Source organism: Palaemon carinicauda, chromosome 8 (genome assembly GCF_036898095.1).
Source record: "Palaemon carinicauda isolate YSFRI2023 chromosome 8, ASM3689809v2, whole genome shotgun sequence".
Taxonomy (NCBI): domain Eukaryota; kingdom Metazoa; phylum Arthropoda; class Malacostraca; order Decapoda; family Palaemonidae; genus Palaemon; species Palaemon carinicauda.
In genome coordinates, this window is record NC_090732.1 from 7,207,807 (window position 1) to 7,322,537 (window position 114,731).

The 114,731-nt window shown below is 45.3% G+C and overlaps 2 protein-coding genes and 1 pseudogene across 5 annotated transcripts in view; 1 reads left to right on the forward strand and 2 right to left on the reverse strand.

Annotated features, from left to right (window-relative positions):
• The window catches only part of lic (dual specificity mitogen-activated protein kinase kinase lic), a 39,607-nt gene extending 37,980 nt beyond the window's left edge, over window positions 1-1,627 (reverse strand). The window contains exon 1 of one of the 3 annotated variants that reach the window (XM_068378428.1): window positions 1,523-1,627. The gene's annotated coding sequence lies outside the window, so the exon portion shown is untranslated. The other 2 variants (XM_068378429.1, XM_068378427.1) reach the window with 2 other exon arrangements.
• A 5,353-nt stretch (window positions 1,628-6,980) lies between these two features.
• On the reverse strand, window positions 6,981-105,372 carry LOC137645620 (NADPH-dependent diflavin oxidoreductase 1). Of its 2 annotated transcripts, XM_068378431.1 has the most exons (7): window positions 104,943-105,340; window positions 49,075-49,124; window positions 48,802-48,880; window positions 31,004-31,148; window positions 29,941-30,131; window positions 19,667-19,808; window positions 6,981-7,111 (listed from the first exon to the last, which is right to left on the reverse strand). In XM_068378431.1, the coding sequence occupies exons 1-7, from the start codon at window positions 105,054-105,056 to the stop codon at window positions 7,065-7,067; spliced, it is 768 nt and encodes a 255-aa protein (XP_068234532.1). In that variant the 5' UTR covers window positions 105,057-105,340; the 3' UTR covers window positions 6,981-7,064. The 2 variants fall into 2 exon arrangements, with proteins under 2 accessions (XP_068234532.1, XP_068234531.1); XM_068378430.1 differs by lacking the exons at window positions 6,981-7,111; window positions 19,667-19,808; window positions 29,941-30,131; ... (1 more) ...; window positions 48,802-48,880; window positions 49,075-49,124 and adding an exon at window positions 59,604-61,679 and having other exon boundaries at window positions 104,943-105,372.
• On the forward strand, window positions 26,715-26,833 carry LOC137646186 (5S ribosomal RNA; annotated as a pseudogene).
• Window positions 105,373-114,731: the final 9,359 nt, after the last annotated feature.

The following is a 114,731-nucleotide window of genomic DNA, read 5'->3' on the forward strand; positions in this document are numbered from 1 at the left end:
AAATAAAAATTTAATTATCTAATAAATAATAATCTATAGGGTTAGCAAGTACCCCTTGCCAGTATATAGGAGCTTGATGTTTTACTCTCCCCTCGAACGAAGCAAGCGTACGCCGGAGCAAAAACCATTAGATTTCTAAAAAATATCCCCGTTTTTACTCAGTCTAACGGGTTTTCAGTTTATTTGTTGGTGAAACGAAGTTCAAATTCAGTGAAAGCATTTTATTTACTACAGGAAAAACTATTTTTTCTGTTCAAAATGTTGTTCCATTCATTTTTATAATTCTACCTAATTTTGATGTGAATTAGCCAGGAATCCATATTTTTAAAGTTACGAAGGAAGGTGCTCTTGAAAATCTATATTTCACAATTGAATCTAAAACAGCTACTTCGTTCAAGATAAAGACTTGAAAAACTAGCCAGTCGGTAAACGCGAGCCGTCTTAGTTTACGGTAGGCAGGAAATTAATAAAACCGGGGGAGCCTATGTGTATCAGCGGCCAGTTCTTCACGCATTCCAAAATTGAATATCAACTAACCTAAACTTTAACCCTAACCTAACCTACAAGCCGTGTCCTTACCTACTTTCCTGACTGGAAGGGGAGCTAAGGCCCCCTGCGAACCCCTTTACACTGCCGTATTCTAATTTATACATAATAAAACATACAGGTGGCTGCTATCGTACATACAACCCAAACTGGGAAATCTTGGGTTAGATCGTACTTCTGCCTTTGTTTCCCTTGTGTATGGGGTTTCAGCCATAACTGTTTTAAACATTATTATGAATTGAAAATTAAGGCTTTCAAAGTTGGTAAAGTTTTACTGTATTACAGATTCTGATTTCGAACAGTCAAAGTTAATTTTATCAAAACAGTTTAAAAGAACTGGAATTAGTTTGGAAACAACCTATTTTCTCAAAGATGAGGTATTGTTGAATTATGCAATTTCAACGCCTTTCTGTAATTTTAGTCTTCTGGGAGAATTTCAAACGTTATTGATGCATTCTGAGCAATGATCTTTATGTAATTTTAGTCTTCTGGAAGCATTTATAACGTTATAAATGTATTCTGAGCAATGATCTTTTAGTAATTTTAGTCTTCTGGAAGCGTTTTAAACTATATGGATGCATTCCGAGCAATGCTTTTTTCTGTAAATTTAGTCTTCAGGAAGCGTTTTAAACTTTATAGATGAATTCTAAATAATGATCATTCTGTAATTAACTATCCTTATCACACAAGCTAAAACCTCTAAACCTCAGGACAAGCATGACCGTAACCTGCTTGAAAATGTAACAAGTTGTGTCAATGTCAGAGTAAATATCCAGGAAAGCAGCCTACCTGTCACTTCACATCTAAACGTATTCAGTGTCAATTTGTGCAATTGTTCCTTTTAAGGAGTTCTGGGTTATGATCAGAAATCCATTTAACCTTCGGGTTTCCACACACAAAAATATACCGGAAGCCTCCACTAAATCCCGTGTACTGTAGGAGATGTTATCACTCCGAGCACCTGAGGTCGACTCACCTATACCTTTCTGATGATTAATCTGATGAATCACAGGTGACTCACTATTTCTGAAATGAGTAAACCCTTACCTTCTCTCAGGCTAATGCTAAAGATGCAATGACAAGGTTTCTACCTGGTACGTTCTCTACAGATACCCTTTTTTTTTTTTTTGATAGATTGCTATTTTTCCTTCATTGATCAGAGGTTTAACATTATTTTCAGGTATCACTTCAAAATATAAAAGTGTTAAATTTAATATAAAATGTTAAATTCAGCTTTCCCCATATTCCCCACATCCCTATCCTTATCCGTATCCAATATAACTTGCAACATTCTAACTAATTATGATGTGGCACACTAGATCTTATACAAGAATTTATAACTCGATAAGTCCAATTACTGAATATTTCATTGGTGCAGAATACATTTCTCATCTATGTAACTTTATATAATATAAATCTAATATTGTTTTGATATCACAAGGATTATCGGTTTTGCCAAGTCAATGTGCACAATGTTAAAGTTTATTTTTTAACACAATCCCATATTAGAAATTAAAAAAGTAGCATTAACACATATATACTTTCTCGCTCCCACCATATATTATCTATTTTTAAGGAATGGATATGTATCCAAGCGAGAAATTCGTATTTTGTAATCATTACACAAATAATTTTGTAGAAAACGTCAACAGACTTTCAAGTTTTTTGCACATATATCTCTTCGGCAGACAACAACACATCGAGGTCGCTTATGAATTAATCCGTAGTGACGTATTACTAAGAATGCAAACGTTGCTTTTGTTCGTGACAGAAAAAAAAGTGTGGGAAAATACATTGAGTAAACACGAATAAATCGGTACTTTTCATCTATGTTATATGAAACAATTACATCTGACTTAAAGAAATTTTGGCATTGTTACTGGGAAGTTATTTACCCTTATATTACATAATTCATCATAAAATACACCATAGTCGTAAATTGTATCTTAACCCTATTCAATCAATGGACACCCACTTGCCAAACATAACACACTAGATGCATTGCTTAATGTACCGGGTATACCTTACCAACTATTTAGCATTGCTTATTAAATCGGAATGTAATTATCCTCAAATGTGCGCATGAGAGCGCATATAGGAACCATAATATATGCATTTCACTGTATATCTCCAAGTTAAAAAAGAATGTCTACGAGAAACGAAAAGTATGCCTTTATATGTTGCTCAAGTCCGCTCAGAATATGCTTTCTGTTCATGTTCTGGTGTTTTACAATAATTTTGAGTACCAATTAAACTAGAATTAGCTACTCTATCACAACAATCAATGAAAGATTATCTGAACATGCCTCAACACTGTAAAGTGTGTAGCTTATCATTACTATAATTAATAGCATTATATATTGAGATGCTCGTTGAGATACTACCGCTACAGTTAATGGGTCCTTTGACTGGCTAGACAGTACTAAATTAGATCCCCCTCTGGTTACGGTTCATTTTTCTTATACCAAATGGTTTGGCCAATTCTTTCCATATGCTCCTGTCCTCGTACACCTGACAACACTGAGATTACCAAACAATTCTTTTCTCAAGAGGTTAATTACTGTACTGTGATTGTTCAGTGGCTACTTTCCTTTTGGCAAGGGTAAGCAAGACTTTAATTATGGACAAAAACCTCTTCTAGGGGAGAGACGCTCCAAAATTAGACCATTGTTCACTTGTCTTGGGTAGTGCCATAGCCTCTGTACTATGGTGTTCCACTGTCTTGGGGTAGAGTTCTCTTGCTTGAGGGTACACTATTCTATCTTATTTCTCTTCCTCTTGTTTTTTTTTTTAAGTTTTTAAAGTTTACATCTGAAAGATTTATTTTAATGTTACTCTTCCTAAAATGTTTTATTTCCTTTGTTCATTACTTCTCTCGTGAAGTATCTATTTTCTTTCCTCACTCCCTAGGCTATTTTTCCCTGTTGGAGCCCTTGGGCTTATAGCATCCTGCTTTTCCAACTAGGGATGTAGCTTAGCTAATTAGAATAATAATAATAATAATAATAATAATAATAAGCTCCTAAGAAATAAGAAGTAAAAGGGAAACGTAGGCAGATATAAAGGGTTCAAGCAGGCATAACCCTCGTTCTAAAATATCATGGTTGATGCATTTATTCTCTGTGATATAGAAAATCTTCCTCAAAGAAGGGATATTAGGAGGATTAAACTCCAGTTCATAACTTTTGTATTATGAAGCAAGAGTTAAAAGAGACTAGACAATACTAAATAGAAAAATGAATAGATAATGGAGGTAAAGTACAACCCCAAAAAGAGCTTATGGCTAGGTCCCCAAGAAAGGTTGCAAAGACCCTTTATTAATTATTACAATCAAGCACCGGGGGGGGGGGGGCTAGACTGAAAACACTACTGTAATCATTTAGCGGGATTGAAAAAATATGCTTAAAAATGCATAAAAAATGAATAATATGAAAAGTATATAAGGGGCAGGACCAGATTTTTTTTTGCCAAAGGCAAAAATTGTCATGGTCCACAGACAGATGGGACCCTCAACGAAGTATTCCTTTATCAGAAACTGCAATGATTATGGAATTAGTATTACTATCTAGAATGATTAACAAAGTATTTGTGGGACATCAGAATACAAAATATTTGGGTTCTCTTATCTCAGGGTTGTGCATCCATGGCTCTTTTTGAAAACCTTGTGATAAAAATGAATAAAGTATTATTAAAAAATTATAATGATAAATGTATCTACAATACCATGATGATAGGGAAAAATGAAGCTAAGGTAACAGACATCTAATTAAAACTTGTACAATTGTTGTAATATAGGTCTAAGATTATTATATATGAGGCATGATTATTGTTACAAGATATTGTAATTTGAAGTCAAACCTATACTCGGTATGTTTGCATTTTGCCTCAGTGATCTGGGGCAAATTGCTAGCTGGTAGACAGAGAAGACCTGTGGCACAATATGTTACAAATTACATTGTGTCAGAATTTAAAAGTGTCAGGTAGTTCTCCTTTTCAGTCAATTCAACACCAGACTTGACTTATGTTGACCAGCTAAGTTATTGTGCAATATAAAGTTTAGTCTATAACAGTAATTTGAGCATAAACCAATTGGAACAGAAATCATTTCTGTAGTAAAAAATCACTTGATATATAGTAACCATATAAAACATCTAACACAATATAAATGGTGCAACATTAAACAAAATTGGGTCACAAGTAAGCTGATTATGGTAAAAATATATAAATATGCTGCACATAGAAGGTCAAGTTTATATGTTAGATAATCAAAATATTCATAATCCAATTAATGTAAATGAAATACACCAAATAAATTACTTTTAGGTAACATAAATTTCAGGAATAATGTTTAACATGTTAATCACATTCCGGACAATTACAATCATCCACATTTTATAAGTTAATTTGAACAGCATTTATACAACAAACATTACTGCAAATAGAACACACATTAGTACTGTTGTCATTATTTTCTGAATGTACACTTTTTTGTCGAGCCATCTGACATGCACGACTGTATGATAATCTTTATGAGGGGTAGTGGTGAGGTTTAAAAATCTGTCATGATCGGTATGGATTCAGGTAATTCTTTTCTATCAGTTCTTGAATCTTATAATATGCTGTACTCATGAAGTTTGTTTACAACATTAATCTTCCTTATATTATTTTTAACCATCATCTATTATAAAGACTGTCACATTTTTTTTTCACTATAACCGACAAGCAGTGCATTATTTGCAAACATTAAGCAGTTTACAATTCATTCACAGTCCTTTTGGTCATCCTACAAAATTGTATTTACATCCATCCTTTTATAGCCTACTTTCATTGATTCATCCATAAAAAGGCTGATCACTAATGCTATAGTATTCTGTCTTAAGGCAAGTCCTTTCATGGATTATTCGTTCTCCACAATTCTGTATTCATGATCACCTCTTTTAGCTCTTGGTACCTTTTCCCTTCCATCAGATCATCTAGCATTGACTTCCTTTTCCTTCCTCTAGGTCTTTGTCCTTCAAATTTATCTTCTATATGTACTTTAGTAACCCCTCTCCTCTCAAAATGTGTCCTATTCAGTTTTTCTGCCTTCTTTTTATTGTGATTAGGGTTTTCTCTTCTCCAGCTATTCTTGGTACTTCATTTGTCTTGTGGTACCTTCAACTGATTTACAGCATCCTCCTCTATATCCATATTTCAAGTGCTTCCAGATGTTTATCTGATACTTTTAAAAATCAATGTTTTAGAAAGGTTGAATGGCAGAATAAAAACGTGCCTTTGTATCAGTCACTCTTACTGCAAAATAGTTATTCTCCTGCTTAAATATTATAAAAAAAAGCTTTGGCTTTATCAGTACCTTCAATATATTACTGTGCATCATAAACATTCATCACAATTTTTATTGCTTATAATTCTGTGAGGTTTTACAGCACAAAAAAAAACTTTGCTATTGATTATCATAAAACTGACTCCCTTTTTATTTTGCAAACACTAGATCTAAAAGCCTTCTTTCCTTGTCAGATTGTATGCTGGTCTTCTCCTGTCATTTTCCAACTTTTCTTAATCAAAACTGTACCAAAGACCTGACAAAGTGCAAAATACTATAAGCATGCAACCGCTATTATCACCTTCCCCTACGTTTTTGGGGAAATTTTTTTTCTGACGTATTCCTTTGAAACCTTTCCCTCACATCGACATACCTTACACACCCTGGTTAGCCATTAAATTGCAATATTCATAACATTCCTACAACTTACCTATGAACTCCTTATGGGAATTCTTTCATCACTTCTTTAATCCTCCTCCTTACATCCATGTAACTTTCACATGAATTCTTATACAGTATTCATATTAAACTTTCAGATTATGAAACTTTGTTTCTCATGTTTCATTTTAAAAATTTTTTGTTTTATGGTTCAATCTAGGAGCTATGCATTTATATTTATGATGTATACCAAAGAATAACATCTGTAAATGTATGAAAAGAATGTTAATATTATGAAAATTATATGTTTTATTTTTCTAGGAAAAGTTGCCAAGGTACAAAAGTTGTACTTGTTTTCCAGTTTTTTATTTGTGTAAAAGCAATTATACATACGACACATTCAAATTCTCAAAGAAGTCTATTTCACAGTTCTTAATCTTATGCATATGACATTATGATGAAAATCTTGTTAAAGTCTAGTACAGTATTCAAAGTATCATTAAAAAAATGCTTAAAGCCTGCCTCAATTCATTAAATATTTTTTAATAAGGTTCCTTCCATGTTTATACCTTTAAAAGAAATGAATAAAACTTTTTGCCCAAATTATTAGTTTTGGCTCACCGACTAATAAACCTTAACAGTAATACTGTACAGTACTGTACTTTTCTAATTTGGAAAAATTTTCAATGAAAACTAGCAATATTCATGAAGGGGTTATATAATAAAACCAACGAAACATTAAAAAATCTATTATAATCATAAAGGTTACAACTTTATACCCTAGGTTTCATGCAGTTCCCTCAACTGCATTGTTGCGCTAATAAGTCTGCCTCTTCGGAAATATACGGATGAACATTACCATACCTGTAATACAGCATATTGACTAATATCTTTACAAGGATATTTATTATTGATAAATGTTATTTTCATTAGTAAAATAAATTTTTGAATATACTTACCCGATGATCATGTAGCTGTCAACTCCGTTGCCCGACAGAAATCTACGGTCGGGATACGCCAGCGATCGCTATACAGGTGGGGGTGTACACAGCAGCGCCATCTGTGGTCAGGTACTCAAGTACTTCTTGTCAACAAGACCTCAATTTTCTCCTCGGTCCACTGGTTCTCTATGGGGAGGAAGGGCGGGTCCTTTAAATCATGATCATCGGGTAAGTATATTCAAAAATTTATTTTACTAATGAAAATAACATTTTTCAATATTAATCTTACCCGATGATCATGTAGCTGATTCACACCCAGGGTGGTGGGTGGAGACCAGCATACATGTTAACAAAGAAGCTAAGTATCCCGTATTACATTTTATTAGTTATTCAAAATAACAATATAAAATAAATAAGTACCTGGTAAGGAAGTCGACTTGAACCATTACTCTGCCTTTATTAAGTACGTCTTCCTTACTGAGCGTAGCGGTCCTCTTAGGATGCTGAACAACTCTTAGGTGCTGAAGTATAAAGGGCTGCAACCTATACTAAAGGACCTCATCACAACCTCTAACCTAGGCGCTTCTCAAGAAAGAATTGACCACCCGCCAAATCAACCACGATGCGGAAGGCTTCTTAGCCGACCGTACAACCCAAAAACAACAATAAAAAGTATTCAAGAGAAAGGTTAAAAAAGGTTATGGGATTATGGGAATGTAGTGGCTGAGCCCTCACCTACTACTGCACTAGCTGCTACGAATGGTCCCAGGGTGTAGCAGTTCTCGTAAAGAGACTGGACATCTTTGAGATAGAATGATGCAAACACTGACTTGCTTCTCCAATAGGTTGCATCCATAACACTCTGCAGAGAACGGTTCTGTTTGAAGGCCACTGAAGTAGCCACAGCTCTCACTTCATGTGTCCTTACCTTCAGCAAAGCAAGGTCTTCTTCCTGCATATGAGAATGAGCTTCTCTAATCAGAAGCCTGATGTAGTAAGAAACTGCGTTCTTAGACATTGGTAGTGAAGGCTTCTTAACAGCACACCATAAGGCTTCCGATTGTCCTCGTAAGGGTTTAGACCTTTTTAGATAGTACCTAAGAGCTCTGACTGGGCAAAGTACTCTCTCCAGTTCGTTACCCACCAAGTTGGACAGGCTAGGGATCTCGAACGATTTAGGCCAAGGACGTGAAGGAAGCTCGTTTTTAGCCAAAAAACCGAGCTGCAAGGAACATGTAGCCGTTTCAGATGTGAAACCTATGTTCCTGCTGAAGGCGTGGATCTCACTTACTCTTTTAGCTGTTGCTAGGCATACGAGGAAAAGAGTTTTTAATGTGAGGTCCTTAAAAGAGGCTGATTGGAGCGGTTCAAATCTAGATGACATAAGGAACCTTAGGACTACGTCTAGATTCCAGCCTGGAGTGGACAACCGACGTTCCTTTGAGGTCTCAAAAGACCTAAGGAGGTCCTGTAGATCTTTGTTGGTGGAAAGATCCAAGCCTCTGTGGCAGAAAACCGCTGCCAACATACTTCTGTAACCCTTGATCGTAGGAGCTGATAGGGATCTAACGTTCCTTAGATGTAACAGGAAGTCAGCAATCTGGGTTACAGTGGTACTGGTTGAGGAAACTGCATTGGCCTTGCACCAGCTTCGGAAGACTTCCCATTTAGATTGATAGACTCTGAGAGTGGATGTCCTCCTTGCTCTGGCAATCGCTCTGGCTGCCTCCTTCGAAAAGCCTCTAGCTCTTGAGAGTCTTTCGATAGTCTGAAGGCAGTCAGACGAAGAGCGTGGAGGTTTGGGTGTACCTTCTTTACGTGAGGTTGACGCAGAAGGTCCACTCTTAGAGGGAGAGTCCTGGGAACGTCGACCAGCCATTGCAGTACCTCTGTGAACCATTCTCTCGCGGGCCAGAGGGGAGCAACCAACGTCAGCCGTGTCCCTTTGTGAGAGGCGAACTTCTGAAGTACCCTGTTGACAATCTTGAACGGTGGGAATGCATACAGGTCGAGATGGGACCAATCCAGCAGAAAGGCATCCACGTGAACTGCTGCTGGGTCTGGAATCAGAGAACAATACAATGGGAGCCTCTTGGTCATCGAGGTAGCGAACAGATCTATGGTTGGCTGACCCCACAGGGTCCAAAGTCTGCTGCAAACATTCTTGTGAAGGGTCCACTCTGTGGGGATGACCTGACCCTTCCGGCTGAGGCGATCTGCCATGACATTCATATCGCCCTGAATGAACCTCGTTACCAGCGTGAGCCTTCGATCTTTTGACCAAATGAGGAGGTCCCTTGCGATCTCGAACAACTTCCTCGAATGAGTCCCCCCCTGCTTGGAGATGTAAGCCAAGGCTGTGGTGTTGTCGGAGTTCACCTCCACCACCTTGTTTAGCTGGAGGGACTTGAAGTTTATTAAGGCCAGATGAACCGCCAACAACTCCTTGCAATTGATGTGAAGTGTCCTTTGCTCCTGATTCCATGTTCCCGAGCATTCCTGTCCGTCCAATGTCGCACCCCAGCCCGAGTCTGATGCGTCCGAGAAGAGACGGTGGTCGGGGGTCTGAACAGCTAACGAAAGACCTTCCTTGAGAAGAATGCTGTTCTTCCACCACGTTAGAGTAGACCTCATCTCTTCGGAAACAGGAACTGAGACCGTCTCTAGCGTCATGTCCTTTATCCAGTGAGCAGCAAGATGATACTGAAGGGGGCGGAGGTGGAGTCTCCCTAACTCGATGAACATGGCCAGCGATGAAAGTGTCCCTGTTAGACTCATCCACTGCCTGACTGAGCATCGGTTCCTTCTCAGCATGCTCAGGATGCACTCTAGGGCTTGGTTGATCCTTGGGGCCGACGGAAAAGCCCGAAAAGCTCGACTCTGAATCTCCATACCCAGGTAAACAATGGTCTGGGATGGGACGAGCTGGGACTTCTCTAAATTGACCAGGAGGCCCAGTTCCTTGGTCAGATCCATAGTCCATCTGAGATTCTCCAGACAGCGACGACTTGTGGGAGCTCTTAAAAGCCAGTCGTCTAAATAGAGGGAGGCTCTGATGTCTGCCAAGTGAAGGAATTTCGCAATATTCCTCATCAGTCTCGTAAACACAAGAGGTGCCGTGCTTAGGCCAAAGCACAGGGCTTGGAACTGGTACACAACCTTTCCAAAGACGAATCTTAGGAAAGGTTGGGAGTCTGGATGGATGGGGACGTGAAAGTATGCGTCTTTCAGGTCTAACGAGACCATCCAGTCCTCCTGCCTGACCGCTGCTAGGACCGACTTCGTCGTCTCCATCGTGAACGTCTGCTTGGTGACATAAGCATTGAGAGCACTGACGTCCAGCACCGGTCTCCAACCTCCTGTCTTCTTGGCTACAAGGAAGAGACGGTTGTAAAAGCCCGGGGATTGATGATCCCGGACTATGACCACTGCTTCCTTTTGTAGCAAGAGCGACACCTCTTGTTGCAACGCTAGCCTCTTGTCCTTCTCCTTGTAGTTGGGAGAGAGGTTGATGGGAGAGGTAGTTAGAGGGGGATTGAGGCAGAACGGAATTCTGTATCCCTCCCTTAGCCACTTCACAGACTGAGCGTCTGCACCTCTGCTCTCCCAAGCTTGCCAGAAGGTCTTGAGTCTGGCTCCTACTGCTGTCTGGAGAGGAAGGCAGTCAAAACTTGCCTTTTGCGGACTTGGAACCCTTCTTGGACTTGCCACGGTGACTGTCTGCACGGGTACCTCCTCTGCTGGAGGTTCTGCCACGAAAGGGCGGGATGAACCTAGAAGCAGGTGTATCAGCTGCTAAAGGGCGGAAGGGTCTAGGCACGGAAGGTAAGGTTTTAGCCTTACGTGCAGAAGAAGCCATGAGGTCATGCGTATCCTTCTGGATAAGTGAGGCAGCCATCCCCTTAATCAACTCCTCCGGAAACAAAAACTTGGAGAGAGGAGCAAACAGCAGCTCTGACTTCTGGCAAGGAGTTATACCAGCAGATAAGAAGGAGCACAGATGTTCTCTCTTCTTGAGGACCCCTGATACATATGAAGCCGCAAGTTCACCAGACCCATCCCGTATTGCCTTGTCCATGCTGGACATGATCAGCATGGCCGAGTCCTTGTCAGAAGGGGAAGTCTTCCTGCTTAAGGCTCCCAAACACCAATCGAGGAAGTTGAATATCTCGAAGGCACGAAAGACTCCCTTCAACATATGATCAAGATCGGAAAGTGACCAGCAGATCTTCGAACGTCTCATAGCCAACCTGCGGGGAGAGTCAACCAGACTTGAGAAGTCGGCCTGGGCAGAGGCAGGAACCCCCAAGCCAGGTTCCTCTCCCGTGGCATACCAGACGCTCGACTTAGAAGCCAGCTTGGGAGGAGGAAACACAAAAGAGGTCCTTCCCAGTTGCTTCTTGGAATGCAACCAGTCCCCCATAACCCTCAAAGCTCTCCTTGAAGATCTGGCGAGAACAAGCTTGGTGAAGGCAGGCGCAGCAGACTGCATGCCCATAGCAAACTCGGAGGGCGGAGAACGAGGGGTTGCAGACACAAAGTGTTCAGGATACAATTCTCTGAACAAAGCAAGGACTTTGCGAAAGTCTAAGGAGGGTGGCGAAGACTTGGGTCCTTCAACATCAGAGTGAGGATCATCCAGATGAGCAGCTTCATCCTCCGATACATCCTCATCCGAAAGTTGAGTTGTGAGTGGCAAAGGCAGAGCAGCAAGCTGAGTGGCTGAATCCTGCAGAACGGGTGCATGCGTACCTGCGGATCCATCATCATGCCTCTGCTGGACAGACTGTGAGCTGGCAACAACAAAAGCAGAGGGCCGGTGTGTGGGAGGGTCTGCGGTGGGCTGAGGAGCATGCGGTATGGTATGCAGAGCATGAGGTAAGGCATGCGGCTCATGCTGCATGGTATGCGGCTCATGCTGCATGGTATGCGGCTCATGCTGCATGGTATGCGGCTCATGCTGCATGGTATGCGGAGCATGCTGTAAGGTCTGCAGAGCATGCTGCATGGGCTGAGGAGAATGCCGCATAGTGCTGGAACCCGGCAACTCCTGATGCGGCAGCTCACGCATGTTAGCAGATGGTACAGCAAGAACATGCGTCTGGCAGTGAGGACTGCGCATCGGTGGAGGAGCTCTCACAGGTGGGGTGTGGGAGCAGGCAGCCGCAGTATCTGCTGAGCGCACAACCTCTGCGGGTTGTAGGTTAACAGGCGAGGTGTTAACCTTCTCGGCATGATACTCCTGCATAAAAGCCGCAAGCTGAGACTGCATAGTCTGCAGCATGGACCACTTAGGGTCTACTGTGGCTGGAGCAACAACAGACGGAGCAGAGGCCTGTTGAGGGACCACTCTACCTCTCTTGGGAGGTGTGCAGTCATCAGATGACTGTGGCGAGTCCGAACTGACCCAGTGGCTACACCTGGGCCGTTGGACTAGCTCGGAAGGGACCTTGCGTTTGAGCGGTCGTGAGACCTTGGTCCACCGTTTCCTCCTGGAAACCTCTTCCACAGACGAGGAATGTAAGGGCTCATTCGTCTGGGAGTGGAAGGGACGATCCTTAGCAGATGCGTCCGCAACCACTGAGGATACATCCGTGCGCCGATCAAGGCCTGCCGAACCCTTTGGTCCTTCGACATTGCTTCTCCCCTGGGCTTGGGAGCTTGCAAGAGGTCCCGGACTGGGAGGACGACTGGCACGCACAGATGTACCCTCATGCGCAACACTGACACTGACACTATGCACAGCACTAGCACTAACACTTCCCACTGCACTCTTCGCTTTCAGCTCTCTGACATCTGCCAAGAGCTGATTGCGGTCACTAACCAACGACTCCACCTTATCACCGAGAGCCTGAATGGCACGCAACATATCAGCCATTGCAGGCTGAGCACTCGTAGCAGGTTCGGGAGTCACCACCACCACAGGGGAAGGAAAAGGTTGAGGGGCATGGGGAGAGGAAAAATCCACAGAGCGAGAAGAACTCCTCCTATCTCTCTCCTTCTCTAACCTACGTGTATATCTGAGGAATTCATTAAAATCGAATTCCGAAAGCCCATCACATTCCCCACATCGATCTTCCAATTGACAGGATTTTCCCCTACAATTGGAACATACGGTGTGAGGATCTATAGAGGCCTTCGGAAGACGCCTATTACAAGTCCTAACACTACACTGCCTGTATTTAGGAACTTGGGAATGGTCAGACATCTTGAATTTTAGAGGTAGTCAAGGGGGAATTCCAAAATAAAGCAAAGATCGTTAACCAATGAATCAAATTAATTCCAAAAGCTTGCTAAGCTAAGGATAAAGCTTCCTGTACAGCGAAGGCTAAATTTCAGAGCAAATACATCACCAAAACGTGAACAAAAGACTCCAAAATCAACAGCGTATCCATGTAGGTCTTGCCGGCGGCACGACAGAGGAAAAATTGAGGTCTTGTTGACAAGAAGTACTTGAGTACCTGACCACAGATGGCGCTGTTGTGTACACCCCCACCTGTATAGCGATCGCTGGCGTATCCCGACCGTAGATTTCTGTCGGGCAACGGAGTTGACAGCTACATGATCATCGGGTAAGATTAATATTGAAAAAACAGATTTAAGGACTTGGTTAAATCTGGAGTTTAGGGCCTTAATACATAAGTGGAGGAATCATGTATTTTTCTCTCAGCCACCTTCCTAAGAGACCTGTGCATGAGTGTTGTAATTCTAGGGGTATTAGTTTGTTGAGCGTGGTTGGAAAAGGGTATGGTAAAGCGTTAATACGATTAAGAATGAAACGAAGGATGCAATTTTGAAAATGCATGGTGGCTTTAGAAGAGGTGGGAGATGTATAGATCAGAATTTTATAGTTAGGCAGATATGAGAAAAATATTTAGCAAATGATAAGGAGGTATACTGTATTTTGCATTATGGTTCTGGAGAAAGCTTATGATAGAGTTGATAGGGATGCTATGTGGAATGTGATGAGGCTATATGGAATTGGTGGAAAGTTGTTGCAAGCAGTGAAGAATTTATACATAGACAGTAAAGTGTGTGTTAGGATAGGGAATGAAGTGAGTGAGTGGTTTCCAGTGACAGTGGGGCTGAGTCACGGATATGTAATGTCGCCATGGTTGTTCAATTTGTTTGTTGATGGAGCTGTAAGAGAGGTGAATGCTCACATGCTTGGTCGAAGATTGTTAGAGACAGATAAGAGTGCTTATGAGTGGGAAGTAAATCTGTTGCTGTTTGCAGATAATACTGTATTGGTTGCAGACTCAGAGGAGAAGCTGTGTCGATTAGTGACAGAGTTTGGAAGGGTGTGTAAGAGAAGGGAGTTGCAAGTAAATATTGGTTATGAGGTGCACTAGAAAGGAGGGTGGTGCTAGATTGAATGTCATGTTGAATGGAGAGTTACTTCAAGTAGATCAGTTTAAGTACTTGGGTTCTGTTGTTGCTGGAAATGGTGGAGTGGAAGCAGATGTAGATCAGCGAGTGAATGAAGGATATAAAGTGTTGGGAGCAGTGAAGGGAGTGGTAAAGAAGATTGTTCAGGATGAATGTAAAGTTTTCTGTGTGAAAAATTGATTTTACCAGCTGTGATGTATGGGTCGGAGTTATGGGGAATGGAAGTAACAGAGAGACAAATTGAATGTGTTCGAGATCAAGTGTCTGAGGAGTATGATCGGTGTATCTCAGTTGGATATGGTTAGGAACGAAGTAGTAAAAGTGAGAACGGGTATGAGGAATGAATTAGCACCTAGAATGGATATGAATATGTTGTGGTGGTTTGGCCATGTAGAGAGGATGGAAAATGGTCATCTATTGAAGTTGGTGATGAATGCAAGAATTGATGGAGATGTGCAAGAGGAAAGCCAAAGTTTGGGTGGATAGATGGAGTGAAGAAAGCCCTAAGTGACAAGAGGATAGATGTAAGAGAGACAAAAGAGCGTGCTAGGAATAAAAATGAGTGGCGAGCGATTGTGATGGAGTTCTGATAAGCCTGCTACCCTGGGTGACCGTTAAGGTAGTGGAAGTAACGGGAGTCAACATATGAAGCTTCATTTGTGGTGAAAGACAGGGGAGGGTGAGCTGTGGCACACTGGCAATACCAACCAAACTAAGTTGAGTCTGTCATCAAGCACGGATGAACAAGAAAAAAAATCCTCTTTGGTTTCCTTTTGAGTGTCAGCTACTTCCCAAAATTGGGGGAAGTGCTACAGTAGATAGATAGATAGACCTTTGTGATTTACACATTTTGGACTACTGTATTAATCTTTAATAATCAAAAGATTTCATCCCTTGACCTACAAAGACAAAAAGGGTATTGTAAATCCTTAACAATAGCTAAGGTTTCTCAAAGTTCATTGGCTAAGATCCTCAACCCTCATCCTGAAGAAGTTTTGGTTAACTTTCAAGGTGAAAGAGAAAGGTTTTGGTGCCTTCTATTAGAAGCAATTATGCCTTTGAGGAGCCAAGTTAAACTCGGATGGGGATGGCAACATTATCTCAAGTATTTATTCAAATACTAAGATTTACTTTTAGAACCAACCCCATAAAGTTATCACTACAGTACTTATAAAATAATTTGATGCATAATTAATATATGTAAATGATACTCTGAAAATAAAAATTGAAAATTAGATTTAAAAGCACAGACTTACCAAGTACTGAACCAAGGGTAGCAATGTTCTCCAACATGGAAAATAAGGAAAAGAAAGTGATGAAGAGATTTTGAATGAAAAAAACTAATGCAACGGTGCCCTGTTATTTACAGGGATAACATTTGGAGCCCCTGGATAATGAAATTTGAGGATAATAGCAAACAATTTCGAGTCCAATACTGAACACATGAAAAATAAATTATTTACCTAAGTAATAATAGACAATAAGGTCAGTGCATTATTATAATCATAATAATAATAACACTATTGGCATTAATAGTGTTTTCTCTCTCTCTCTGACACCCTATTCTGCATATTTACGGTAAAATTACTGTTTAGAAGTATACAGTAATTAATAGGTTATACGGTTCTCTGTATCACAAATAACTGAACCCGCAAAGATAGAACCAGAGAATATCAAGAGCTAACTACCCCTGAAATAAATATACATTGGTATTAATGAAAACTGTAATAAGTCTGTACTTACCATCTACTGTACTACATTCTTCTGCTTGCTTAGATGAACTATGACGATTATGAATATGATGATACAATACCCACGATGACAAGGTGAAAAAAGATGATAGTGTAAACATTGTGAAGTTGATTTTGTTACTGATCTTCTGAGGATATGCCAGAATGACCATCTAGATTATGTGCAGATGATAGAATAAGAAGTAATTCAGATAGTGTTGGATGGAATGACATCAAGAGTAGATGATGTAAGGGATTGTGGACTGTCTATAATAGACAATTTTTCTATACCATTGGGAGAAACTTTCTGATAAGCAATTGGAAAGGTCGAATTGCCTCTATTATCAAATACAGCATGTAACTTTAACTTTGCACTCCCTGTGGGGATTGCTATTCATATTTTTTCTTTTGCATCTTTAACAATGAGGAAAACTTCACTAAATTTTCCTGCTGTCAAATCTGTGGATTTATTTTAATTTCTTTTTTCCTACTGGTCTGTCAATGACTTGATTAAGTCTTCCTGCTCTTCAGTCATCGACTCTTCTTCTTCCAGTAGATAAATTATCTTATTTCACTGCCACCAAGTTGTCTTGCTGTGTGGATGATCCTTCTCAGGCAATCACTAAAATTTCACAAACTCGCTCCCTAAATTTTTCACAGCCACTGAAGCTTCCGGGCTTTAATTCACGCATTGCCTCCTTGATAAACTTAAAATCATTGGTAATCGTAAATGTATTCTAGTAATCAATTCTGCTTAAGTCTAGGTCTTCATCAATAGCTATCCTTATCATATCAAATAGCTTGAGAGGAGGTGGCTTTAAAGCACCTTAAATGGTTTGGCTCCAAGGTTGCAACAGTGAGGTTTTATTATGTGAAAGAAATTCAGCTCATACATGTTCATTCTCAGTGAAGATGTCTTAAGGATTGCCCAAAGCATTATCAATCAGCAAGGAATTCTTTGAAGGGCATACATTCCTTCTCTAAATAACCCTTTACAGTGGGAGTGAACCATTTGCTGAACTACTGTTATCTCTATGGGTAATAGGTTGGCCAAGCCAAGGCACCAACCACCAATTGAGATATTCACACTTATACTAGAGAGTTATTGGGTCCTCTGAGTGGCCAGATTGTACTAGAATAGATCCCTCTCTGGTAATGGCTCATTTTTCCTTTTCATACACATACACCGAATAATATGGCCTAATCTTTACACATTCTCATCTTTCCTCATACATGTGACAACACTATGTAACCAAAAAATTCTTCTTCACTCAACTGCAATGTAATTGCTCAGTGGCTACCTTCCACTTGATAAGGGTAGAGGAGACTATTTAGCTAAGATAAATAGCTCTTCTAAGAGAAAGACACTCCCAAATCAAACCATTGTTCTCTAGTCTTGGGTAATACCATAGCCTCTGTATCATGGTATTCCACTGTCTTGGGTTGGAGTTCTCTTGGTTGATGGGTACACTCAGGCACACTATTCTGTTTCCTTATTTCCTTTCCTCACTGGGCTATTTTCCCTGTTGGAAGCCTTGTACTTATAACAGCCTACTTTTCCTACTAAGGTTGTAGCTTAATGATAGTATAATAACGATAATATCAGGTCTGACATCAAAGTGGAAAGATATCGGCAACTAAAACCATCTTGAGCAATATTATCCTCTTTTTGAGATATCCTAAAAACGAAAAAGGTTCTGTTGTTCTGTCAATTAAAGATTATATGTCCATGTTTACTTAAATTTTGAAACATATTGTACTAAATTTAGTTGCTAAAAGTTTTATAAAGGATAATGCTAAGTCCTTCATCACCAAAATATCTTCATCATACAATTATGATATATTCTGTTTATACTAACTTCAAGTGTTATAGTAGAGTAACATTATCAACTTAGTTGTTACCCCCAGCACTCTCTCAGATCCCTTTTCCTATAATTTCCGCATTATAAATGCTTCTGTTGTTGATGTCTCTGGCATGAAGACATACTCAATTAAATATCTGTACAGTGTTTCCTCTTGAACCTTTTCTAACATTTTAATAATTTTTTTTTGTCCTCTTAATTTTGTTATCAGTTCCCATATGCTCAACTAAGCTTGTGGATGACATCTACTCTTGCTGCTTTTACCGAGCCTATTATTAATACAGATAGCCCATTTTTTTCATCTTTCTGAGAATTCTTTTAACTTCTTTGTTCCTATATTATGCCAACATTTACCAGTTCTTGCATGTTCTCGGGGTCCTTATTTAATGATTTAGCATTATTATTTATCATGATCTTTTATTCTTTACTTCTTAATTTTTTTCTACACTAGGCTGTTTCTTGTTAGGGCCATTGGGCTTGTAACATTCAGTTTTTCCAATAAGGCTTGCAGCTTATTTTGTAATTAAACTAATAATACATAAAATTAATAATAACAGTAATAAAAATTCATAACATTCAAAATATTGTATTGTCACAATCATTCCAAAATTGTTTGTATTTTCAGCTTTGGTAGTTTCTCCATTTTCCTCTTTTATACACTGTATAATACTTTCCTCAATTAAAATTCCTTCCATTATTCTAAGGCATTTTGTTATCCTAAATATTTTCTATTTACTCTTTTCTGTGATGAGATTTTTATGACATTCCTATAAACATTTCTTGTTTACCTTTGCTACTTGACTTTAGCCTTTCTGCTGTTTTTTCTTTATATCGTTGTATCTCTCTCCTTTTCAAAGTTTGTCTTCTGCCACTGCTTGAACTAACTTCCTCATGTAAGATTAAGCTTAAAAGAAAGGAAGGACCAAGCATTAAAGGTTTAAAGGCTGCTCATGAATGGCGGAGGCAAGAGACAGTGACATTGCCCTATCAACCAGGACAATGCCCTTGAGACTGACCATAAGTACATATGATCAGCACCCAAGCTAGGACCAAGGAGGCCTAGGTAATGGCTGTTGATGACTCAGCAGATAGACCCATAGGCTCCCCAAAACGCCCATATCCTTAGCTCACAAGGATGGTGAGGTTGCAGCGACCAAAGGAACTAATGAGTTTGAGCGGAACTCAAACCCCAGTCTGGCAATCACCAGTCAGGGACGTTACCACTTACACCACCACGACCCTTGCATAAGATCACTGCTTGTACAAATACCTTTTAGTAAGACATGCGACAGACATCATATGCTTAATGCGAGTAGAAATGGGTGGCAACATCAATGACATCAGAGACAATAAAAAAATATTAAAATCTGGATTATAGCTTTCATATGAGTGAATATTATACAGTATCTTATTGTATATTGTACCAAATAGTAGATCTAATGTGGTTGTTGATAATGTACTACCCTATAACAGTACAGAAAACATAAATGTACTAACCTATAAATGTAAAACATACAAAGATAATCATAATCCAAATCCAGAAATTGCAAGCTCTCTTATTGTAGTCAGCCAAACGATTTGATTCAATTTTAAGGTGTGTCTGATTGGAATCAGCAAGTTTCGAAGACTTATCAAGATTCTGAAAAAGGGAAATAAATATATATCATGAACACTAGAACATACATAATTGCAATTAATCTTACCTGTGACTTACATGATTTCCTCTGCATAGCAAAGTTCTTTGCTTTCAACATTCTTCATTAAAAAATTAAAATTTCCATTCTCCCTCACTCTAAATCTCTTCCTTCATACGATGTTCTAGTTGAAAATTTCATTTGTGGTGTTCCATGGTAAATAATCAAGGTGTGGGTATGCTTCATATATTTAGTCACTATTTATGTTTAAATGATTGTGTCATATTCCTACAAATGGTTACCAATTTCAATTTTTATTGTTTTTTCTTTATTAGAGTGCTTAAACATGTGCAGGTATGTCTTCTGCTGGTTTTAAGCTTTGTTTGTGCTGAATAGTTTGAAGACCCAGGCCTACATGACTGACTACTATGAAGCATGAAGTAGGAGATGATAAATGGAGAAGCATTGATTTAAAAACTCAGGATAGAGACGACTGGCAAAATCTAACCAAGGCCCTTTGCGTCAATAGGCGTAGGAGGAGATAATGATGATGATTCTGTAAATAGGTTACTGTTGGAGGAAAAAATCTTTATTCCGTTTTTGTCATACAAAGTCATTAATGTGTTTTTGAAATATCGATGATCAAAATGTATGGAGTTCCCAAACAACCTTATGGAAGAAAACGTCAAGCTAGTGTCTAAATAGGTTCGTGATAGGGACTATAAATCGTAAAAGGAAAGATGATAGACGATTGGGGGAAAGTTCAGAGTAGGCCAGGGTAAATTCTATAACAAATCCGGTTCTCTATACCTTACTGGGAAAAATGAGAAGAGCAGTTGTAGTGCAATTCTATTTCACTGCTTGTTAAGTGGATACTATTGTAGACTTATCATTACAAGTACTATATACTGAATGCACTGTAATATAAGTACTATTTAATGCTTATAACTTTATCTCTTTATTATTGACTGTAAATCTGTTTAACTCAAATCCATCACATAAAAAAAAATACATGAAGCCTACTATTCACTAGTCCACAACATCTTGTGATATTCTCTCTCACTAAACCAGATTAGAACTCTGTGTGTGCTTTCTTGAAGGCAAGTGGCTATTGCTCCTGAAGAGGTATTAACAAGCTTCTCCAATAATTGTAAGTGACTACCCTAAACAACACGAGGTTGAAAGTGTGATGACAACAAGTGTTATATGAAGCCCAAGGGATAGATCCAATAAAAGAATAACTAATGAAGACAATGGATTTGGCATCACGACGACAACAGCAAATAATGTACGTATTGGTGACTATATGATGATAAACTTGGATGCTCTTGAGGAGAGGAAAGGTTGTAATGCTCAAACCTATTCAAATACATGGATCATCACTGATGAAGCTTAAGAATGTTAGTTTGTATACCACACTAACACGAAGACACAATCCTTCTTATTGAGCCAATTTCTAACACACTTAAGTTGTTCAGTAAACTCAATGGGTATTCAATTATTTCACACACAATTGTAAAAGATTACAAGAACCCTGAAGAATTCACAGCTGCAACTTATTTGAATGCTATAGGCCTATCAAAAAGTACAGGTTAAACACATAAACCATCACCTCTATTATTTCTCATATCCCTAATATTTAGAACAATAGTTAAATAAATCAAACAACATTATGAAAAAAAATAAAGCTACACAACCCATAGAATTTATGGATGAGGAAGAAAAAGTGAGAGCTCATCTAAGCAAGTAGCTTAGCTTTGTCTCCTCCATCACCTTTTACACCATAGCAACTTAATAAAACCATTTAAAAGACCAATCCAACAGTAACCAAACATACTCCTTTTGTAAAACAAATTTGTTCCGTAACCAAAATACAAACCACGCTATTTACATTGGGTTTACCTTTTAGCGTAGCTGAAATGGCGAGCCATTAGAATTTAACGAGGGTGTATTACCACCGCGCTAGTTAGCAGGGGGGTAGGGGAGTGGTAGCTAGCTACCCCTTTCCCCCTCACACACCAGTGAACTACTTCACTTCACTTTTGGCTCGGGCGATAGACAGACGTGTCTGTCTTCGTCCTCGCTTGCCAGCCATTATTTGTTTTGTCTTTACTTAATCACTTACTTTTCTTTTACTCAATATATATGTAAACATTTTTTCATGTTTATGTATATATTTGAGTATAGAAATCAGTAAGTTTCCTTTTCAGAGTTTGTGCTTGTGTGTGTAGTGTACGATATCTCCGTGGAGCCCTCGGCAGTTAGGCCACCATGGTGTAATTTCATGGGTCGCGATCGAGTTTGACTTCGGTCTTTCTCTCTCTCTCTCTTGAGGTCGTTCACCCTTTTACTACGTTACTTTTACTACGCCTTTGTAGCTTCCTTCCCGTGTGGGGGGGTTGCTACGCCGTACGTTTGTCTCAATTAGTTTATGAATCTAATTGTATTTGTTGATTTTTCAGTTTTGTAGAACGATTCCTTTCGGGGTTTTCGTTCTTTCTTTAGTGTTCATTCATTTTTAAATTACATAATTACATAGTTACATAATTATAATTGTTATAATTCTGTGTTGGTTACAGCTCTCCTTCCGTGAGTGTAAGTGGTTGTGGGGGCACGTGCCTGTTGTGTAATTCTTGTGTTCCTTTCCCTCGGGATTCCTCTTCGGAGCCTTCCGGGGGAATGAATGTTAACTAATGATTTTTGTTTTATTTTTCACAGTTACCGATCTAGTTCGTTTCTGTAATGTGACAACAGAGTGAGCTGTCTTGTTGAGGCCTGGGGATTCGGCTGTTGCTGCCTCCCCTATAGATCTTCGTCAGGGCCGTGTCTCCTTCTCCTGGAAGTACTCCCGTGATGATTGACAGTTCTCCAGTTCATTTTAGAACACTCAGGAGGCTCCCCTCCTTGGGTGGGTAACTTTCCTTCCGAGGGAAGTTTTCCTATCCAGGCTTTAGTTTTTTCCCTTTGGGGGGATCTCCTCTTGCCTTTTTTTCATGCGACTATGCTCTTGGTGCTGAGCGGTCGCACCTGCAGTTACGCTCAAGGGGCTGGGCAACTGCAGGAGCCCCTCTTCGGAGGATTGCTCCTTTTAGGTCACTGGATGACCCGTCTCTTCTACGAAGTGTTTCTCTTTCGTTCGCGAGAGAGTACACTCATAGAGACTCCTCTTCGGAGGACTCTTCTGTTGTTGTTGCTGTTGGCCTCCTTCGCCGTAAGGCTCACAGTCCGCTACGTCGTAAGGGCCTCCCATCTCCCTATAAGGGTGCTAAGAGGCGCCTTTTTGAATCTCCGTATGCAGCCTACAACTCCTTCTTCTTGATCTTCCGCCCCTGGTGCAGATGGACAGCAGTCTGATCTCGTCTTCCGACGGACAACGGTCTTCCGACGGACATCAGTCTCCCGACGGACAGACAACGGTCTTCCGACGGACATCAATCTCCCGACAGACAACGATCCCTTCGGAGCAAAGGGTTGCCTCCCACGGGGGTGCTTCCCTTGCGTGTCAGGGTTCCCCTGCGCGCCCTTCTGCAGTGTTCTCTCCTGCTCAGTGTTAGCGCACAGGCTCTCTCCTGCTCAGTGTTAGCGCACAGGCGCTCTCCTGCTCATCAGCGCTTTCCTGATCGCTAGCGCTCTCCTGTTCGCCAGCGCTCTCCTGTTCGTCAGCGCTCTCCTGATGATCGTCTCTGCTGTTCCTGTTGGTTCCTGTTACGCGCCCTGTGCGCCCACATTCGCGCTCGCGATCTAGAACTTCGGTTCAGGTCTTGGACAAGGACTCTTCTTCTACGCACAGGATTCCACGCGTTGCCTTCTGCTCGTCAGCGATCACCAGCTCGCCAGCGACCACAGACGCGTCAACGTTCGCCTGCTCGTCAGCGATCTCCTACGCGTCAACGATCGCCATCGATCTGCCACGCGTGGCAGTTCCCCTGGACACCATCAGTAGCGATCTAGCACTCGCCTGCTGTGTACCACGATCTCCGGTAGCTGAGTCTTGCCGTAGATCTTCCTCCTGCTCGCCAGCGCTCACCTTTACTTCTGTCCTTCTATGCGCCAGCTTTCTTCAATCGCCAGCGCACATCTGCGCGCCCTTTTCTGCCACGCACCAATGGGCGCCAACGGTTTTTTCTGACCGTCTAGGATCGCCTGATTAACAGCTTGCTTCAGAGCTCACCTTCCTGATGCACCTGCGCGCCTTCTGTTAGCGCGATGCGCGCTAACCATCACTAGTCTATTACGCGTTAGCGATCGCCTATGCGCCCGCGCGATTCTTCGCCTGCGCGCTAGCGTTTTGTTAACGCACCACTGCTCGCCAACGCGCCGTCGCTTGCCAACACGCCATCGCTTGCCGACGCGCCATCGCTTGCCAACGCGCCTTCACTCGCCTACGGGCCATCGCTCGCCAGAACGCGCCATCGCTCGTCAACGCGCCATCGCTCGTCAACGCGCCATCGCCCGCCTACGCGCCATCGGTCTCCCGACCACCTGCGCGTCCACACGCCCACGTGCCCGCGCGCCTACGCTCATGCGCGCCCGCGCACGAACCGACGGCATTCCCTCGCGCGGACCGACGGCGTTCCCTCGCGCGGACCGACGGCGTTCCGTCGCGCGGACCCACGGCGTTCCGTCGCGCGGACCCACGGCGTTCCGTCGCGCGGACCGACGGCGTTCCGTCGCGCGGACCCACGGCGTTCCGTCGCGCGGACCGACGGCGTTCCGTCGCGCGGACCCACGGCGTTCCGTCGCGCGGACCCACGGCGTTCCGTCGCGCGGACCCACGGCGTTCCGTCGCGCGGACCCACGGCGTTCCGTCGCGCGGACCCACGGCGTTCCGTCGCGCGGACCCACGGCGTTCCGTCGCGCGGACCCACGGCGTTCCGTCGCGCGGACCCACGGCGTTCCGTCGCGCGGACCCACGGCGTTCCGTCGCGCGGACCCACGGCGTTCCGTCGCGCGGACCCACGGCGTTCCGTCGCGCGGACCCACGGCGTTCCGTCGCGCGGACCCACGGCGTTAGGTCGCGCGGACCCACGGCGTTAGGTCGCGCGGACCCACGGCGTTAGGTCGCGCGGACCCACGGTGTTCCGTCGCGCGGACCCACGGTGTTCCGTCGCGCGGACCCACGGTGTTCCGTCGCGCGAACGTCGGCTTGATTCCTGCAGTATCCATTGCTCGCCTACGGGTCATCGCTCGCCGACCACCAGCTCTCGCCCTTCCTACCACGCTCGCCCTCCTTCTGCGCTCCTTCGCACACTTTCGTTTGCGCTCCTGCGGGCCCGCGCATGGGCGCTTACACGTTCGGCCACGCGCAAACCATTGATTTACCATCGCGCGAGCGCCAGGGCGATTGCGACCGCGATTCCCGTCAGGGTTTCGCAACATGGCCAGCCTGGCGAGACTTCTGCAGCGTATTTCCAGAACAAGGTCCTCACCCCGTAAACGCAGAGCATGGCACATGCAAGAGCAGGAAGAATCTTCAGGGAGGTCTGAGCAACATTCTTCATTCCAGAACCTGGGTTAGCCCTTCCTCGTCATTCCCTGGTAGGGTTTTGCCAGGGAGCTTTCCGTTCGAGATTTCTCCGTCGGCCAAGGGGTGACTGGTTTACCCCTTCCTCTTCTCCATCTCGTGAAAGGGGCTTACCAGGTCCTTTCCCTCCTTGGTTGCGACCCGAGGTTTTGTACAAGGAAGCTCCAGGAAGGTCATGGGTACTTTCCTCCTCTCGGGCTCAAGCACCTTGGCGTTTCGTCGCCAAGTTTCGAACTTGCGGGCAAACTCGATGTTGGACCATCTAGACGCAGTGACCGAGGGCTTCCTCTCGGGTATCTCATCCGTGGATGTCGACAAACTCAGACACTCTTCCATCCTTGGGAAGAGCTTGTTTGTGCCCAAGGACAGAGACATGGACAGCGGTTGTGCGGAGGAAGTCGACTTCCGTTTTCACTCCTCCAAGGCCCTTTCTTCCAGACCCTGCAGGCCTCCAGAGCCTCTTTCTTTCAGCCTCGTCGGCCTACGTTATCGGACCGGCTACGGCAGCTAAGACAAGGTGTCCAATAGCAGTCCCCTCCAGTCAGGAACAGGTAGCACGGGAGGCTCTCCCGGGGGGGGGGCATAATCCTAGAGGGAGCAGCAGAGTTCACGAACTCTAGGATTGGCCACCCCCCTTTGCAGGTCTCACGCTGGGAGGATACCTAAGATTACTCATCCGGATAACAGCTTCCCGATGCCGATTCCTGCCCGATCTCCGTGATCAGCCAAGGATATCGTGCCTGCCGTCTCTGTCAGCGAATTCAGTGTCACTGAACCTCTATGCCATGGGGTCGGCAAGAGTTTTGCCTGTTTGGGCAGAATGATCCATGCCTTAGGAGTAGGTTCTCCATAGGATCGTCGACGGCTTCACCCCCCGGCTTCTTCAGTCGATCCTTTCTCGTAGGAAAGCATCTGAGACGGGAATTCCGTACTCGACCTCTCAGCTCTGATCAAGTTTGTCGAACAAACTTCGTCCAGAGTGGAACAGCAGAATCGATCAGACTGGTAACGAGGCGGCAGGACTCCTTAGGCCCTAGATCGGAAGGACGGGTACTTTTAGTTTCCATTCCATCCATCTTCCAGGAAGCTCTTGGAATTCAGCCTAGACTACAGGTGTTCCTGCTTAAGATGCGGTGTGGCGATCCTGCCGCGGCATCGCAGGTTTTCCCCAGAGAACTCTCCCTGGTTTTCTCATGGCCACTCAGGAGCAGGCTTCTGCCTCCTTCGCCTTTTGGATGTCTGGTCAACTCCGGTAGGCTCGGGTTCGACCTTCTTCAACGCCGGGACAAACTTCCGGATCCTTACCATGGGTGAGGGATCATGGTAATTTGCTAGGACCCTTCTCTACTTCTGCCTCAACATCTGGAGTATCTAGCCATGATATTGAGTCAAAGGCCTTACCACGTTGGAAACCCCGCTTCTCGTCCGTCCAGCGAGGTTAAGCAACGTCGGGTCTGGTCGGTACTTGGATGGGTGACCGCCTGGGGACGCCAGATGCTGTTGCCTCCTCCTTCCAGCCTTCCCTTCAGTTGACTGTGGAAAGGCTGAGGAGAGTCGCAGTACCTGTTCTCAGTAAAGCAGAGCTTTCAGCCCTACCTTGGAACGTTTCCTAGGTCTCTTTTCCTCATTGACCCGTCTAAAGTCCCGAACGGTCGTCTCAGGATAAGTTCCCTGTGGGGCGGCCCAAGTTCTGGTGGTTTCAAAGCAACGATTAACCGGACTTTCTGGCCCCTATGGGACCAGCGGAACGTTTAGAACTGCAATGGGTGTTGACCTATGGAACCTCTTGATGGGAGTGGTTATTCTCGTCCTTTCCCCACATTTTTGGTGCTGTTCTCGGACTCGTCAAAGAAAAGGGGGGGGGGCATGTTGCGGTTCAGGCCTATGGTCAGGACCTGAAGGATACCTCTCCATCATTCAGGAAGGCTTAGGGGCCGTAGTCTGGCCCCTCTACAGATCCTACAGCTCCTGCCGAGTCGCTCCGTGCGCGACAACTTCATGTTACTGGCGTATTCCAACCAGCAAGAGACGCATTTTCATACCTTCGCATCTTGCAGTAGAGATACTGAGATGATTTGAGATCCTCTCAATACCACTATCGGCTCGCTCATTCCGGGCAGAGGAATGTTCTCTCCGACTATCTGAGCAGAGCCTCGCAGATAGAGTGTACCTGGGGGTCTTTGGCCTTTAGTAACCAGCAAGTCCTGGCCTAGGGGACCTGATCGCGACAGCTTGGAACTTCAAGCTTCCGCTGTTCTTCCCCCCAGTCTCAGACCCCAGGACTCTTTGGCAAGATGCATTCTGGTGATGGTGAGACAACATCGACGCCTGCGTCTTCCCTCCTTTGTTGTCTGTTGAGAATGGGTCTCAACAAGACCAGGTTGTCTGTCAACCTTTCAATGGCCCTGAGAGCTCCACTGGGACTATACGCGGAACGGTTTCCGGACCCTGTGCTTCCCCTGACAGAACTCCCGGGAGAGCTTCTCCCACGGCACAGGCTACTCAAACAACCACACTGCAACATCTTTCCCGAGCCGGGGCATCGCTTCGGCTTCACGCCTGGAGTCACTACGCCTCCTCCTCAAGAAGAGACAACCCGCTACAGTCGCGGGGTGGAGGTCGCGTCATCTGCGATAGTCATCCGCAGGGGTCTACCAGGCGAAGTGGAGAGTCTTCTGTGGTTGGTGTCGTGGGAGAGATACCTCTTCTCTTGAGACCTCTTCTCCAGCAATAACGGTCTTATTGCTTTTCGGCGGGAGGAAACTCCTTTCCGCTCTCGGCAGTGAAGCCTGTCGCTCAGCCTTTCCCTGGCCTTCAGGCTGAAAGGAATAAATTTTTTTCTTCCCGCTGGACCTTTCCTCGCTCATGCGAAGCTGCGAACGTCGCTGCCCCCAGTCAGAGTGAGACCTCCAACATGGAGTATGGTTCGGACTTTTTAGTCCCTTAAGAGATCTTCTCAAGACCCATTACGTCAGGCCTCTGATCGTATTCCGTCTTGGGGCTACTGCTCACTCTGGACTCGGCCAGTGTGTAAGCAATCTTCTTGGTCTCGTACGACTCCGCCCTTTCTAAGGAATGGGGGAAGGCAAAATTCAGGTTCGCTCCTGAGTTGTTGGCTGGACTCGGAATCTTGAGGTCCCGGCCCTTCGGTCCAATTCCTTCAAGATTTCGAGTCACCATTCTGTATCAGATGACCCAAAACCTTCTCCTTCTTGCCAGTAAAGGAATCGAGGGGTTATCTTTGGGAACAGCTGCAGTTTGTCCTCACGTGCAGCCGGGTTGGGAGCACAAGAAGGACACGGGGGAGAGTCACCAGTACTTCAGCTCGGACTCAAGGACATTCATCTCGACCTGAATCCAGACCCTTCCCCGTCACGTTGCCCTACAGCACGATGTCGGATACATCGCAACGTCCCTCGCCTTCGAGTAATACTACTCTGTGACGCAGGTGCTACAAGCTGGAGTCTGGATGCGTCTAATGACCTTCGCAGCCTGCTTCCTGCAGGACGTGACCCACAGGAGTATCGATACATTTCTATCGCTCTGTGGTGGCTACACAACAGCTGGTCTAACCTCAGGCTCCTTTTTGGACAGGTAGCAGAAGGTTGAGAGCATTGTTATCAGGTTTTAGTCTGCATGAAAGAAAGAAGTATGTCTGGCCCTTACTTCTTTCTTCATCATCCCGTCTACTGGGAAGCAGCATCCTGGTCTCTGCATAGCTGACCTCAAACCTCTGCAGGTAAACCATGCTTCCTTGTGTTCCGAGTATTGAGTCAATACTGTCGCGTCCCCCATACCCTGACGAGGTGGTATTGGGAACGTCCTAACCCAGAGTTCCTTCTGGAACTCCAGGTCAACTGCCTAGGACGGGTCACACTTCTTCCTTCACACACAAGCTTATGTAGGCCACACGGTTTCTTGCAGAGCAAGGAACTAGTGAGGTGCAGGGACTCCTTTTCTCGAGTGCGACTCACTCGGATTCTGAGTTCCCGGGTAAAGCCAAAGCCAGTATGGCTGGGGACTTTCCACCCTTCCTAAGGGGTAAGTCACCCTTTGTAAATAGCGTGGTTTGTACAGTATTTCGGTTACGGAACAAATGACAAATTCGGAGATAATTTGTATTTTTCCTAACCATACAAACCTTAGCTATTTACATATATTTGCCCGCCAGCCCTGTCCCCCAAGACAAGTCCTACCTCTAAGTGAAGTGAAGCAGTTCACCGGTGTGTGGGGGGGGAGGGGTAGCTAGCTACCACTCCACTACCCCCATGCTAACTAGCGCGGAGGTAATACACCCTCGTTAAATTCTAATGGCTCGCCATTTCAGCTACGCTAAAAGGTAAACCCAATGTAAATAGCTAAGGTTTGTATGGTTAGGAAAAATACAAATTATCTCCGAATTTGTCATGTTTGCAAACTCCTTTGGAACAACAAGTATTCAGAAATTCCTTAAGGAAAACAGGAAAATATTTCTTTCTTTAAAGTACTGTACAGAGCTTGTTACTGGAAACACATGTTGCTGGCACACAAAAAGACAAAAGGGAATACTTTAGCTTACATGTTATTTATACTACAAATTTGAAAACAAAGATATATACTTCTTCACAACTTACATCAACATCTTTCTGTATGATTTTCTTGGCAATTTTCGATTGTTCTTTCCACTCTTTTGTCATTGTGATCATATCTTCTACCATTTTATCTCTCTTTTGTTCATCCGTTAATAACTGATTTTGAAAATCTTCAGCACTAATATCGGATAAACCTGCGTTACGACTTCTAAGTTCACTTCCATCACTTGGATCTGTTAGAATAAAGAAAAATCAAGTAAAATGAAATTAAGAAGTGTGGTTGATCTAGGGGAATCAATGACATATTATTATTATTATTACTAGCTAAGCTACAACCCTAGTTGGAAAAGTGGGATGTTATAAGCCCAAGGGCTCCAACAGGAAAAAATAGCACAGTACAGAAAGTTAATACATAAATAAATAAACTATGTGAGAAGTAATCCATATGCCAAGGCACTTCCCCCAATTTTGGGAGGTAGCTGACATCAAACAAATGAAAAAAAGGGGACCTTTCCTCTCTTCACTCCTCCCAGCCTAACGAGGGACTCAACCGAGTTCGGCTGGTACTGCTTGGGTGCCACAGCTCACCCTCCCCCGTTATCCACCGCAGATGAAGCTTCATAACGCTGAATCCCCTACTGCTGCTACCTCCGCAGTCATCCAAGGCGACAAGAGGAAGCAGCCTAGCCTACTGGAACTGCGTCACAATCGCTCGCCACTCATTCCTATTTCTAGCACGCTCTCTTGCCTCTCTCACATCTATCCTCCTATCACCCAGAGCTTTCTTCACTCCATCCATCCACCCAAACCTTGGCCTTCCTCTTGTACTTCTCTCATCAACTCTTGCATTCATCACCTTCTTTAGCAGACAGCCATTTTCCATTCTCCCAACATAGCCAAACCACCTCAACACATTCATATCCACTCTAGCTGCTAACTCATTTCTTACACCTGTTTTTACCCTCACTACTTCATTCCTAACCCTATCTACTTGAGATACACCAGCCATACTCCTCACACAACTCACAGGGATACATGTACTTTATAGCATTAATACTCTACAGATTGATCTCTCAGTTCTAATTTTCAAAGATTAATATCTTACCTAAGCCCAACAATTCTTGCCGTAACCTATTTGTAGTTTTTACTTGAGCACGATGATGAATCTGCTGAGTCACAGTGTGGTCACTAGTTGTTGCTGGACCATGGGGAATCATTTGTGAGGCTGTGCCAGAATCAATCACCTTAGCCTATTGAGAGAGACATGACCACATATAATTGTAAATTCCAACAGCAAAGGTTTTAGTTTAAAATTATTTTGCTAAATACACCGCACCATATGGATATCTGAAACCAAATTGCTGACCACAAAATAGTTATGTAGTTCTACATTAATCTAAATAAAACAGAATTATTTTTAATACACATTCAATTACGCAAGATCTTCGGTAGCTAAATAGATTATAATATAAAAAAAAACTAGTGCTTTAAGATTTGCATAGCAAAATTAAGTTCTATGACCTAAAATTTCACACTCATCTCTTCATACGCTAATGATTTTACCAACATGCAATTAGTATTTATATTTTCAATAACATCAGACAAATGCAGAACAATCAGGAAACAGAATGAAGAATAAAATGTTCTGCATAAATTATTTAATTCGATACTCTTTGAGTAATATAAATAATTGACTAGTAAAGACAGCAGACACAGGAAAACATTGTGAAATCCATATTGTTCTTGCTATTTCTTATTCAAAAATAAAAAAACAAGAATAGGATGTATTACTTAAACAATACCTTTAAAAAAAATAAATGATTAAAGTATTTACTGCAATGTAATCTATTTCCCGTTTGACTATTAATACCCGCACTTCTGATTCACCCTTCAGGAAAAATTAATGCTAGTTTAAAACATTACTTACATTTCCACCTACAACTTGAAATGTTATTTTGATAATAAAATAAATTTTTGAATATACTTACCCGGTGATTATAATAGCTGCAGCTCTGCTGCTCGACAGAAAACTCTACGTAAAGAATCCGCCAGCGATCGCTATGCAGGTAGGGGGTGTACTTCAACAGCGCCATCTGTCGTCCAAGTACCCAGTACTCATTGTAAACAAAGAACTCAATTTTCTCCTCGGTCCACTGCGTCTCTATTGGGGAGGAAGGGAGGGTCCTTTAATTTATAATCACCGGGTAAGTATATTCAAAAATTTATTTTATTATCAAAATAACATTTTTCAATATTTAACTTAGCCGGTGATTATAATAGCTGATTCACACCCAGGGGGGTGGGTAGAGACCAGCAATAAATATTTACATTATTATGAGCTAAGGATTTTTTATTTCATTTTAGAAGTTATCAAAATAACAAAAATAAAATAAATAGGTACCTGGTAAGGAAGTCGACTTGAACAATTACTCTTCCTTTTTAAGTATGTCTTCCTTACGGAGCCTCGCGATCCTCTTAGGATGCTGAGCGACCCCTAGGATCTGAAGTATGAAGGGTTGCAACCCATACCACAGGACCTCATCAAAACCTCTAATCTAGGCGCTTCTCAAGAAAAGAATTTGACCACCCGCCAAATCAACCAGGATGCGAAAGGCTTCTTAGCCTTCCGGACAACCCAAAAACAACAATAAAAAACATTTCAAGAGAAAGATTAAAAAGGTTATGGAATTAGGGGAATGTAGTGGTTGAGCCCTCACCCACTACTGCACTCGCTGCTACGAATGGTCCCAGAGTGTAGCAGTTCTCGTAAAGAGACTGGACATCCTTAAGATAAAAAGATGCGAACACTGACTTGCTTCTCCAATAGGTTGCGTCCATTATACTTCGCAAAGATCTATTTTGTTTAAAGGCCACTGAAGTTGCGACAGCTCTAACTTCATGTGTCCTTACCTTCAGCAAAGCTTGGTCTTCTTCACTCAGATGTGAATGAGCTTCTCGTATTAACAGTCTGATAAAATAGGATAAAGCATTCTTTGACATAGGCAAAGATGGTTTCTTAACTGAACACCATAAAGCTTCTGACTGTCCTCGTAAAGGTTTAGTTCGTCTTAAATAGAACTTAAGAGCTCTCACAGGGCATAAGACTCTTTCTAGTTCATTTCCAACCATATTTGATAGGCTTGGAATATCGAACGATTTCGGCCAAGGACGAGAAGGTAGCTCGTTTTTGGCTAGAAAACCAAGTTGTAAAGAACATGTAGCCGTTTCAGATGAAAATCCGATGTTCCTGCTGAAGGCGTGAATCTCACTGACTCTTTTAGCTGTGGCTAAGCAAACCAGGAAAAGAGTCTTTAAAGTGAGATCTTTAAAGGAGGCTGATTGTAGCGGCTCGAACCTTTCTGACATGAGGAATCTTAGTACCACGTCTAAATTCCAACCAGGTGTAGCCAAACGACGCTCCTTCGTGGTCTCAAAAGACTTAAGGAGGTCCTGTAGATCTTTGTTGTTGGAAAGATCTAAGCCTCTGTGACGGAAGACTGATGCCAACATGCTTCTGTAACCCTTGATAGTGGGAGATGAAAGAGATCTTTCTTTCCTCAGGTATAAAAGGAAGTCAGCTATTTGAGTTACAGAGGTACTGGTCGAGGATACCGATACTGACTTGCACCAGTTTCGGAAGACTTCCCACTTCGATTGGTAGACTCTAAGGGTGGATGTCCTCCTTGCTCTAGCAATCGCCCTGGCTGCCTCCTTCGAAAAGCCTCTAGCTCTCGAGAGTCTTTCGATAGTCTGAAGGCAGTCAGACGAAGAGCGTGGAGGCCTTGGTGTACCTTCTTGACGTGTGGCTGACGTAGAAGGTCCACCCTTAGAGGAAGCGTTCTGGGAACGTCCACTAGCCATCGAAGTACCTCGGTGAACCATTCTCTCGCGGGCCAGAGGGGAGCAACTAACGTCAACCTTGTCCCTTCGTGAGAGGCGAACTTCTGCAGTACCTTGTTGACAATCTTGAACGGGGGGAATGCATATAGGTCTAGATGCGACCAATCTAGGAGAAAGGCATCTATATGAACTGCTGCTGGGTCCGGGATTGGTGAGCAATATATTGGGAGCCTCTTGGTCATCGAGGTTGCGAAGAGATCTATGGTTGGCTGGCCCCATGTGGCCCAAAGTCTCTTGCACACATCCTTGTGAAGGGTCCATTCTGTTGGAATGATTTGTCCCTTTCGACTGAGGCAATCTGCCATGACATTCAAGCTGCCTTGGATGAACCTCGTTACTAGCGAAATGTTTAGACCTTTTGACCAGGTGAGGAGGTCCCTTGCGATCTCGTACAACGTCATAGAGTGGGTCCCTCCTTGCTTGGAGATGTACGCCAAAGCCGTGGTGTTGTCCGAGTTCACCTCCACCACTTTGCCTTGAAGGAGAGACTTGAAGCTTTTCAAGGCCAGATGAACTGCCAGTAGCTCCTTGCAGTTGATATGCATCGTCCTTTGACTCGAGTTCCAAGTTCCCGAGCATTCCCGACCGTCTAATGTCGCGCCCCAGCCTGTGTCCGATGCGTCCGAGAAGAGAACGTGGTTGGGAGTCTGAACAGCCAGGGGCAGACCCTCTCTGAGGCTGATACTGTCCTTCCACCAAGTCAGGCAAGACTTCATCTTCTCGGAAATGGGGATCGAGACCTCTTCTAGCGTCTTGTCCTTTTTCCAGTAAACAGCTAGGTGATATTGAAGAGGACGGAGGTGTAGTCTTCCTAACGATACGAACTGTTCCAGGGATGATAGTGTCCCTATCAGACTCATCCACTGCCTGACTGAACACCGTTCCTTCTTCAGCATGTTCTGGATGCATAACTGGGCTTGGCTCGTTCTGGGGGCCGACGGAAAAGCCCGAAAAGCTAGACTGTGAATCTCCATCCCTAAATACACAATAGTTTGGGATGGGACCACTTGAGACTTTTCCATATTGACAAGGAGACCCAATTCCTTGGTCAGATCTAGAGTCCACTTTAGATCCTTCAGACAGCGACGACTGGAAGAAGCTCTTAGAAGCCAGTCGTCCAAATAGAGGGAGGCTCGGATGTCCGCTAAAAGAAGGAATTTGGCTACATTCCTCATCAGCCTCGTAAACACAAGAGGAGCTGTGCTTAGGCCAAAGCACAGGGCTTGAAACTGGTAGACAACCTTTTCGTAAACAAATCTCAGAAAAGGTTGTTAGTCTGGGTGGATGGGGACGTGGAAGTATGCGTCCCTTAGGTCTAAAGAGACCATCCAGTCTTCCCTTCTGACCGCTGCTAGAACGGACTTTGTGGTCTCCATGGAGAACGTCTGCTTTGTGACAAAGACATTCAGCGCACTGACGTCTAGCACCGGCCTCCACCCTCCTGTCTTCTTTGCCACTAAGAAGAGACGGTTGTAGAAGCCCGGGGTTTGATGGTCCAGGACTTTGACTACCGCTCCCTTTTCTAGTAAGAGAGACACCTCCTGTTTCAATGCTCGTCTCTTGTCTTCCTCTCTGTACCTGGGAGAGAGATCGATGGGAGACGTTGCTAGAGGGGGTTTTCGTACAAACGGGATCTTGTACCCCTCTCTGAGCAACTTCACAGATTGTGCATCTGCGCCTCTCTTCTCCCAGGTCTGCCAGAAGTTCTTGAGTCTGGCTCCCACTGCTGTCTGAAGAAGCTGGCAGTCAGACTCTGCCTTTAAAGGACTTGGTTCCTTTCTTCTTTCCACGTCTCCCTTCGGCACGAGCACCTCCTCTGCTGGAGGCTCTGCCACGAAAGGGCGGAATAAATCGGGACGCTGGAGTGTCCATCCTTGGTCTAGCTGACAAGGTAGGCAAAGGGGTGGCTTTGCGAGCAGAGGACGCAACCAGGTCATGAGTGTCCTTCTGTATCAAAGAAGCAGCAATCTCCTTAATCAAGTCCTCTGGAAAGAGGCACTTAGAAAGAGGAGCAAACAGAAGTTCGGATCTTTGACAAGGTGTCACTCCAGCTGACAGGAAAGAGCAAAGGTTCTCACGCTTCTTGAGGACTCCGGATACGAACGATGCAGCAAGCTCACTAGACCCGTCACGAATGGCCTTGTCCATGCAGGACATGAGGAGCAAGGAAGTTTCCTTCTCTGACGGAGAGATCTTCCTGCTTAAAGCTCCCAGACACCAGTCTAAAAAGTTGAAGACCTCAAAGGCTCTAAATAACCCTTTCAAAAGGTGGTCTAGGTCCGAAGATGACCAACATATTTTTGAGCGTCTCATGGCTAGCCTGCAGGGAGAGTCTACCAGACTTGAGAAGTCGCCCTGGGCAGAGGCAGGAACTCCCAAGCCGAGAACTTCTCCCGTGGCATACCAGACGCTCGATTTAGAAGAGAGTTTAGCAGGGGGAAACATAAAGGCTGTCTTCCCTAGACTCTTTTTGGACTGCATCCAATCTCCTATCACTCGTAAAGCTCTCTTGGACGAGCGTGCGAGGACGAGTCTAGTAAAGGCAGGCGAGGATGACGGCATACCTAATACAAACTCTGACGGAGGAGAGCGCGGAGCCACAGACACAAACTGGTCCGGAAACCTCTCTTTGAACAGAGCTAGAACTTTTCTAAAGTCCAAAGAGGGTTGCGTGGACTTAGGCTCGTCAAGGTCCGAATGTGGTTCATCAACGTGAGCGGCACCATCATCATCCGAAAGTCCATCATCCGAGTATTGAGGAGGAAGCGGCAATGGAGTAGGTAACGGCTGGTTAGCCGAGTCCGGTCGCACGGGTGCACGCGTGACTGAACCGGACGCAACGTCATGGAACTGTTGCCCAGTCTGTGAGCTGGCAACAACCATAGCAGCGCGGGGACGCACAGCGTCTACTCCAGACTGTCTAGCCTGATGCGGGTGAGCAGTGGCAACCACACTGGGTTGCGGAGGTTGACGCACCGCGTCAAAACAAAACAACTCTGACTGTTGTTGTGTCTCGCGAACGTCAACGGAAGGCTCCGTGCGTCGCCGAACGTCAACATGCGGCTGGCAGGGTACACTGGAACGCATGGGTGGCGGAACTCTCTCAACTGGAGTGCGCAAGAAGGTTGCCTCAGCATCCACAGGACGCACAACCGAGTGTGTGGTTGGTTGTAGGCAAGAGGCTGGTGCAGCAGCAACCTTCTCCGCACGAAAGTCCTGCATCAGAGACGTTAATTGTGACTGCATGGTCTGCAGCAAAGACCACTTGGGGTCTGCAGGAGCAGGTGCGGCAACAGACGGTGTAACTGACTGCGGCGGTACCGCTTTGCCTCTCTTAGGAGGTGAGCAGTCATCGGAAGACTGCAGCGAGTCCGAACTGACCCAGTGGCTACAACTGGGCCGTTGGACTTGCGCGGAAGGGACCGACTTGCGCTTAAGCGGTCGTGAGACCTTGGTCCATGGTTTCTTGCGAGAAACCTCTTCCGCAGACGAGGAATAAATGGGCTCTCTCGTCTTTGTGTGGGTGGGGCGATCTTGGTTAGATACGCCCGAAACCACGGAGGGAACGTCTGTTCGCTGATTAAAGCCTCTCGAACCCATTGGTCGTACGACATTGCTTCTCCCCTGGACTTGGGAGCTTGCAAGAGGTCCTGGACTAGGAGGACGACAGGCACGAACAGAAGAACCCTCAAGCGCAACACTATCCACAACACTATCACTCACTTTATCACTTCCCACTGCACTCTTACACTTCAGCTCCTTGACGTCCGCCATGAGCTGGTTACGGTCACTAGCCAGGGACTCAACTCTCTCACCCAGAGCTTGGATGGCACGCATCATATCAGCCATCGAAGGTTCCTGAGTGCCAGAAGGGGGATTAGGAGCAACCACTACAGGGGAAGGAATAGGTTGTGGGGCATGAGGAGAGGAAAAATCAACAGAACGAGATGAACTTCTCCTGACTCTATCTCTCTCTAGCCTACGTGTATATTTTTGGAATTCGATAAAATCGAATTCCGAAAGCCCAACGCATTCCTCACATCGATCTTCCAATTGACAGGTTTTATCCCGACAATTGGAACAAACGGTGTGAGGATCGATAGAGGCCTTCGGAAGACGCCTTGAACAGTCCCTAGCATTACACTTCCTGAATTTTGGGACTTGAGAAGGGTCAGCCATTTTGAATTGGTCAAAGGGGAATTCAAAAACTATCCAAAGTCATCAACAAATAATCCGATATCAACAAAAGAATGCAAGGATTTATTGAAGAGAAAGCCTGCACAGCGAAAGCTCAAAACTAGAAAAGTGTACTTCACCAAATAGTTGTGAAAACAAATCCAGTTAGCAACAGCGAATTAGTAGGTCTTGCCGGTAGCACGACAGAGAGAAAATTGAGTTCTTTGTTTACAATGAGTACTGGGTACTTGGACGACAGATGGCGCTGTTGAAGTACACCCCCTACCTGCATAGCGATCGCTGGCGGATTTTTTACGTAGAGTTTTCTGTCGAGCAGCAGAGCTGCAGCTATTATAATCACCGGCTAAGTTAAATATTTAAAATTAAAGTTTCTCTCTATAGAAAACCAATAATGATTTGTTTTACAATATCCACAGAATACCTTGCCTATACCACTGGCGTTAGGTCATCTCTGGGATTTCATGGGAACTTTTAGCACTGCTTTATGCCTTATTCAATTTTATGTCAATTTACTTACTGGAATTTAATCGTGTCATTATCAATAGGTGGGTCTACTATCTTTTTCTAAGTGTTATTTTTGTTTATATTCTACTGTCATGAAATTGGATGTCATCACCTCATCCCTATTGACCTCGACACAAATAGGTTTCTATCTTTGGATTGATTCAGTTGGACTGACAGAATTTAAGCTTTATGACCCTGCATGGTGTGTCAATAACCTTGGTTGCCACCAAATAAAATCTTCTTTCTGTCAAGCTTTGCTCATTAGCTTCCACACATACAAATTTATCACAACTAAGTCATTAAGAGACTTGCAAAGGTTGGATTTTATCAGAAGTTTCCCCCAACCTGGAAAACTCCTGGCGAAATTAACTAGAAGGACATTGATATGAGAGAAATATTTCTGAAGCAGCCAAAAAGAGTTAATTAACGTCACATAAAGGTTCTTGAAACTTTAGACCTTATCTAGGATATGCATAATTAGTCATAATACAGGAAAAACACAAACCTCCACATTGTCCTAAGGGAGCATAAAAGTGTCTAATTTCTAAGTTTCCAGATTCAAGGGGTCAGAACAGTAGGTTTGTTCCTTGTTATTTAGATTGGTTGAGAAGTTCTACTAAAGTTGTCAAAATGTTTTTGCACTCCTCTGGATAAAAGGGTCATGTGGGGGTAAATATCCTTGTTCTACTTGGTCTGTCTGCAACCAAGTTGAGTATCCATGGAATCAATTTTGTTACCAGTTGCACTTTGCTGGTATCTTCCCAGACAAACACACCATTAATTCATAGTGTTTCAGCTCTTTTACCCATTGTTGTCTGTCATCATGTCTTTCCTTCCACCTAATATAAGAGATAATTAGTAAATCAGAGGAAAGTTAGAATGACAAATTCGAAGATAATTTGTATTTTTCCTAACCATACAAACCTTAGCTATTTACAAAGGGTATTACTTTTAGCGTAGCTGAAATGGCGAGCCATTAGAATTTAACGAGGGTGTATTACCCCCGCGCTAGTTAGCGGGGGGGTAGGGGAGTGGTAGCTAGCTACCCCTCCTCCCCCTCACACACAGGTGAATACTCACTTTCACTTAGAGGTAGGACTTGTCTTGGGGGACAGGGCTGGCGGGCAAATATGTGTAAATAGCTAAGGTTTGTATGGTTAGGAAAAATACAAATTATCTTCGAATTTGTCATTTGTTCCGTAACCGAAATACAAACCACGCTATTTACAAAGGGTGACTTATCCCTTAGGAAGGGTGGAAAGTCCCCAGCCATACTGGCTTTGGCTTTACCCGGGGACTCAGAATCCGAGTGAGTCGCACTCGAGAAAAGGAGTCCCTGCACCTCACAAGTTCCTTGCACCGCAAGGAACCATGTGGCCTACGTAAGCTTGTGTGTGAAGGAAGAAGTGTGACCCGTCTTAGGCAGTTGACCTGGAGTTCCAGAAGGAACTCTGGGTTAAGACGTTCCCAATACCACCTCGTCAGGGTATGGGGGACGCGACAGTATTGACTCAATACTCGGAACACAAGAAAGCATGGTTTACCTGCAGAGGTTCGAGGTCAGCTATGCAGAGACCAGGATGCTGCTTCCCCGTAGAGGGGATGATGAAGAAAGAAGTAAGGGCCAGACATACTTCTTTCGTTCATGCAGACTAAAACCTGATAACAATGCCCTCAACCTTCTGCTACCTGTCCAAAAAGGAGCCTGAGGTTAGACCAGCTGTTGTGTAGCCACCACAGAGCGATAGAAAACGTATCGAGACTCCTGTGGGTCACGCCCTGCAGGAAGCGGGCTGCGAAGGTCATCAGACGCTTCCAGACTCCAGCTTGTAGCACCTGCGTCACAGAGTAGTATTACTCGAAGGCGAGGGACGTTGCGATGTATCCAACATCGTGCTGTAGGGCGACGTGACGGGGGAGGGTCTGAAGACAGGTCGAGATGAATGTCCTTGAGTCCGGGCTGAAGAGGTATACTGGTGACTCTCCCCCCATGTCCTCCTTGTGTTCCCAAATCGGCTGCAACTGAGGCCAAACTGCAGCTGTTCCCAGCGCTAACCTCTCGATTCCTGTACTGGCAAGAAAGAGAAGGTCTTGGGACATCAGACACAGAATGGAGACTCAAAATCTTGAATGAATCGGACCGAAGGGTCGGGACCCTCAGATTCTGAGTCTAGCCAACAACTCAGGAGCGAGCCTGAATGTTGCCTTCCCCTCTTCCTTAGAAAGGGGGGGAGTAGTAAGAGACCAAGAAGATTGCTCACACACTGGCCGTGGCCAGAGTGAGCAGAAGACCCAGGGCGGAATACAATCCGAGGCCTGTCGTAAAAGGGTCTTGAGAAGATCTCTTAAAGGACTAAAAGTCCGAGCCATGCTCCAAGTTGGAGGTCTTCCTCCGACTAGGGCAGGGACGATCGTAGCTTCGCATGAGCGAGGATAGATCCAGCGGGCAGGAAAAAGTTATTCCTTTAAGCCTGAAGGTCAGGGAAAGGCTGAGCGACAGGCTTCATTGCCAAGAGCGGAAAGGAGTTTCCTCCCGCCGAAAGGCAATAAGACCGTTATTGCTGGAGAAGAGGCCTCACGGGAAGAAGTATATCTCCCACGGCACCAACCACCTTAGACTCTTCACTTTGCCTGGGAGACCCCTGTGGATGACTATCGCAGATGACGCGACCTCCGTACCGCGACTGTAGCGGGTTGTCTCTTCTAGAGGAGGAAGCGTAGTGTCTCCAGGCATGAAGCCGAAGCGACGCCCCGGTTCGGGAGAGATGTCGCAGTGTGGTTGCTTGAGTAGTCTGCGCCGTGGGAGAAGCTCTCCCGGGAGTTCCGTCAGGGGAAGCAGAGGGTCCAGAAACCGTTCTGCACATAGTCCCAGTGGAGCTCTCCCATTGAAAGGTTGACAGACAACCTGGTTTTGTTGAGACCCATTGTCCGCAGACAAAAAGGAGGGAAGACGCAGGCGTCGAAGTTGTCCCACCATCACCGGAATGCATCTTGCCAGAGTCTCGGGGTCTGAGACTGGGGGGAAAACTAGCGGAAGCTTGAGGTTCCAAGCTGTCGCGATCAGGTCCCCCAGACCAGCACTTGCTGGTTACCCAAGGTCAAAGACCCCTAGGTACACTCTCTCTATGAGGCTCTGCTCGGATAGTCTGAGAGAAACATTCCCCTGCCTGGAATGAGAGAGCCGATGGTGGAATTGAGAGAATCTCAATCATCCCGATATCTCTACTGCAAGATGTGAAGGTGTGAAAATGCGTCCCCTGCTGGTTAGCATGAAGTCGACACGCAACGGGGCGACTTGGCAGGAGCGGTAGGATCTGAAGAGGGGCCAGACTAAGGCCCTTAAGCCTGCCTGAATGATGGAGAGGTATCCTTCAGGTCTTGACCATAGGCCTGGACCGGAACATGCCCCCCCCCCTTTCCTTTGACGAGTCCGAGAACCGCATCAAGAATGTGGGGAAAGGACGAGAATATCCACTACCATCAAGAGGCTCCATAGGTCAACACCCATTGCAGGTTTAATAGTTCCGCTGGTCCCATAGGGCCAGGGAGTCCGGTTAAACATTGCCTGAAGCCACCGGAACTTGGATCGCCCCACATGGAACTTATCCTGAGGCGACCGTTCGGACTATAAACGGGTCAATGAGGAAAGAAGAACTAGGAAACGTTCCAAGGTAGGGCTGAAAACTCTGCTTGACTGAGAACAGGTACTGCGACTCTCCTCAGTCTTGCCACGGTGAACCGAAAGGAAGGCTCGGAGGATGTGGTAACAGAATCTGGCGTCCCCAGGTGGTCACCCATCCAAGTACCGACGTTGCTTAACCTCGCTGGACGGACGAGAAGCGGGGTTTCCAACGTGGTAAGGCGGTTGACTCAATATCATGGCCAGATACTCCAGATGTTGAGGCAGAGGAAGAGAAGGCTCCAAGCAAAATACCATGAGCCCACACTCATGGTCAGCATTCGGAAGCTTTTCCCGGCGCTGAATCAGGTCGAAACCCGAGCCTACCGGAGTTGACCAGCCCTCCAAACAGCAGAGGAGGCGGAAGTCTGCACCTGAGCGGCCAAGAGGAAGGCAGGGAGAGTTCTCTGGGGAAACAAACCTGCTATGCCACGGCGGGATAGCCACACTGCATCATAAGCAGGAATACTTGCAGTTTAGGCTGAATTCGACGAGCACCCTGGAAGATGGATGGAATGGAAACTGAAAGTACCCGTCCTTCCGATCCGGGGTTAAAGGAGTCCTGTCGCCTCGTTACCAGTCTGATCGATTCTGCTGGTCTACGCTGGCCGAAGTTTGTTCGACAAACTTGATCAGGGCTGAGAGGTCGACTATGGACGTCCCCTCTCAGATCCTTCCTTACAAGAAAGGATCGACTGAGGGGGCCGGGGGTGAAGCCGTCGATGATCCTAAGGAAGACCTTCGCCTAAGGTATGGATCATTCTGCCCAACCGGGCAACTCTGCTGATGCTATGGCATAGAGGTTCAGAGACACTGAATTCGCTGACAGAGACGGCAGGCGCGATATCCTTGGCTACTCACAGAGATTGTGCGGGAATGGGCATCGGGAAGCTGTCATTCGGATGAGTAACCTTAAGCATCCTCCCAGCGAAAAAACCTGCAATCCTAGAGTTCGTGAACTCCTTTTAGGACTATGCCCCCCCGGGGGAGTCTCCCGTGCCATCTGTTCCTGACAGGAGGAAACTGCAATTGGACACCTTGTCCCAGTTGTCGTAGCCGATAGCTTAGGCCGACGTGGTTGAAAGAAAAGGGAGCTGGAGCCCTGCAGAGTCTGGAAGAAAGCGCCTTGGAGGAGTGAAACCGGAAGTCGATTTACTCCGCACAGCAGATGTTTAAGTCTCTGTCCTTGGGCAAAGACAAAACTCTTCTCAAGGATGGAAGGGTGTCTGAGGTCGTTGACCTCCACAGATGAGACACCCGAAGGAAGCCTTCAGTCAGTGCGTCCAGATGGTACAACATCGAGCTTGTCCGCAAGTAGATACTTAACGACGAAAGGCCAAGGTGCCTGAGCTCGAGAGGAGGAAAGTACCCTTGATCTTCCTGTAGCTTCCTTGAACCAAACCTCGGGCCGTAACCGAGGAGGGAAAGAACCTGGTAAGCTCCCAGAGGAAGAGGTAAGCAGTCACCCCTTGTCCGATGGAGAAATCTTCAACGGAAAGCCCCCCCGCCAAAAATCCTTCCAGGGCGGGAGAAGGAGAGAGTACTCGTGCAGGAGAGGGGACCCTCGAGACCGACCTCTTGGGAACCAACTTCGCCCTGGGGGAAGTCACCACGAAGTCCACTCCTCTCTTTCTCTTCAGCGTAGGAGAGACAGCCGCTGGTTTGTTACCCTGGCCGGTGAGTGCTGGTTTCATAAACCTCATTAACGCCCGTGCCAGCGGATCAAACCATGTCTGCTGCTCCAAGGACACAGAGTCCGAAATCCTCGCTAAGGTGAAAGGGATCGGGCGATCCTTTGGAGAGGACACGACGGTTCCTGCCTGAAAAGAAGGTGGGAAGAATGCTGTACTGACCTGTCTTCGTCCTGCACTACCAACCTGTGCTTGGATGGAGGTGATCCCGAGTGCCGCCTAGGAGCACGCGTCCCTGCTGCTACCACCGGCTGTGGAATTCGCCGCGAACTATGGTCGCGCGAGGGCGAACGGTCGCGCAAAGGCGAATGGTCGCGCGGGCGCACAGGCGAGTGGTCGCGCGGGCGCGCAGGCGAGCGGTCGTGAGGGCGCGCAGGCGAGCGGTCGCGAGGGCGCGCAGACGAGCGATCGCGCGGGCGCGCAGGCGAGCGATCGCGCGGGCGAGCGATCGCGCGGGCGCGCAGGCGAGCGATCGCGCGGGCGCGCAGGCGAATGGGCGTGACGGCGAGGGATCGTGCTGCCGCGTAGGTGAAGAAGATCGCTGGCGGTAAGCGATGGCGAGCAGCATGTGTAGGTGAATGATCGCGTGATAGGGTGCGATGGTGATCAGCATCCGCAAGAGGGCGATCGTTCAGGGTTGTGCGATGAGGAGCAGCATGCGAAGCGGGCAATCGTTCAGGGTTGTGCGATGGCGAGCAGCATGCGCAGGTGAATGATCGCGTGAAAGGGTGCGATGGTGATCAGCATCCGCAAGAGGGCGATCGTTCAGGTTTGTGCGATGAGGAGCAGCATGCGAAGCGGGCAATCGTTCAGGGTTGTGCGATGGCGAGCAGCATGCGCAGGTGAATGATCGCGTGAAAGGGTGCGATGGTGATCAGCATCCGCAAGAGGGCGATCGTTCAGGGTTGTGCGATGAGGAGCAGCATGCGAAGCGGGCAATCGTTCAGGGTTGTGCGATGGCGAGCAGCATGCGCAGGTGAATGATCGCGTGAAAGGGTGCGATGGTGATCAGCATCCGCAAGAGGGCGATCGTTCAGGGTTGTGCGATGAGGAGCAGCATGCGAAGCGGGCAATCGTTCAGGGTTGTGCGATGGCGATCAGCATCCGCAGTTGAGGGTCGCGCGATGGCGATCAGCATCCGCAGTTGAGGGTCGCGCGATGGCGATCAGCATCCGCAGTTGAGGGTCGCGCGATGGCGATCAGCATCCGCAGTTGAGGGTCGCGCGATGGCGATCAGCATCCGCAGTTGAGGGTCGCGCGATGGCGATCAGCATCTGCAGTTGAGGGTCGCGCGATGGCGATCAGCATCCGCAGTTGAGCTAGTAGCTGGCGAACCATGTTCCTTCAGAAGTGTTGGAGAACGTTGGCGTGCCAGCTGTAACACACGTGGGCGATCCGGAGATCGCTGGCGAGCTGATGATCGCTGACGAGCTGACGATCGCTGACGAGCTGATGATCGCTGACGAGCTGATGATCGCTGACGAGCTGATGATCGCTGACGAGCTGATGATCGCTGACGAGCAGAAGGCTACGCGTGGAAGCCCGCGCAAAGAAGAAGAGTCCTTGACCCCGACCTGAACCTAAGTTCTAGATCGCGAGGGCGAACGTGGGCGCACAGGGCACGTAACAGGAACTGCAGGGAAGATCATCTTGAAAGCGCTGACGAACAGGAGAGCGCTGACGAACAGAAGGGCGCGCAGGGAAACCCTGACACGCAAGGGAAGAACCCCCGTGGGGGCAACCCTTTGCCCCGAAGGGATCGTTGTCCGCCGGGAGACTGATGTCCGTCGGAAGACCGCTGTCCGTCGGGAAGACCGTTGTCCGTCGGGAAGACCGTTGCCCGTCGGAAGACGAGATTAGACTGCTGTCCATCTGCACCAAGACGGAAGATCGAGAAAAAGAAGTTGTAGGCTGCAAACGGAGATTCAAAAAGGCGCCTCAAACACCCTTATAGGGAGATGAGAGGCCCTTACGACGAGGCGGACGGAGGGCCTTACGGCGAGGGAGGCCAACAGCAACAGCAACAGAAGAAACCTCCGAAGAGGAGTCTCTATGAGTGTACTCTCTCGCGAACGAAAGAGAAACACTTCGTGGAAGAGACTGGTCAGCCAGTGACCTAAAAGGGGCAATCCTCCGAAGAGGAGATCCTGCAGTTGCCCAGCCCCTTGAGCGAAACTGCAGGTGCGACCGCTCAGCACCAAGAGCATAGTCGCACGAAAAAAAGGCAAGAGAAGAACCCCCCAAAAGAGGAAAAGCTCAAGCCTGGACAGGAAAAAACTTCCCTCGGAAGGAAAGTTATCCGCCCAAGGAGGCAAGCCTCCTGACTGTTCTAAAATGAACTGGAGAGCTGTCCGTCGACACGGGAGTACTACCAGTAGAAGGAGACACGCCCCTGACGACAATACAAGGGGGAGGCAGCAACAGCCGAATCCCCAGGACTCAACCAGACAGCTCACACCGTTGCTATATTACAGAAACGAACTAGATCGGTAACTGTAAAAAATAAAACAAATAATATTAGTACACATTCATTCCCCCGGGAAGGCTCCGAAGAGGAATCCCGAGGAAAAGGAACAAGAATTACACAATAGGCACGTGCCCTCACAACCACTTACACTCGCGGAAGGAGAGCTGTAACCAAAACAGAATTATAACAATTATAATTATGTAACTATGTAATTATGTAATTTAAAAATGAATGAACACTAAAGAAAAAAACGAAAACCCCGAAAGGAATCGTTCTACAAGCTGAAAAATTAACAACTACAATTAGATTCATAAACTAATTGAGACAAAATGTACGGCGTAGCAACCCCACCCACACGGGAAGGAAGCTACAAGGGCGTAGTAAAACATAGTAAAAGGGTGAACGACCTCAAGAGAGAGAGAGAGAGAAAGACCGAAGTCAAACTCGATCGCAACCCATAAAATTAGGCCGTGGTGGCCTAACTGCCGAGGCCTCCACGTAGATATCGTACACTACACACACATCTGAAAAGGAAACTTACTTATTTCTATACTCAAATATATATACAAACATGAAAACATGTTTACATATATATTGAGTAAAAGAAAAGTAAGCGATTAAGTAAAGACAAAACAGACAATGGCTGCCAAGCGAGGACCAAGACAGAGACGTCTGTCACAGTCCGAGCCAAAAGTGAAAGTGAGTATTCACCTGTGTGTGAGGGGGAGGAGGGGTAGCTAGCTACCACTCCCCTACCCCCCCGCTAACTAGCGCGGGGGTAATACACCCTCGTTAAATTCTAATGGCTCGCCATTTCAGCTACGCTAAAAGTAATACCCTTTGTAAATAGCGTGGTTTGTATTTCGGTTACGGAACAATTAGTATTTAATCAGTGAATGAGCCTGTTCTACCATAAACCTTAGGCTAGCATTTGTGAAAAATGCCTAATGTTTATATTTTTCTTCGGTTGGTCTTATAGGTAGCACTTCTAAGTGCATTCAAATATTGACACGAGCTTCAATATCTCTTATTTGGTTCAGTCTCTTTAGTTGCGGAACCTGTGCCTTACAGCAATCTAGACTCCTTCCTTGTGAATCGGATTCAGAGATAGAAAAATGGTATAGTAGCTCTCAGATCCATTATCACTCCTCCCGGTTCCTGACCAAGTGCAAATGATCATCCATAATATACAATATTCCCAGCCATTTATAAAATCGACAAACTTTTCAAATTCTCAAATTGGTCCATTACCTTGTACAGTATTTGAAACTGCCTCAAAATAGAATTTTGATTCATTTCATAAGCAACCGGATTCTTAAACAAAATAACAGTATAAATACTCTCAGATTCTTTATCACTCCTTCCACATCTTGACCAAATGCAGATGCTCAACCTTTGTGTGCAATAATTGATTATGTGGCATATCATAAATTTTCCTGTTCCCAGTAAGATACAAAAACTCCTTCAGAACCGATAAACAAAAGATTGCACTACAATATGCCTCGGCTGACCAAGTGGCTACCAACATAGCCTCTACCACTATCAGTTGTTAGAGAACAAGGGATTGCATCATAACACAATGTGAAATAAAGTTAAGCTCTGCCTTTAGCTGAAGTTTCAATGAGGCATAACATGTAATGTGTCTTTTGCTAAATGCACAAGTAGTTCACGTTACAAAAGCATAGTTGGAATCGGCGAACAATGATTTTTGTCCAGATGGGCCTGGTTTGACTCATGTGGCTATTAATATAGGGGCTTTCACTAGCTGTTGTAAAAGTTTGAAAAGTAATTAAAGGTGCCTACTTGCTGGGAGGCTCTTTTGAGAGGAATAATAAAGAGGCACTTCCTCTTCCTGGAATTTACAGCAGTTTCCATATAAATGATTTGACTGATCATAAAGAAATAATGCAAAATTTAGCAAAAGAAATCATAAAGCCAGTTGAAAATGCATCTTAAAGTAAACTTTAGCTATAAAATTCACTGTATTACTGTACTTACATTAGCACTAACTTAAAAAGGAATAAAATACATAATCTTAAATGGAAATTAAATGAGCAACAAACACTGGAATGTAATCCTACGGAAAACACCAGTAAAATAATGAAAGATACGTTGAAAGTACAACAGAACTAGAAAAGTAAACATACTGACCAATACAGCATCTAAAGAACAGTTCACAGAACAATGTGATGTTTAAAGAGCTGTGATAAAATAGATAATTTAATGAGCAGAAAAACTTTGTCTTTCTCCTAAAATTAATATCTACTGTATACTATCATGACATGAACATTATTCATGATATTTAAGAAAGGTCAGCATACCAAAAGTACATAACATAGTAGCACCCTTTAATAATCATACACTATCAGTAAATTTGAACATTCTATTTGCAAGAAAAGTAATGAAATTTCAAATTTTATCTAATAATTGGGGATCAAACATTTAATCTATATTACTGTACTTACACAATTTTCAGCATCAATAACTCCTTTCAAGAAGTCAACTTGTCTCTTGTAATGCTTTAATGTTTCTTCATTAGGAGCACTGAAAATTAGTAAATATTACAATGAAAGTAATCATGCATTGAATAAGTAACTATGCATTATTTATATTACAAAAGTTGCAAAATATAGCAATATTATGATAAAACTTAATTCTTATCAAGTCGATTATTTCAATGTTTAACTAAAATTTATGTGCTATTTTAACAAATGCGGTAACATAAGTTTTTTGCTTACTTTGGACTTTTTTCCATTTCTGGTATTTTCTCTTGAAGCCAACCAATGTACTGGAAAAAAAGGGTAAACCATTCAATAGCATGTCTACTATTTCTATATCTAAATATACAAAAAAAAAATGGACAATAATATAAATCATACAACTGAGAGATGAATGCCTGTCTCATCAAAGTACTGTAGTACAGTTCATTAAAACTTGGTTAAAGAATAAAAAAATGCTTAATTCAACGTGTGTCGCTACCTAGAATTATCAAACAGATAATTACAATACTTAACTTGGGAGTAGGTATCTCCAAAACATCTGACATCTTGAAAACACAGAAACACAAAAGCTATGAAAACAAACGCGTTTGGCTATCACTGGTGCTAGAAAAGGAATGAGGGGAGAAGCGTGGGTAGTGGTAGGGGTGGGGGGGGGGGTTAGTCGTAGTAGCGGCCAGTAGTTGGATGTAGAACAGCACCTCATAGTATCGGGGAATATTGATGAAGGAGAGGACTAATTGGTAAGGGATCTCTGGTAGTGGTTCTAACATGCCCCAGTTACTATACCGACACTCTATTAGAGTGAGCGAGCTGGGTTTATTCCTGGCATTCCATGCAACTTTTTTCTCTGGTATATTTTGCAGTATTTATACCTTAGAAATGGTGCTGTAAGGAGCATTTCACGGAGGGACACAGGTCAAGCCCAGAAATAGATTTTTCCTTCGTCAAAATCCCTTATTTATAAAGATGAGGAAACAAAAATGTTATTTTTATAATAAAATAAATTTTTGAATATACTTACCCGGTGATTATATATGCTGCAACTCTGTTGCTCAACAGAAAACACTACGTTAAAAATCCGCCAGCGATCGCTATGCAGGTAGGGGGTGTACTTCAACAGCGCCATCTGTCGTGCAGGTACTCAGTACTCAATGTAAACAAAGAACTCAATTTTCTCCTCGGTCCACTGCGTCTCTATTGGGGAGGAAGGGAGGGTCCTTTAATATATAATCACCGGGTAAGTATATTCAAAAATTTATTTTATTATAAAAATAACATTTTTCAATATTTAACTTAGCCGGTGATTATATAAGCTGATTCACACCCAGGGGGGTGGGTAGAGACCAGCAATAAATGTTTACATTATTATGAGCTAAGGATTTTTTATTTCATTTTAGCAGTTATCAAAATAACAAACTTAAAATAAATAAGTACCTGGTAAGGAAGTCGACTTGAACAATTACTCTGCCTTTTTAAGTACGTCTTCCTTACGGAGCCTCGCGATCCTCTTAGGATGCTGAGCGACCCCTAGGAGCTGAAGTATCAAGGGTTGCAACCCATACAACAGGACCTCATCAAAACCTCTAATCTAGGCGCTTCTCAAGAAATGACTTTGACCACCCGCCAAATCAACCAGGATGCGAAAGGCTTCTTAGCCTTCCGGACAACCCAAAAACAATAATAAAACATTTCAAGAGAAAGATTAAAAAGGTTATGGAATTAGGGAATTGTAGTGGTTGAGCCCTCACCCACTACTGCACTCGTTGCTACGAATGGTCCCAGAGTGTAGCAGTTCTCGTAAAGAGACTGGACATTCTTAAGATAAAAAGACGCGAACACTGACTTGCTTTTCCAATAGGTTGCGTCGATTATACTTTGCAGAGATCTATTTTGTTTAAAGGCCACGGAAGTTGCGACAGCTCTAACTTTGTGTGTCCTTACCTTCAGCAAAACTTGGTCTTCCTCATTCAGATGGGAATGAGCTTCTCGTATTAACAGTCTGATAAAATAGGATAAAGCATTCTTTGACATAGGCAAAGATAGTTTCTTAACTGAACACCATAAAGCTTCAGACGGGCCTCGTAAAGGTTTAGTTCGTTTTAAATAGAACTTAAGAGCTCTTACAGGGCATAAGACTCTTTCTAGTTCATTTCCAACCATACGATAAGTTTGGAATATCGAACGATATTGGCCAAGGCCGAGAAGGCAGCTCGTTTTTGGCTAGAAAACCAAGTTGTAGAACATGTAGCCGTTTCGGATGAGAATCCGATGTTCTTGCTGAAGGCATGAATCTCACTGACTCTTTTAGCTGTGGCTAAGCATACCAGGAAAAGAGTCTTTAAGGTGAGATCTTTCTGGGAGGCTGATTGTAGCGGTTCGAACCTGTCTGACATAAGGAATCTTAGTACCACGTCTAAATTCCAACCAGGTGTAACCAAACGACGCTCCTTCGTGGTCTCAAAAGACTTAAGGAGGTCCTGTAGATCTTTATTGTAGGAAAGATCTAAGCCTCTGTGACGGAAGACTGATGCCAACATGCTTCTGTAACACTTGATAGTGGGAGCTGAAAGAGATCGTTCTTTCCTCAGATATAAGAGGAAGTCAGCTATTTGAGTTACAGAGGTACTGGTCGAGGATACGGATACTGACTTGCACCAGTTTCGGAAGATTTCCCACTTCGATTGGTAGACTCTAAGGGTGGATGTTCTCCTTGCTCTAGCAATCGCTCTGGCTGCCTCCTTCGAAAAGCCTCTAGCTCTCGAGAGTCTTTCGATAGTCTGAAGGCAGTCAGAGGAAGAGCGTGGAGGCCTTGGTGTACCTTCTTTACGTGTGGCTGACGTAGAAGGTCCACCCTTAGGGGAAGTGTTCTGGGAACGTCTACTAGCCATCGAAGTACCTCGGTGAACCATTCTCTCGCGGGCCAGAGGGAAGCAACTAGCGTCAACCTTGTCCCTTCGTGAGAGGCGAACTTCTGCAGTACCTTGTTGACAATCTTGAACGGAGGGAATGCATAAAGATCTAGATGTGACCAATCTAGGAGAAAGGCATCTATATGAACTGCTGCTGGGTCCGGGATTGGTGAGCAAAATATTGGGAGCCTCTTGGTCATCGAGGTTGCGAAGAGATCTATGGTTGGCTGGCCCCAAGTGGCCCAAAGTCTCTTGCATACATCCTTGTGGAGGGTCCATTCTGTTGGAATTATTTGTCCCTTCCGACTGATTCAATCTGCCATGACATTCAAGTTGCCTTGGATGAACCTCGTTACTAGTGATATGTCTAGACCTTTTGACCAGGTGAGGAGGTCCCTTGCGATCTCGTACAACGTCAGAGAGTAGGTCCCTCCTTGCTTGGAGATGTACGCCAAAGCCGTGGTGTTGTCCGAGTTCACCTCCACCACTTTGCCTTGAAGGAGAGACCTGAAGCTTTTCCAGGCCAGACGTACTGCCAGTAGCTCCTTGCAGTTGAAATGCATTGTCCTTTTACTCGAGTTCCATAATCCCGAGCATTCCCGTCCGTCTAATGTCGCACCCCAGCCTACGTCCGATGCGTCCGAGAAGAGAACGTGGTTGGGAGTCTGAACAGTCAGGGGAAGACCCTCTCTTAGGTTGATATAGTCCTTTCACCAAGTCAGACAAGACTTTATCTTTTCGGAAACCGGGATCGAGACCGCTTCTAGCGTCTTGTCCTTTTTCCAGTGAAAAGCTAGATGGTATAGAAGAGGACGGAGGTGTAGTCTTCCTAGTGACACAAATTGATCCACGGATGACAGCGTCCCTACCAGACTCATCCACAGCCTGACTGAGCAGCGTTCCTTCTTCAGCATCTACTGGATGGATAGCAAGGCTGGGGGCTGATCGTCTTGTTCAGCAACGTCCTCATCAGAGGGTTCCTCATCCGAAACTGATGAGGAAACGGCAACGGAGTGGGCAACGTCTGACTCGCTGAATCCGGTCGCACTGGTGGATGCGTGACGGAGCCGGACGCAATATCATGGAACTGCTGCACAGTCTGTGAACTGTCAACAACCATGGGTGCGCGAGGAAGCACAGCGTCAACCCGAAACTGTCTAGACCGTCTGGGTTGTGCAGTCAACACCCTACCGGGTTGCTGAGGTTGACGCACTGCGTCACAACAAGTCACCTCTGCTGGTTGTTGAACGTCCTGAACGTCAACAACCACCTCCGAGCGTCGCTTAACGTCAACGTGCGGCTGGCAACCCACACTGGGTCGCATCGGTGGAGGAACCACCTCAACTGGCAGACGCGAGTAGGTTACCTCAGCGTCAACAGGGCGCACAACCGACCGGTTGGAAGGTTGTTGGCCAGAAGGTTCTTCTCCGCATTTAAGTCCTCTATCAAGGACGCCAGCTTGGACTGCATGTCTTGCAGCAAAGCCCATTTAGGGTCTACGGGAGCAGGTGTGGCAACAGACGGGGTTAGCGACTGAGGCGGAACCGTTTACCATCCCTGAAAGCCTTGTTATGCGTGACATAATAGTACAGCAAAACTTCAAAGGCTCGACAACAGCTGAGAAGTTGACCTGTAAACAACTTGGAGCGTCTCCTGGCTAGGCGTCAGGGAGAGTCTACCAGAATTGAGAAGTCTATCTGGGCAGAGGCATGAACTCCCAAGCCGAGAACTTCTCTCGTGTCATATCAGACTCTCGCTCTATAAACCAGTTTAAAAGAAGGGAAAGCAAAGGCTGTATCCCCCAAACTCCTCCTGGTGAAAAACCAGTCGCCTAGCCAACGTAACGCTCTCTAGGAGAGCGAGAGCGCACTAGCTTAAAAACAACGGCTTCGAAGTAGCTAGGCCTAGTGTAAGTTCTGACGTTTAGGCGAACGAGGAGCAGCAGTTACAAGATCCGGACGAAGATCCTTAAAAAAATCATCATGATTTAATTAAAGTCCATAGGAGGCTAAGCAGCTTAAGGCTCCTCTCCATCTGACAGAGTCCTCAAGGGAATATCAGTAGGAGGGAGAACAGCAACTTCCTCATCTACAGGAACCTTGTCCGATAAAAGCTGAGTCTCTCACTGGTGCATTAGTAGCGGACCAGAACGCAACGTCATGTAACTGCTTGACAGTCTGTGAACTGTCAACAACTGAACTGTCAACCACAACAGGTGCGTGAGGACGTACAGCGTCCACTCGAGACTGCTTTGACTGCCTAGACTGAGCAGTCAAAACAACTCTAGAATGCGGAGGTTGACGCACAGCGTCAAAACAAGTCAACTCCGATTGTTAGTGAACGTCTAGAACGTCAACAGGAGCATCAGCCAGTGGCCTAACGTCCAAATGCGGCTGAAAAACCACACGAGACCGCATCGAGTGTGGTTCTAAACAACCTGACTGACGTGACTAAGCTACGCCAACGTCAACAGTAAGCACAAAGGAACGTTAGGTTGGCTGAAAGCCAGGATATCGATGAGATAAACGGCTAGACTCAACGGACTAATCGACAGAATAGTCTTCCATAAGGGAGGCAAGCATATACTGCATGTTTTGCCATACAACCCCTTAAGGATCAACGGAAATGGTTGTGGTAATAGACGAGGGTAACGTCTGTGACCGCAACACTTTGCCTACAAAAAAAGACTTTCGGAGTCTGTGTTACGCTTTTGTTAGGCGGCGAGCAGTTATCCGATGACTGCATAGGGTCAGAGCTGTCCTAATGGCTGTAACCAGGACGCTGGACCTGTCCTGAAAGGACTGACTTTCGCTTAAGGGCTTCGAAACCTTGTGACAGGTTTCTTATGCGAAAAGCCTACGGATGGCGAGGAGAAACAACGTCTCTCTCGTCTTATGGTAGGGGAGATCTTGGTAAGAAACACCCGATACCATAGAGGGAAAACGTCTGTTCGTTGGTCAAGGCCTCTCGAACCCATAAGTCGTACGACATTACTTCTCCCCTGGGCTTGGGAGCTTGCAAGAGGTCCCGGACTAGGTGAACGACAGGCACGAACAGACGAACCCTCGGACGCAACACTGTAACACTTTGCGCCTCGGACGCAACACTGTAACACTTTGCGCATATCACTTTATCACTTCGATTTTCTGTTTTGCACTTATTTCTACCTGAAACACGCAATTCTACCCTTCATTAAAAGGTAGTAATTGCGAAATTAGTCGTATAATGCAAGCTCATAATACCAGCAAAAAACAGAAAACATATTTTAAGATAAAAAGAAAAATCAGTGGCTGGGAAAGAGACTAAACACTAGTTCATATAACTACGTTTTCAATCTCTCACCGCACATAGCCTGGGAACGAGAATAAAAACCTAAAAACGTTTTATCCTTCCTCCCCGTACAGAGACTAGGGACGAGAGTAACACGAGAACGTTACCCGCTTGAACGGAACGTTTTCTCTCCTCTCTCTCCCTCCGTCTCTATCTCTCTCTCTCTTTCTCTCTTAATTTCGCACCTAAGAGAAGAGCCCAATTATATATCGTCAAAAAACATGTTATTTGACTAAAGGAAAAAACTGAAAGGTTTTTCAAATAAAAAGTTCCTTTAAATTAGAATTTAAAACATTTAAGCTAAGAAAGAATGAACAAAACGTCAGAATCGATTTACTCTTACTGCAAAGTGAAACCGTGATACACTCTCTCTCTATCGTAACGATAGAGCGCATGTTGAACGTCCTGAACGTCAACAACTGCGTAGCATAAAAAACTAAACGTTAGTTCATCTTTGAAAACAGTACGAAGACTATCAAAGAAAATCTTTCATAAAATATTACATTTAAAAAGTTTTAAATCCTTTAAAAGCTAAAGACGATATAAAGGGCTCAATGTTGATTAACTTCGGTTTCCAAGTTAGGACCGCCTACTCTAAGGAAAGGTCTATATAAACAAAGCATTAAAATTTATTTTATATGTTTATAAAAAATGGAAAGTTAATCGAAGAGGCCTAATAAAGGCGGAGAGATATAAAATATATAGAGGAAAATCTATAACGTGATAAGATAATTACTAAAAGCCTAAACACACTTCCGTCTAAGGGAAGGGTCGGCCATTTAAAAGTGAAAGAAAGTCCATACTCTCTTTGTCACCATAATTAAATCTATCCAAAACGAGTTCAAGTTTTGAGATGAAGATAAAACACCTGCATAGCGAAAGCTCAAAACTAGAATAGTGTACTTCACCAATAGTTGTGAAAACAAATCCAGTTAGCAACAGCGAATTAGTAGGTCTTGCCGGTAGCCCGACAGAGAGAAAATTGAGTTCTTTGTTTACATTGAGTACCTGCACGACAGATGGCGCTGTTGAAGCACACCCCCTACCTGCATAGCGATCGCTGGCGGATTTTTAACGTAGAGTTTTCTGTCGAGCAACAGAGTTGCAGCATATATAATCACCGGCTAAGTTAAATATTGAAAACAGAAATTTTATAATACAATTTCTTATATCTATACTCACCTGATGCTCATATCATTCTAAAAGTCAACACAAAACAACAACGATGAGAGCTCCTCTGCCAGATATCAGGTTTTTTACTGTTGTCTTCGGATTTTCTAGTATTTGCTGCAATGTTCTGCATAATTGTATTTGGGGTGATCATGGTCCAGTTATTCTTTGTATCTCATGCCTAGGGACAGTTTTTTCATTTATTGATTAGAGTGAGAAATACATAACCTTACTGTTCCTCTCTAGGTATGTTTCATGATCAAATCAAAGCTTAAAGCATAAAAGACGCTTACTCTTAATTCAGGGGTAATCTGGATACTTTCTTAAAGAAAGAATGCTACAATAATGCCACTCCAGCCTTTTGCCATCTTAATGCATTAATTCTACTAGTCATCAATTACTAACAGTTTAATGTTTTTAGCTTCTTTAGTACATGCTCAGAAAGACAGAAACCATTAAGTTTCAGATTAAGGGTAATATTTAAAACTTAACCTGCTCTGTTAAAAACTCTAGCCTAACTCATAAGTGTTGCCAAACAGTTCTGATGAAATATTTACTAAGGGTTCTGGTGGTACACAGCACCTCCCAGATTCAGGATCTTCTGTAAAGCCTAGAATTATTTAGTTACTTTAGAACCTTATGCTGCCTAACTATCGCATCCAGAGTTTCTAGTCCTCTGTTAGGCCCTCTGTTAGACACCAAGAATATACATTTAATTTTAATCTGGTTAAACCTATTGAATCTTGAGAAAAAATTAACAATTCAGTCAATAGTAAGATGTCCTGAAAATTTTGCATTAATAAAAGAAAATATTCCTACTATAGACACAAAAAGATAAAATTTGCACTAAGTTTACCATGATAACCTCTTTTTGTTTGGCTAAGTCATTTAGCTTGCATTCAATAAGGGCCTCCTATTAACAATCACTATTAGTTATGTAGTTCATTAGTCTGTTCTGCTAAATTGGCTTGGGTGTACAACTGTCCTGTCTTATAAAAATACAATGCTCTAGGTCATAATTGAGAACATAATAAAGTAGCAAATGGGACAGTGTCGAAGCAGATTTTCCCAAAAATTTGAACATCAGATCATTGATTTTAATCTTAAAGTTCTTAACAAACTAAGGTTTATATACAATTCAAGGTGACTACTTTGTGAATATACAAGGAAATCACCGTACTCAAACATTTACATAACAAAGAAACATTATACTGTATACGATTGCTGGTGCTCGAGCTTATATTTGCAGTCACATGGGCTGACCCAGGTGCATCAAAACAAGACCTTTTGTTGCCAAATCTGAAAACAATTTTGAAAATGAACTCAGCCGAGTGTCCAAAACTAGTCGTAATATGATAATCTATACTGTATAACAAATTACTATGGTACATCACCCATCAAAAATAATGGCTAAGTATTTAATAGATACGCACACACGCACCTATCACCAGGGTATGACTAGAACTGAGTGGTACTCAGCAGCCAACATATCCATAACTAAAAAAATCCTCAATATCTCTGGATGCATAGACCTCCTGATTTTTCCTCTTGATTTGCAAATCAAGATAGATTACCTCGATCCAGCATCCAAAGGCTTAATGACTTCAAGAAAACAAATCTACCTGTTACCCTGCTCTAATCCTCTCTTTTTTTTTTTCTTTTAGTGAGGCTTGAGGTATGTCTGCCTTATGCTCCCTGAGGTTACATAACCTGGCAATATCTACTGAACTGAAATGCTTAGACCTGATTTTTACTAAAGAATAAGATATACCTGAAAACATCCAATATATTTTGCCTTTGGAGAGGGCACTATCAACTCTTGCTACTGATGAAAGTTCTAATTCTAAAAATGAAGGGGTAGGAAATCGTCTAGAGAACTAATAAGGGACATCTGAAATGGGAAGGGAAAAAATGGAGGCTAGTAATGAACATGTCATCATTAATCATCAACGCTAAAAGACCTAACAGTAAAATGACAGAAATTCTTTAGTTGTTACCTAGATTACAATCTAACAAACACAACATAACATAATTACCTCCCTTCACATTTCTCTTTGTGATCAGCCTCATCACACATTTAGTGACCCTAATACTGTACTATTTAATCTAGGAGACCCTACAATCAGTGACGAAGCACAATATATACGATTTATTCTCTACCCCATCTGATCCTACTTTTGGTAAATATATTAATTTTTTATCTTGGAGATTACTTTACTTATCAAATTTATATGATACTCATAAACTCTTTAAAAAATAATAATCATATGCATATTAAACTTTAACCTACACATACGAGACTTATTACAGACTAAACAAAATTTTATTTCAGAAGATATACCTTGAATATAAAAGAAAAACTTACTATTGTGTAATCATACCACCATCATGTCCTGATATGGGGCATGAAAAAACTTCCGTCAAAAATAACACCATCCAAATAAGAAGACACCATAGTTGACAAAATGAGAATGACTGCCTCTAGTGGCCATTTAGAGCTTGAGCAGTTCTCAAGGTATAATATAGGAGGGCTAGTCATACAAACTACAACCAACCACTAATTCCCTAATTTTAAGCATTTCAACCAAGCAGTATTTGCAAAAGTAAAAAAAAAAAAACAATGAATGTTGGATAATAATTATTGAAATATAGTAATGAAAAGGAAGGATAAATTCTATCCCGTGGAAAACCCGACACAGGGCATGTTTGCTAATTAAAACACCATCAACATGTCAATGCTCCAAATTACCTAGAAAACAGTTAAACTTAAGTACATACCACAAGCAAAGTATATTTTGATCCTTGTGGTTAACTAGGTTATAGGCAAAAATCAATTGCACTAATAGCCAAGTTGGAAGGTGCAGAATCCATTGCAACCTTAAGCCATTGTCATGGGTGACTTAAATGTAATTACACGTTTTCAAGGTTTTTAATTTGTATAAGTAACCTGGACCTTTTACATATCATTAACCCTTTTACCCCTAAAGGACGTACTGGTACGTTTCACAAAAGCCATCCATTTACCACCATGGACGTACCGGTACGTCCTTGCAAAAAAATGCTATAAAAATTTTTTTTTTTTCATATTTTTGATAATTTTTTTTAGAAAATTCTGGAATTTTCCAAGAGAATGAGACCAACCTGACCTCTCTCTGAAAAAAATTAAGGCTTTTAGAGCAATTTAAAAAAAATATACTGCAAAATGTGCTTGGAAAAAAATAACCCCTGGGGGTTAAGGGTTGGAAATTTCCAAATTGCCTGGGGGTAAAAGGGTTAACATTATTATATTCTCCTACTGAGGAAATAAGTGAAATGAACTGGAAAATCTGTAAATTTCTCCAAAAATATAAAAGGGCCTTCATTTCAACTTACTGTAAAAGAAAATAAGAGTCAAAAACAATATAAATTACCATAGAATGTATAAGGTAATTGCTAAATAATACAACATTTTATTTCCATTTTCATTCAGCAACTGAGTTGGTGTGACAAAACATCTATTTACAAGTCTTTACAGAAAACACATATAACTACTATTTTAGGTGTTATCTTCCACTGACCTTAATATATGTAGATAATTTTCACTTATATTAATTCTTGACTATTAAAATCAACAGTAATATATAAAAAAATATATTATGCCCAAGTTTCAGTTTGATATCGTTTTTCCAAGTCTTTCTTCATGTATTCTTCAACATCCTGCGAGCTGCAACCAAGACCTTTTTCGCATATATATTTCAAAGCATCATAAACATCAATTGGAACTCTCTTAGCATTACCAGCAAAGAAAACCAATGCTCTCTTGTTCCCAATAAGGTCCCAAAAACCTTCAGCATGTTGTCGCATTACATGTTGCACATATACCTTGTCCTCTTGGTCACGTGAAAAAGCACAGTAAAGATTCAATTTCTTTTCAGCTACTAAAGTTTCCCACTCTTCTTTGAAAAAGTAGTCTTTATCACAATTTCTACACCCAAATACCATAACAACATTTTCATGATAACCAGAAGCAACTCTTTCCTGTATATATGCTCGAAATGGAGCACAACCAGTTCCTGGTCCAATCATTATAACAGGAGGCAACTCTGGGGATGACATTGATGGAAAAGTTAAGGCACCAGATTTAAACCATACTGGCACACATGAATTCTCTTTTTGCCTTGATAACCAATTGGTGCACAATCCCAATCTGGGTCGCTTGAGAATTGTTCGATACTCAACAACAGCTACAAGAAGCTGGACTCGACCAGGAATAGCTAATACAGAAGAAGCAATTGAATAAGGCCTTGGTCGAATCGGTGGAATTAGATTAAATAAATACTCAAATGGAATATTTTTCGTGGTGTGTGGGAAGTCTGCCAGCACTTCCATTATACTTCTTTTGGGTCTGTTGCAATAGTCATAAAGATCTTGCTGTCCTTCAGGTGATGAGAATTCTAAAAACTTTTCTTTTTCATTTTCATCTGTTGTGAAAAAAGACAAAAGTTCAAAGAAGTATCGCTTTGGTACACTTTGAATATCAAAATAATTTTTCACACAATCTCTGATTGTACAAGGTCTGGGCAATAACCATGAAGGAGGCACAGCAATGTTTGTGTCAGAACTCTCCAAAGAAAACTTTTTTTCAGGGTCTAAGTTCAGCACACTTATAAATTCATTAACAAATTCTTCCAAATTCTGAGGTTGGACCATAAGAACATCACCTGGTTTATGACTATGTTTAACCTTACTTACATCAAACTCTACAAGCCTGACTTCTTGAAAGTGATCTTCAGCAGTGACTCTTTTATTAATTGTTACACATGCAGAAAATGGATTGAGAGCTGATGTTTCAGCTGCTTCATCTGCTATAGTAGGTTTATCAATACCTAACTTGTCATCTTCATCAGTGACATAACATACTTTGTATTTTGGAGGGGGAAGGATATGTGAACTAATAGGCTTTATGCCATCAGGGAGTGGGTAGAGTTCCAGTAATTTTGTCCACCATAATTTCAGCCATGAGTCTACAACAAAATCAGGCCCCAAGTCATGTTGATCATCACCGAGACCTATCTTCACGAGAGATTGACCGCCTAGAAGCATTAAAAGATTATTCAGTCTCTTTGCAGCAAAATTAAATTTCTGATATGATGAATCTCCCAGACCTATCACACCAAACTTCAGGTTTACTAAGAGTTGTCTATTCTTTCGGTTTGCCCACAGCGTCTTAAAGAAATTAGTCATGTTGTCTGGGTTGTCACCCTGACCTGTAGTTGCAGCAACAAAAACAACCAAGGTTGCCTTAGAAAATTCTTCTATATTAAAATCATCCATTGATGAAACCAAGGGGATGAAGAAGTGACAATAGGCTTCCCTTCCGATTCTCTCTGCAACTTCTTGGGCAGTTCCAGTTTGACTTCCATACAGGATTATCAAGTTCCGATCCTCCATCCACTGGAAGAAATGGCACTTGCGCTAATGTCTGACTTTTAAGTAATCACTTAAAGCTAAAACTACTTGCTAATATGCATTACAGTATATATAAGCTGTTGAGAACTTGAAGGTTTAAGAGTTTCAGTCCACCTAACAAATATTGCTGATAACCTTATGAGCATAAAAATCTAAAACAAATCAATTTTTAAATAAAAATTAATTATTTCAGTACTTGCCAAGTAGTCATATGCTCTTCATTCATTTTATAATCTTTGAAGTAATTTTTAGTTTTCATAACTATACAAACCAGTCCTTCAATAGGACTATGTTTTCAGCATAGCTGAATGAATATGTAAAGTAGCAGATGACATGTAGGAAAAAGGATTAAGAGAACAGAATGCCCAGGATAGAAGAGAATGGAGAAGGATTATACGAAACAGCGACCCCATATACAGGCGGATAAAGGCTGTATTATTATCATTACTAAGCTACAACCCTAATTGGAAAAGCAGGATTCTATAAGCCCAAGGGCTCAAACAGCAATAACGTTAAAATAGATCTTTCATGTAACTATAAAAAATTCACAAAACAAGAGGAAGATAAATAAGATAGAATAGTGTGCCTGAGTGTATCCTCAAGCAAGAGAACTCTACCTCAAGACAGTGGAAGACCATGGTGCAGAGGTTATGGCACTAACCAAGACCAGAGAACAATGGTTTGATTTTGGAGTGTCCTCCTAAAAGAGCTGCTTACCATAGCTAAAGAGTCTCTCTTACCCTTACCAAGAGGAAACTAGCCACTGAACAATTATAGTACAGTAGTTCACCCCTTGAACAAAGATAACTTGTTTAGTGATCTTAGTGTTGTCAGGTGTATGAGGACAGAGGAGAATGTGGAAAGAATAGGCCAGACCATTCGGTGTATGTGTAGGCAAAGGATAAATGAGCTGTAACTGGAGAGAAGAATCCAATGTAGTACTGCCTGGCCAGTCAAAGGACCCAATAACTCTCTAGCAGTAGTATCTCAACGAAGAAGTTTTCAGTATAGCTGGAACTCAGCTCTTGAAATTATATCTACGTGTCGGCAGTTACAAGGGATGGAAGGAAATTCCCACCCCTCACCAATACACTGAGTAGCTACTTTGACCTTCACCTAGGACTTATTATTATTATTAGTAGCCAAGCTACAACCCTAGTTGGAAAAATGATATTTTAATTATAAAATAAATTTTTGAATATACTTACCCGGTGAATATATAATAGCTGCAACTCTGTTGCTCGACAGACACATACATAAAAAAAAACTCGCGAGCGATCGCTATGCAGGTTGCGGGTGTGCCCACCAGCGCCAACTGTCGGCCAGATACCACTCTTGGTGTAAACAAAGACTCAATTTCTTCTCATCCCACTACGTCTCTATTTGGGAGGAAGGGAGGGTCATTTAATTTATATATTCACCGGGTAAGTATATTCAAAAATTTATTTTATAATTAAAATATCATTTTTAAATATTTAACTTAGCCGGTGAATATATAATAGCTGATTCACACCCAAGGAGGTGGGTAGAGACCAGAGTTAATTATGTTTACAGCGTATAAGCTAAGAGTTTTTTCATTTTGGCAGTTATCAATATAACAAAACCAAAATAAATAGGTACCTGGTGAGGAAGTTGACTTAGACGATTACTCTGCCTTGTAATTCTGTCTTCCTCACGGAGCCCAGCGATCCTCTTAGGATGCTGACAGACTCCCAGGAGCTGAAGTATCAAGGGCTGCAACCCATACAACAGGACCTCATCAAACCCCTAATCTGGGCGCTCTCAAGAAATGACTTTGACCACCCGCCAAATCAATCAGGATGCGAAAGGCTTCTTAGCCTTCCGAACAACCCATAAAACAATATTAAAAACATTTCAAGAGACAGATTAAAAGGATATTGGAATTAGGGAAGTGTAGTGGTAGAACCCTCACCCACTACTGCACTCGCTGCAACGAATGGACCCAGTGTGTAGCAGTCCTCGTAAAGAGTCTGGACATCTTTTAAGTAAAATGACGCGAACACTGACTTGTTTCTCCAAGAAGTCGCGTCCATAATACTTTGCAGAGATTTATTTTGCTTGAAGGCCACGGAGGTTGCTATATCTCTAACTTCGTGCGTCTTAACCTTAAGCAAACATCGGTCTTTCTCATTCAAGTGAGAATGAGCTTCTCGTATTAAAAAAATCTGATAAAATATGACAAAGAATTCTTTGACATAGGCAATGAAGGTTTCTAAACTGAGCACCATAATGCCTCAGATTTCCCTCGTAATGACTTAGTACGAGCTAAATCAAACTTAAGAGCTCTAACAGGACATAATACTCTTTCCAGTTCGTTGCCTACGATCTCTGATAAGCAAGGAATATCAAAAGATTTAGGCCAAGGACGAGAAGGCAGTTCATTTTTGGCCAGGAAACCAAGTTGAAGTGAACAAGTGGCTTTTTTCTGTAGAAAAGCCGATGTTCTTACTGAAGGCATGAAGTTCACTGACCCTTTTAGCCGAAGCCAAGCACACTAGGAAAAGTGTCTTGAGGGTGAGATCCTTCAGGGAGGCTGAATGTAATGGCTCAAACCTGTCTGACATGAGGAACCTTAGGACCACGTCTAAGTTCCATCCAGGAGTTGCCAAACGACGTTCCTTAGAGGTCTCGAAAGACTTAAGGAGATCTTGGAGATCTTTATTGTTGGAAAGATCTAAGCCTCTATGTCGAAAGACCGAAGCCAACATGCTCCTGTAGCCCTTAATCGTGGGAGTTGAAAGGGAGCAAACCTTTCTCAGATGTAAAAGAAAATCTGCGATTTGGGCTACAGAGGTACTGGACGAGGACACAGATGCTGACTTGCACCAGTCTCGAAAGACTTCCCACTTCAACTGGTATACTCTAATGGTAGAAGCTCTCCTAGCTCTTGCAATCGCACTGACTGCCTCCTTCGAAAAACCTCTAGCTCTTGAGAGTCTTTCGATAGTGTGAAGGAAGTCAGACGAAGAGCGGGGAGGCTTTGATGGACATTCTTTACGTGGGGCTGATGTAACAGATCTACCCTTAGAGGAAGACTTCTTGGAAAGTCTACCAGCCATTGAAGTACCTCGGTGAACCACTCTCTCGCGGGCCAGAGGGTAGCAACCAACGTCAACCTTGTCCCTCCGTGAGAGGCGAACTTCTGCAGTACCTTGTTGACTATCTTGAATGGTGGGAATGCATATAAGTCCATAAAAGACCAATCCAGTAGAAACGCGTCTATGTAGATTGCTTCTGTATCTAGGACTGGAGAGCAAAAGATTGGTAACCTTTTGGTCAACGAGGAGGCAAAGAGGTCTATGGTTGGTTGACCCCAAGAAGCCCAAAGACTCTTGCCCACGTCCTTGTGGAGGGTCCATTCCGTGGGTATCACCTGACCCCTCCGACTGAGACAGTCTGCCAAGACGTTCAAGTCCCCCTGGATGAATCTCGTCAACAGGGAGATGCCTCGAATTCTAGACCATAAGAGAAGGTCCCTTGCGATCTCGAGCAGCGTGAAGGAGTGTGTGCCTCCTTGCTTGGAGATGTACGCCAAAGTTGTGGTGTTGTCTGAGTTGACCTCTACCACTTAGTTTCGAAGACGCTTCCTAATATCATCAAGGCCAAGTGGACTGCTAATAGCTCCTTGCCGTTGATGTGCATGCTCTTCTGACTTGAGGTCCACTGACCAGCACATTCCCGACCGTCCAGGGTCGCACCCAACCCAAACCCGACGCGTCTGAGGACAACACGTGGTTTGGGTTCTTGACTGCTAGGGATAGTCCCTCTCTCAGACTGATATTGCTGTCCCACCATTTCAGGCATGCCTTTATTGGTTCGGAGACTGGGAATGATACCGTCTCTAATGTCTTATCCTAGTTCCAGTGAGAGGCTAGATGGAACCGGAGAGGCAGAAGGGGTAGTCTCCCTAGTGAGACAAACTGCTCCAGGGATGAGAGAGTCCCTACGAGACTGTTCCAACTCCTGACTGAATAAACGTTTTCTTTTCAGCATTAGTTGGACTTCGAGCAGGGCTTGACTGCGAATCTCCATCCCCAAAAATAGAATAATCTGGGATGGGATCAGTTGGGACTTTTAGGTTGACCACAAGTCCCAACTCCCTGGCCAGACTCAACGTCCAATGTAGATCCTGCAGACAGTGAAGGCTGGACGATGCTCTGAGAAGCCAGTCGTCCAAGTACAGGGAGGCTCGGATCCCCGATAGCTCGAAACTGGTACCCCACATTCCTGTAAACAAACCTCAGAAACGGTTGGGAATCCGGGTGTATAGGAATGTGGAAGTATGCCTCCTGAAGGTCGAGAGAGACCATCCAGTCGCCTTCCATAAATGCTGTCAAGACAGCCTGGAAGACTTCATCGTGAAGTTTGTCTTGACAATGAACACATTGAGCGCACTTGCCTCTTACGTACTCCTGCAGAGAACATGGCTGCCAAATCATGGAGCCATCCCTGAGGGACTTGTTCCTGCAGAGAACGTGGCTGTCAGATCATTGGAGCCATCCCTGAAAGCCTTGTTTATGCATGACATAATTGTACAGCAAAACTTCAAAGGCTCGAAAACAGCTGTGAAGTTGACCTGTAAAGTCTTGGAGCGTCTCATGGCCAGGCGTCAGGGAGAGTCTATGAGGATTTGAGAAGTCTATCTGGGCAGAGGCAGGAACTCCCAAGCCGAGAACTTCTCTCGTGTCATATCAGACTCTCGCTCTATAAGCCAGTTTAAAAGAAGGGAAAGCAAAGGCTGTATCCCCCAAACTCCTCCTGGTGATAAACCAGTCGCCTAGCAAACGTAAAGCTCTCTAGGAGAGCGAGAGAGCACTAGCTTATAAAACAACGGCTTCGAAGTAGCTAGGCCTAGTGTAAACTCTGACGTTTAGGCGAACGAGGAGCAGCAGTTACAAAAAGATCCGGACAAAGATCCTTAAAAATCAGCATGATTTATTTAAAGTCCATAGAGGGCTAAGCAGCTTTAGGCTCCTCTCCGTCTGACAGAGTCCTCAAGGGAATATCAGTAGGAGGGGGAACAGCAACTTCCTCATCTGAAGGAACCTTGTCCGATAATAGCTGAGTCTCAAGCAAGGGAGAGACCTACCGTGGTGGCAATGCTTTACAAGCAGAGTCCACACGCACTGGTGCATTAGTAGCGGACCAGGACGCAACGTCATGTAACTGCTTGACAGTCTGTGAACTGTCAACAACAACAGGTGCGAGAGACCACGACGCAACATCATGTAACTGCTTGACAGTCTGTGAACTGTCAACAACAACAGGTGCGTGAGGACGCACAGCGTCCACTCGAGACTGCTTTGACCGCCTAGACTGAGCAGTCAAAACAACTCTAGAGTGCGGAGGTTGACGCTCAGCGTCAAAACAAGTCAACTCCGATTGTTAGCGAACGTCCTGAACGTCAACAGGAGCATCAGCAAGTGGCCTAACGTCCAAATGTGGCTGAAAATCCACACGAGACCGCATCGAGTGTGGTTCTAAACAACCTGACTGACGTGACTTAGCTACGCCAACGTCAACAGGACGCACAAAGGAACGTTAGGGTGGCTGAAAGCCAGGATCTCGATGAGATAAACGGCTAGGCTCAACGGACTTATCGGCAGAATAGTCTTCCATAAGGGAGGCAAGCTTATTCTGCATGTCTTGCCGTACAACCCATTTAGGATCAACGGAAATTGTTGCGGTAAGAGACGAGGGTAACGTCTGTGACCGCAAAACCTTGCCAACAAAAAAACTCTCGGAGTCTGTGTTACGCTTTGTTAGGCGGCGAGCAGTCTTCCGATGACTGCATAGGGTCAGAGCTGTCCTAATGGTAACAACCAGGACGCTGGACCTGTCCTGAAAGGACTGACTTTCGCTTAAGGGCCTCGAAACCTTGTTTCAGGTTTCTTATGCGAAAAGCCTTCGGATGACGAGGAGAAAATCGTCTCTCTCGCCTTATGGTAGGGGTGATCTTGGTAAGATACACCCGATACCATAGAGGGAACGTCTGTTCGCTGATCAAGGCCTCTCGAACCCATAAGTCGTACGACATTACTTCTCCCCTGGGCTTGGGAGCTTGCAAGAGGTCCCGGACTAGGCGAACGACAGGCACGAACAGACGAACCCTCGGTCGCAACACTGATAACACTTTGCGCAATATCACTTTATCACTACGATTTTCTGTTTTGCACTTATTTCACTGAAATCGAAACTTTTACTGATTTCTACCTGAAGCACGCAATTCTACCCTCATCAAAAGGTAGTAATTGCGAAATCAGTCGTATAATGCAAGCACATTAATACCAGCAAAAAACAGAAAACATATTTTAAGATAAAAAATTCAGTGGCTGGGAAAGAGACTAAACACTAGTTCATTCAAAACTACGTTTTCAATCTCTCACCGTACATTGCCTGGGGACGAGAATAAAAAACTAAAAACGTTTTATCCTTTCTCCCCGTACAGAGACTAGGGACGAGAGTAACTCGAGAACAACGTTACCCGCTTGAACGGAACGTTTTCTCTCCTCTCTCTCCCTCCGTCTCTATCTAGCTCTCTCTCTCTCTCTTGATTTCGGACCTAAGAGAAGAGTCCACTTACGTTTCGTCAAAAAAAAAACATGTTATTTGACCAAAGGAAAAAACTGAAAGGTTTTTCAATTAAAAAGTTCCTTTAAAATAGAATTTAAAACATTTAAGCTTTGAAAGAAGAATGAACAAAACGTCAGTATCGATTTACTCTTTCTGCAAAGTGAAACCGTGATACTCTCTCTCTCTATCGTAACGATAGAGCGCAAACTGCGTAGCTTAAATAAACTAAACGTTAGTTCATCTTTGAAACAGTACGAAGACTATTCAAAGAAAATCTTTCATAAAATATCTATTAAAAAATATTCATTTAAAAAGTTTTAAATCATTAGCTCTTTAAAAGCTATTTACGATTGAAAGGGCTCAACGTTGTTTAACTTCGGTTTCCAAGTTAGGACCGCCTACTCTCAGGAAAGGTCGCATATAAACAAATCATTAAAATTTATTTTTATGTTTATAATAAATGGAAAGTTAATCGAAGAGGCCTAATAAGGGCGGTGAGATATAAAATATATAGAGGAAAATCTATAAATAATTTATAACGTGATAAGATAATTGCTAAAAGCCTAAACACACTTCCGTCTAAGGGAAGGGTCGGCCATTTAAAAGTCAAAGAAAGTCCATACTCTCTTTGTCATCAAAAATTAAATCTATCCAAAAACGAGTTCAAGGATTTATTTGAAGAAAAACACCTGTACTGCGAAAGCTCAAACCAAATTAAAGTACTTCACCAAATATGATGGGAAAACTCCAGGTTCAACAGCGAGTAAAAGTACGTCTTGTCGACACGTCGACAGAGAAGAAATTGAGTCTTTGTTTACACCAAGAGTGGTATCTGGCCGACAGTTGGCGCTGGTGGGCACACCCGCAACCTGCATAGCGATCGCTCGCGAGTTTTTTTTTATGTATGTGTCTGTCGAGCAACAGAGTTGCAGCTATTATATATTCACCGGCTAAGTTAAATATTTAAAATGAAGATACTATAGGGCTAAGGGCTCCAACAGGGAAAAATAGCAGGGAATGGTTGAAGCAGGAAATAAAATTTAAAAGGCTTATTTTTGTATAATTAAGAAAAAATTAAGTATAAATTACTTTAAAAAGTTTGTCACTTGTTCCTGAGCATATACAAATACCTCCTGATAGAACCACAGATCACTCATGTGACACAAAAGCATCTCTTCATTACCACCCAATGCTTCACATAGAAAGTGGATGGAGAAAGTCTTGAACCTGGGATCGTGATTCAATGGGTTACGAGTTTTGGCCACGAAATCTGCCACAAAACTAGAGACCTCCTTCCAACCCTCAGTGTGCAACTCGCCTACTCTCTTCGCCAATCCTAATTCTTGAGTCAGATCTGTCTAACGACCCTTTCAAAGGCTCATGAGGGTTACATATAAGAGCCTTGAGAATAAGGATTATATCCTATTCTGGGGGCCTGAAGTCCTGAGGTGGGAATGACTACATGAAGCTTATCATAAGTAGAAATAAACCCCCTTGAGAAAAAAATTAAAATCAGAACACTTATCAGTGAATTCATAAACTTGATTAAGGATGATGATGATGACCTGCTCTGCAGTACAGTACTGAAGTATGCAGATAATGACAATGATGAGGTAAATGTACTGCACAGCAAAGAAGAGCATTACTGCTCTTCCAAAACCACCACTTCACCAAGTGGTGCAATATCTTCGTTGTTGTCGTCCAGATAAGTAAAGTAACTTCTATTTATGCTGACGGTGTAAGACCTGTATACATTTTGTGGGTGAGAAACAGAGTTATTGAAAATTACTGAAATTCCCTTTTCTTATGCAAAAGAATCTTCTATTAAACTTTCATGGCTCCATCGATTGTATTTCAGAACAGCAATGCACAAATCATCTGTGGGTCCCAATCTTCAGCCAATGCCTGAAGATATTTTGTTGTTTTTACTAGAGTTGAAAGTCATTCTATTGTTAGGCAGACTTCCGCTTCTTCCCTTGGATCTTCATCCTCTTTTTCTTCCTCACTTGCAGTCTTCATTATCTCCATCAGATCTTTATCCACTAACAGATCTGGATGGGCTTCGATCACGTCATATACGTTGTCAGTATAAAATATCTATGAAGCCATCTCCTCCCAGCAATTTTACCAGCTTCACTTCTGTATCTACTGTCAAGTGGTGGATTTCATCAGGAAAGAATCTTTAGTAGTCGTTGACCACTTCTGGCTACAATTTCTCCTAGCAACCATTGAGTGTTTCTTTTTTTTACCTCCTTTATGGCCTTATGGATAATTTGGAGAGACAATGCAAAGGTGTATACTAGTCAGTACTCCTTCAGCAAGAAGTTATCATCTGCATCCATAGACTCGGGCAGATGTTGCAGGGAGTTTTACGTATAAAAACCTTGAATGCACGAATAATGCCTTGATCCATGGGCTGAATCAGTGATATCACATTTGGCTGTAAGAAATGTATTATGCACATGTATGTCCTCGTAATACAGGCTGATTGCATGGCCACCAGTAGCTTATTATCCATTAGCAGCAGAACTTTGGCTTTATCATAAAGACTGAGGAACTTCCACATAAAAGTGTGAGGTGATCTTTGTAGACCTCGAATCCAGGGGCTTTGGCCTGTTTGTTCATTATAAAAATCCACAATGACATATATTTCCAATAAAAAGCCAGTCTCATCCATATTGAAAATTCTCTCACGTGAATAATTCCCTTCCTCAATGATGGTCTGGAACGTGGCCTTCACGTACTCATCAGGGACCAGTTTGTCAGAAGAGACAGCTTCTCTATGCAAGCCACCCTCTTAATTTTCAACCGCCTTTGAAATTTATCAAACAAGCTCTTGCTGGCATTAAATTTGGTTAATCTGTTGGGAGAAGCCATAGATGATCCTGATTCTGAGCCCTCGTCACACCCATCTGTAAACTTCCCGTAGAGCTGCCCGGCCTTCTCGCGTATGGTGTTGGGATACAGCTCTTCTTTCTACACTCACTTTTTCAAAGGGCTAATGCCAACTCCATCCTTACAATGGTCTTATTGCGTGAAGTTATCATCCTTTTCGCTGTATTAAGTGATATTTGCCATCGTCTTTATATTCTTCTCATCTTTCTTGATGTCTTGTGTGCATAGTGTCTTCCTTCTTTAAGCATGTTAAGGAGTTTCCTCTTCTCTGCTATAGTAAGTATCTTCCTCTGATGCTTGGGTTCACTATCAGAAGCCTTAAAAGGTGCAGAACATTTATATAGCACTGTAGTGCTTGAAGGCATTTTTTTTTTTTTTTTACTAAAAATGTAAAAACACCCCCAACACAGATCAAGATGCACAGCGATGTTGCGTACGTCTGCATAGAAGGAAACTGGACAGTGTGGAATACTGAATGCTGCAGTTTGCTTTAGAGTGACAATGTAATCTGACAGCCAATCAGCTGCAGGGATACAGGTAGCATGCTCCAAATGGTCGTGTCTCCTCTACCCCCTAATAGTGTGCTTTATACGAAATTATTTGCCCAAGTTGGGCTACTTTCCTCATGCTTCCTGAGTTTTGTTTTCCCTACATATGCATGATTCTTTATGTCACCTACAGCACACTATGCAGTTTCTTCTTACCAACAAACTAAGCAAACTGCAAACAATTGCTTTCTTGCTAACGATCCTAACTTTTGCATTTTTATTTTTATTGTAATTTACTTTATTAATTTTAGACCTAAAAATTACCATTTTTAATAAAGATATCATTAAAATCTGAAAAAAATATAAAACTTATCTGCCAATAGAAACTCACGATATCAGGAGAAGTCAGCAATATAGACCTATATATAACATATAGCATATCTATACAGCCACATTATACTCGGTGAGTGATAGGTGACCCACGATATGGCAAGGGATTCAATGAGAAGCGCAAAGTGCTAAACAGTCTCCCCCAGAATTGTCACGGGCGCTGCCAAGGGTAATGCCAGAGAGACTTAGCCTTCCCTTCCTCAAAGAAATTCCTCCCCCCAACTGGGAGATCAGGATCTACACTTGGTAAAAGGGGATATATGTAAACAATGAGAAGAGATAAAAGAGATGAAAAAATCTTAGAAATAACTGCATACTGTACAGTACTTAGTACAGTAGTGTTAATGGCATAGTCTGTGAAGCACACTTAATCTCTGAGTAACCACATGAAAAATAACAAATTTCAAAAGTAATTTGTATCTTTTCTAATTAAACAAACCTGAGTCTTTTACTAGGAGTATGATTTTACCAAAGCTGGAAAAATCAGCTGTTAGATGATTATGAGGTGTCGGTAGTTAATTGCAGGCGGTGGGTAAGCCCATCCCACTGCAGGCTCACTTAGTAGCCATTTTGACCTTCCCCTAGGGCTTGCGGGGTGGATGAGGTGGGAAGTATAACTTAAAGGACTCGGGTTTGTAGAGTTCGGAAGAATACAAAATGACAAATTCGAATATAATTTGTATTTTTCCTAACCATACAAACCTTAGCTATTTACAGAGGGTTTACCTTTTAGCGCAGCTGAAATGACGAGCCAATAGTTTTAACGAGGGTTAATTACCCCCGCGCTAGTTAGCAGGGGGTGGGGAAGGGTAGCTTGCTACCCCTCCCCCCTCCACACACCGGTGACTTGCTTCACTTCACTTAGAGGTAGGACTTGACTTGGGGGTCAGGGACGGCGGGCACATATGTGTAAATAGCTAAGGTTTGTATGGTTAGGAAAAATACAAATTATCTTCGAATTTGTCATTTGTTCCGTAACCGAAATACAAACCACGCTATTTACAGAGGGTGACTTACCCCTTAGGAAGAGTGGAAAGTCCCCAGCCTTACTGACTTCGGCTTGCCCGGGGGCTCGATCCCTCAGTGAGCAGCACTCGAGAGAGGGAGCCCCTGTACCTCACAAGTTCCTAGCATCGCTAGGAACGAGTGGCCTACATAAGCTGTGTGAGGAGGAGAGTGTGACTCGTCCTATGAAGTTGACCTTGAGACCTTCAGATAGGAATTCTAGGATAGGACGTTCCCCATACCACCTCGTCAGGGTATGGGAGACGCAACAGTATTAAGCTTAATACTAGGAGCACAAAGAAGCATGGGTTACCTGCAGAGGTCGAGGTCAGCTATGCGAGGACCAGGATGCTGCTTCCCCAAGACAGGGGAGAATGAAGAAAGAAGTAAGGGTCAGACATACTCTTTCATTCACGCAGACTAAGACCGGGTAACAATGCCCTCAACCTACTGCTACTTGTCCAAAAAGGAGCTTGAGGTTAGACCAGCTGTTGTGCAGCCACCACAGGGCCGATAGAAAACGTATCGAGGCTCCTGTGGGTCACGTCTTGCAGGTAGTGGGCTGTGAAGGTCGTTTGACGCTTCCAGACCCCAGCTTGAAGTACCTGCGTCACAGAGAAGTTTCTCTTGAAGGCCAGGGATGTAGCAATACCCGACATCGTGGGCCCGAGGGCGATGTGACGGAGGAGGGTCAGGATTCAGGGCATGGTGGATAACCCTTCGAATCCAAGCTGAGATGGTGTTTCTGGTGACCCTCCTCTTTGTCCTGCCTGTGCTCACAAACAAAGCTCGCACATGAGGACGGACTGCAGCCGTTCTCTTCAAGTAGTGCCTCAGACACCTCACTGGACATAGTAGCAGCTGGTCTGGGTCGCTTGTTACAGAACGGAGACTCGCAATCCTGAAAGAGTCGAACCGAGGATCCGGCACTCCAGGATTCTGAGTCTTGGCCACAAACTCAGGGACGAACCTGAACGTTACCTTCCCCCATCCCCTTGAATGGGCGATGTCGTACGAGAGACCATGAAGTTCACTAACTCGCTTGGCCGAAGCCAAGGCGAGTAGGAAAGCCGTCTTCCAAGACAGGTGGCGATCGGAGGCCTGGCGTAATGGCTCGAAGGGAGGTCTCTTAAGAGACCTGAGGACTCGAACCACGTTCCAAGGAGGGGGTCTCACTTCCGACTGGGGGCAGGTAAGCTCATAGCTACGTATGAGTAAAGAGAGTTCTAGCGATGAAGAAATATCCACGCCCTTCAATCTGAAGGCCAAGCTTAAGGCTGAGTGATAGCCTTTCACTGCCGAGACAGAAAGGCGCATTTCTTCTCGCAGATACACGAGGAAGTCCGCTATTGCTGGAATAGTGGCATCGAGTGGAGAGGTACCCCCTTCCACGACACCAACCACAAAAGACTCTCCACTTTGCTTGGTAGACTCCCTCAGAGGACCTTCGCAGGTGCCGAGACATTCTCTCCGCAACCTGTTGCGAAAAGCCTCTCTCCGCGAGGAGACACTGGATAGTCTCCAGGCGTGAAGCCGAAGCGAGGCTACGGCCCTGTGAGGGACGCTGGAGTGGGGTTGTCTGAGAAGCTCGTGTCGTGGAGGAGGCTCCCTTGGGAGATCCGTCAGGAGTTGCAGAAGGTCCGGAAACCATTCCGCGTGATGCCATAGCGGAGCTACCAGAGTCATCGAACAGTTGACCGATAGTCTGGTCCTGTTGAGCACCCTTCTCATTAGACAGAACGGTGGGAAGGCGTACACGTCGATGTTGTCCCACCGTTGCTGGAAAGCATCTTGCCAGAGTGCCTTGGGGTCCGGGACTGGTGAACAGTACAGGGGCAGCTTGAAGTTCAAGGCTGTCGTGAACAAGTCCACAGTCGGGGAACCCCACAAAGTCAAGACTTTGTTGGCTATCTGAGGATCCAGAGACCACTCGGTATTCACTCTCTACTGCAAGATGGGATAGCTGTTGCAAAAAAGTGCCTCCCTGCTTGTTGATATAAGCCACTACCGTGGTGTTGTCGCTCATCACCACCACGGAGTGACCCGCCAGGGACCGTTGGAACTGCTGAAGAGCCAGAAAGACGGCCTTCAATTCTAGCAGGTTGATGTGTAGGCACTTTTCTGATTCTGACCAAAGGCCTGAGGCCCTCTGGTTCAGAACGTGCGCCCCCCACCCTTCTTTTGACGCGTCCGAAAACAGAGTCAAATCCGGGGGGAGGACGAGAAGACTCACTCCCTTCCGCAGGTTCTCGTCGGCCAGCCACCACCGCAAGTCCGTCTGTTCCAGAGACCCCATTGGGATCAGAGTGTCCGGGGAATCGGATCCTTGATTCCACCGGGACTTGAGCCGCCATTGAAGGGATCTCATCCTGAGGCGGCTGTTTGGAACCAGACGGGCCAGGGAGGATAGGTGGCCTAAGAGACGCAACCACGATTGGGCGGGGAGTTCTTTTCGCCTGAGGAAGGGTTCCGCCACCCTCCTCAGCCTTGCTATCCGGTCGTCTGATGGAAAGGCTTTGTGGAGATTGGTGTCTATTAGCATGCCTAGATAAACCAGTCGTTGGGACGGCTGCAGAGAGGACTTCTCGAGGTTTACCACGATCCCCAGATCCTGGCAAAGATCCAGAAGCCTGTCTCGGTGCCGAAGAAGGGTCGACTCCGAGTCTGCTAGGATCAGCCAATCGTCCAGGTAATGAAGGAGACGAATGCCGTTCCTGTGCGCCCAAGATGAAATCAGGGTGAACACTCTGGTGAACACCTGAGGAGCTGTGGAGAGACCGAAACACAGCACCTTGAACTGGTAGATCTTGTTGTCTAGGCAAAATCTCAGGTACTTCCTGGAAGACGGATGGATTGGGATCTGGAAGTACGCGTCCTTTAGATCCAGTGTACACATGAAGTCTTGTAGTCTCACCGCAAGTCTGACCGTGTCTGCTGTCTCCATGCTGAACCGGGTTTGTTTGACAAACCTGTTCAGAGCTGAGAGATCGATGACGGGTCTCCAGCCTCCAGTAGCCTTCTCTACAAGAAAGAGTCGACTGAAGAAGCCTGGGGAGCCGTCCACGACCTCCTGGAGAGCACCCTTCTCGAGCATGGTCTCGACTTCGGCCTGAAGGGCCAGCCCCTTTGCCGATCCCGTAGCATAGGAGCTCAACGACACTGGATTCGCTGTCAGGGGAGGTTGAGATGTTGTGAACGGGACGCGATAACCTTGGCCGATCACAGAGACCGTCCAAGCATCGGCCCCGTGTTGCTGCCACCTGCGGACGCAACGCTGAAGGCATCCCCCCCACAGGTGGACATGCAGGGGGACTGCCACCCCTAGGGCTTGCGGCCGCGGCCGCCACCCCTAGGAGTCTTGCCTCCCCTGGAGGACTTACCGCCCCTCTTGGCCTTGGCTGGAAAGGGCTGGGGCTTAGACACCACCTTCTTAGCTGCCGGTGCCTGTTTGGGAGCCTTACGAGGCTGTTGCTGCTGTTGTGGTGGGGCTGGAGGCTTGTAGGGCCGAGTTGTAAGGGCCCTGTGGAGGAGGGAGTCCGTGCTGGATTTCCTCCACCTCTCAGCCGTTCGCTCCATGTCTTGAGGCTCAAACAGGCTCTCCCCCAGAAGGGAAGCATGTCGGAGCCTACACACATCTACGGCAGGGACCTTCGGATGGAATCTCTCGGACACAGCATCGCGACGCTTCAACACCGAGTTGGCCCACAGGGTGGTAACCTGGTGCGCCAAAAACTCGATGGAGCGGGTGCCCGAGAGCAAGAAGGTCTCCAGGGCCTTCCTATTGGTCTCCTTGGACAAGTCCTCCGATCGCAATAGGATGCCCAGAGATCCTAGCCAGAAGTCCAGCCACGAAGTGGCCTGCACGGCACACTTAGCGACCTTCTCGTGGTTAAGGATCTCTGCCGCCGAGAACGACACCTGCCGGGCAGAGAGTTTCTCAAGGGGAACTCCCTTCGCCAGCTCCTCCACAGAGTGATGGAGAGGAAGAGCGAGGTTGTGCTCACCCAGGATCTCGAAATACCTCCTCTGCTGGAGGCGAGGAGGAGGGATGAGCTTGTTCCCGGCAGTGGAACGACTGGAGGAGGCAAGAAGTGCGAGCTGAGCGTTGGCCCTAGCCCTGGCACTCTTCAGCCCCCGAGACCAGGGCAGAGCTGCACTGGTCTTAGGGGCCTTCCAAACGTCAAACACTTCATCCAGAATCGTGTCTTTGCCTTCACGGGGGGCGATGACTGGACCCGTAAGCCCGTTAAGTTGCCTTATCAGGCTTAGGACCTGCCAGAAGGCATGTTCGGATTCTTGCTGTTCTCCTCCCTGCGGGCTGGCAGCTAAGTCTCCTGCCCCAGGAATCTCTTCCTGGGGTGATACGTGGACATTCCCCTGGGTAGTCGTGGGTTCCTGACGAATCCTTGCAGAGGATTTAGGGACGGTCTTGGAATCCTTGGACTCCCTCCTGGGAGGGATACAGGATCCCAACAACGAGGTTCTAGGGGCCCCTTCCTCACGAGACGAATCTCCTGCCTGAAGCGAAGTCTCCCCCCCTGGTGCCGAGGGGAAGACTACCGCCCCACTGGACTCACCTGAGGACGGAAAGGCCTCGTTCACGGGAGAAAGAGAGAGTGCTCGTGAAGGAGAAGGGACCTTCGCAACCGACCTCTTGGGAACCAACTTCTCCCTGGGGGAAGTCACCACGAAGTCCACCCCTCTCTTTCTCTTCCGCGTAGGAGAGACAGCCGTTGGTTTGTTACCCTGGCCGGCGAGTGCTGGTTTCATAACCCTCACTAACGCCCGTGCCAGAGGACCAAACCAAGTCTGCTGCTCCAAGGACACAGAGTCCGAAATCCTCGCTAAAGGGAAAGGGATCGGGCGATCCTTTGGAGTGGACACGACGGTACCTGCCTGAAAAGGTGGGGAAGAATGATGTACTAACCTCTCCTCGTCCTGCACTACCAACCTGTGTTTGGATGGAGGTGATCCCGAGTGCCGTCTAGGAGCACGTGTTCCTGCTGCTACCACCGGCTGCGGAATTCGCCGCGAACGATGGTCGCGCGAGGGCGAATGGTCGCGCGGGAGCGCGGGCGAGCAATCGCGCGGGCGAGCAATCGCGCGGGCGCGCAGGTAGATGATCGCGCGGGCGCACAGGCGAGCGGTCGCGCGGGCGCGCAGGCGAGTGGTCGCGCGGTCGCGCAGGCGAGTGGGCGCGAGGGTGGGCAGGTAAATGAACGCGTGTCCGAGGCGACGAACGCAAGCGTTGGCGCGACGGCGAGGGAACGCGCTGCTGCGTAGGTGAGGAAGATCGCTGGCGATGTAGATCCACAGGCGATCGATGACGAGCTGGTGAGTGCAGTCGCTTAAGTTGGCGATGGCGCGATGTGGCATGTAGACGCACTGGCGTGCGATGGTGAGCAGCATGCGCAGGTGAATGACCGCATAATGGCAAGCGATGGCGAGCAGCATGCGCAGGTGAATGATCGCGTGATGGGGTGTGATGGTGATCAGCATCCGCAGGAGGGCGATCGTGCAGGGGCGAGCGATGGCGAGCAGCATGCGCAGGAGGGCGATCGCGTGATGGTGAGCGATGGCGAGCAGCATGCGCAGGTGGGCGATCGCGTGATGGGGTGCGATGGTGATCAGCATCCGCAGGAGGGCGATCATGCAGTGGCGAGCGATGGCGAGCAGCATGCGCAGGAGGGCGATCGTGCAGAGGCGAGCGATGGCGAGCAGCATGCGCAGGAGGGCGATCGCGTGATGGTGAGCAGCATGCGCAGGTGGGCGATCGCGTGATGGGGTGCGATGGTGATCAGCATCCGCAGGAGGGCGATCATGCAGTGGCGAGCGATGGCGAGCAGCATGCGCAGGAGGGCGATCGTGCAGGGGCGAGCGATGGCGAGCAGCATGCGCAGGCGGGCGATCGCGCGATGGCGAGCTAGAAGCTGGCGAACCATGTTCCTTCAGGAGCGTTGGAGAACGTTGGCGCGCTAGCTGTCGCGTTGAATAGGCGATACTAAGATCGCCTGTGCGCGCTGGCAAGCAGGTGAATTCTGGCGAGGAGGTAATCGCTGGCGCGTAGGTGATCGCTGGCGAGCAGAAGGTCGACGCGTGTCATGTGAAAGGACAGGTGGCGTGGCGCGTTCACGAGCAGGAACTGGGAGATCGCTGGCGCGTTGGCGAACATGTGTTTTTGACACACGCGCAGCACGATATTGCGTAGCCACAGGACCAGGCAGATGGTGAGCAGGGAGCTCAGCAGGAACTAAAGGGTGGTCAGAGACCGCAGGGCGATGGTCCTCAAATGAGCGCTGACGCTCGGAAGAGAGCTGACGAGCAGGAGAGCGCTGGCGAGGGGGGCGAACATCAGGAGAGAGCCGACGAGCAGGAGAGTCTTGGCGAGCAGGAGATCGTCGACGAGCAGGAGAGCGCTGGCGAGCAGGAGAGCGCTTGTGCGCTAGCACTGCTCGCGTAAGGGAAGGATCCCTTAGCCCCGAAGGGACCGTTGCCCGTCGGGTGACGAGTTCTCCAGAAGGCGAAGATCTGGCAGGAGATGGTGAGCAGTCTGCAGAGAGGTTCAAGGAAGGCGGAGCTGTAGGTTGAGGCTGACGAGGAGAGTCCCCCCCGGAGGATGAAGACCCAAAAAGGCGCCTCTTAGTCCCCCTGTAAGGGGAAGGGAGGCCCTTGTGGCGTAGCGAACGGTGAGCCTTACGGCGGAGGCGGCCTCGGGGAAGATCGTCGGGACCATCGGTCCTCCGAAGGGGAGTCTCCGTCAAAGCACTTCCCTCAGAAGGAAGCTGAGCAGCAGCCGAGACCGAAGGACTCACTTTCCCCTTCGAAGGATATACGGAAGGAGGAGGAGAGCTTTTAGCACCATCACCCGCAACAGCACCTGCGGCAGATTGCCCAGCCACGTCGGAGGCCTCTGTCACCACGACGTCGACAATAGACAGAGGGTCTACCTCTGCTACCGCCGGCGACTGCTTAACAGCGGTCCCCAACGAGACAAGGTCAATAAGAGCGACCCTGGAGGGCAAGCCCTTAAGCCCCAGGGACGACCAAATTTGTAAAAGATCATCACTGGATAAGGCATTATCAATAACCTCCCCCGGAGGAGGAGGGGGAACCGCCTCGCTATGGGAGGCGACGCCCTCTCCCCCCACCGAAGGTCGGAAAACAGAACAAGGGCCTGCGCTCCCACTCGGCCGACTCTCCTTAGGAGGCGGACGAGGGGGAGCTTCGGAGGAGGTTTGGGCGGCGGAAGAAGAGTCCCGAGAACCTTCCTCCTTCAAGGCTAACCCCGGAGGAGAACGGTCTCTCTTGGACTTCTTCTTACGCCGACGGCCAAACCTCTCCCACTGGGAGGCAGACCACTCCCTGCACTCACGGCACATGTTCTCCTGGTCACACCGTCGGCCCCGACATTGAGGGCAGAGGGTGTGCGGATCCGTATTCACGTCCGACATGAAAGTCCCACAAGGACGACCGGCAACTCCAGGGCATGTACGCATCGTAAATAATATAGAAGAAATAACTGAAGGTCAACTTCCAACCAACACACACGCTGAAAAGAAAAAGCAGAAAATTAAAGGCTGTCACGAGGGCGATGAGCAGACACGTCTGATCACCGCCGAGCCAAAAGTGAAGTGAAGCAAGTCACCGGTGTGTGGAGGGGGGAGGGGTAGCAAGCTACCCTTCCCCACCCCCCGCTAACTAGCGCGGGGGTAATTAACCCTCGTTAAAACTATTGGCTCGTCATTTCAGCTGCGCTAAAAGGTAAACCCTCTGTAAATAGCGTGGTTTGTATTTCGGTTACGGAACAATTACTTTTTAAAAATTTATGATTCATTCCTACATGAACACAAACCTTTGTCCTTTAATAGGAGACATTTACTTAGATGAGAGAGAGTCCCTGTCACCAAACTGGCTGGCTTAAAATCCTGCAATGTGTATGCATTCAAACCACTTGGGGGTAGAGTGATGACTCCAATCCACTTTCTATGGTACTATTTTTAGGCTACATAGGTGTTGTCTAATAAAAGGTGGTCATGGAAGAATTTGTATCCTTACAGAATTCTTTGTCTGTAATGTATGGCAAGAGTAAATTGTTTGGTTTACATTCTGTCCTTCTTGTTAGAAGGATGGGGAAATGAGAACTTCTATATTACTCACAACATAAAAAAGTACTCATTAGTGAAGTTTACCTGCAATAACATCCGCTCCAGTGATATAACGATGCAACTTCTACACCCAAAGGAAGGGGAAGGAAAAGAGGAAAGGCCAGACATCCTCTCTCTCATCTTAAACTGACCACGCAACTGGTATCTCAGATGCTTTGCTTCTTGTCCTGTGAGAAAGTTAAGTTAGCCACACAACCTTTTAATCATCTACCACAGGTCCTGTTGTAAAGGTATTCAGTGACTTATGGGTGCATTCACATAAGGTGTGGGTCATGAAGATGGTCTGACACCTCTAGATACCTGCTTTTAATACTTGACCCACTGACAGGTTCTTCCAAAAGGCTAGAGTTGTTCCCACTACCCCGACCTCGAGAACTCGTGCCTGTGCCAGTCCCTCCAGTTCACCTTGTTCTGAAGATAGCACTCTGTTTATGACCTCATGACGCCAGAACGAAATTATGTTTTTTTAAGACCATCTTCTTTTGCCTTTCTGAGCTAATGAACAAGTTCTGTAACCTTTGCCTAGCAGGGAAGGTCCTTTCGAGGTAGCATCTTAGCACCCTCACAGGGTAAAGAAGCAAGCAATTCATCTGGACTCTCCAAAATTTTAATCATGAATAGAAGGGTATAGCAGGGTTCAGAGTTTTTATTACAAACTCTGGTAAAAAGGCGATAGAGTCCTACCTCCAATGTTCAGAATGGGTAGTCAAATATGACAAGCCACGTAGTTCCCCTACCAGTTTAGTCGAAGCCAGAGCAAGCAAGAACACTGTCTCGAATGTCAATGCTTGTTAGACATGTTTTTTAATGGTTCATAGGGAACCCTTTATAGGGATTTGAAAACTGGTTGCATTCAAAGTGTGAGGTTTGATTTCTTGAGGAGGGCAGGGCTCCTCAAAACGAGTTGGCTCAAGCTTAGAAAAAATGGCCCCCCTGTGATCCCCCAATTTGCTCTACAAGGAATATTTGGTGAGTGTGTCTGTAGTCTACAAACTACCCAAAATACCTAAACACTTGTATCTATAAATGGAAATAGAATATATATACCATAACAATAATTCAATGTTCATCCCAGGTTCACGAAGTCAATAGTTTGTATACGGATGGGAACAAAAAACATTACTCAGAATTCTACCTTAATTGACATCAAAATTCAATATGATTTAGCTGTGTAATTACCCATAATGACAATATCAAACAAAGCAATTTTCTTAGTAATGAAAATCTGAGAAAGGAAGCAAGAACAGATGTATAGTAGAGGGTTAAATAGGGAGTGTAGATACGGGCAAGGGGACGCTGCAAGAACATAACAAATTCGAAGATAATTTGTATTTTTCCTAACCATACAAACCTTAGCTATTTACAAAGGGTTACCTTTTAACGCAGCTGAAATGGCGAGCCATTAGAATTTAACGAGGGTGTATTACCCCCGCGCTAGTTAGCAGGGGGGGTAGGGGAGTGGTAGCTAGCTACCCCTCCCCTCCCTCACACACAGATGAATGCTCACTTTCACTTAGAGGTAGGACTTGTCTTGGGGGACAGGGCTGGCGGGCAAATATGTGTAAATAGCTAAGGTTTGTATGGTTAGGAAAAATACAAATTATCTCCGAATTTGTCATTGGTTCCGTAACCGAAATACAAACCACGCTATTTACAAAGGGTGACTTACCCCTTAGGTAGGGTGGAAAGTCCCCAGCCATACTGGCTTTCGCTTTACCCGGGGACTCAGAATCCGAGTGAGTCGCACTCGAGAAAAGGAGTCCCTGCACCTCACAAGTTCCTTGCTCCGCAAGGAACCATGTGGCCTACGTAAGCTTATGTGTGAAGGAAGAAGTGTGACCCATCCTAGGCAGTTGACCTGGAGTTCCAGAAGGAACTCTGGGTTAGGACGTTCCCAATACCACCTCGTCAGGGTATGGGGGACGCGACAGTATTGACTCAATACTTGGAACACAAGGAAGCATGGTTTACCTGCAGAGGTTCGAGGTCAGCTATGCAGAGACCAGGATGCTGCTTTCCCGTAGAGGGGATGATGAAGAAAGAAGTAAGGGCCAGACATACTTCTTTCGTTCATGCAGACTAAAACCTGATAACAATGCCCTCAACCTTCTGCTACCTGTCCAAAAAGGAGCCTGAGGTTAGACCAGCTGTTGTGTAGCCACCACAGAGCGATAGAAAACGTATCGAGACTCCTGTGGGTCACGCCCTGCAGGAAGCGGGCTGCGAAGGTCATTAGACGCTTCCAGACTCCAGCTTGTAGCACCTGCGTCACAGAGTAGTATTACTCGAAGGCGAGGGACGTTGCGATGTATCCAACATCATGCTGTAGGGCGACGTGACGGGGGAGGGTCTGGAGACAGGTCGAGATGAATGTCCTTGAGTCCGGGCTGAAGAGGTATACTGGTGACTCTCCCCCATGTCCTCCTTGTGCTCCCAAATCGGCTGCAACTGAGGACAAACTGCAGCTGTTCCCAGCGCTAACCTGTAAGTTTACTTGTGAACGAAGGTTCTGGAGTGGGAGGTGAGACCTTCCGGACTCACCAGTGGTAGCTTATACACCCCCCCCTGGAACCCCCCCAAGCGGCGGCGCGAGCCCTAAACCACGCCCCCTTGGGCGGAGTTACCAGAGACGAGCGGGTTGACTCGGCAATGGAAGTCACATTTTTGAAGTTGTAATAGAACAAAAAATAACACAGAAGTGGTTGAGCTTACCTTGGTAGTGCAAGTTATGAAGGAATTACTGTGAAGGTGCAAATTGTTGGACATAAAGGTCTTTTTACTAGTAAATTCAATCTTCTTGTGCTCTCTTGGTTGATATGAATATTGAAAGATTCCAGTTAGTTTGTTTTCTGTGGAATAATAGTGATTGTATGTGTGTGTTCTTGTATATAGCCTACTCTGTTGAATTATGAAGTTGTTAGAATATTCCCTCCTAAGTACTGTACATGGTCTCCTCGGCTCACGGGGGAAGGGTTGGAGGGTGACCCAGACTTTGAGTCCGGAAGGTCTCACCTCCCACTCCAGAACCTTCGTTCACAAGTAAACTTACAGTTCTGGAGAGGGAGGTCTCAACCTTCCGGACTCACCAGTGGTAGCTAGGCAGATGCTTCAGGGGGCTTGAAGATGAAGTCCAGCGACCACAGCATCGAAAGCTCCCTGTAAGCCGAGGAGAGCATAGTAAGAGCTGAAGACAGAGTCGCTTCTCCAATTCATTCTGGACATGATTTCTTGTATCGATACTCCATTGTATAGCAGTCTTGATGAAGCTTGCCCCCTTATAGAGTGAAAATTCGTTGACTGTTTAGTTGCATTTGGGTCAGCTCTGAAAATGCACTCCCTAAAAAGTTGTCTCATTTTTTGTAGAGACATTATCTTGAAGTGTTCATCTAGCCATATGTGGTCTTTCCTGTCTATGTTTCTTTCCATACAGACTTTGTTGGTGTATTCCAAATAGAAGTTCAATTGTCTGACTGGACATATTTTTGGTCTGTTAGGAAGCTTCCTAAAGCTGATCTCTATTGGCGTGTAGTTGTTCTTTTGGTTTTTGGCCATGAAGGAAGGGTGGTTCCGTAAGACAATGTGTTCTGGGGTGAAGGTGCTCCTGGAAATGCTGAGATTGTTAAATTGATTAGCTCTTAAAGGGCAAGCTAAGGCTACTAGGAACAAGGTTTTCTGTGTCAGTAGTAAGGTAGAGTTATCTTTCGTGGTGTTGAGAAATGAAATTACTTTGTCTAGATCCCAGCCAGGGAACTGGTGAGAATTTCTAGGTTTCCTTCTATTAACTCCCGATATCATTGCTTTGACATATTTGTCCTCTGCAAGACAGTAACCTGGGAAATAGCCTGACAAGATAGGACCTAAAGCTGCTCTGTAGCTCTTCAGGGTGTTGTAAGACAGACCCTTGTCTATAAGGTGATTGAAAAATAAAATAATTGCTAACAGGGGAAATTTGTTGTCTCTTCCATACTCCTTGTGAATGAAACTTTTAAAAATGTTGTATAGGTTTTCATACTTGTGCAAGGAGCTGTCCCTCAAGCTGACAGCAATTTTGGAGCAAACCTCAGGAGGAAAGACGTTAGGGAGCTGATCCTTTAAATTTTGAAGGCGATCAAAGTTGATTGGAGCTTTGCTGAGGGTGAGATACAATCCTTGAGAACTATCTGGTAGTCTTCGATCTTCACAATATATCGTTTGTGCTGCTTCGCGACTGACTTCACTAATGGAATCCATGGTTCCGTCCCCTGCGATATGGTGCAGAAAAGCATATTATTATTGCATTCTTTATTGATTTTAAAAGCTACTTTGTGTAGTAAGAATCCTGGTGGAAAGGCATAGAGGGGTGTTGATCCCTTCCAGCTAATCGTAAGTGCATTATTGCTGATGGCTTTTTGATTTGGAAGAGATGAACAGAACTTTTTGCACTTAGTATTGAAACCATTTGAGAACAGATCTATTTCTGGGGTGAAATTGAAGTCAGAGCAGATTAAGGAGAATAGACTGTCACTGAGGGAAGTTTCTGTGTGAATGGAACCCAGGTCCCTGGAAAGTGAGTCTGCGATGGTGTTACTTACTCCCCTGATCCATCTGGAATTTATCTGTATGTTGTGATCCTTCATGGTACTAAGTATTTTCCTGACTAGTTCATGGGCTAACTTGTTTCTGATACTACCCTGTTTCTTTATCCAACAATTAGTAACCTTTGAATCAACATGTATTAAGACTACCTTGTTGTATAACCTTGTGATGAAGTGTTCCAAAGAATAGAAGCAAGCTAATAACTCTCTTACATTGATGTGAAGGGAGGATTCTTCATTTGTCCAAGTTCCATTTATTGAGAGCATATTACCCGCTATTACTAATGCACCTCCCCAACCCTGGTTGGAAGCGTCAGTGAAAAGTTCTGCATCTATCTGTGGTTTTGGAATGTTAATCTCTCTGTACATTTGTCTCTGTTCCCATGGCTTTAGGTATTTTTTGAAGGTGTGGGGAATGATTTTGTACCCTGAATTAAAATAACTGTGGTACCTGTGGAGATATTTAAGATGGAATCTTCCCAAGCTTGTATAGGATGCACTAAAATTTAAAGCTCCGATTAACATTTGATAGGAATGCAGGTCGGATTTAACAGAGTTGGAGAAAGCTTTGGCCAATTCGACACACTTCTCTATGTTTTTCCCACTGGGATTCATAGTTTTCTTAATCATATTGTAATGCACTCCTAAAAATTCAATTCTTTGAGTCGGTTCAATTGTAGATTTTTTAAGTGAGATATTCCATCCTAAGTCTGACAAGATCTTAATGACTAGCTGAATGTGATTTTTACATTTTACATAATCTTTTGCTAATATGAGAATGTCATCAAGATAGTTGAATATTAAGATGTTATATGAGGTTCTAATATACTTGATCACTGTGTACATTATTTTTGAAAAAATATAAGGTGCTGTCTTTAGTCCAAAGGGTATCACAGTCCATTTGAACTTCCTTTTACCTAGTTTGAAGGTTAGAAATTTCTGGCTACTTGCATGTAATGGAATGTGCCAATAAGCATCTTTTAAATCTAGTTTGCAGGCCCAAGAGTTTAGATGTAGATAGGGAAATATAGTATTGGCCTTGAGCATGGTAAAAGAAGGTTTTTTAATCATGGTGTTGAGCACTTTCATGTCAAAGATTAGTCGTACTGTTCCATCTGGTTTGAATTTATAAAATATGTGGTTGGAGTAGTAAAAGGAAGTTCTGGGGATCTGCTCTATGACACCTAGTTTTAGCAGTCTGTCACATTCACTTTCCAATATTTTACGCTTGTTAATTGAATAAAATCTATCTTTACCTGTTCTTTTTAATGACCTCTGGGCTTTAAGTTTATTATTAAATGGAATTCTCACCCCTTCATTGATAATTTTACAAGCAAAAGAGGCATTAGGAAGCTTTCTCCAACTATCAATATTCATCAATAATGACTTACCTATCCTATTCTCTAGGGGGCTCTGGGAGGAGTTATTCATTGGTTTTGAGGCCAAAGGCGAGGTCTCTTTACTTCTATCTTGATTTATAGCATTTGGCCCAATGTCATGATGGTCTGGTGCGGAGCAAAGCTCGTTATTATCTGGTGCTGAGCAAAGCTCATTAACCACTGGTGCTGAGCAAAGCTCGTAATTAACTGGTGCTGAGCAAAGCTCATTAACTGGTGCTGAGCAAAGCTCATTATTAACTGGTGCAGAGTAAACATCGTTATCAACTGGTGCATAGAATACTGGTGCTGAAAAAATTTTTCTTTGAACTGGTGCGGAGCATGGCTCAATTTCTAGGGTCTTTCTTTTCTCTGGCTCCTGAACTATTAGCTTGTCCATTTTGTGACCTCCCCCCCCTGTACCCACCTCGCCTATTACCTCTTCTAAGTGGCTGAGACTTGAATCTAAAGTTAGGGTTACCTTTGAGGAAACTGAACCTTCTTCCCTGAAATCTGCCCCCGAAGTTGAATTTCCTACCCCTGAAGTTTGCTGCCCCTCCTCTGAGGAGGGGACCTTTGTGAAAGCAGGCAGCAATGGCTGATTTTTGGTCTTCAGTTAAATTCCAAACTTCTTTAATGTCTGCTTTGATTATAAGATCTCTTACTTCTTCCTTGAGGTATCTAGGAAGTGCTCTGCTTCTGAAATTTCTTATCAAATTTTGTATGAGGTCTATGCTCCTCCTTAGGGGACCAATAATAATTTTGGACAAAAAATCAATGTCATTTACTTTGGAGGGGTATACAATGTGTGCCAGTGCTGCATGCCCTTGAAAGGCAGAAATACTCATTTTAATATTTTCAATGTCATAAAAAAATTTTCTCTTATAACTGTCATCAAATACCTTACCTTCAGGCCAGAAATTCAACTTTGGAGTATTAATTAATTTAAAAAAGTCTGAGAACTCCTTATTTTGACTACTAACAAAGAATTTATCCCGGTTATCACTATGGCCTTCACTGAAAGTTAATGCTACTAGTGAATTATTCAATTGAATTTTCCCTTCTCTATGAAAAGATGGTTCAGCTTTGAAATTGGTGGAAATATATGAAGGAATGGGTTTATTGAATGTAAGAAGGTTGAAATCTTCGTAATCACTTTCGTCTCCATTATTATAAAAGGAAAAGAGGTCTAAATTTGCACTTTCAGGTAATTCAGGTGATCGTCTTGAGCGCTTAGTAGGAGGGGGAGCCTCATTCTTCTTAGCAGGTGAACCACTTCTGCCGAGATGAATGTTTAATATCAGTGATTTATTTACCATAGAATAATTGAAATTTTGTTCAACAGGTATAGTAAATATGGACAGCAGCGGACCTAGAAGGCTGAAGTCAGGCAATGGGGTTCACGACTCAAATAGCCCTCTTAGGTTAATTCAGTGCCATATTTAAGTGAATGATAAGTTTAAATCTGTTATTATTAATAAACTAGACCTGCCTCATATGTAACCCTTATCAGATAGCCCCCCAGGGCCTAGGCTAGTGTCGATAGGTTTAAAGCGAGAAATGTAAGCTCGAACTTACCTGTGGTCTAGCCTACTGCCTATTAAGCGCGTGCTTTTAATGTGTCAGGCAAGCAATTTGTTTTGTGTGCTTAATTATAATTTTGTAATATATAAAAATTGGAGTATTTAGTTTGTTTATACCGATTAATCGTGTAGTAATCATGCACATGCTTTGCTTAAGCTACTTACGCTATGTTCGGAAGTGCCTGCTCTAAGCATTCAAATCATAACAAGCTTACGTATGGGGGCCGCCATTTGCATTTGTGACGTCATTAGTCTAAATCAGCTGCTTTCCATATGACGTTTTCGTTGTAAACAGAATTTAAAACCTTACCTTTTCTGGATGATTTGCATAAGAGTTTGATTCTGTTGTAGTAACATATTTACGATATCAGAATTAGAAGGCATATCACTATCTGCAGTCGATTGTGTGCGTTTTTCGTTACTGATTACGTTCTCCTCTCCGCTGGAGTCTTCGCTAAGCCGATGCACCTCCGCGGAGGAAAGAATTTGCCTAGACATAATTAAGCCGTGGGCTGAGATATTACTCTGGTTGCTGAGTGCAGGATAATGAAAATCAGCAAATGTTGGGAGCAGCGGGAGGGAAAAAGAGGAGAACGTTCTGTGCCGAAGTCAACTTCAGAAATGTGACTTCCATTGCCGAGTCAACCCGCTCGTCTCTGGTAACTCCGCCCAAGGGGGCGTGGTTTAGGGCTCGCGCCGCCGCTTGGGGGGGTTCCAGGGGGGGGTGTATAAGCTACCACTGGTGAGTCCGGAAGGTTGAGACCTCCCTCTCCAGAACTCTCGATTCCTTTACTGGCAAGAAAGAGAAGGTCTTGGGACATCAGATACAGAATGGAGACTCAAAATCTTGAATGAATCGGACCGAAGGGCCGGGACCCCCAGATTCTGAGTCTAGCCAACAACTCAGGAGCGAGCCTGAATGTTGCCTTCCCCTCTTCCTTAGAAAGGGGGAAGTCGTAAGAGACCAAGAAGATTGCTTACACACTGGCCGTGGCCAGAGTGAGCAGGAGACCCAAGGCGGAATACAATCCGAGGCCTGTCGTAAAGGGTCTTGAGAAGATCTCTAAAAGGACTAAAAGTCCGAGCCATGCTCCAAGTTGGAGGTCTTCCTCCGACTAGGGCAGGGACGATCGTAGCTTTGCATGAGCGAGGATAGATCCAGCGGGCAGGAAAAAGTTATTCCTTTAAGCCTGAAGGTCAGGGAAAGGCTGAGTGACAGGCTTCATTGCCGAGAGCGGAAAGGAGTTTCCTCCCGCCGAAAGGCAATAAGACCGTTATTGCTGGGGAAGAGGCCTCAAGGGAAGAGGTATATCTCCCACGGCACCAACCACAGAAGACTCTTCACTTTGCCGAGACCCCTGTGGATGACTATCGCAGGTGACGCGACCTCCGTACCGCGACTGTAGCGGGTTGTCTCTTCTTGAGGAGGAAGCGTAGTGTCTCCAGGCATGAAGTCGAAGCGACGCCCCGGTTCGGGAGAGATGTCGCCGTGTGGTTGCTTGAGTAGTCTGCGCCGTGGGAGAAGCTCTCCCGGGAGTTCCGTCAGGGGAAGCAGAGGGTCCAGAAACCGTTCTGCGCATAGTCCCAGTGGAGCTCTCCCATTGAAAGGTTGACAGACAACCTGGTCTTGTTGAGACCCATTGTCCACAGACAAAAAGGAGGGAAGACGCAGGCGTCGAAGTTGTCCCACCATCACCGGAATGCATCTTGCCAGAGTCTCGGGGTCTGAGACTGGGGGGAAGAATAGCGGAAGCTTGAGGTTCCAAGCTGTCGCGATCAGGTCCCCCAGACCAGGACTTGCTGGTTACCCAAGGTCAAAGACCCCCAGGTACACTCTCTCTACGAGGCTCTGCTCGGATAGTCTGAGAGAACATTCCCCTGCCTGGAATGAGAGAGCCGATGGTGGTATTGAGAGAATCTCAATCATCCCGGTATCTCTACTGCAAGATGTGAAGGTGTGAAAATGCGTCCCCTGCTGGTTAGAATACGCCAGAATCATGAAGTCGACGCGCACGGGGCGACTCGGCAGGAGCTGTAGGATCTGTAGAGGGGCCAGACTAAGGCCCCTAAGCCTGCCTGAATGATGGAGAGGTATCCTTCAGGTCTTGACCATAGGCCTGGACCGGAACATGCCCCCCCCCCCCCCCCCCCTTTCCTTTGACGAGTCCGAGAACAGCATCAAGAATGTGGGGAAAGGACGAGAATATCCACTACCATCAAGAGGCTCCATAGGTCAACACCCATTGCAGGTCTAATAGTTCCGCTGGTCCCATAGGGGCCAGGAAGTCCGGTTAAACATTGCCTGAAGCCACCGGAACTTGGATCGTCCCACATGGAACTTATCCTGAGGCGACCGTTCGGACTATAGACGGGTCAATGAGGAAAGGAGAACTAGGAAACCTTCCAAGGTAGGGCTGAAAGCTCTGCTTGACTGAGAACAGGTACCGCGACTCTCCTCAGTCTTGCCACAGTCAACCGAAAGGAAGGCTCGGAGGATGTGGTAACAGAATCTGGCGTCCCCAGGTGGTCACCCATCCAAGTACCGACGTTGCTTAACCTCGCTGGACGAACGAGAAGCGGGGTTTCCATCGTGGTAAGGCCGTTGACTCAATATCATGGCCAGATACTCAGGATGTTGAGGCAGAGGAAGAGAAGGCTCCAAGCAAAATACCATGAGCCCACACTCATGGTAAGCATCCGGAAGCTTGTCCCTGCGCTGTAGAAGGTCGAACCCGAGCCTACCGGAGTTGACCAGCCCTCCAAACAGCAGAGGAGGCGGAAGCCTGCACCTGAGCGGCCAAGAGGAAGGCAGGGAGAGTTCTCTGGGGAAACAAACCTGCTATGCCACGGCGGGATAGCCACACTGCATCATAAGCAGGAATACTTGCAGTCTAGGCTGAATTCGACGAGCACCCGGGAAGATGGATGGAATGGAAACTGAAAGTACCCGTCCTTCCGATCCAGGGTTTAAAGAGTCCTGTCGCCTCGTTACCAGTCTGATCGATTCTGCTGGTCTACGCTGGCCGAAGTTTGTTCGACAAACTTGATCAGGGCTGAGAGGTCGACTACGGACATCCCCTCTCAGATCCTTCCTTACAAGAAAGGATCGACTGAGGAGGCCGGGGGTGAAGCCGTCGATGATCCTAAGGAAGACCTTCGCCTAAGGTATGGATCATTCTGCCCAACCGGGCAACTCTGCTGACGCTATGGCATAGAAGTTCAGAGACACTGAATTCGCTGACAGAGACGGCAGGCGCGATATCCTTGGCTGATCACAGAGATTGTGCGGGAATGGGCATCGGGAAGCTGTCATTCGGATGAGTAACCTTAAGCATCCTCCCAGCGAAAAACCTGCAATCCTAGAGTTCGTGAACTCCTTTTAGGACTATGCCCCCCCGGGGGAGTCTCCCGTGCCATCTGTTCCTGACAGGAGGAAACTGCAATTGGACACCTTGTCCCAGTTGTCGTAGCCGATAACTTAGGCCGACGTGGTTGAAAGAAAAGGGCGCTGGAGCCCTGCAGAGTCTGAAAGAAAGCGCCTTGGAGGAGTGAAAACGGAAGTCGATTTCCTCCGCACAGCCGCTGTCTAAGTCTCTGTCCTTGGGCACAAACAAACTCTTCTCAAGGATGGAAGGGTGTCTGAGGTCGTCGACCTCCACAGATGAGACACCCGAAGGAAGCCCTCAGTCAGCGCGTCCAGATGGTACAACATCGAGCTTGTCCGCAAGTTAGATACTTAACGACGAAAGGCCAAGGTGCCTGAGCTCGAGAGGAGGAAAGTACCCCTGATCTTCCTGTAGCTTCCTTGAACCAAACCTCGGGCCGTAACCGAGGAGGGAAAGAACCTGGTAAGCTCCCAGAGGAAGGGGTAAGCAGTCACCCCTTGTCCGATGGAGAAATCTCGAAAGGAAAGCCCCCCCGCCAAAAATCCTTCCAGGGAATGACGGGGAAGGGCTAACCCAGGTTCAGGAAAGAGGAGTGTTGCTCAGATCTCCCTTAAGTTTCTCCTATTCTTGCAAGTGCCATGCTCTGCGTTTACGGGGTGAGGCCGTGTTCTGGAAATACGCTCCAGAAGAACTCGCCAGGCTGGCCATGCTGCGAAAACCCCATTGGGAATCGTGGTCGCAATCGCCCTGGAGCTCGCGCGACGGTAATTCAAAGATTTCCGCGTGGGCGAACGTGGAAGCGCCCATGCGCAGTAACGCAAACGAAGGAGCGCAGAAGGAGGGCGAGCGTGGTAGGAAGGGCGAGAGCTGGTGGTCGGCGAGCGATAACCCATAGACGAGCAATGGATACTGCAAGAAATAAGCCGACGTTTGTGCGAAGAAACACTGTAGGTTCGCGCGACGGAACACCATCTGTCCGCGCGATGGAAAACCGTTGGTTCGCGCGTGGGCGAACATTGGAGAGCATGGGCTCGGACGCGCATGAGCGTAGACGTGCAGGCACGTGGGCGTGTGGGCGCGCAGGCGAATGGTCGCGCGGGCGCACAGGCAAGCGGTCGCGCAGGCGAGCGGTCGCGCGCAGGCGAGCGGTCGCGCAGGCGAGCGGTCGCGCGCAGGCGAGCGGTCGTGAGGGTGGGCAGGTGGATGAGCGCGAGTCCGAGGCGGCGAACGCTAGCGTTAGCGCGATGGCGAGGAAACGCGCTGCCGCGTGGGCGAGGAAGACCGCAGGCAAGCAGTAGCGCAGGCGAGCGGTCGCGCGGGCGAGCGGTCGCGCGCAGGCGAGCGGTCGCGCGCAGGCGAGCGGTCGCGCGCAGGCGAGCGGTCGCGCGCAGGCGAGCGGTCGCGCGCAGGCGAGCGGTCGCGCGCAGGCGAGCGGTCGCGCGCAGGCGAGCGGTCGTGAGGGTGGGCAGGTGGATGAGCGCGAGTCCGAGGCGGCGAACGCTAGCGTTAGCGCGATGGTGAGGAAACGCGCTGCCGCGTGGGCGAGGAAGACCGCTGGCGATATGGATCAACAAGCGATCGGTGGTGAGCTGGTGAGCGCTAACGCGCAGGTTGGCGATGGCGCGTTGTGTTATGCCGACGCGATGGCCGAGCAGCATGCGCAGGTGAGCGATCGCAAGTAGAATGTGCAGGAGGGCGATCGCGCGATGGTGATCAGCATGCACAGGGTCGCGCGATGGTGATCAGTATGCGCAGGGTCGCGCGATGGTGATCAGCATGCCAGGGTCGCGCGATGGCGATCAGCATGCGCAGGTGGGCGGTCGCGCGATGGCGAGCAGCATCTGCAGGTGGGCGACGATAGCGCGATGGTGATCAGCATGCGCAGGGTCGCGCGATGGCGATCAGCATCCGCAGTTGAGGGTCGCGCGATGGCGATCAGCATCCGCAGTTGAGGGTCGTGCGATGGCGATCAGCATCCGTAGTTGAGGGTCGCGCGATGGCGATCAGCATCCGCAGTTGAGGGTCGCGCGATGGCGATCAGCATCCGCAGTTGAGGGTCGCGCGATGGCGATCAGCATCCGCAGTTGAGGGTCGCGCGATGGCGATCAGCATCCGCAGTTGAGGGTCGCGCGATGGCGATCAGCATGCGCTGGTGAGCTAGTAGCTGGCGAACCATGTTCCTTCAGAAGTGTTGGAGAACGTTGGCGTGCCGGCTGTAACAAACGCGGGCGATCCGGAGATCGCCGAGAGACAGGTGATCGCTGGCGAGCTGATGATCGCTGACGAGCAGAAGGCTACGCGTGGAAGCCTGCGCAAAGAAGAAGAGTCCTTGACCCCGACCTGAACCAAAGTTCTAGATCGCGAGGGCGAACGTGGGCGCACAGGGCGCGTAACAGGAACCAACAGGAACAGAGGGATGATCATCATGAAAGCGCTGACGAACAGGAGAGCGCTGATGAGCAGAAGAGCGCCTGTGCGCTAACACTGAGCAGGAGCAGGAGAGAACACAGCAGAAGGGCGCGCAGGGAAACCCTGACACGCAAGGGAAGAACCCCCGTGGGAGGCAACCCTTTGCCCCGAAGGGATCGTTGTCCGCCGGGAGACTGATGTCCGTCGGAAGACCGCTGTCCGTCGGGAAGACCGTTGTCCGTCGGGAAGACCGTTGCCCGTCGGAAGACGAGATCAGACTGCTGTCCATCTGCACCAAGGCGGAAGATCGAGAAAAAGGAGTTGTAGGCTGCAAACGGAGATTCAAAAAGGCGCCTCAAGCACCCTTATAGGGAGAAGAGAGGCCCTTACGACGAGGCGGACGGTGGGCCTTACGGCGAGGGAGGCCAACACCAACAGCAACAGAAGAAACCTCCGAAGAGGAGTCTCTATGAGTGTACTCTCTCGCGAACGAAAGAGAAACACTTCGTAGAAGAGACTGGTCAGCCAGTGACCTAAAAGGAGCAATCCTCCGATGAGGAGCTCCTGCAGTTGCCCAGCCCCTTGAGCGAAACTGCAGGTGTGACCGCTCAGCACCAAGAGCATAGTCGCACGAAAAAAAGGCAAGAGAACAACCCCCCAAAAGGGGAAAAACTCAAGCCTGGACAGGAAAAACTTCCCTCGGAAGGAAAGTTACCCGCCCAAGGAGGCAAGCCTCCTGAGAGTTCTAAAATGAACTGGAGAGCTGTCCGTCGTCACGGGAGTACTTCCAGTAGAAGGAGACACGCCCCTGACGAAAATACAAGGGGGGAGGCAGCAACAGCCGAATCCCCAGGACTCAACAAGACAGCTCACACCGTTGCCATATTACAGAAACGAACTAGATCGGTAACTGTAAAAAAATAAAACAAATAATATTAGTACACATTCATTCCCCCGGGAAGGCTCCGAAGAGGAATCCCGAGGGAAAGGAACAAGAATTACACAACAGGCACGTGCCCTCACAACCACTTACACTCACGGAAGGAGAGCTGTAACCAAAACAGAATTATAACAATTATAATTATGTAACTATGTAATTATGTAATTTAAAAATGAATGAACACTAAAGAAAGAACGAAAACCCTGAAAGGAATCGTTCTACAAGCTGAAAAACAAAAACAACTACAATTAGATTCATAACTAATTGAGACAAACGTACGGCGTAGCAACCCCCCCACACGGAAAGGAAGCTACAAGGGCGTAGTAACGCGTAGTAAAAGGGTGAACGACCTCAAGAGAGAGAGAGAGAAAGACATAAGTCAAACTCGATCGCCACCCATAAAATTACGCCGTGGTGGCCTAACTGCCGAGGACTCCACGTAGATATCGTACACTACACACACAACTCTGAAAAGGAAACTTACTTATTTCTATACTCAAATATATATACAAACATGAAAACATGTTTACATATATATTGAGTAAATGAAAAGTAAGCGATTAAGTAAAGACAAAACAAACAATGGCTGCCAAGAGAGGACCAAGACAGAGACGTCTGTCACAGTCCGAGCCAAAAGTGAAAGTGAGCATTCATCTGTGTGTGAGGGAGGGGAGGGGAGGGGTAGCTAGCTACCACTCCCCTACCCCCCCCCCCCCCGCTAACTAGCGCGGGGGTAATACACCCTCGTTAAATTCTAATGGCTCGCCATTTCAGCTGCGCTAAAAGGTAACCCTTTGTAAATAGCGTGGTTTGTATTTCGGTTACGGAACAAATTCATGTTAATACCTGAAGTGCAAAAATGAGGGTGCACTTGTAGCACTAATGGAGCTTTTGTAGTTTGCTGGGAAAGACCAGGTGTGAAATTTCAAAAGTTATGACTAAAATCCCACATTTTAAAAGGGAAACAAACACAAGAACACCAACTAACCTAACCTAGGAGCCATATCCTTACCTACTAACCTACCGGGCAAGGCTACGCCCCTCTGTGATCCCCTTTAGACTTCTGTATCCTTAACTTACCATAATACTAAGTTTCAATCCTGTGTTTACTTCCCAACTGGCTTAACTCCTGGCAAGGTTACACTATACCTTAATACTTTGTAAATCGTAAAATTATCTCCATACAGTATTATCGTATTTCAGACAGAGATAAACATTTCCCCCTTAAATAAAATCAATTTGACAAGTAATATGAAAGTTTATGCCTGTCCCAATGAACTGCAATCACCCTGCACTCAATTATGGTTTAGTGAGCAACACAGATACCTTTGGACTAAACTAAGTTCTACGATAATCGGTTCAATTATAGAATGGTGCAATATTAGTTAGAACATTGAAACTCACATAATTGAATAGATCTTTGCAAATACACTATTTTGAATCCCATATACTACTGGCAAGAATCTCTATTAATGAAGTTACAGGTTTTAATAAAAAATACTTATTTTGCTCTTTTTGTCATCATAGCACATATCATAGGAGCCTCCTTACACCTGGTAATTCAGAAAAGGTGGTGCTTTTGTTATAACTTACTTGTTTGAACAGAAAAAAAGGGCCAGTTTTATATTTTAAACATCTTTGTTATTCATTTTCAATATTGGAATAAGCAGTAAAATCATACAGTAGCTCTTATTTAATTGATCATGCTAAAAATAAAAAGTTAGGGGAGAAAGGTGTATTTGATATATTTAGCCTGATCATTGGAAATGGAAGCCAAGTTCATGTTTGAACAGATGCTGGAGCACAGAACTACAAATCCCCACTTTGTTAAGTGTGTATTCACCACTTTAAGTTTGTTTAATGGATAATTAACACCAAAATACTAGTCCCGGGCCTAACATGCGTAACGAAACATAGTCCGCTTGCCAGAACACAGGAGCAGTGGGATAATGTTTAATCACGAGCGAAGCATACGACAGAGCAAAAACCAATAAATCATTAGCTCAATTAAGTAAGGAGGTATTTGTAATACAAAGAACACTGTTATGAATGACTACTCAGAAAATGGGATGAAAAATGTTATTTTTATTAGTAAAATAAATTTTTGAATATACTTACCCGATAATCATGTAGCTGTCAACTCCGTTGCCTGACAGAATTCTATGGAGGGATACGCCAGCTATCACAATACTAGAAGGGGGTGTACTTACCAGCGCCACCTGTGGCCAGGTACTATAGTACTTCTTGTTGACACCTCCTCAATTTTTCCTCGGTCCACTGGTTCTCTATGGGGAGGAAGGGAGGGTCAATTAAATCATGATTATCGGGTAAGTATATTCAAAAATTTATTTTACTAATAAAAATAACATTTTTCAATATTAAACTTACCCGATAATCATGTAGCTGATTCACACCCAGGGGGGTGGGTGAAAACCAGTGTACAAGATTAAAGGATAGCTAAGTATCCCATATTTCATATAACAGTTATCTCAAATAACAATGAAATAATAAGTACCTGGTAAGGAAGTCGAATTGAACCGTTACTCTGCCTCTTTTTTTTAAGTTCGTCTTCCTTACTGAGCGCAGCGTTCCTCTTGGAGGCTGAATCAACTCAAAGGTGCTAAAGTATATAGGGCTGCAACCCCTACTAAAGGACCTCTACACAACCTCTAACCCAGGCGCTTCTCAAGAATGAATTGACCACCCGCCAAATCAAAAGGATGCGGAAGGCTTCTTAGCCTACCGTAACAACCATAAAAACAACAATAAAAGCATTCAAGAGAAAGGTTAAAAAAGGTTATGGGATTAAGGGAATGTAGTGGCTGAGCCCTCACCTACTACTGCACTCGCTGCTACGAATGGTCCCAGGGTGTAGCAGTTCTCGTAAAGAGACTGGACATCTTTAAGATAAAATGATGCAAACACTGACTTGCTCCTCCAATAGGTTGCATCCATTATGCTCTGCAGAGAACGGTTTTTATTAAAGGCCATCGAAGTAGCTACGGCTCTTACTTCGTGGGTCCTTACCTTCAGCAACGCAAGGTCTTCCTCCTTTAAGTGAGAATGGGCTTCTCTAATCAGAAGCCTTATATAATACGAAACCCCGTTCTTGGACATGGGCCTCGAAGGTTTCTTGATGGCACACCATAAGGCTTCTGACTGTCCTCGAATAGGTTTAGACCTATTAAGATAATACTTGAGAGCTCTGACAGGGCAAAGAACTCTCTCTAGTTCGTTACCTACCATGTTGGAGAGGCTAGGAATTTCAAACGATCTAGGCCAAGGACGTGAAGGAAGTTCGTTCTTAGCTAAGAATCCGAGCTGAAAAGAACATGTTGCAGATTCGGTCGTGAAACCAATGTTCTTGCTGAAGGCATGAACCTCACTGACTCTCTTAGCTGTTGCAAGGCAGACGAGAAAAAGAGTCTTGAGGGTAAGGTCCTTGAAGGAAGCTGACTGGAGAGGTTCGAACCTAGGTGACATAAGGAACCTTAAGACTACGTCTAGGTTCCAGCCTGGAGTGGATAGACGACGCTCTTTAGAAGTCTCAAAAGACTTAAGGATGTCTTGAAGGTCCTTGTTGGAAGAAAGGTCCAAACCTCTGTGGCGGAGAACTGAAGCCAACATACTCCTGTACCCTTTAATCGTAGGGGCTGAAAGGGATCTCTCATTCCTAAGATGTAATAGGAAGTCAGCTATTTGAGTCACAGAGGTATTGGTAGAGGATACTGCATTGGCTCTACACCAGCTCCGGAAGACTTCCCACTTAGATTGGTAGACTCTACGAGTGGAAACCCTTCTTGCTCTGGCAATCGCGCTGGCTGCCTCCTTCGAAAAGCCTCTAGCTCTAGCGAATCTTTCGACAGTCTGAAGGCAGTCAGCCGAAGAGCGTGGAGGTTTGGGTGCAACCTGTCTACGTGAGGTTGACGTAGAAGGTCCACTCTTAGAGGTAGAGTCCTGGGGACGTCGACTAGCCATTGAAGTACCTCTGTGAACCATTCTCTTGCAGGCCAAAGGGGAGCAACCAGCGTCAGCCGTGTCCCTTCGTGCGAGATGAACTTCTGAAGGACTTTGTTTATTATCTTGAACGGTGGAAATGCGTAAAGGTCGAGATGGGACCAGTTCAGCAGAAAAGCATCCACATGAACTGCTGCAGGGTCTGGAACTGGGGAACAGTACAGCGGAAGTCTCTTGGTCATGGAGGTGGCAAACAGATCTATGGTAGGTTGACCCCACAAGGTCCAAAGTCTGTTGCACACACTCTTGTGGAGGGTCCATTCCGTGGGAATGACCTGATTCCTTCTGCTTAGGCGATCTGCTGAGACGTTCATGTTGCCCTGAATGAACCTCGTGACTAAAGTGAGGTTTTGACTTCTTGACCAAATGAGGAGGTCCCTTGCGATCTCGTATAGGCTCCTCGAATGGGTCCCTCCTTGCTTGGAGATGTAAGCCAAGGCTGTGGTGTTGTCTGAGTTCACCTCCACCACCTTGCCTAGCAGGAGGGACTTGAAGTTCAGCAGGGCTAAATGAACTGCTAGTAGCTCCTTGCAGTTGATGTGGAGCGTTCCCTGTTCCTCGTTCCACGTTCCCGAGCATTCCCGTCCGTTCAAGGTCGCACCCCAGCCCGAGTCCGATGCATCTGAGAAGAGATGAAGATTGGGGGTCTGAATAGCCAACGATAGGCCCTCCCTGAGAAGGAGATTGGTCTTCCACCACAAGAGAGTGGTCTTCATCTCTTTGGTGACTGGGATAGAGACTGCTTCGAGAGTCAAACCCTTGTCCCAATGAGCTGCAAGATGGAATTGAAGAGGGCGGAGGAGGAGTCTCCCTAGCTCGACGAACAGGGCCAGCGATGAAAGGGTCCCTGTGAGACTCATCCACTGTCTCACCGAGCAACTGCTCCTCTTCAGCATGCTCATGATGCAATCTAGGGCTTGGCTTATCCTTGGGGCCGATGGAAAAGCCCGAAAATCCTGACTCCGAATCTCCATTCCCAGGTACACAATGGATTGGGAGGGAATGAGCTGAGACTTTTCTATGTTGACTAACAGACCCAGTTCTCTGATTAAGTCCAAAGTCCAGTTGAGACTCTCCAGACAGCGACGACTCGTGGAGGCTCTCAACAGCCAGTCGTCTAAGTAAAGGGAGGCTCTGATGTCCGATAAGTGGAGGAATTTTGCTATATTCCTCATCAGATGCGTAAACACCATAGGAGCTGTGCTTAGGCCAAAACACAGGGCTTGGAATTGGTAGACAACCTTTCCAAAAACGAATCTCAGGAAAGGTTGGGAGTCTGGATGAATAGGAACGTGAAAGTAGGCATCTTTCAGGTCCAACGAGACCATCCAGTCCTCCTGCCTGACCGCTGCTAGGACCGACTTCGTCGTCTCCATCGTGAACGTCTGCTTGGTGACATACGCATTGAGCGCGCTGACGTCCAGCACCGGTCTCCAACCTCCTGTCTTCTTGGCCACCAGAAAGAGACGGTTGTAGAAACCCGGGGATATATGGTCCCGGACTATAACCACTGCCTTCTTCTGTACAAGGAGCGACACCTCCTGGTGCAACGCTAGCCTCTTGTCCTCTTCTTTGTAGTTGGGAGAGAGGTTGATGGGAGATGTGGTCAGAGGGGGTTTGCGGCAGAATGGTATCCTGTAACCCTCCCTCAGCCAACTGACAGACTGGGCGTCTGCACCTCTCTTTTCCCAGGCTTGCCAGAAGATCTTGAGTCTGGCTCCTACTGCTGTCTGGAGATGCGGAGAGTCAGTTTTTTCCTTTAGAAGCCTTGGAACTTTTCCTAGACTTGCTCCTGGAAGAGTCTGGACGGGAGCTTCCTCGGCTGGGGGCTCTACCACGAAAGGGCGGTATGAACCTCGTAGCAGGAGTATCAGCCACTGGGGTGCGATAAGTCCTGGGGACTGAGGTAGCAACCTTAGTCTTACGAGCCGATGAGGCCACAAGATCATGTGTGTCCTTTTGTATCAGGGCAGCAGACAAGTCCTTAACAAGCTCTTCGGGGAAGAGGAACTTCGAGAGCGGAGCGAAAAGGAGTTGAGACCTTTGACAAGGTGTGATGCTGGAGGAAAGGAAGGTACATAGCTGTTCCCTTTTCTTAAGAACCCCTGACACAAACATCGAAGCAAGCTCGCCAGATCCATCTCTAATGGCCTTATTCATGCAGGACATTAATAGCATGGCAGAATCCTTGTCCGCAGGGGAGGTCTTCTTGCTGAGGGCCCCCAGGCACCAGTCTAGGAAGTTGAACATCTCAAATGCTCTAAAAACACCCTTCAGGAAGTGATCAAGGTCTGAGAAGGTCCAGCAAACCTTAGAGCGCCTCATTGCTGTTCTACGAGGCGAGTCTACCAGACTTGAGAAGTCAGCCTGGGCAGAGGCAGGTACTCCCAAGCCTGGTTCCTCTCCTGTGGCATACCAAACGCCCGCTTTAGAAGTGAGCTTAGTCGGAGGAAACATGAACGAAGTCTTTCCAAGGTGTTGCTTAGTCTGCAACCACTCCCCTAAGATCCTTAACGCTCTCTTAGAGGACCTTGCTAGGACTAGCTTAGTATAAGTAGACTTAGCTGGCTGCATGCCCAGCGAAAACTCAGATGGCGGAGAGCGGGGGATAGCAGAGACAAAGTGGTCTGGGTATACCTCCCTAAACAGAGCCAAGACCTTACGAAAGTCAATAGAAGGTGGAGAAGACTTGGATTCATCCACGTCTGATGAGGGATCCAGGTGTGCCGCCTCATCATCAGACGCCTCATCACCAGAGTGTAGCGAAGAGATCGGTAAGGTATGCTGAACAGCAGAGTCAGCACGAGCTGGAACAACAATATTAGTGGTTTCCTCTTCAAGAATCTGTTGAGGGAACACCTGAGGCTCAGACTGCAAAGGCTGATCAAAAGAAGTAGCAGAAGGTAGGCGCATGGGTGGAGGAGGCTGACTCCTAGCATGAGTGTCTGAACTCAAGGGTTGCGCTTGCTGAGTGGTTGGCGGATGCGCAGTAGCAAGTTCCTGAGGAACGAGTTGAGGTTCCTGAGGTGTGAGCTGTGAGCGATGAGGTAGTGGCTGCGCAGAACACAGTAATTGTCTCGCGAGTTGAGGTTCCTGAGGCGCAAGGCTAAGGTGTTGTGCTTGCCTTGAGGAGGGTTGAGCTCGCTGCAGCGAGAGCTGAGGAGACTGACTCATGGATGGGAGAGGTTGTTGTACCTCAAGAGAGTGTTGCCTCACTGGTGGAACTGCAAGTGGAAGCGGAGGAAGTAAGGTATAAGCTTCCTGTTCCCATTGCTGAGGTTGCCTTAAGGAAGGCGGAGGGAGCTGCACACCACTGGAAACAGTAAACTCAGAACGTGGTAAGGTATCCTGAGGAGCCTCAACATCGTACGCCTGGCAGGCAGTACTGCGGTCAGGCGGAGCGATCGCAGGAGGAGGTGTAACCTTCTCAGCCTGACACTCACGCATCAAGACCGCAAGTTGTGACTGCATGGACTGCAGTAGAGTCAACTTGGGGTCGGCAGACACTAAGGTCTGCTGAGGTAAAGCCTTAACAGCAGAGATCTGTTGTGGCAGAACCTTACTCCTCTTAGGCGGAGTGCATTCAACTGATGACTGCGGCGAGTCAGAGCTGATCCAATGACTGCAGCCCGGTTGAGTTCTTGAGGTCTGGACTCTGCGTTTGAGTGGTCTTGAGACCTGAGTCCAGCGTTTCTTCCCTGACAATTGATCAGCAGACGAGTAAAAGACGGGCTCAATCGTCTGCAGGTGGGAGTGACGGTCTCTGGAAGACACGCCCGCAACCACCGAGGATACTTCTGTGCGCCGATCAAGGCCTGCCGAACCCTTTTGCCCTTCGACATTGCTTCTCCCCTGGGCTTGGGAGCTTGCAAGAGGTCCCGGACTGGGAGGACGACTGGCACGCACAGAAGTATCCTCACGCACCACACTGACACTGACACTAGCACTTGGCACTGCACTGACACTAGCACTCGTCACAGCACTGGCACTAATTCCACCCACTGCACTCTTGACCTTAAGTTCCTTGACTTCGGCCATAAGAGACTTATGATCACTAACCACTGACTCTACTTTGTCACCTAAGGCCTGAATGGCACGCAAAACAACAGACATATCAGGCTGAGGGCAAATAGTAGGTTCGGGGGTAGCCACTACAGGGGTAGGAAAAGGTAGGGGATCATGAGGTGAGGAAAAAAGTGAAGAGTGAGAAGAACTCCTCCTAACTCTCTCTCTCTCTAACTTGGTTGAATACTTAAGAAGACGGACAAAATCAAGTTCCGAAAGTCCGGCGCATTCCTCACATCGATCTTCTAACTGACAGGGTCTTTCCCTACAGTCAGAACAAGCGGTGTGAGGATCTACCGAGGCCTTCGGAATACGCCTATTACAAGACCTACATCGTCTATGGGTGGGGGCTTGTGAAATGTCAGACATCTTGAATCAAAAGAGTTAGCCAAGTGGGGTTTCAAAATCAAGCAAAAGATCGTTAACCGTTTAATCAGGACTAAATAATAGCTATCTAAGCTAATATAGAAGTTTTCCAGTAAAGCGACAGCCGAAATCTGAGAGAATACTTCACCAAAAGCCGTGAAAATACTCGAAGATCATAAGCGTATCCCAGAACGTCTTGCCGGAAGCACGACAGAGGAAAAATTGAGGAGGTGTCAACAAGAAGTACTATAGTACCTGGCCACAGGTGGCGCTGGTAAGTACACCCCCTTCTAGTATTGTGATAGCTGGCGTATCCCTCCATAGAATTCTGTCGGGCAACGGAGTTGACAGCTACATGATTATCGGGTAAGTTTAATATTGAAAACTCTCCTTTTCTGTGTGTCCAGACGTCCTGGAAAACAAAAGCTCCAGTATTTCATTACCATTACTTGGTTTTGATTAGGGTATTGGTTTTTTTATTACGGCGTTGGTCTATTTATCATGATGACTTTTTTTATGACAATGGCTGTCAGAAACAAAGTTTATCGAAGTTAAACTAAATATAAAAACAATTAGACAAGTGCACTATATTTTAAGGTGTTTAGAACGTAATTGATGACGATCCCTAGTGCAAAGCCATAGCTTTTCAGTTAAGATTGTTGACGAACCATAACTCAATAACTATGGATTTCCGCCAGGAATCATAATCAAAACGTTCAAAAACACCACAAAATACATTATAAAACACTCTTATTTTCTATATACCATTTATTACATCATTCTACAATTTTACCCGATAATCACTACTCTTTATATTAGGATACAATGGGCCCATTTTATATTTTATATATAATCTTTAAACCTCTTTGTATTTAATTTTCATATTACCACAAAATACATTATAAAACACTCTTATTTACTACAAACCATTTATTGCATCATTCTATAATTTTACCCCATAAACACTACTCTTTATATTAGGATACTATACTAACCTTCTCAAATGTCCAGTCTTTTGGTTTATTTCCATTTGCCATTTGTTGTGTTTCTTCAAGCAGACGAATGAAATTAATTTCAAGTCTGGATCTTGAAATAGGAGGCGGATCCATCGTGTATAACAATAAGCAAAATCCTTCGGCAGGAAGACAGCAGGCCTAAGCCTGGCCAAGATTCTCAATTACTCAGGAAAATGTCAATTCAAAAGTTGGCTACTATACAAAAATTAACTATGAATCTGATTCAGGCTGCAGATAAGCCTTAACTGTCTCTTGGAAGCCTCTTCGTAACTCGTAGAAGCGTATTCGAACTAAGGCTCCTAGGTGCAGCTGACAGATGCATGTCCTATAATCTGATGGGCAATGTTTACATTATGTCATGGACTCATGATCTTCTTCTTCTTCTTCTTATATTGCAAAGGTACGCGGACACCAGTGAGATCTCGCCCATAGTCTAGTTCACCTTTAGTTATTCTTCAAACCTGGGTAGGTATAAAGCAAGAAAAATTCTGGAGGTTAAATATACTGAGTTTCAAAATTGGTTGAACATTTTTACAGTGTTGATGAACACATACTGTATACTTTTTACTTATTCCGTACTGAAAAACATCAAAGGGTAGCAATTCTTTTCATCAAAGAATATAGTTTCCTTTATCTAAGATACTAATAGGCTTGCTAGTTTATAAAAGATAACCTTCTGTATCATTAATCAAATCAGGAACTTGCTTTTTGTAGATAAACATCTATCGAAATTCAATGTTATTTAATCAGTATGGAGAAATACAAGAACTCCTTGAATTTTAAAATAAATACTTCCTTCCCTACAGTAATATTAAATTTACTTCCATTTAAAAGTAATATTTACACATGAAATCTTCCATATGAGATACAGTAAAATGGTTAACTACTTAAATACAGTGTACAATACTTTTACTTTTACTTTTAGAGGTTTATTTCTCGCCCTCCATCAGACACTAAGAGTCTGTTCAGGCGGGCTTTGATGTGTGAAAACAATTTCTTTCCAGTTTATATTTTGCTCTGTATCTTTTCAGTTATTCGCTAGCATTTGTATTTAGGCTTAATAGTTTTCAGATCACTATTATAACACTTTCCAAAGAGATGAGTCTTCAGTTTTTTCTTGAAAGCTGCCACATTTTTGCTATTCTTGACATCAAGTGGAAGGTCGTTGAAGAGTCTCGCTGCAGCATAACAAAAAGTTCTTCCTCCTATTGCATGATTCACACTAATTTCGAATAGTCTATATGGGTCATCAGTATGTCTAACTCTTACAGCAGCGCTAGTAGCTTGAGGGTAGGGGACCAAGCAATCACGAAGATATTTAGGCTTATCACTTGTAAGTGCTTTGTAAGTCAACAAACAAATCTTAAATTCAATTCTAGCCTTAACAGGTAACCAATGTGGATCGATCAGTGCAGGAATTATTCTCTCCCGAAATCTAATCCCTTTTATCAGTCTAGCCGCTCGGTTTTGCACATTTTGAAGCTTTCTTAGTAGCGTATTGGGCAATTTATAGTACAGAGAATTGCAATAATCAAGCCTTGATATTACGTGACTCACCATTAAAATTTTTGTACTGCCCTCTGTTAAATATTTTCTAATAAATGCTATGTTTCTCAGGTGATAGTTACACACTTTCACTGTGTTCACTATTTGATCCCTCATTGACAAATTACAATCTGTCAGCGCACCCAAATTTTTCCACAACAGGCACAATCCTAACATCAGCGTCACCAATTTTTATACTTTGAAATAACTGGTAATTCTTCAAAGCCACCTTTGTGCCAAAAAACATACATTTTGTTTTATCATCATTTAATTTAAGCTTTGTCCTCTGCATCCATGTTTTTATTTCAGTCATTATCTCATCAATTTTCTTCCTTTGTATCTTGTGTTGTTGAAATTGAAAGGTAGAACTGAGTGTCATCTGCATATAGTTTAAAGCCCGCTTTTTTTTTTTTAAATATTATTTGCATTGCTTTCAATAAAGTTGCACGCACAATGAATACAAACATAACAAATACATATAGCAGTTACAACACAAGAAATTACTTTACTTTACTTTGACGGCTGTTTTTTCGGTCCTATATAGCTGGGGAACCCCACTCTCTACAGGACCTCCACTGTCATTTTATCTTGTTCGTTCAGAGTATTTTACATTTCATATCACGTATTGGTCATTTACTGCTAAATCGTCACTGTCAAAAGACTTGCAGAATAAGGAAGTCTTCAGTTTTCTTTTGAAAGCCTAAATATCTTCAATCATTCGGATGTCTCGTGGGAGCTTATATTGTATAGTCTCGGGCCGCATATTTAAAGGCTCTAGAGCCTGGAGTAGACATATAACGTTGCAGTAGTTTTTTCGTTATATTCACTTCATCAAAGTATGTTATTAGCTTGACTCCCATTGCCTATTTCCACAATTCTGTCTTTTTTTTCAGGATGATGAGGTGATCCAATGTGGTTGGTGACTTATTTTCTAATTGCCTGTTTTATGAGCCATGCGTTAACTGCATATGGACCTGTTTGGATATTGAAGCACAACAGGAATCTCCATGCATCTGTCAGAATATAAGAGAGTAGTGCAATATGTACAAATGTTCATTGGCCCTTATTAAGAGTCTAATCACAGTAAGCCTTTGGAAAATTTCAAAAGTAAAGCAGTTAGTAAGAACAGAAAGGGGAATTCAAATGAAATATGCAGTGGTAGAGAAAAAACTTTAATTGATAAAGATCGTTTATAAAGAGAACTTTATATTAGAGAGTGAAAACATAGGTAACAGACTGAATAGGTTATACTGAACATGTGCATGTATTATTCACACATTGGCTATTGTAATCTTTTGTTGAAATACAATATTGTGAAGTGTTCTGTTTTTTTTTTTTTAATATTCTATATTTTGTATTTATATCTTATTCACCATATCCAAGGATACCGTGGATTTAACCATCAATGAGGATTACCCCATAGGATGCACTAAATACTTAAGAATGTATTTGACAAACAAATCTTGCAGATACCCCAGTCCACAGGGTCTTTTACATGTGTGACAGGGACAGGAAAACAATTTTAAAGTGAATAAAGTAAAGATTAACCTGGGCTGTACGTTTTAGAGCTTTTAGGTGTGTGGCCTCAAGATCAGATAACAAGAACCCACTTAACAAGAATTTGGAGACTTTCTTATTCTCGAAATGCTATGATAGCGTGGATTTAACAACGCAGGTTATGCTACGCGATTCTGTAATGATTAAAAGATGTTTATGACAAGCAAATCTCATAGGTCATGCAGGGCTCTTGGCTTATCCATGGGTGGTAGGATCAGGAAAATACCCTTAAGGGCTAGTGTCTTGTGCCAAGAGCAATATAAATGCTGGGTAATCTGAACGAACGACCCTTTAAAGTAATGTGAATTGAAGTAAAATAGATTTTTATCAGAGTAAACTTGTGGATATATATATAAATATATATATATATAAATATATATATATATATATATATATATATATATGTATATATATATATATATATATATATATATATATATATATAAATATATATATATATATATATATATATATATATATATATATATATATATTTATATATATACACACACACACACACACATATATATATATATATATATATATATATATATATATATATATATATATATATATATTGTAAGGACAGTGAGACAAGCGTCACCAAGATCAACTGATACTTTATTTGAATGCGCACGGAAATACATTACAAGGTGCGGACGGAAACATAGGATTACATTGGCGCCAAGTCAGATTGAAGTGCCCGCCAAAATATATGTGTTTTCTCACACTTACAAATATATGAATTATGGGTTAACAAAAACATGTTATGAAACGATACATATATCAAAATGTAGCTCTGGTAGAGCGGAATATATATACATAGGACACCACAGTGTGGCGAAGAGAGAATTTAAATAAATAAGTAGTTTGTCGATTTTCTGGATGACGAAGGGATCGGTGTCCTTACAAGTACTCCCCCCCCCCAAGACATCGGGCGGCGTAGAGGGCTGATGATCAATCTTCGTATCTCTTCGGGCGTCGGAGGGTTCCTCTTGTTTTTGAACGGAGGGGCGCGCTGGCGGTCGGTGTAAGGATCTCTTCCTCTTGTTGTCGTTTGATGATTTTTCCTTCGTTGGGCGGTTGTTTTGTGGCGGAACTCTGGGTCTGCCAGGTCCAGCGGAGGCGGTGTCGCTTCCTTCGAGAAACGCTGGTTTCACGCGGTCTATTGAGACCCAGTCCTCTTGGCCATGGACGTCGAGAAGGAAGGCTTTCGTTGTCTTTTTAATTACCCGGTAGGGACGTCGATAAGGTCTAGTCAGTGGTTGTCGATGAGCGTAGACACGGACGAAAACGTACTTGCAGTCGTCCAGGCTTTTTGGCTTGAAGTGCTTGGTTCTGTCCTGGTAAGTTTTGAGACACGGCCTGAACTTCCTGGCGATGTCCCTTAGGTGATCCAGCTGCGTGTCGTCGGTTGATGAGGGAAAGAATTTGCCAGGAACTGCGAGCGCTTCCCCGTAAACTTTTTCGGCGGGCGAAGGTTCGCCGTCTGCGCGAGGGGCGGTGCGAAGGCCGAGGAGTACCCAAGGAAGTCGTGATTTCCAGTCCCCGTCGGTGCAGCTCGCCATCAGGGACGCCTTGAGGGCGCGGTGCGTTCTTTCGACCATGCCGTTTGCCGCGGGGTTGTATGCCGTGGTGCTGTGGAGCGTCGTCCCCATCAGGTTCGCCAAAGCAAGCCATATTTCTGAGAGGAAAGCGGGGCCTCTGTCAGTCGTGATGTCGTCGGGAACGCCAAACCTGCTCACCCAGCTTGACAGGAGGGCTTCGGCACATGCTTGAGTCGTAGCTTCGGTCATCGGCGATGCCTCCAACCACCTCGTGGAGCGATCGATGATCGTAAGTAGGTAGCGAGCGGATCCAGAAGGGGGCAATGGGCCCACGACGTCGATGTGTATATGTCCGAAACGTCTTTTTAGCTGGGGAAAATCGCCCACCCCCGATTCGGTGTGACGGCTGACCTTGCTTGACTGGCAGTTGATGCATGACCTCGCCCATTCTCAGGCATCTTTTTTTATCCCTGGCCAGACAAACTTTTCAGACAGAAGGCGAGCGGTGGTGCGTCCTGAGGGGTGCGAAAGTCCATGGATGATATCGAATATTTTCCTTCTGCAGGAGGCTGGTACCCAGGGACGAGGGCGGCCCGTGCTGGTGTCGCAAAGAATAGTTACTCCTGCTGGTCCGAGGGGAACCGCACTTATCTTGAGCGCGGATGGCTCCGTCAGGTGAACCTGTGCTTCTCGGTCGGTGCGTTGTTCGGTTGCGAGATTGGCGTAGTCGATTCCCAGGTGGATCGCGTCAATTTCAATCCTTGAAAGGGCGTCCGCGACTGGGTTTTTCTTTCCTGGGACGTAACGTATGGTGCACCCGAATTCGGCGATTGATGCGAGATGACGTTGTTGTCGGGATGACCATGCGTCCGTTGATTTCGTGAAGGCGTGGACGAGGGGTTGATGATCCGTTGCAATCGTGAAGGGGGTACCCTCCAAGATGTGCCTGAAGTGGCGGACGGCGAGGTAGACGGCGAGGAGTTCCCTATCGAAGGTGCTGTATCTTGTTTCGGCGGGTTTCAATTTCTTGCTGAAGAATGCCAGCGGTCGAGGAGAACCATCGACAAGTTGCTCAAGCACAGCCCCGCAGGCGACGTTGCTGGCGTCGGTCGTTAGTCGCAGGGGCGCCTTGTCGTCGAAATGAGCCAGGGTGGTGGCATTCGCAAGGGCATCCTTCGTCCGAGCGAATGCCTGTTGCTGGGGTAAGCCCCACTCGAGTTTTTTTGCTTTTCCTTTCAGGACGTCATCGAGGGGTGACAGGGTTTGTGCGATGTTGGGGATGAAGCGCCTGTAGTAATTGACCATTCCCAAGAACTCCTGAAGTTGGCGGATGGTCATAGGCATTGGGAACTTCCTGATGGCGTCGACTTTGGTTGTCATGGGTTTTACCCCGCGCGAGGATACACGGTGACCAAGGAAATCCACTCCCTCCGCACCGAACGTACATTTGTCGAAGCGTACGACTAGGCCGTTCTCCTGTAGGCGCCTTAGTACGGTGCGGACGTGTCCCCGGTGTTCCTCCTTGGTTTTCGAGAATATCAGGATGTCGTCGACGTACCAGACGCAGAAAGGTAGGTCACCCAGAATGCTATCCATTAGTCGTTGGAAGGTCGCCCCGGCGTTGCGTAGACCGAAGGTTGAGTATGCGAAGGTGTAGGATCCGAACGGCGTTACAATGGCAGTTTTCGGGATATCTTCCGGGAATACGGGGACCTGGAAGTAAGACTTGAGGAGGTCCATCTTGGTAAAAAACTTTGCGCCGTGCAACGCGTTCGTTAGGTCCTGCATGTTGGGCAGCGGGTAATGATCGGGTGTTGTGATGAGGTTGAGGCGCCTGTAGTCGCCGCAAGGTCTCCAGGACCCGTCCGGCTTTTTAACCATGTGCAGGGGTGATGCCCAGGGGCTCGATGCTTTCTTACAGATACCCATGCGTTCCATGTCCTCGAAGGCGCGTTTGGCATCTTTCAGTTTCTGAGGCGGGAGGCGGCGGAATTTGGCGTGAGTGGGAGGTCCTGTCATTGTGATGTGGTGGTAGATACCATGCTTGGACGGGGAACCTGGCGAGTGTCAGAGCTCGGGCTTGAAAACCTCGGGAAACTCTCGTAGGAGGTCGGCGTAGGGGTGCGTTGTTACGGCGGATACGGACATTGTTGCAGGGCCGTGTTCTAGGGCGCGAGACTGGCAGGTTCCCGTGTCGATGAGACGTCTGTTAGCGACATCGACGAGGAGTCCATGGTGGGCGAGGAAATCCGCACCGAGGAGGGGGCGATTGACGTCGGCAATAGCTAAGGGCCAAGAATACGAACGGCCCAGGATAGATATCTTGAGGGTCTTGATTCCATAGCACCGTATGGGAGATCCGTTGGCGGCGATGAGTGAGGGAGCGTTTTTGTCGGGACCACGGTCTAGGTCGGACTTCGAAGGAGGGAACGTTGACTGCATTGCGCCGGTGTCCACCATGAGTCTACGGTTGGAAATGGTATCGAGGATACAGAAACCAATCTTGTTATGGTTAACTGCGGCTACGATGGTGGCAGGTGGATGCTTCTGGCGTCGTCTTCTAGGGAAACTGCATGGTGCTCTACATTTCTTGGCGTCACTGCAGAACTGTTGGTGGTAGAAGCACCATGCTGGGTTAGGCCCAGGGTTTGGTCGTGTCGGTTGCGGTGGTTTCTTTCTTGATAGAATGTTGATCTCGTCGTCCTCGAGGGCCATTGCCGAGGAGTCTATGGAAGAGCAGCTGCTGAAGGAGGAGAACGGAGGCGGTGTTGACGATGATGCTCCGAGGCGAGATGCTTTGGAGGCCTCGTGGAGCTTCTGAGCCTTCGACAGGAGTTCGTTCATCGGGAGCGTGTCGGCGTCTGTCAATTGGGCCCGTACGTCCTGTGGTAGGTGTCGAAGAAAGATCTCGTGAGATAAGCTAATCTCACGTCGTCGGCCGTTGCTGTCTGTTTCGGGGAGCATGAGCAGGCCGATTAGCTCGTCCCACGCCTCGACAGGAGAGGTGTCACCCATGGGCTTGCCGGCGAGGTCCAATACTTTCTGTGCCCTTGCTGAGACGGAGAGGGAGTAGATACCGATGAGTTTCGTTCTCAGGTCGTCGTATGAAACTTGGCCGGCCTGGGCGTCGAGCCATGGGGAAATCTTGTCGAATACTTCTTCAGGTATGGAGGTGAGAACGATGTCAGCCTTGGCGCAGGAGTCGCTGAGTCTAGCGACGCGGAAGAGTACGTCCGCTCTCAGGAACCAGGAAGCGGTGTTGTGTTGAGAAAAGGGCGGCAGTTTGACTTTGGGCGTGGAGGCGAGGCCGTTGGGTGCGATGGGCGTGTTGCTTCCTGCATCGTGGCCAGACGACGAGTCGGCGAAGAGGTGAGAAGTTGATATGTCGGTTAAGCTCATCCTACTGCCTTACGTTCACCGAAATGTGGGAGAACCAAAGGCAGGTTCGTGCCTAAGGTAACGGAGTATGTAGAAGGTAGCACGGCCGTAATAAGTCCGTTAATGGCAAAGCCAAAACCGCTGATGCTACTTTCAACTCCGGGGTCACCAGTTGTAAGGACAGTGAGACAAGCGTCACCAAGATCAACTGATACTTTATTTGAATGCGCACGGAAATACATTACAAGGTGCGGACGGAAACGTAGGATGACGTTGGCGCCAAGTCAGATTGAAGTGCCCGCCAAAATATATGTGTTTTCTCACACTTACAAATATATGAATTATGGGTTAACAAAAACATGTTATGAAACGATACATATACCAAAATGTAGCTCTGGTAGAGCGGAATATATATACATAGGACACCACAGTGTGGCGAAGAGAGAATTTAAATAAATAAGTAGTTTGTCGATTTTCTGGAAGACGAAGGGATCGGTGTCCTTACAATATATATATATATTAATTTGTTTACCAGTTCAAGTTTCCTCTTGGTAGTTAATCCATACTAATACAAAACAGCTGTTGGACAGTAACATTGGTGTCTACATCTTTCTACTTATGATGATAAGAATTTTCAAGAAGTGGAAAAATAATTTCCATCTGATTTTCGCATATATTGCTATACTATATAAGTATTTTTTTTCCAGATAGGTAAACCACGGGAGAAGAGGCTGCTCTACACAAACATAATTATGTAGGGATGATAGGACAAGATTATTTTTTTTTTTTTAAATTATCAAATTCATTTTACCTTATTAGAAGAATCACGCCACCCCTTCCTTGGGTGTTGTATGATTATGCGACCAGTTAAAGGCTTTAAATAGCAGAGGCAAAGGGCAGTGACATTACAATATCGAGCAGGACAATGCCCTAGAGACTAACCATATATACATATGATCAGGGCCAAAGCCCCTCTCCACCCAAGCTAGGACCTAGGAGGGTCAGGCAATGGCTGCTGACGACTCAGCATATAGACCTTAGCTCACAAGGATGATGACCAGAGAAACTAACGAGTTTGATCGAGATCCGAACTCCAGTCTGGCGTTCACCAGTTAGGGACATTACCACATGGGCCACCATAACCCTCTAGCTAGGTAGTAGTAAGTAAAGTATATAACTAATTTTCACTTAGATTTTTTTTTTCTCACCAGTGCGACGATAGCCTACTTAGTGATTCATGAACCAGTGGACATAATGGTAACTTTCTGTCTGCATATGTGATGCTTTAAGGAGTCATTGTCTCTGCCATATGATTCAGGCATCTTCGAATGAATACTCGATTGCTTCTATGTAAATTTACGTTCATCTCAAATATAAGTTTTTCGTTGTTTTACAGAAACCTGCCTATATGAGTTACAACAAGCACAGGTTCATAACAATATTGTTTACTCTAATCTCAAACTATGTAAACTTCAGATATAAATTGCTCTGTGTTCTTAAATGATATTCTATTATCCTTGTGTGTGTGTGTGTGTGTGTGTGTGCGTGTGTGTGTAAGCAAAACTCGTAATAGGAGGTCTTTAGTTACAATCCCCCACAACCCAAATAGGCCACATGGGAAATCATGTGTAGAAATCACGAAATGTGACATTATCACAGAAAGATCAAGACATAAAATAAGTACAACTAATGCAGTTATCACTATCAATAATAATAATAATAATAATAATAATAATAATAA

What these genes read in the sequence shown, in the direction of transcription:
- LOC137645620 (XM_068378430.1), bottom strand. Translation starts at nt 105,056, where the DNA reads ATGGATCCGCCTCCTATTTCAAGATCCAGACTTGAAATTAATTTCATT. An exon ending in AAGACTGGACATTTGAGAAG is followed by an intron (nt 61,680 to 104,942) that starts GTTAGTATAGTA and finishes CATTTCTTCCAG; the next exon opens with TGGATGGAGGATCGGAACTT.